At 40.9% G+C, this 144,179-nt stretch overlaps 1 protein-coding gene and 1 pseudogene across 1 annotated transcript; both read right to left on the bottom strand.

The window, feature by feature from the left end:
- Window positions 1-39,059: 39,059 nt before the first annotated feature.
- On the bottom strand, window positions 39,060-39,667 carry LOC121170879 (annotated as a pseudogene).
- Window positions 39,668-94,024: 54,357 nt separating this feature from the next.
- Window positions 94,025-130,252, bottom strand: EDA2R (ectodysplasin A2 receptor). The gene is made up of 7 exons (XM_041002283.1): window positions 130,195-130,252; window positions 112,308-112,404; window positions 103,717-103,895; window positions 102,698-102,783; window positions 100,697-100,861; window positions 95,921-96,304; window positions 94,025-94,066 (listed from the first exon to the last, which is right to left on the bottom strand). The coding sequence occupies exons 2-6, from the start codon at window positions 112,392-112,394 to the stop codon at window positions 95,931-95,933; spliced, it is 891 nt and encodes a 296-aa protein (XP_040858217.1). The 5' UTR covers window positions 112,395-112,404; window positions 130,195-130,252; the 3' UTR covers window positions 94,025-94,066; window positions 95,921-95,930.
- Between the last annotated feature and the right edge of the window lie 13,927 nt (window positions 130,253-144,179).

Raw genomic sequence — 144,179 nt, 5'->3', positions numbered from 1 at the left:
GGATGGCCTAAAGCCTTGGGACTCTGTACCCACATGGGATACCCAGAAGAAACTCCTGGCACTTCACTTTGGACCAGCTCAGTTCCCACTGTTTAGGCTACTTGAGCAGAGTGAACCAGGGTACAGAAGATCTTTTTATCCCCTTTATTTTGTAAATCTGCACTTCCATAAACGAATAAATAACTCTTTATAAAAATGTATTTGCACAGAAATACATTTTACAGTAGTACTTGTAAATGGGAAGAAGTGATATGGGAACAAACAGGACTTGGTACTGAAATTGAAATAGGGTTCTGTGCCCATAGATGACCTCAATGTGAGCAATGAGAAGAAAGAAGCAAAATGGATAGATTGAGAATGACATTACCTCTCATTATTACACATACTGCCTTGCCCTGACAAATACACAGCTAATTTTTCAAATTCTTATAAGATGCATAATTAGTTTCTAGTTCTGAGGCCAGCAGTGACACCGATTTTGTGTCAGCAAGACACAGACTGCAATTACAGCCTATTAAGGACGGCTTCCCTCTAGATTCTTTCATGCCATAGCACAACAGTTTGTGGGCGGCACAGACTAACTTAAACTCCCTATACTTGAGAGCTCTCTCCTTGGGGTAATACTTCTCTTGAGGCAATATTACTGAGTAAAACAGGTTTCATTACTTAATTTTATCCTAATGGAGCTGCTAATTCATTTAGCAAATGATCAAAGCTTGCAAGCGTCTAGGTTTCTATCTTGTTTCAGGATAATACTAGAAGTTTCTATGGCATGGGGGTACTGGCATTCTCACCACCTGATGTTGTCCTGGAGTGCTATTTGGTTTAGGAGCATGGTTAGTAGTCCCAGTCCCAGTTTGAGGAGAGAGCATAACAAGTTGTATGTTCCCTGGGCTGAAACCAGGGAAGTTTAATATATACATATTTTTTTTATCAACAGAACTATTCAACTGTAACATCACTGAATAGAAATCATTTGAATGTGCAGTGAATTCTGCACATATGCCAGATGTGTTTTTCTTTATTCTTTTAAATTGTATTTATTTGTTTGAGAGATCAAGAGTGACAGAGGCATCGGTTCAAGTCCATCTGCACAACTTCTAATCCACGCCCCTGGTAACACACCTGCAGAAGCAGCTGAGGCTGGTGCAAGCACCTTGATCGCTGCATTCTTGTGGGAGACCAGAATGAAGCTTTTGGCTTCAAGCTTCAAGCAGGCCCAGCCACTGTGACTGTTTAGGGAGTGAACCAGTGGATTGAGGACCTCTCTCTGCCCCTCCATCTCTCTCTCTATAACACTATCTTTCAAATAAATACAATAATTACTTTTAAAAAGAAATAAGATTATATAAACTAATAAGTATGTTGGTATATTAGAACATTTTAGCATAAACAGCATAAATGTTTAGCATAATATCACAAAATAGAAAAAATAATATAACATTACAGTGGTAACATTCCTATCTATCACAGGAATTGAGTGAGTATAAAGATTATGTATTTTGATAAGTATAGATGCAATAATGCTAAGTACTAAGGGAATAATTTTAAGATGTAGTAATAAAATTAAAGACATAAAAACTCATTATAAAACATGCATTTAACATAAAAGGAAACAGTAGATGAATACAAACAGAAAAACATGTGAGACAAGTAAAAGGTAAATGTAAAATAACAGATAGAAACCAATGACTAACAGGACAGATAAACAGGCAGATAAAGTCACTTGCTTTGATGCCGGCATTCAGTTTGGGAACTGGTGTGGGTCCTGGATGACCCACTTCCTTTCCAACTGCTTACTGATATATATATATATATACAGGAAGGAAGCAAAAGATGGCCCAAAAGCTTGAGCCCCTGAACTCACATGAGACACTTGGATAAGTCCCATGTTTATGACCTGGGATAGCAGTAGAGGATGGCCCAAGAGCTGGGGACCGTGTATCTGAGTGGGAGACCTGAAAGAAGCTCCTGTCTCCTAGTTTCTGATCTGCTCAAATCTTGTCATTACAACTATTTAGGGAGTGAACCAGTGGATGGAAGATCTCCATCACTGTAAATCTTATCTGCCTTTCCAATCAGAATAAATAAATCTTAGAGAGAGACTTGGATAAAGCTACTGACTCCTGGATTCAGCCTGGCTGGGCAGTTATTTGGAAAGTAAACCAGCCAATGGACGGGGTATCTCTCTCTCTCTCTCTCTCTCGCGCTCTCTCTTTTTGTCTCTGTATGCCTCTTCTTCTCTTTAATTCTGCCTTGAAAATAAATATAGATTTAAAAATTTTAAAACCAGTTACATCAATATTTTTAAGGGAAAATGAACTGCATCATTTTGTCAAACTGGAGAGATTTTCAGATTTGGTTCAGAAAACAATATCTAAGTGTATGATACCATAGGAGATCCATTTTAAATCAAGTGACTTGACTTTTTCTGCTATTCTTGGTAGTTCCTCTAGACCACAGCTGATAATTTATGTTAATGAGATGAATCTTGGTGAGTCCCTAGAATATTTATGTGGACAAGATTACTCAAGATCGGGGCTGGAATGCTGGAAAGACCGATCATGTGATTAGAATATTGGAGTTTTGAGCAACACTTTATGAGTCAAATCTTTGTGGAGAAGAAATGAGTCACATGAACAATCATTCAATGAACCATGTCTATGTAAATGGGGCATTAATTAAAAATCTAGGACATTGAAGCTCAGGTGAGCTTTCTGGTTGGCAAGACTGCACACTATCACTAATCAATATAATAAGAGTGTAATATGTCCTTTAAGATGACAGCAGCTTCGCCATTTGGGTACTCTATGACGTTCCCTTTTGTGTACCTTTTCATGGATGGCTTTAGCTTGTATAGTTCTACTATAATATAGTTAATAATACATAGAAAATATCCCCAAACTCTGTATAATAGTCCAGTGATTTATCAAACCAGAAGAAGGGGAACCACTGACGTTTTATTCTACTGTGCAGAAGGTGGGTGGAAGGTCTTAGAGAACAACAAAGCTCACATTGGAATCTGAAATGCTGCAGTCTCACAGGAACTATGCAGTTACCCTTGAGTTTGGCAAGCTCTAGGAAGAGTATCAGCTAGCTTCTTTTTTAGAAAATGGCATTTGGGGTGGGGAGCTGGCACAATGGCTCAGCTGGCTAAATCCTCGCCTTGCATGCGCTGGGATCCATTATGAGTGCCAGTTCGCGTCCTTGGCTGCCCCACTTTTCCTCTAGATCCCTGCTTGTGGCCTTGAAAAGCAGAGAAGGATGGCTCGGAGCCTAGGGACCCTACACCTGCACCTGCACCGCATGGGAGAGCCAGAAGTGATTCCTTATTCTTGGCTTTCAGATAGGAGTGTCTCTGGCCATTGTGGCCACGTGGGGAGTCAATCAGCAGATGGAAGAATTTTTCTGTCTCTCCTTCCCTTTATAAATCTGCCTTTTCAATAAAAATAAACAAATCTTAAAAAAAATAAACTGACATGTACGTGCTAGAGTTGTGGTATGGTGGGTTAAACTGCCACCCTTGACACTAGCATCCTAATATGTGCTGCCGTTTGAGTCCAAGAAGCTTTATTTCTGACGTAGTTTCCCATTAATGCCCTGGGAAAGCAGTGGAGAATGGCCCAAGTACTTGGGTCCCCAAAAACCATGTGGAGAACCTGGAAAAAACTGCTTTATTCTGAGTTCAACTTGGCTCAGCCATGGTCGTGGTAGTCATTTGGGGAATGAACCAGAGGATGGGAGATTTCTCTGTTTCTTCCTTTCTCACTGTAAACTTGACTTTCCAGATAAATACACCTTTAAGAGAAGAAGAAATTGACATGTAGCTTCTGAAGTCTTCATGAAATTGCAAGGCACCCAGAATAGCTAACAGAATTTTGGAAAAAGAACAATATTGGGCTTACACTCTCCAATCAGAAAAATACAAAAAGCAATCATCAAAACTAGTGTTTGGAAAACGATAGAAATACAGATTCGTGGAATAGAATTGAGAATCTAGACATAAACCTTCTTTATGTTGAATTTGTTGTCAAGGTGTCAAGGTGTAGAAACAATTCAGTGACATAAAGAATATTATTTTCCACAAAGAATGATTTTGCACAATTTACAAAATATAACTTAAAATTAATCCTAAATCTATGAGCATGAGCTAAAACTATACAACTGCTGGGAAAACAAAAACATGAGTATGTCCAGATAGCTCCAAATTTGGTCATGATTTTTAAAAAAGGTTTATTTATTTGTTTGTAAGTCAAAGTTACACACACAGAGACACACAAAGAGAGAGAGAAACAAACAGAGACAGGTCTTCCACCTGCTGGCAGACTCCCCAGATGACAAAACACCGAGATCTGAGCCAGGCGGAATCCAAGAGCTTTATATCAGTCTAGCATGTGGGTGGAAGTGGTCCAATAACATGGGCCATCTTTCACTGTTTTTCCCAGGCCATTAATAGGAAATTAAGTTGAAAGTGGAACAGTCGGGACAAGAACCAGAGCCCGAGGTGGTGGCTTTACCTATTATATCACAATGCTGGCCCTGGAACTAGATCGTTAAATATGATACCAAAAACATAAGCAGCAAAATGGATAAACATAAACTGGACACCTTGAGAAAAAAAAAAGAAAACTTTATGCTTCAAAGAATGTTATTAAGAAGGTGAAAAGATCAATTTCAGAATAGGAAAATATTTGCACATTTTACATCTGATGTATGACTTTGTAATTTGAATATATCAAGAACCCTCACAAATCAACAACAGGAAAAAACATTGTCTTTTAAAAATTTTATTAATATACAGAGAACAAATTTCACGCATTCCATACAATTCCAAAGAGACAACCACACTTCCCATACTCCGCAGATTTCTCCCTTGCAATCAACCCCCTTACCTCCCTCTCCTCTCTTCATCAGACATAATTATTTTAAACAATTTCTTTTTTTCTTCATATATATGTATATATATATATATGTATATATATATATATATGTATATATGTATATATATATATATACATACATATATATATATGTATACATATATATATATATACATATATATGTATATATATATATATATGTATATATATATATATATATATATGTATATATATATATATCTGAGGGAGGGAAGAATACAATAAGAGAGACCATGCCCAGACACCTCCATATTCACTGTCATCCCAGGGTCCCCGTTCTGAGGGTTCTGTTCAAGCTGCTTCAATAGTTCTAAGATGCTGTTGATATCACTGCTCCAAGGATAAGAAGATCCTTCCAAGGTCAGTTGGCTGACATAACCCACCTCAGAGTCTCCATTCACCCAGAAGTTTGCCATCAAGCCTCATTGGGGTAGTACATCAATTTGCTCATTCTCCTTCTTCTACAAAGCAATATTGCTGCAGCCCAGCCCAACCCTGCTCACCACACACTTGGCCCTCACACACACCAGAGGAAGCTGCAACGACAATTCAGTTTTCAAAAAAGTGAAGGAATTGCAATACATATTTTTTCAAATTAAGTATAGTGACAGCCAGCAAATGAAAATATCAACATACTTATTCATCACGAAAAAGCAAATTAAAGCATCAATGAGATACCCCTTCACATTCACAGGGAAGACCAGGATCAAAAAAAAAAAAAATAGATACTATCAGACACAGATGAACATGTGTATAAATATGGACCCATATATGCCCTTGATGTTGTTATAGACAATATAAAGAATCCTTATTGTGATGGGATTACAGTGGTGGTTATGCAACCATTCATATATAATAACTTAATATTTTAATAAAAACAAAATTGATTGTACTTAAAACTGGGAAGATCTGAATAACATGATTGATATCAAGGTGAATATTTTAATATTCACAATATATATTTTTATTTTTGTACTTTTGACAAATGCTGCGATGAAATAATGGCAAAAAATAAAAGTCATATGGAATAGTATTATTTCTTTTTAAAGGAAAATTTGCCTACTTATTTACTACAAAGTGTGTTACAGAGAAAGGGAAAGTCAGAGTGACAGATCTTTCCTCTGCTGCCTCACTCGCCAAATGGCTACAATGATCAAGGCTGGTCCAGTTCGAAGCCAGGGACCTGCAATTCCATCCACATCTCCCACATGGTGATAGGGGTCCAGGCACTTGAACAGTCTTCCATTACTTCCCCAGGTGCCTTATTAGAATACTGGACTGAAAGTGCAGTAGCTGGCACTTAAATCAATACTCATATAAGATGCTCACGTCTGTCAGACTGCTTATGCTCTACATCAAAGAACTGTAAAATCTAATATACTTTTTAATGCCCTATGTTACTCTGAATGGGTCGGGAGAGCAGAGAAATCTTCCACCTTAGAGTGTGTGAGGAAGACATTAAGTATAACCTATCAAGAACATAGCAGATAACGTATAGACAACAGACTCGAATCAGCATTAGACATTAGCAAAACTAGAAAGACATACAGGGAGAATCAAGAGCAAGCCTGATAACTTCTTAGGAGGTCATATGCACAGAGCTGGGGGGGGGGACCCCAGAGTGGAGCAGGTGGACAGGAGGAGGCTTGTATCCCAACCCTGGAGACTCCCAGATGCTCACCAAGGACTATCACTATGGGCACCAAGGATTAGATCCCAACTGCCAAGGAGACCACAGGGAATTGGAATGCCCTTGTAGGCCAAGAACTCTGAGGTCATCCACTCCCTATCGGATCTCCCACATGGGATGGAAGAAACCCAAATCCTTCCTCACAGGATCTAATGCATCGCAACAATAGCCAGGAGCCCTGAGCAGTCCTCAGAAACAGGAAAACAGTAAATTTTCTTCAGAACTCAGGAGAGGAGCTTTCTTTGGTCCTTACTTAGTTCCAACTTTGGATCCCCATCCTCTCTTGCAATAACCATCAGGGGAGCTCCGGAGCCAGCCCTCCCCCACCCCCCCAAATTAGATTAGATAGACAGAGAACAACAAGGAAAGCTTATAACCAGACAAGAAATGGTCAGCTTGGACTTCCATATACCTTACTAGGTAGGACACAAAAATTAATTACATCTCACTAAGGTATGGAAGATTTCTCTGCACACCCCTCCCAAAACTGTTCTGCACCTCAATTGTTGACATACGCCTTGTTAGAGGTACAAGCCAGTTTAGACTATCCTAAAATCTGCCAAGTTCAGCAAAATTATGCTTCAACACTATAAACTGCTAAATACCAAAATGAAAATAGACACAAGAAAGCTGAATAGTACCCTATAGCTATTTTAAGGTATATAGCAGCTGGTTGTGTATAAACTAAAATTGAAATGTCAATGAAGTAGTCACAGGATGTGGTTAAAATCTTGCATTTTCTAACATATTCGTCACTCAATACCATGTCAATTAACTCCATAATGTTGTAAATTGTTGTTGATGTTATGTAGTGGCTTTTCATTGGAGGGGATGATATTCTGCCAGCTCTACTTTCAGACCAGAGATGGTCTCCCCAAGAAACTGTTGAATGTGTCTGGACAATAAGATGCTGGACTCTGTGCTTGGTATACACTTGCAATTGAAGAATCTTGACTGAATTTATAATGTAATACAGCAACAAGGTGAAGGAATCCACTATGGGGGGGGGGAGGGTACGGAGAGAGATTGGGGGGATCCCAGAGCCTATGAAACTGTGTCACATAATGAAATGAAATTGAAAAAAAAAAAAAAAGATGCTCACATCACATATGGTGGCTTAACTTGCCCCATCAGTAAATTTTAAATTAAAAAAATGTCCAACCTCGACTAGGACTATACATGTCCATATTTCTCCCCGCCATGCAGTGCATGTGATGTGATCATAGCAGACCCTCTGCTTTAATGGATCTCTTCGTCCACTTCCTATACATCTACCTGTTCCGTGTACCTGAATCCCCATTCTTTGTAATCAGTCATTTGCCTCCTTCAAGTTTTACCTTTAGATTCAATGCAGGACAGTAATAGTTGAAATAATAAATATCACCTGGCAAATTGCCAATCAAGAGAATTGTTTCTCTACACTTATCAATATATATAATTGCCTGTCATACATTTAGCTGTATATCACTTATACTAAGGTATTATTCCTGTTTAGCCAACAAAGATTTTTCTCTATTTCTTAAATAGCTTTTCTCCTGCAATTTTCTGATTGCATGATGCTCAAGAACTTAGTGCTACCCTCCTTCTCCAAAGGTCTATTAGTTCTACTTTTCAAACCTTGTATTTATTTTGCTTTTGCCAAAGAGATGCTTTAAACACAAGCTTTTCATTTCTCTGGGCCTTGATTCCATTTTGTTTAAAACAGGGAGACTCTCCTTAGAGAGTTTGTACTTAAAAATTTTTTATGTGGGGCCCGGCGTGTTAGCCTAGTGGCTAAAGTCCTCACATTGCACACACCGGGATCCCATATGGGCACCGGCTCTAATCCCGGCATCTCTGCTTTCTCACCCAGCTCCCTGCTTGTGGCCTAGGAAAGCAGTTGAGGATGGCCCAAAGCCTTGGGACCCTGCATTCATGTGGGATACCCGGAGGGGCCTCCTGGCCCCTGACTTCAGATCAGCACAGCTGCAGCCATTGTGGCCACTTGAGGAGTGAATCACTGGACAGAAGATCTTCCTCTCTGTCTCTCCTCATGTCTGTACATCTGACTTTGCAACAAAAATAAAATAAATCTTTAAAAAAATTGGATGTGTAGTAATAAATCTTTTTTTTAAGATTTATTTATTTTTATTGGAAAGGCAGATATACAGAGAGGAGGAGAGAGGAAGATCTTCCTTCGAATGATTCACTCCAAAAGTGACTGCAATGGCTGGAGCTGAGTCAATCCTGAAGTTAGGAGCCATGAGCTCCTCTGGGGCTCCCACGTGGGCACAGGGTCCAAGGCTTTGGCCCATCCTTGACTGCTTTCTGAGGTCAGAGGCAGAGAGCTGGATGGGAAGCGGGGCTGCCGGGATTAGAACTGGCACCCATATAGGATCCCGGCGCATGCAAGGCAAGGACCTTAACCACTACACTATTGCGCCAGGCCTGTGTGGTGCTAAATCTTTTAGATATGAAGTACTACCTGCAAAAACCAGAAAATTACAGTTTACATTGAGTTGGCTACACTCTAAACTCCCTTTGCATTTAGAACTAGTGCCAAGTGGTTCACTAACATTTGTCCCAATCGTTCAGTGTATTTGTGTAGTGATAATGCCACAGCTGTTCCTTTTCACTCTGATATAATAATTAGGAGCTTAAAATAAAATAATCAGGGACTACAAACCCAGTTGAACCACTTCATGCATTCTTTGTCTGAATTATTTAACCTCCTATGACTCATCTAAAAAGTGACAGTATCTATTTCCCAAGATTATTGCGAAGAAAAAATAAGCTGTTTAATTTAGTGCTTTACACTTTATCACGGTTTAACAGTGGTTATTTATGATCACGGTCACTACTGTTACGACCTTTCTAAAGTCCATAACACAAAAGAAAAATCTTTGATACCAAAGATCATTCTCATAGCAAGCGCCAAACCTTGTTGTCGCTTTGTTTTACTCTTCATAATATCCTTGAAACAAGCATATACTTACATGATTTTTATAAATGAAGTTGGAAGACTCAAATAACTTTCCCTGGATTAAAAGCCATTGGGTGATGGAAACAGGTTTGCAGTTCAACCTTGCCTGGCATCTAAAATTGCTGTTCTTCCTTCCTTAAACTGTTCTTGCAGAAATCAATTGGCAGATACTTATTTTGTTCCTATGGTATGCCATGCAGTGTCATTCAGGTATATTCTGATGAGTTTTTTCCTCTAGTTCTGATAGGCACCACCATCAGCCAATGTGGGATGATGACAACCAGGCACTTAAAAGAAAGATGAAGTCAGATACATCTAGCCAAGTTATCAATTTGCCTTTTCTATATGAAGTCATTTAAGTAGCAGTAAAGCTGATTTTCCAAGGCTTTGACTCACCTGGTGAGCAGAGGGGAAGTGAGTGTCCCAAGTGTTCAAGGGAACAGCACACCACAGTGTAGGGGAGCAGCAGACAAGGAGAGCGGAAGGGGCTTCTTAATCTCTTTCCTCCAATTGCTTTGAAGGCATTTCTATTCTTCCATCTGAAAAAAAAACACATTTTTTTAAGATTTATTTATTTTTATTACAAAGTCGGATATACAGAGAGGAGGAGAGACAGTAAGGAAGCTCCTCTGTCCGATGATTCACTCCCCAAGTGACCACAATGGCCCGTGCTACGCCGATCAGAAGCTAGGAGCCAGGAACTTCCTCCAGGTCTCCCATGCAGATGCAGGGTCCCAAGGCGTTGGGCCATCCTCAACTGCTTTCCCAGGTCGGAAGCAGGGAGCTGGATGGGAAGTGGAGCAGCCGGGGTTAGAACCGGCGCCCAGAAGGGATCCAGGCACGTTCAAGGCGAGGACGCTGTGCTGGGCCCTGAAAAAAAAAATTTAAACCTGCACCCCCTCTTGTTCCACTCTCATCTCTATCGTGGTTTTCGCAGTTACATGACTTTCAGGATACTGTTTACAGTAGTAGTTCCATTGCTTGATGTGAATTCATCCTTTTATTTCTGTGTCCCTTAATATAACTTCTTCATCATCTGAGATTAACCAGAAGTACTCCATTAGGTCTATCACAAACCATATTAAAGACGTCCTTCTGATAACTGTGCAACATATGTGAAACATAATCTTCAATCCTGTCACTCACAGACAACAGGTGAGAGAAGCAAGCCTTCTTCTGAAGTTATTCATGCTCCTCCTGGAGCCAAGCATAATATCCATTTCCTTTAACCCAGTAACAGGTCAGCCTCCATTTTGTTAGCTGTTTCAAAAGACCAAAAAAAAAAAAAAAAAAGGAAAGAAAAAATAAGTATATAGCCACTTAGTTTCCTCTAGTTCGGTTCATAACCATTTATCACTTATTTGTGTCCCACCTCACCATGCCAAGAACTATGGCAGATAAGAGGATGTAAGAAGCTGTTGTCTTCTTATCCAAAATTTATGCACAAGATATTTACTAAACAATAAAAGCCAGCACCTGATGAAGAGCCAAGTTGCATGGCAGAGCTGCTAAGGGCCATTGAGTTTCAAAGGAGAGCAAGGAAAACTTCCTTGGACAAAACTCAAAGTCCAAGAGGCATCATGTGTACTGGATTGTAGAATTGGCTTAAAATTTGAAAATTGAATATATGTGACTTTATTTTTTTAAAATATATTTATTTTCATTGGAAAGGCATATTTTTACACAGAGAAGGAGAGACAGGAAGATCTTCCATTCATTGGTTCACTTCCCAAATGTCTGCAAAGGCTGGAGCTGAGCCGATCCAAAACCAGGATCCAGGAGCTTCTTCCAAGTCTCCCACACAGGTGCAGAGTTCCAACGACTTGAGCCATCCTGCACCACTTTTTCTCAGGCCACAAGCAAGGAGCTGGACTGCAAGTGGACCAACTGGCACATAAACTGGCACCATATGGGATCCCAACACTTGCAGGGGTATATTTAACCTTTGTCATCTGTCCCCAGATGTGACTTTAACCCTTAACTATGACATACTAGACCATTTTCCTTCTTGAAGTGACTACTTATTCACTCTTTTTTTAAAGATTTTTATTATTATTATTATTTTTATTGGAAAAGCGGATATACAGAGAGGAGAGACAGAGAGGAAGATCTTCCATCCGATGATTCACTCCCCAAGTGAGAGCAACGGTCGATGCTATGCCGATCCGAAGCCAGGATCCTGGAGCCTCTTCCGGGTCTCCCATGCGGGTGCAGGGTCCCAAAGCCTTTGGGCCATCCTCGACTGCTTTCCCGGGCCACAGGCAGGGAGCTGGATGGGAAGCGGGGCCGCTAGGACCTTAAGTACTGCGCCATTGCACCAGGCCCTATTTATTCACTTTTAAAATGCAACTGGTATTGGCCTGGCGGCATGTCCTAGCGGCTAAAGTCCTTGCCTTGAACGCGCCAGGATCCCATATGGGTGCCGGTTCTAACCCCGGCAGCTCCACTTCCCATCCAGCTCCCTGTTTGTGGCCTAGGAAAGCAGTCGAGGACCGCCCAAAGCTCTGGGACCCTGCACCCATGTGGGAGACCCGGAAGAAGCTCCAGGATCCTGGCTTCGGATCGGCATTGCACGGGCCATTGTGGTCACTTGGGGAGTAAATCAGCGGACGGAAAATCTTCCTCTCTGTCTATCCTCCTCTCTGTGTATCTGACTTTCCAATAAATAAATAAATCTTTAAAAATAATAATAATAAAAAATAAAATGCACCTGGTGGAAATGTTGTTGTGGAATGGAAAACTAACCCACCGAGTGCAGCACCAGTATCCCTGAGGTGTGCCACTTCAAACCCAGGCTGCTCCATTTCCAATCCAGCTCCTTGCTAATGTACCTGGGAAGCCAGCTGGAAATGATCCAAGCTTGATTTCCTCCACTCATGTGGGCAACCCAGAAAATCCACTTCCTGATTTCACCTTGATCCAAACTCACTTTAAGAATGAACCAAAGGGTGGAGGATCTTTATCTTTGCGTGTGTGTTTAACTGCCTTGCATGAAACCAAAATGTATCTTCAAATAACGCACCTAGTTTAGATGGACTGAATTAAAGGTAGCAGCAAGGCATTGGAAAACAAACCTGAATGTTGTAAGTCCATATTTGGTATCATAGGCTTGCAATCACTAGTTTAGACACGAAGATCATTTTTGAAAATCTGATTGGGAAAGCATGCATTACGGCATTTAATATTTTTTTATATCCTTATTAGTGTATTGTGAAGCCAATCGGCCTATTTCAACAAAGTCATGAAAATTGAAGTCCAGATCTGCAGGACATCAAAATCCTTGCCGTTTCCAAAATTGGTTCATTAGAAATGTGAATGAGTTGTTTGTGTTCACTACGGCAGCACATATTACTAAAAGATGGCTGAGTTGTATGAAGGGGGAAATGTGGATGAAGAAAAACGTACACAGTGGAAATGGGCCTGAAGAATTTCCAGGTGAAAGAATAGTGAAATGAGCCGTAAAGAAATAAACAAGAAGCAGGGGGAGGATATTCAAACAGGTAGAGAGGCCTCGAGGGAAAGTTTGAATATATCGCTTTTCGAGCTGACCCTTAGAGGCTATCTGGCCCAATGCCTTACGAGAGGATACTGCGCAGAGACAGCAAGATGGAGCCAGAGGAAGAGACTTGCTCCATGTTTGAGAAGAGGGCAATTTTCATTGACAAATGATATAGAAAGAGAAGAATAAAGACAGAAGAAATACTGTTTTTAGTTCCAGAAGGTAGGGAAAACAAGAACAAAGAGGAAAAATAGCGGAATCTAGAAATAGGGTTTTAAGGAGGTGGGAGTGCTAAACCGGAAATAGCTGTAGCTTGTATCAGATTTCATAGAAATCAAAAAAGCCATGCTGTTATGAATTGGTTAGTCTCTCTCTCTCGCTCTCTCTTGCTCTCTCTCTCTCTCTTTCATTTCATCTGCCAATGGGAAGAAATTAGTAAAAGAAAGGGACTGACTTCTTTGTTTTTCAAGATTTATCTTATTTTTTATTGGAAAGTCATATATACAGAGAGGAGAGACAGAGAGAAAGATCTTCTATGCCCCGATTTACTCCTCAAGTGGCGGCAATGACCAGAGCTGAGCCGACCTGAACCCAGGAGCCCAGAGCCTCCTATGGATCTCCTACGTAGGTGGAGTCCCAAAGCTTTGAGCCATCCTTGACTGCTTTCCCAGGCCACAAGCAGGGAGCTGGATAGGAAGCGAGGCTGCCAGCATTAGAACTGGCGTCCATATGGGACCCAGGCACGTGCAAGGTGAGGACTTTAGCTGCTAGGCTACTGCACCAGGCCTTGACTTCCTTCTAAATGAAGTATCTTCCTTGAAACTGGATCTGGTGTGGTTATTCTAGTGTATCATGTGGACTTTACAGTCAGGCATGCAGACAGCAGTTTGAACCCTGACCCCATACTTCCCAACTACATCATCTTTAGTAAATATTTTTTCTCCCATCCTCACTTTCATCACATCTATGTAACAAAGCTGACAAAGTTAGAATTCATGGAATTTATAGAGTGTTTGATGACTTAACTGGTATGACAGTGCTTAGATTGGAAGCTGAAATGTGGTCGGTAACACATCAAACAATGATGGTGCCTATCCCGCACTGTCCTTTCTGGTATAGCATTGGATCAGTTAGTCCACTTATCTTTATATCTTTATTTCAGTCAATGATCTCTTTATCTGTAAAGAAGCTAAAGAGGCCATAATCACCAATCTGTAGTGTTGTTTAGGACATGCAAATATGGATAATTCCCTTTTGAATAGGGTTACAAGAAAGGCAGCTGTATCAAATGCTGAGGATACTAACAGTTATGCTTTGATGCCAAGATTATGTAGCAATTAGAGTGATGCATCACAGCAATGATTAAAGGGTATTATTTTCCTGGCAGCTCCAGTTCTGACCTGGGTTCCTACTAATGCACCTTGGAAAGCAACAGAAGACAGCCCAAGTGCTTGGGTTCCCACCACATTGTAGGGGATCAGCACAGACTCTCTGCCCCTGGCTTCAACCTTGCTCAAATGTAGCTATTGTGGCCATTTGGGGAGTGAACCGGAGAATGCAAAAATCTTTCTTTTTCTATCTCGTTGTATCACTGCATTTTAAATAAATAAATAAATTTCTTAAAAATTGGTTCTGTCTAATCCAGGAGTGAGAGAGACCTGGAAGGGAAATAGTGGGCTCCTCCCTCTTGGGTTACCACTACCCCGGGAGGGCACAAAAACTAGGACAGGGGCTGGGGTGGCTAGACAGAGAGGCACTCCACAACATCCATGGGGGCTGGATAGTTGAGTTGGTTAGATGGAACGAGGCTTTAATACCCATCGACATGTACGAGAGCCAAATGGGATGTGGGACAGGCTGAACTAGTCTGCTACACATACTGGCAAACCAGGGTAGGAGGCGGGCCTGGTTGTGGGTCGCTCTGACTAGGCTGCAGCTCCCACTGGTTTATGTGAGGGTTGAGTATGTGCTGGGCAGAACCAGGTTGGACTGCAAAACCCACTTTTTCCAGTGGAACACAGGGATGGAAACAGAACTGACCCACAATCGCAACCACCATCAGGGCCATGGACTGAGCCGGGCCCTATACCTGCTAGTACATACAAGAATCTGGTCTGAGAACACCTCAGACAAAGTTTCTTTGGGGATCTCCCCAATTGAACTGCCAGACTCAGAACCCTAACCAAGAAAAGAGAGAAGACAGAACAGGTCAATCAACCACCTCAGCCATATGTTGGCAGCGAAAAACGGGGCAAACTGAGACTCTATGATGGACTATGTCAATCAGCAGATTCTTCAATGACCTCATCGTGCTTGGAGTGGCGAGTCTGGCAGCGATTCATAACTGTTGAACTATCAAAACCACTTGAACAAGTATCTCGGAGCATGCCAAACACTCGGGACCTGGTGTGGGTGGGAGACTATGTGGGGCTTCTCCCTCCATATCCCCATTTACCTCAGATACGTGAAGGAAACAATATGGAAATAATAGTCTCACCCACTTTCCTGTAGCCGTTGAACCTTTTTACCCTAATTTACTATATAAAGATTGTCAAAAATATAATAAAAAAAGAATATTATGAAAAAAAAAATCAGTGTTGTCACTGACTGAAAAAAGAAAGAAGTGAGCCAGCAGTAGGAAATAAAATAAGCAGTAGAAATCTGGTTTTCTAGAGCACTGGTCCCCAAAGAACTGTCTCTGTATTTCCATCTTTATGGTCAACTAGGAGCACCCCCCACCATGCACCTGACAAACAAACAAACAACAACAACAAAAGACACACCCTGATGATGTCCTAGGGAAAACAAATAAAATGGTTTGTGATATCAAGAATGTCTGGAACATTCTGAAATGGACAGGACGCGTTTCTTTAGAGTAAATGCTACCTCATTTTGTAGCCCTAAAACTTGAAGTAATCACATGGTGATCTACAAAACAGAAAGAGTAGCTGTGTCAAACTTGGCTTAGAGCATTAACTCTCTCAGAAGAGCTACTTTCTGAAGGCAAGCCCCAGATGACTTAGAAACTTTCTACCGTGTCTTCCTCTCCAAGGCTATAATTCAATCAAGCATGCATCCTTAATACAACAAATCATTAAAATGAGACTTCAGAGTTTAGCCATCTGTACAAGTATGGGGAACCAAATCATATTCATCCCATAACAGTACTCCATGAGCAAAAAACAAAACCAGAACAAACTAAAACAAAGCAAAACTGAATGGTAGGGTTACTTGCTCTAAAGTGTTAAATAAAAGAATTGTGATTAAAAAAAAAAAAAGATATGCCTGTTTTCCAGTTTATACTCTTTCTACCAGACCTCACTGTAAAGCTTCTACAAATTCTTTCTGGATAGCTGTCTTAGTTATTTAGAAATTAATGGAATTTTAAACGGTGCTGAACATTCAGTATCATTTACCATGGAGACAGATGAATTAATCAAGCTACTGAAAAAATTACCAGTAAGAGGTCATTCGTGGCTGAAACTTTAAAGTATTGATTTCCTAGTCCCGTGGTGAACATTAAAAACAAAATAAAGATTAGAGACATCTCTAACTTTGTAATGAAAAGGAGAGTAGTGAAGGAAATAAACATAATTTGGTACCTTTTCAGAAATGATTGGGAAAGAAACTTGGGCCACTGCATTGTACAAGTCTAGGAAGTTATAAACGGGACTTTTGGAGTTGTGCAATATGGGTATCACACACAGGAAGAATTCCGATGATTCCTTCTCTGTTGTCTCTACTCTTCTTAAATTCATTAATTTATTTTTACACTCTTTATTTTTCATGATACAGTTCCTTAGGCTTGGGGCTTTTCCCTTCCACGCTCTCCCGCCCTCTTTTCGCGTCCCTCTGCCCCCATGTTTTCCTCATATTGTAACAATAGTTTAGTTCCTCAACAACAGTCATAAGTCCATCATTCTGCTATTTAAGTGTATCCTGACATTGTAGTATAGAGCATGGCAAACAGTCCAGCATTCTAGTGCCAAGATTCATTTAACTGGGTGTGATAGCGTAGTGGTTAAAGTCCTCGCCTTGCACGCGCCAGGATCCCATATGGGCGGGCATCAGTTCTAATCCCAGCAGCCCCACTTCCCATCCAGCTCCCTGCCTGTAGCCTGGGAAAGCAGTCAAGGACGACTCAAGTCCTTGGGACCCTGTACCCACGTGGGAGACCTGGAAGAAGCTCCTGCCTCCTGGCTTCGGATCAGCGAGTACAAGAGCCATTGCTCTCACTTGGGGAGTGAATCATCGGATGGAAGATCTTCCTCTCTGTCTCCCCTCTCCGTATATCTGCCTTTCCAATAAAAATAAATAATAAATCTTTAAAAAAAGATATATTTAACAGTTTCATTGGGAGCCCATCTTTTATTCAGAAGTAGAGAGCCAATTGAGAAGGGACATTCCCTGGGAACTTTACTCTTCTCTCTTTCACAACCTTCTCCCTATCCTGGAATCCAAAAGCCTGAGGATATTGAATCCTGTCCAAAACTTCCTGAGGGAGCACTCAAGCTCAACTTCTGTACCTTGCAGGAGGCAACTACTGATTTCTTTCTTTCTTGGTTTTTTTTTTTTTATTGTTTTTCTTTTTATTGCAAAGGCAGATATACAAAGAGGAGGACAGACAGAGAGAAATAATATCTTCCATCTTCTGATTCACTCCCCAAATGACCACAATGGCCCGTGCTGCACTGGCCTGAGGCCAGGAGCCAGGAATTTCCTCCAGGTCTCCCAAGCAGGTCCCAAGGCTTTGGGCCATCCTTGACTGCCTTCCCAGATCACAAGCAGGGAACTGGATGGGAAGCAGAGCTGCCAGGATTAGAAGCAGCGACCATGTGGAATCTTGGTGCATTCGAGACAAGGACTTTAGCTGCTAGGCCACCACACCCAGTTCTGATTTCTAAACCCCAGCTCATTCTATCTTTGGCTAGATGTGAGGGAGTGCAGTTGAATACAAACAGCATCTTGTTTCAGTTCAGCCGAATCACAACTCTATCACATAGTCACTGTGTGGCCTAAAGTCAGTCAGTTTGACTCTATGAGCCAATTTTCTCCTCAAATAATTAATCTATTTTTCATCAAACATTGGTGTGCCTGATAGTAGTCAATAAATATCAGTTTTCTTTAAATATTGTATTTTGAAAATATGTCCCCTGTGGATTCCAGCCAGGGATTCTTGGTTCTTGGGAATCTCTTTCAGTCCCAACACTCCAAGCTCCTTCAGAACTCTTGTCTCCACATCTTTGCCTCTAGGCCCTCCTGTCACTGATGATCACTTAACATGGGAGATTATAAAAACACTGTATGCCTGCTTCTACACACTTACTTATCGCCTACTAGTATAAATGGCTCCGAATTCACCACAGAATGTTAGAAGGTTTAGTGAACATGATAACAAAATTGGAATCCAGAGACAAGAACGGATGTCCCCCTGATCACAAAGTGGTGATTCTAAATTGGTTCTTTCTGCTACCCCACATTCTTCCTATCACAAGATGTTTAAGAACACAAACTTGGGGACCTGCACGATGGCATAGCGGTTAAAGTCCTCACCTTGCACACGCTGGGATCCCATAAGGGTGCCGGTTCTAATCCTGGCAGCTCCACTTCCCATCCAGCTCCCTGCTTGTGACCTAGAAAAACAGTAGAGGACTGCCCAAAGCCTTGGGACCCTGCACCCACATGGGAAACTGTAAAGAAGCCCCTGGCTTCGGATTGGCTCAGCTCAAGTGGTTGCAGCCACTTGGGGTGTGAACCATCGAATGGAAGATCTTTCTTTCTGTCTCTTTTCCTCTCTGTATATCTGACTTTCCAAGGAAACTAAATAAATCTTAAAAAAAAAAAAAAACAAAAAAAAAGAACACAAACTTTGGGGTCAGACTTCCCAACTTAATTCTGGCTCTAATACTTACAAAACCTTAAGCAAGTTGCTTCACCTCTCTGTTGCTAAATTTTATAATAGTATGTTCATTGTAACATTGTTGTAAGGATTATATCAGTAAATACATAAAAATGTTTCATACTATTAGTTTCCAATTATTCCTCAAGTTAATATTGATCTCTCCCCTTTAAACTTGCTCTCAACTATAACTGTGTCTACAGATAATGCTACTGAGAAATCCTACAGCATTCTAGCTGACCAGTTACATGAAAACATACATTCTGGCTTTGCTGCAAGCTGAAACACTTTGCTTCAGAGCAGTTCATATCGGTTACGCCTAGACTGATTTCCTTTTACCCATTGTATTTTTCCCATCTGCCTCCATATCCCCAAGTCTATTTTGCTGTCTCACATGCTAAATATATATATATATTTCTATCACACATCTGATCTCTCTGATTATCTTTAATATTCTAAACTCTCCATTAGTTCCAAACATTTGAGCTCTGCCAGAAAGGGATATGTCCACGTATTGATTGTTCCTGTACTTCAAGGCAGTTATTAAGTTTTCTCCCCCTAACTGGCTAATTGAGGGTGCACTATGTGCTGCTTTATAAATAGAGGACTTATTAAAGGACTTGTTTCTATACACCTCTACTTATTTGCTTTTCCCGCTGAAGAGTCAAGACTCAATGCTGTCTGGATTGCTGATTTCAACCCTTATACATTTGATTTTTCTTCAAAGTAGCACACTTTCAACTTAAAATTTTCTTTTACCTGCAGTTCAGATTTCACAAAACTTTCACTCCAAAATCTATGCTTATAATGTGGTCACTTTCTCTGACTTCCTGGCACCAATCAGTAAAATATTACCTGAGTGGTATACTAATAGCTGTAGTTCTTGCTGACTCATTTTCTTGGAAATAAACATCAGGCTCATTATTCCACAAGGGAACAGAAAATGTATTTACAATCACTTATGTCCTTGTATGGTACTAAAGATACATTAAAAGAGATGCCATCCCTGCAGACAAATATTCGTTTCATGTTAAACCCAAATAATTTATCCTAGCTGTAGACAACCAGCTAGGTTGCACTGTACCAAGGCAAGTGTTACACTTCCGGGAGAAAAGCAGCTAATACTTGGTGGACATCAGACGGGGTCTGGGAACTCAAGGCAAGTGTGTGTGGGCCCAGGATGGGCAGAGGAGCCAGGGAAGAATGTCTGCAGCTTTGTAAGTGTTCCCAGGTTGTTCGCTGTATGTCCCTTAGGATAATTTACATTGCTGGAGAAGCTGGGACATAGGTCTGCAGTTTAACAGATGAACTTCAGGGTAATGACCATCTGTTCCTCTCAGGGTTTCGATTTAGACTGGATTGCCATATGGACTTGTCATTTCCTAATTTCTAGTGGGTCCTGTTATCATCAGGCTTAGTTAATAGACTCCTTAACAAACCCTAAAAAAAAAAAAAGAAGAAGAAAAGAAAGTTTAGTTCAAAGGCAAAAACTCCCCCACAGATTCCTGATGTACAAGTAAGGATCTAATGTAGAAAAGCACTTAGTCCAGAATCTGCCTTCCATTACAGCCTTGGTAACAACAATTATTGATCAGTACTAGAAAGCTTGTATCATTTCTTAACCCACTGCTTTTCCAGTACACTACCTCACTTCCCACTCCATCATTCGTTTCTCTCATTCTTTTTCCTTCACTGAGCCATCTCAGTAAAGTTCATATCTTTGCTTCCTTTCTCATACATTATGCCCCTACCCTTTTCTTTATCCTTCTCCCTTTCCCCATCTCTCTTTTCTCAATCCCTTTTAAAAAAGGTCCACTTTTCTGCCCATTCTAACAAGCAAGTAAGAACTGTGTTTGCAGCTTCACTAACGGTTCTTCACTCCGGATTTACTATCAGCTGTGTATTTTCTTTTCCCACTTCCCCAAAGGAAATCATGAATACATAGAAAACACATAGAAAACAGCCTCACCCACAGACTAGGAGCTCAGCTCATACAATGCCAACCTTGTGACAAACTGAGGCAGGTTGTGTGGTACAGTAGGCCAATCCACTACTTAGGATGCCCTATCTCTGGTATTCTGAATCAGGCACCAGCTACTCCACTCCCAATCCAGTCTTTTACTGATGCACCTAGGAAAAAATAGTTGATGGCTCAAGTACTTAGACCCCTGCAACTCTCATAAGAAACTAGTTCCTGGCTCTAGCTTTGGTTTGGCCCAGCCCACACTTTGGGAGTAAATTAGGGAAGGGAATAAGTCCTTTTCTGCTTCTTTGACTCTGCCTTTCACCTTATTACTCCGTCTTTCAGAAAAATAAAAATAAATACTTCTAAATGTATTGAGCTATATAGCCTTTCTTTGTAAAATTATTTATATATCTACCTATAGATATAGACATCGATAAAATGTCTACTTTAAAAGCAAGACCTTCTTTAGAAATTTAAATGAAGGGGCCAGTATTGTATGATAAATAGTAAAGGCACTGACTGCAGTGCTGACATAACATTTGTGCCTGGACTGTTCCACTTATGATCCAACAATTGTGATAATCTCCTGGGAAGAGCATCAGGCAATGGCCCAAATGTTTGGATCCATTCCAACCATGTGAGAGACCTGGCTCCTTGAACTGGACCAGTATTGGCTTTTGCAGCTGTTATGAAGCACACTGTATAAAAGGCCTCCGAAGCCAACTTAGAAAATGGGAAGTCTTCATTAGCCAGCTAGTGACTGCCCCGAGTCAGAACAGGTCTGAAGGAGACAGTCCCGAGCTTTCGGGGCAGTGAGCTTTAAAAAAAAAAAGCCCACGTCGAGGTGGCCTTTACACTGGCAATCAAGCAAGCAAGGGTACAGAAGCTACAACGAGCAGGTTAGAGCCCAGACGAACAATTCCATAGTTACAGTTACAGTTTAACTTCTTGGAAATTGGTTTCCACTTTTCACAAGGCTCAGTTACTCAGAGCAGGTTCCCCATTAGAAGCAAAGGGTCAATTAGCCCTGACTGATTACTGGGGGATGCACTTTGTAATTTTTCACTCTGTCACACAGCCATCTGGACGGTATACCAGAGGAAGGACGATCTCTGTTTCTCCCTCTTTCAATAACTCTGGCTCTCAAATATGTGAATAAATATATTCAGAATTAGAAAACAGAGGGAAAGGTGGAGGATCCAGATGAGGGATCGGCAAATGAACTGAATCGGGACTAAATTTGTAAATAAAATTTTATTAAAAGATTGTCACATTTGTTTGTTTGCATGCTGTTGAGGGGATGTTTATATTTCCATGACAACATTGGGTAGATTTGACAGAAACCATATGGCCCACATAGACTAAATTCGCTGAACCCTGGCCTTTTGTGGAAAACATTTTCCATCCTCTGCTTTAACTGATATTTATGGTGACTCTTCTCGTCTCTCCATCACGTCTCACCCCAGTCACTTCCAGACTGGCCTCTGCTACGAACCTTGCTCCTAACAACCTCTTTTCAAGACAACAACAAGGAGGTCGAAAGCTTGTGTGTATTGGCAGGATACAGTCCCAGTCTTCGTGTTCCACTGACAAAAGTGGAGAAAGCGGGCCATGTCCCAAACTCCTACTTTACAAGATTATGAACGAATCATGGGAAGCATGACAGCAACACAGAATACCTGGAGTTGGAGGAAAAACAAAAAAAAAAAACATTTCAAAAAGATGCTGGAAAATTTGGATCATCTCCTGGTTGAAAGTTGTGAATTCTGGATGTGAACTGAGGATTTGAGCTTGACTTCCGCATACAGAAAAATTGGGGGATAGGGAGAACAAGTGCTTTTGGTGAGCTTTTTGTGTGATTTGGGAAAGTAGAAATTTATTATGAACCAACTACAAAGTCAATATCCTCTGTAAAATGTTTACTGAGACTAAGGGCTACACAAGGGGAGTAATGGGACTAGACTGAGGCCTTCCAAGGTCGGAGCTAAAAATAAGTGCATACTAATAAAACCCACTCACATTAGAAGGATGGAAATTGTTCCTCTTCTAAGTTATTCGACATCCTTTTCTCAGAAATATATCCACATAAATATTGTCCATTGATTTTTTGGTAAATGTGCTAAGATAATTCAGGGAAAAAGGTTAGTCTGTATCCATTATGATAGGTCAGGATGAGCTGGAAATTGTTAAATATTTTTTAAAAAGAGATTTTGGTTACCACAACCATTTGCTGTGCTTCCCCAATGACAGGCCTTAGTACCCTCGGGGAGAATATGAAAGGATCAGAGAAATTCATTTAATATAAAAATGTCAGCAATTTGAAGTCAGGAACTCTGGTGAATGAAGGTGTATTTATCATAAGACCTTAGTTGAAGAGAGTTGGCCTTTCGGTAATTGGGTTAGTTGTTTATTATGGGAAATGTTCTCATGCATTGCACCTGAATCTTTTCCTGTCTTTCTAGTTTTTCCAAAGACTGGAGAACACTAGGACAAATGAGTTTATTTCCTTTTGGTTAGCGATGGATGAGGAATGTCGGGAAAAAGACATTTAAATGGGAGTGTATGTAATAACAGCACTGCAGAAGGTAGAGGTGAGGGCAGCTGCTGTTTCTTAACTTATTTATGAGGGTATTTCTTTTTAAGTTTGTGAAAAACAGAAGCAACGTATGTATTTAATTTAGTTTCAAGCATCATGGCAAATGCAAAGTGAATATTATTAAAGAACTATGCACAGACTTCAAAATTACTTGTACCAGAATAAACTCACGCTTTTAATCCTACTTTCCATGAACTATTTTAAGTATCCTCTTGCATCCTGTCATTCCTGCTTCCCACCACCATGATGTAAAAGGTTCAAGAAATTTGATCTGTATACGTTAGAGAAGCTTCCCAATTGAAAGAAACTCTAATCCATTCATTCCTCTCAGCTGTTGCCAGCTCATTCTCAAACTAACACATGATCAACTCCAGAGAAAACTATTTGTAAGCAGCTTCTTATGTGTTAATATCTGGTAAACAGATTAGTGCACCAGAGGCTCTGGAAGACACAGGAAGGACTGTATTTGCATAGTTAGCTGCAAAAACCTGGTAGTTGAAGGCAACAGAATGAACTTAAAACTGTTGAAATAACTTTTATGCAGAGGAACAAGGGAAAGAAATTCACTCAGACTGAAGAGTAAATGACTAAGAATCCTCTTTCCTGAAATGTGGTGTGAAAGGATAAGACCCAAGAAGTCAGTCTCCTATGATGGAAAGAAACCAGAGACAGGGAAGAATTGCTTGTTTGATAGCAATATCGAACCTCCCTGACTGCAGGTAAATGTTAATATTAACTCAGCAAATTTGGTTTCTCATTCTCCAAGATGAATCAGCTCTGGATAATACATATTATATTATATTATATTATATTATATTATATTATATTATATTATATTATATTTTACTATATTATACTATATTATATAGTAAGCAAACAAGGAGGAGGATGTAATAAGTGGGAGGATGAGGAACAAAGAGCAGCCTCGCGAAGAAAGTTTATGAGAGATTAAAGAAGAGAATGACAGAAGAGAGGATTTTTTATTTCTATGTAAGAATAATAGAATCTTACGCCCTCCAGATTTCCCCAAGGAGATTTGTTAGAATACACTGAGTGAGATCTAGCACTCCCCACTCTCCAGGAAAGTCTGACTCATAATAGAACTGATCTATGATGCAATTGGATGTTGGATGATGGGGAAATGACTATTATGTTTGAATTCTACTTTGCATCCTATGTGCTGCGGAAAGGAGTTGATGTAGCTCCTCAGGCACCTTCATCTGTCTGAGGAGAAAACTTCCAAGACAATGAGAGTAATACAGCCAGAAAGAAGCTCACATTTCTAAAAAGATTTATTTTAGTATTTTTTTAGAGATTTATTTATTTTTATTGTGAAGTCAGATACACAGACAGGAAAATGTTCTGTCCGATGATATACTCCCCAAGTGACCACAATGGCAGGAGCTGAGCTGATCTGAAGCCAGGGACCCAGAGCCTCTTCCGGGTCTCCCACGCGGGGACAGGTCCCAAGGCTTTCCTAGGTCACAAGCAGGGAGCTGGATGAGAAGTGGAGCAGCCAGGATTAGAACCAGATCCCATATATGATCCTGGTGCATGCAAGGCAAGTCAGTAGGCTACCACACCTGGCCTAAGATTTATTTTAGTATTTTTATTTAAAGAGCAGAGTTATGGATAGGTGGGATGGAGAGAGAGACATAGAGAGAGTGCTGGTACACTTTCCTAATGGCCACAATGGCCAGAGCAGAGTTGATCTGAAGCCAGATCTGAAGCCAGACCCTGTAGGTGAAGCATCTCAGGGACTTCGGCTATTCTCTGCTGCTTTCCCAGGCAGGAAGCAGGGGGCTGGGTGGGAAGTGGAGCAGCCGGGACATGAATCAGTGCCATATGGGATGCCAGTGGCACAGGCAGAAGCCTAGCTTCCTAGGTGATGCGCTGGCTGTAGCTGTCCATGTCTTCATCCTTATAGTTCTAAGTGTTTACCTTATATGGCAAAATGGATTGTGCAGACATGATCGGCTTAAAGATTTTAAGTTATTAATTATTTTTTATTTTCGATGATTTTTAGTTAGTTAATTAGAGTGATTAGGGTCAAGGGCTACAGGGAGGTGAGTGAGACCAAAATTTCCACATTCTCTTTTTTCCTTCCAGTATCTAGGAGAAGAGGGGAGACAAGGGGAGAAGCCACGCCTAGCCTCCCAACACCTCTGCACCCTGGGCCGGAGGACAGACAGCCACCTGACACCACCCCAGGGTCCCCGATGCTCTGATTGTCCTGTTCATAACGTTTTGATAGTTCAGCAGTTCCGAATTACTGCTGCTCTCGATGATCAGTTTAAGGATTTTGAGATGGGGAGATTATCATAGAGTATTGAAGTGAGTCCAGCGCAATCACAAATCCTTAAAGGTAGAAACAGTCAGAAGTGTCAGAGAAGTAATGTGATGTGGCAAGAACTACTAGACAAGTAATGCAGGAAGCCTCAGAAACCAGAAGCTATGAAGAGCAGATCCTGCCCTTAGACACCTTGGAAGGAAGTCCTGCTCCTGACACCTTAATTTTAGAGTCATTTTGAATTCCCAGTCTCCGTATCTATTGAACAAATTTGTGTTGTTTATGCCACTAAGTCTATGATATTTTGTTTCAATAGCCATAAGAAAATAATACATCTCCTAAGTCAAAATCATAATAACATAGTCTTGGCAGGCAGGGGACCTGCCTTCCACTCCAGATTTTGCTTTTAGCCCTTTTCTCTGAGTTTTATATGTATGTGTATATATATTATACACACACACACACAATTCTATAGGCTCAGGGATTTCCCCTTTCCCCCTCCCCCAGCCTCCCCCCCTACCCCACTGATTTCCTCTATATTGTTACAATCGCTTAGACTTTCTCTGTAGGCCAGATGGACCATATTCGCTGTCATATTTGAAGATAGAAGTGCTGGGTTGCTGGGTTGCTGGGTTGGCCTTCCGGGTAATTTGGGGTTTTAGGTAAATTCAAAATAAATCTGGGGATTTATACATACAGCAGCCCTGGAGGCAGAGAAGCTGAGGAGTCATATTGCTGCTCATATCCAACATACCTCGATCCCAGAGGTTAGGCCCTGCTTGATGGTGTGCAAAAGTTAGAAGTGGGGCCTCCCAGCCCCTGTGTACATTATCTTACTTGGGGAACTCAATATAACTCGGAATATGGAATGCAGCAATTGGAGCCATTAATCCCCAGGCCTCATTTGAGAGCTGCTTTGTCTACATGGTGCTGGTTGGGTTCATAGTGGGTAAAGACGATTCCAAGCTAGCCATTCCAAAGTATTTTATTATAATTATATTCCTATTCATCTCCCCTTTTGTTTCTACCCAAGTACTTAAGGACAACTTTTGTCCTCACCCTGGACTCACTCTCATTATGCTAAAATGTAGACCTAGGACTGGAAAGACCCGTCAAAAAATTATTCAGGTCTGTTTTCTTACAAACTGCTAATTCAAAAATGCAAAAATTGATATGGAAAAGGAAGTATCACATCCCAAACAGCTTAGTCCTGAGCGTTTTCAAGCAAAAATCTGGGAGACGCAGGTGGTGGTGTGAAAGGAGAGTCCCTGAGGCTAGAAAGTATTTATTTTTTTACTATGGCTTTTTACTGAGGGCATTGGACATCCCCAAAACCTGTGCTCCACTCTCAAGGTACTTAAGCCCTGATTGGGAGGCCATTTTAATTAACAACTTGTTAGTAAATTAATAAGCTTACACAGTGCAGTAATTGGAGGCAATAACCATCACAGGTGCTAGAATAAAAGCTGTTTTTCCTCAGCATTTTCTAATCTCTAGCCACAGTAGTTAATGCATTTCTCTAGTTTTCAAACTTTTATATATTTACCTGAGTGACAGAGAGAGAGAGATGCCATCTGTTGTTTTACTTCCTAAATGTTTACAAAGGCCCAGCCTGGGATAAGCCAGGCAGAAGTGATGAGCTGAACACTCAGTCGAAGGAACCCAAGCACTTATGCCATCACAACTGCCTCCCAGGTGCACAATGAACTGGAGTAAGGAAGGAGCCAGGGTCAGTAATCAGATCCAATGTGGGATGTTAGCATCGCAAGCAATGTCTTAATTGCTTTGCCAAAAACTGGACTCTGCAATATAGTATGTGACATTAATCAGTACTCACATTCAAACACATATTTGAACCAAAAGTTTCACGGACTAATCTAATCTGTTTATCATGTGCCTGATGTTGTTCTAAGCATCTTAAATATGTTAACACACTCAATTCTCATGATGATTAATATGTAATTGGTAATATACACAAATACACATAATAGTAATAGTAATTAAGAAGTACAAGCATGATTCCTTTTTATAACTCAGAACCCTGGGCAGAAAGGTCATATAATGAAGGACTAAGTGGTAAACCTGGGATCCACCTCAAAGCACTGCAGCTCTACCACCTATGAATTTAACTACTATGTTTGACTACTGCCCTACTTACTGTCATTAAAAGTGATGCACTAATATTTTCCATTCTATTCTGTTTTCATGCATGTTTAAAAAAATATATTTTTATTTGAAAGTCAGGTAAGTGAAACTAAGCGTATGTGTGTGTGTGTGTGTGAGAAAGAGAGAGAGAGTGAGAGAGACTTCCATCCTCTTGATTTACTCCTTAAGTGTGACAGAGGTTAGGAACTTCAAACCTAGCCAGGGTCTTCCACGTGGGTGGCAGGGACCCAAGCACTTAAGAAATTGCCTGCTTTTTCCCAGTCTCCCAGACTGCACTTAACAGGAAGCTATCATTGGAAGCAGCATCTCAAGAAGCACCTTAACTTCTGCACCAAATATCTGCTGCTCATATGTTTTTGTTTTTTTTTTAAATACTGGCTTTCACCCAATATATTCATTCAGTAAGGTACAAATAATTCTAATCTGTAAGTATGCTTTCCAAATAAGGGAAGAGTGTCTGAGAAAGAGAGGCTGGGATGGCCCTGCATCCCACTTCTCTCACATTACCAATTCCTGAAATGTTTGGACAGCAGCCATTTGATTTAAGCTAGAAGAATGAAAGCTGGTGCTGTGGTACAGCAAGCTAGTCCTCCACCCTGTGGCACCAGCATCCTATAGGAGTGCCAGCTTGTGTCCCAGCTGCTCTGACCCAGCTCTCCGCTAATGTGCTTAGGAAATCAGTGGAAGATGGCCTGTGCACCCACATGGGAAATCTGGAAGATGCTTCTGGCTCCCAGCTTCGGATCAGATAAATTCTGACCATTGGAGACATTTGAGGAATGAACCAATGGATGGAAACCTCCTCTGTTTATCTCTCTTCTCTCTGTAATATCTTCCAAATAAAAATAGGTAAATATTAACTACAAGAATGAAGCAATTCTGTAGTAGTTGCTCAACAAGCCACTGGCATTTTCAATATAAGTTCCTTCTCCCACTCCTCTTCCACAAAATATAAGAGTGTCTTTAGCCTACCAACAGGAGAGCAACAGTAGTTAACAAGTGCTTTACAGTGGATCTTGGGTTGCTGAATATGGAAAGGATGCTTGGGGACAGTGAGGGCAACAGAGGTGACATCAAGGGCCACTAACCCTAATCCATGAGTTTATTTGATGCAGAAAATTTTGAAGTCTATGCTTAATTTTTTCATAATACACAACTTCTATGCATTCTTAAAAATTTATAACAAATCTTTTTTCTTAGAGCCAAGATTAAATTCATACATCAAGTTCCTTTTTTTTTTTTTTTCGTCTCAAATTTTTCCTAAGTACCCTCATCAAATCCAGAGACGTGCTTTAGTCCTGGAACTGCCTGATCTGAGGCTGGTTGTGTAATTTAAAGTGTAGCCTGTCTGGAATTCAGTGTATTCGTTGATCAGTTGTGACATTTGGACTGCCAAAGCTGAAAAGATTTTGTTGTGCAATAATAGTTTAGAAAAGGCAGAAAAGTTTTGTGAATAGGAAGTATTAATATGTATCAAGCTTCAATTCGTGATTAAACCTGTTGCTTAAACATTCTGGTTCTCTCACTGGAGAAGTAGAGCTAATATAAAACATAAAAAATATATGCATAGACAAAAAGAGGAAAAGAGAGAAGCATATTAAGTGAGAAATACAATCATAATACAGTGTTTCCAGTGCTGAAGGCAGAATTAGATGCTAGGAGAATACAGTCAGTAAATTAGCATGGCTTGAGCCAAAAAATTAATTAGATAGAAGCTTAAGTCTTGGGGATTTCCTCCTGCCTCTAACCTGTTAAAGCAAAGCTTGCAATCTTTGCTCTTTCAAGACTGCCCTACATGTCCATGCCTTAAAAACTCCTCACAGCAATTTAATTAGATATTTAAAGACTCTAAACTGAGGCAAATTCATCAAATAGAATTCATACACCTTATTTGGAAATTTGCACAATTCCCTTATGCAGTCAATTGGACAAAGTTTGGATTTCAAATAACAAAGAAATCGTAAGTGCTTATATTAGATATCATAATGGTACTGTGCTGATCAAGAGGCAGGGTGGGGGAGTACAGAAATAAAGCTTTAAGAAATGGTGTTTGAGGGCTCAGCTTGACAGCCTAGAGGCTTAAGTCCTCACCTTGCAACTGCCCAAGATCCCATATAGGTGCTGCTTAGTATCCTAGCTGCTCCACTTCCCTTCCATCTCCCTGCTTGAGCCCTGGGTAAGCAGTCGAGGACGGCCCAAAGCCTTGGGACCCTGCACCCACGTGGGAGACCTGGAAGAAGCTCCTAGCTCCTGGCTTCAGTTTGGCACAGCACACTCGTTGCGGCCACTTGGGGAGTGAGCCATCGGACGGAAGATCTTCCTCTCTGTCTCTCTTCCTCTCTGTATATCTGATTTTCCAATAAAAATATTTTTTAAAAGAAATGGTGTTGGAAATTCACTTTAAGCCATTTTGATTAATTAGATACAGCAACTAAATACAAGATAGAAAAAATGTGATTGCAAAGTATTGATAGTTTCTGAAGCTGGGAGAGAAAGCATGTAGGAACTGGTTACACTACTCTGTTTTCCTATGTGCTGATGATTTCGTAGCTGAAATTTTTATTTTTCTCCAAATTATGTAGTAAAGCAGCTTCCCTGGCTTCCCAGCTTGCCTCCACCCAGAAGTGCGTCTTTACCAGTGGTGAACTCGGCTGTAAACTACATCTCTTTCCGGAGAAGTTGGAAGTAGAATGATTGTTCATGACTGTACGCTTCAGAACAGGCTTGATTCCTTTCCCCTAAACAGTAGCAGCGGTACATGGATGGAATCTACAAGTTGTTTGTTGGAGCTTTCAGAGAAGCTGTTGTTGTAGCAGTCAATGCATATTGATGAAATTTTGAAATGTTTGAAGCCAATTAAATTTACTTAAGCTCTGTTTTCAAAAGAGGGTGCTCTAGAAATGAATGAATCTCCATCAATCAATCAGTCAGTCAATCAAAGTTCTTTTCATGTGAAAGACCAAGAGCAATAATGTCTGGCCAGGAAAGAGGGGGCTCTATACAGCTCTGATCCTCATTTTCTGTCCAAACCTGAAAATGTAGAGAACTTGGGAGCAGAAAAGCAACACTCTGTAAGAACAACTTGAAGAGCTCGGGAAGGGTTAGGCTCTGGCGAAAGATCTGACTGGATCAGAAAATAGCTGAGGAATTTGATCTTGAAACACATCTGAATTTAAACTTCCTAAGTAAGAACACCACAGTTTCTCTATCTGAAGCCTAGAGACACAATAAAGACTGCTGAATTTTAACATATGGTAAATTAAAAAAAAAAGTATCAAATCCCCAAAAAGTGAAATAGGATGCCGTGTTATGAAGCCATGGCTATAGATGCTACAGGTTCTCAAGTGCAAGTCACCTACAGTCCTCTAGCCTTTCTCCCTAAATTTACAATTCCCTTGCCCTGCTTTTACCACAGTTTACTGAGTAAACTGATGGAGTGCTACAGTTGCCCCTAAAAGATCGCTGAATATAAAACTTGTGAGGGTATTTAACTCCTCTACAAATAACTTCTGAGTCTTACCTTACAGAATTTTTCTTTTTTTTTTCCAGAAACCTCCAGCTCTGATCAAGAAGTAATGACCACTTGACTGACTGAAGCATCCTTTGGCATTATTAAAATTACCAAAAGAACATGATATCACTAAGAGATTAAAAAAAAAAGATCCCCCAAATCACTGGCCAACTAAAGGACTTGGACATGAGTTGAACATGCAACACCCAATCCCAACTTCAATCTACAAAATCCTCTACCCCTACCTTAGGGAGGCTGTAGATTAAATAATAGCTACCCGATTTGTTGCTCTGTGCTTTGCAAAAAATGCCTGCTTTTTTCTACCACCCTAGTGTCAGTAATCAGCATATTAGATGATAGGCAAGAAAACAATCTTGGGTGTTCAATGGCAATTCCCCAACCAGTTTTAGAAAACAGTTTCTTTAAAAACAAACAAACAAACAAAACCAAAAAACTCACACACAGAAACATTGAGTTCCTTTATTTGAAAGTCAGAATTCCAGGGCCCGGCGCGGTGGCGCAAGTGGTTAAAGGTCCTCGCCTAGCACGCCCGGGATCCCATATGGGCGCCGGTTCTAATCCCGGCAGCCCCGCTTCCCTTCCAGCTCCCTGCCTGTGGCCTGGGAAAGCAGTCGAGGACGGCCCAGGGCTTTGGGGCCCTGCACCCGCGTGGGAGACCCGGAAGAGGCTCCTGGCTTCGGATCGGCATAGTATCGGCCCGTTGCGCTCACTTGGGGAGTGAATCATCGGATGGAAGATCTTCCTCTCTGTCTCTCCTCTCTGTATATCCGCCTTTCCAATGAAAAAAATAATAAAAAATAAATCTTTAAAAAAAAAAAAAAGAAAGTCAGAATTCCAAAGAGAAGGATGGAGAGAAAGGATCTCTCTACTGGCTCAGGCCCCAAATGGCCACAATGATTAGGGCTGGAATAGAAGGAAGTCAGGAGCCAGGAACATTTTCCTGGGCCTCCCACATGGATGCAGGGGCCCTAGTCCTTGGGCCAACTCCCACTGCTTTCCCAGGTGCATTATCAGGGAGCTTGACTGGAAGTGGAACAACCAAGAATCAAACAGATGACCATATGGGATGACAGAGCTACAAATGGAGGCTTAACGTGCTATGCCACAGTGCCAGCCCCTGGAAATATTCTGTTAGAAGTAGAAATAGTTAACAGGAATATGACAAAAGGTCAAGTGCATAAAGTCTAGATAACTGTTTTTCTTTGTAAATTAGCGTTCATCTCAATATAAGTAATATGCATGATTGTTTATCATCTGGAAATAGCACTGTCACTGAATTTGTGGTACAAACTCTGAAAGCATTTGAGTAACATTATGTAGCAACAGCCTTAAAATGCATATATCCTTTGACTCAGTAATTCTACTTTTAGAAATTAGCCTTTGGGCAGGGAGGTGGGGAGAACATAGCAGCTCCATCCACATACCCATCCACCCATGCGTTTGATGCAACTGATTGAAGGGTATTTAAGCGTGTGAGACTAAAGAGTTAATGTTTAAAAAAACACAGAATTTCCTATGTCGATTTTGATTTCTAGTTTCCTTTAAAATTTTAGGGAATCTGACTGCTCTGGATATATATATATTTCTTCACAATAACTAACTACAGCCAAGTGGCAGCCATGCCTCACATTCCTCATGATTCCCTAATACATGCACCAAGCTCTCGTTACTCAATTAATGAGATACTCATTTCACCTCTATTAGCTAGTTAATTCCTAGTTATCATTTAAATTCAGCTTCTGTCAGCACTTCCGGGAAGTTTTGTCTGATATCTAGGGTTTACACAGAACATTGGCCGTACAGGTGTCTGAATTTTGGTCCATAACATGATAAGCTTGCTCAAATATGATTAGAAGGTATTTCAATGTCCAAAAATGAAGGAATAATTAAATATGATTATAGTACAAGCATATATTTGAGTAATTTTCAGTCATTAAAGTAATACAGAACAATAACTGATGTAGTCAATGAAAAAACATAAAATAGTATTATAGAAACTTCATTTCCAGCTGTGTGCAACTGCCCAGGTAGTCTTGTACCTAGGCAAGTGCTACACTGCCAGGAGAAAAGCAAGCAGTAGCTGCTGAGCATTTTGGGTCTGGCTACTGCCAAATTTGTGTTGAATATATCGGCGTGGCGGCATAGTTACCTATTACATTTTTAAAAAATATGTGGAGAACACAGGGAACACTAGGCTAAGACACACCACTCCTGCCCGCAGAGAGAGGGGAATCTGGGGACACGTCAGAATGGGAGCAGTTCAGGCATGTTTCACGGGGGAGGAATGATTTCTGGGAACTTCCATAGGCTGAGTCACTGCTCTCAGAGACAGGCAAGGGAACTGAGATAGGGTGGTTTAGAGGAGAGAAACCAGAGGGCATGTCTGGGTCAGGCCAAGGCACCTGCCCCTTTGGGAGAACTGTGCTGGGTTAAGTAGAATTGCATACCATCCATCGATACACACAAAGCTGGGGCAAAGGGGTTGTCTGCTTAGGCTAGTTTGCAATACCTGCCTGCTAGTGTCAGGAAAGGGGATAGGCCTCATCAGGCTGGGCTATAGTATGTACCAAAATGTAAGAGAATTGGATCTGGGGCCAGATTCTGTAGGGAACCTATGGGTTCACCTCCGTGGGATTGCAGCATCTGTCAGTTTGCACAAGAGCTGGGGGTAATGATGGGATGAGCCAGGCTGGACTAAGAAACTCATCTGATATGGGAGTTGAGGCTGGGAGGAAGCTGGGATGGGTCAGCCTGCAAGACACATCAGCACACACGAGAGCCAGGGCAGGGTGTGGGCTGTGGCGATGTACCCAACAGCATGCACAGGATCTGGATCTGGAAAGGGGCCTGGTAGGGGAATTTTGAGGACTCCCTGCTAGGATGAAGCTCCCTGATGAATGTGAGAGCCTAGACTGTGGTCAGACTGGGCTGGGCAAGTGCCCATTGGTATTTGTATTGGGCTGGGTCTGGGGATGGGCCAGACCGGGCTAGGCTCCAGCATCCGCTGGTTCTCACAAGGGCCAGAATGGGTGTGGGACATCAAGGCTAGGTTGTGGTACCAATCATGTCACATGATTGGGGTTGGGACAGGCTGGGCCTGGGCTCTAATACCCACTGGTGAGAGCTGGAACTAGTGCAAGTATGTCAAGCTAGGCTACAGTACCCATTGGTGAGTGTTTGGACTAGGGGCCAACCATGTCTAGCTGGGCTGCAACACCCATTGGCAAACAGGTGGGCTGGACTGGGCCAGTATCTATACACGCTGGCAAGACTGAGAGCCAGGATAAGGTGCAGGCCAGGCTGGGCTGGACTGCAAAATCTGCCAGTGCACATGAGGGCTGGGGCTGGGAATGGGCCAGGCTGAGCTAGGTAGCTGTACCCACTGACAAGAGCTGGAACTGGGGGCAGGCTGGGCATCGTCAGCACCTGCTGACAAATGCTGAGACTGGCACAGGGTATTTCAGACTGGAACCTGCTGGCGTGTGCAATCTCTGGGACTGAGAGTAAACCTGGTAGGGAAATTACAGAAATTACCCCTCACCCCTGCTGCTGGGGTAGTACTTCCACTGGTGAGTGTGAAAACTAGGATTGGGTATGGGCTGGTCTAGACAGGGCTATAGCACCCATCAGCTTGTATTTTGTCTGAGTGCGGGGGACAGGCTATGATAGGCTGCCACACAATTTATTATGAGAGAGACAGAATGAGTGTGGGCTGACCAAGCTAGGCTGCAGTATCAACTAGTAAGTGCCAGGACTGGGTGCAAAATCATGTTGGGCTGGCCTGCAGAACCCTGTGGTAGGCACAAGATCTGGAACTGGGAGTGGACCTGGTAGGGGAACCATGGGCATTCCCTAGATGGCCTGCAGCTACTGCGGGTGAACATGTTTTTTTTTTTTAAAGATGTATTTATTTTTATTTTGGAAAGGCAGATTTAAAGAGAGAAGGAGAGACAGAGAGAAAAATCTTCCATCAGCTGGTTCGCTCCCCAAGTAGCTGCTATGGCAAGAGCTGAACCCATTCAAAGCCAGGAGCCAGGAGCTTCTTCCGGGTCTCCCACATGCAGGTGTAGGGTCACAAGGCTTGGGTCATCTTTGACTGCTTTCCCAGGCCACAAGCAGGAAGCTGGAATACAACAGAAGCAGCCAGGATATGAACCAGCATCCTTGTGGGATCCTGGCATGTGCAAGATGAAAACTTCAGCTGCTGGGCTATCATGCTGGGCCCTCCATTACTCTGTGGGTATGTACATCCTTGGACAAGTTTCACTCATCCTTGGACCTCAATTTTCTATTTGTAACAGATGTAATGGAACTATATGAATGATTCTTAAAATTCATAGCAGAATAAATAAATTGATCAATTAAACAACACACTGACAGAGTTTAACATACAGATTACTGAACATCACTAACAGAGATCCTGGAGACCTAGCAATGAGTTAGAGAATCTGCCATTTTTTTTATATACAGATACATAGTACATTTAATTTTCTTTTTGTTGAAATGTATTGATTTTATTATTTGATGATGCAGTTCCATAGACTCAGGGATTTCCCTTCTCTACTCTCCAAATCACCTTCCCACCACTACCACTGATTTCTGTTTATCATTAAAATAGTTTAGTCCTTCATTAACAATCATAAGTTCATCATTCGGCATTTAAGTGTGTCCTGACAGCTGGGAAGCCTTTTTCATGTCTATGAGCATTTTGAATTTGTTCTTTTGAAAAAAAAAAAAATGTCCGCTCATTCCCTTTGCCCATCCTTCACAAACTTGTTTGTTTTGTTATTGAGTTACTGAAGCTCTTTGTAAATCCTGGATATTAGTCCCTTACTGATTGTGTAGTGTGCAAAGATGTTCTCCCATTCCTTTGGTTATTTCTTCACTTTGTTGATTGTTTCCTTTGCTGTACAGAAGCTTACTTTGATGCAGTCCCATTTGTCTATTTTGGCTTTGACTGCCTGTGCTTTCATGACAATTTAAAGAAGTCTTTCCCAATGCTATTTCTTAGAGAGTGTTTCTTATGTTTTTCTCTAATGTTTTGATGGTTTCTGGGTGTAGATTTAGGTCCTGATCCATTTAGAATTGATTTATGTATAAGGTGACGGGGGGTGGGGGAGAGGTCTTGTGTCTTACCTCTACTAGCTGCTATCCAGTTGCCCCAACAGCATTTGTTGAAGAGAATAGGCTTTTGCCCCTGGATTACTTTCAGTTCTCTTGTTGAAGATGAGTTGGCTATGCACGTGTGGGCTCCCTTCTGGGGTTTCTATTCTGCCCCATTGATCTGTTCCTGTACCAGTACCAGACTGTTTTGATGACCACTGCTCTGTGCTATGTCTTGAGGTCTGGAATTGTGATTCCTCCAACTTGATTTTTATTTAGGTTTTTTTTTTTTTTTTTTTGGCTATTCATGGTATCTTGTGTTTTCAGATGAAATTTATATCACCTTTTCTGTTTCTGAGAAGAATGTTATTGGGATTTTGATTGGGATCACGTTGAATCTGTATATTATTTGCGGTAATATGGGCATTTTGATGATGTTGATCCTGCCGATCTAGGAACATGGTAAATTGCTCCATCATTTAATGTGTTCTATTTCTTTTTCCAATGTTTTGTAACTTTAATTATATAGACCTTCCACATACATTGTTAGGCTAATTCCAAGGTATTTGATTCCTCTCCACTATTTTAAAGGCAACTGCACTTACAATTTCTTTCTCAGCCATGAAGTTATTTGTGTATACTAGTGCCATTGATTTATGTTCATTAATTTTGATCCTGCAACCCTGCCACATTTTCTAATGAGTTCTAATAGTCTTTTGATTGAATCTTTGGGTTCTAAGTAGAGAATCATGCCATCTGCAAACAAGGATAATTATAATTCCTCAGTTCCAATTTCAGTCCTTCCCCACCTTTTTTTTTTTTTAAAGAGAAAGCAGGCTGTATTTATTCAAAAACTATAAAAGGTTACAATGTAAACCTACCAAACAAAATTAATTTGTTATTATTGATTATATTCAAGTAACCCAAAGGTGTTCACATTCAGCAAAAATCCAGTGGACAGATGTTATTATATAGCTCAAGCCAATAAACAGAAAAATCTTGTCATCACAGACTCCTGTATAAATACACACATTTAAAGTTTTAATGGAACATGAACAAATTCCAAGTACATGTGTTAGCTACCTTTCCTTAGCACTATATAGAGAAGTAAATATTTTTTTATTTAGCAAAAACATACAGAAGATATAAATCTTAAACCACATGTATTGTTGACTAACAAGTGCAGACAGAATAGAATGTGAGGTTTCTTATGTGGGGACAGGGACTTCAGAAAAAAATCCAACTTGAAGTAAATTGAGTTACACACACATTGCAGAAACCACTCATGAAACACTTAGCATTTGCAATTGTATATAGAGAAAAACCTTCCCAGGAAGTAATACTGGACTCTTGCTGAGGGATATTATAGTGACAAATTACTTATTTAGGGGCTTCAAGTAGCACAGGTTAATGTAAATTAAATAACATATGAGTGAAAAACTATACAGTGTACAATAGCAAGAGGTTAAAAAACTGAATATTGTGGAAAAAGTTATTAGTCTGCACAAGTTCACTTTTGATATTGGTTACTTGTTACAATAAATTATCAAGGTTTTCATTGCAACAGTATTTAGTTTCCCACACATCACTATAAAATATTGATACTAACATAACATGAACTAAAATAGAGGAGCCTGGACAAATGCTACCAACACTTAAGATTAAAAAAAAAAATAGTTCTAAAAGTGGTAACTGTGACAGGAGTTGCAATAAGCACACTATGCCTTTCTGAAACCCTGCTGTGGTTCTGCAAACAGGTGAACTCCAAATGCTGTGCCGAGGCCCTGCAGTCCAACAGACAGATTACAAGATTAAAACTCCAGGCAAGCAACTGAGCTCATCACTGAAGGAAATTAAAAAGTAACTTCTTCAACATATAAATACTCTTTCCGAAGCATCATCAAGACAAATAGAGACTCAGTCATAAGCGGCCTGTGCTACATTCTGTGGTGTAGCGTTGTTTAGTGCCATAAGAGAATCTCAACACCCTAGAAAAGCTGTCAAATCGTGCCCTGTCATTCCTGAAGGACACCTGTGCTTCACAAGGCTCCAGAGCTCTACATACCAAGGGATCCAGTCATTGAAAGGGGTACTAAAGCACAAAGAAGGAGACCAGAAGCAGACCTTGTTTCAACATACCCTAGATAGATGGATTAAAAAAAAAAAGACATGATAACTGTAAGTCATAAAATCAAATGCACTCATAAAGGTACACCTATTTTATGTTACGTAAAAAAACCTCCAGACTGAAAACTGTGCACGCTTACTGTAACATTCTACCTGGGAAAGCCAACAAGTGGGATTTCTTACAATTATTTACTGCCATGATACAAAACAATTACGTGCAAACTGCAAGGCCCCCACATAGTAGTTACAGAGTATACATACAGAAGGTGCCGCTATCTGATGGATGGGCAGAGATGGAGCTTCCTGAAGTTTATAGCACAGAGCAGTAGCCACTGCAGGTGCCTGCTCCCTGGCCTTGATCCCTGTGACACAGGTTGACTCCTTTGTTCTGGGCCTCACTCTCCCACAGCCCAGGTGTCAGAATGATCTTTTCCACAAGCTCCTCAAAGGCACACTGGACACCATCACAGGATTTTGCACTTCCCTCTAGAAATAACATGGAATGCTTTCGTGCAAACTTCAGACCTTCTTTTCTGTCAGTTTCACGATTTTCCTTACCGATTTCATTTCCACCTAGCATGTTTACTATGTCATTTCCCAAGCAAAATGTTTCTAATTCATTTAACCAAGTATCAAGTTTAACAAAGGCGTCCCTTCATGTAACATCATAAACTAAAATAACACCCTGTGCACCGCCATAAAAGCTAGGAACGAACATTCTAAAGCTCTCTTGATCAGCATTATCCCATAATGCAAGTTTAGCCTTATTTCCATCCACTGAAATCATTTTCACCCCGAAATCAACACCTATGGGTGCTGCAAGCTCTGGATCAAAAATATCTGTGAACCTCAAGAGCAGGCTGCACTTGCTGATGCCACTCCCTCGCCAGTGATGAGGATCTTGAGGGTAGTCAGCATGATCCATCCTGATCCCGCTCCAAGCCCGTCCCGCTGCCCTATCTGCCTCTCACTTCACCTGAGAGTGCCACTCGCACATGCGCACTGCCCCGTGGCTGCCACCTTTGTCCCACCCGGGTGTTTGGGTTGCTCAAGTGGGGGGATGCCCTAGTTCCGCTCCATTTCAGTTCCTTTAATTTCCTTTTCTTGCCTAGCAGCTATGTTGTCTACCTTCAGTTGTCTACTTTCAGTTCTTAGTGGGAAAGCTTCCAGTCTTTCCAGTTAGTATGATGATGGCATGGGAATTTTCATATATTGCTTTGATTGTGCTATAGAATATCCCTTCTATGGCTATCTTGCTTAAGATTTTCAGCATGAAGTGCTTCATTGCCTGTATTCAGCTCCTGATCTTCTGGACCTGGCAGAGCTCAGATCACCGATTGCTGACAGCTGATCACTACTGGGGTATCTGGTCACTGCAACACCCCTCCTTTGTCTCCACTGCTTCCCCATGCATGTGGGTCTCCAGTTGCCTCTCTGCCGTTGGCCTGTCCTCTCCTATTTCCTGGAATCTGTCCTCCTTGTTTCACCCTGGCTAATTATTCTCCATCAGTTTAAACCTGCCTTCACCCTACACTGCCTTCTTGCTCTCTTCCATTTAATTTTCTTAGGGGAAAACAACAACAACAACAAAAACAAAAAACTGCCACGGGAGAATACTTCAATAACCAGTCTAACTTGCTAAGACAGTGCTTAGATTCAAATATAGAGTACATATAATTGGCTGGACATTTTTAACCCATCCTTTCACTTGCCAATAATCTTGGAAGTTCAAATACAACACAGTGAGAATGACTGCAAAATAAATTCTAATTTCCACCTCTGAAATGGTATACAATTGCATTTAAGATAGCTATGCTTAATGAAATCTTTGAATATTGCTCTTGTATATATTACACTGATAGTTATTAAGATTTGCTGTTTTGAAACCAAGCTCTTTTTCATAACAAAAACTCAACTACTATGAAAATGTTTATTATTTGTCAGGCACCTTAATTATGTTTAATGCATATAATTGTTAAACACAATTAAGTATACTGAAATATATGTTATGTACAACATAACATATATATAACATATAACATATATAATAATTCATTTCTCAAATATTAATAACTTTAAGTGATGCTCTTAACTATACACTGGAAACACAGACACCAGTGGAATGGTGTCAGCCATCAGATTAAAATCCAATTTCATCTAGTACATAAATAGAAAAATCCCCCAGGATCTGGTATCAGTGATTACACAAAACCTAGTGTATTCTGGGAGAACAGACTAAGACAAGTAATCCAGCCTGAAGGTGTTAGGCAAGGATTCTTGGAGGAGAAGCTATGAATTATTTCTTAACCAATAAATCGAAAATAATTAGGTGCTCAATGTGGATAGATATAAAACAGAGGCCAGCATGAACAAACCCACAAACTCTAGACACAGCATGCTGCTGCCTGAAGTAAATCTCACCAATTCTGTGTTGCTTCATCATAAAGGTGTGCAAGAAAGATATGAGAGCTAAGGCTGACAACAGTGGGTGGGGATAGAATCACAGAATGTATTATGATGATTAGGGGATTCAGATTGGACAACTGAGTTTTTTCTGTTTCTTTCCTTTTTTTTCCCCGCAGCTTTATTTTTTTTAATTTTTTAATTATATTTTTGACAATCTTTACATAGTTAATTGGGATAAAAAGGTTCAAGGGCTATAGGAAATTGGGTAAGACTATTATTTCCATATTGTTTCCTTCATGTTTAATGGGGGGTATTAAGGGAGAAGGCCCACCCAATTTCCCACCCTCCCCAGGTCCCAGATGTAGGGTATGCTCCGAATTCTTGCACAAGTGGTTTTGATATTTCAACAGTTATGAATCGCTGTCAATCTTGCCACTCCAAGCACTATGAGATCATTGAAAAATCCACTGACTGACATAGCCCAACACAGAGTCTCCGTTTGCCCTGTATTTCACTGCCAACATACAGCTGAGATGGTTGACTGACCTGTTCTGTCTTCTCTCTTTTCTTGGTTAGGGTTCTGAGTCCAGCATTTTGATTGGGGAGATCACCAAAGAAACTTTGTCTGAGTTGTTCTCAGACCAGATTCTTGTATGTACTAGCAGGTACGGGCCCGGCTCAGTCCATGGCCCTGATCAGCTGGGTTGCGATCGCTGGGTTGATTCTGTTTTCACTCCCAACTTCCACTGGGACCAATGGGTGTTGCAGTCCAGCCTGGTTCTGCCCAGCACATACTCAGCCCTCACATAAACCAGTGGGAGCTTCAGCCTAGTTGGAGCAACCTACAACAACCCCCACCAGGCCTGCTCCCTACCCTGGTTTGCCAGTATGTGTAGCAGACTATTCCACTCTGTCGCATATCCCATTCCACCCCAGCCGCTGTCCTAGTTTTCATGCCCTCCAGTGGAAGTGGTAACCCAAGAGGGAGGAGCACACTATTTCCTTCCCAGCCCTCTCCCACTCCCAGATTTTGCACTCTCCAGGTAGTTCTGTGGTTTGATTTGACAGCATTAGCCACCTGTGCCAGCTTCTGCCAGCTGATGCTGCAGCTAAGCCCAAACAACCCTCATCCACTCTAATTTTGTTTGCACTGGTAGGAATAATCAGCCCAGCCTGGCTTTTCCCTGATCTAGTCCACATGAGGCACACAGGTGTTGTAGCCCTGCTTAGTCTGGTCTGCCCCCATCCCAGCTCACACTCTCCAGCGGAAGTAACTGTGCAGCAAAGGAACCCTCCCTTATTCCCCTGCTGGCTCTGCCCTGTCCCTTCTTGGGTCTCACGCATGCTGGTTGGGTGCTGCAGTCACTTCTGGCACAGGCAACTTCACCTTGGCATTCCGTATTGTGCACTAGTTTTTGATACCACCGAACCCGGCTCAACCCACATTGTTCTAGTGCCGGGATTTGCCAGTGGATGATGTGAACAGATTCAGCCTGGTCTTCCCCCGATCCATGCCAGATATACATCTGGGAAACTTTCCATGGACTGTTCTGGGCTGTTTCCTATCATGTTTCTTGTGCTTACCTGCAGGGTCTGTGTCCTGCCAGAGGAGTTGCCCAGCTCCTCCATCAGAACCTCTCCCAATGCCAGATTTTGTGCATACCGGAAGGTCCATGAGCCAGCCCTCTTCAGGTCACTCCCCATGTTAGCAGGAACGGTGGCTTTTCCTGACTGGCTTTCAACCCAAACTGGTCCTTGCTGTTGGATGTTTCAGCCCAGCCATGGCTCGTCCATACCCACATACGGCTCACACATGTCTCAGTAGGGGTTGAGACCTAGCCTAGTCCATCCCACATCTACCCTGGTCCTCCAGGATACCAGATGGTGTTGGAGTTTGGCCCAGCTCAGTACATCCAATCCGCATTTGTGCCAAAGGAGACTACAACTGTTTCCTGTTCAGAACGCAGCCCCCATTCCAGCCCACATGCCCCTTGGTGAGAACCTCAATCCAGCTAGGGTTGTACCCTTCGCTCCCCAACTGAGCCTGTTCCCAGCCATAGATCTTGTGCATGCCAGTGGTTGTTCTGACTCAGCTTGGCTCATCCCCTCACCTGTCCCTGCCTCTGCCTTAGACACTGTGGCTTAGCGTCCCTGACTCTCACAGACCAGTAGCTGCAAGAGCCTAGCTCGGCATGACCTGTGCTCCATCCTGGTCTCTAGTTTCGCTTGTGGGATAAGGTTTGCTCAGTCCTGCCCGGTACACCCCATTCCATTACCAATTGACGCATTAGCCAGCTGTTGGAGCTACTTTGCCCAGCTTGTCCGACCCCCAGGTCTGGACCACATGTTCAAGGGAGTTTCCCAAGTTCCTCCACTTAATCCACTCCCAGATCCAGTTCTCATACATGCCATTGGGTTTAGGCCAGGTTCCGGCGAAGTCTGGCCTTCCATTTGGCCTTGTATGAGCTGGTGAACGTTGCAGCCCGGCCCACCCCACACCCTGTTCAGGATGCACATTTGGGTGCTGCTGCCCTGACCAGTCCAGACTGTTGGGGTTTCCTTTTCCTGTGATTGATGGTAGGCTCCTTGGTCACAACTAGCTTAGTCCATCACCACCCCAACTCTTGAGCTAACCAGTGGGGCTAGAATTTCCACAGGGTTTGGCCCTCACATCCCTCACAGAATCTGTCCTCGGTTGTGGTTTTAGTGCTAGTTAATGTAATGGCCCTTCTTAATGTGACCCTTCTCCTGATCCATCATGATGTCAGGTAACAGCATATGATTCTGCTGCAAAGCCCTGAGCCTTAGCTTTTGTGTGGACTGGTATTTGGTGGTCATGATTGTTCAGTGATTACAAGTTTTTCAAAGGAAGAGTTACTGTCATTGGGGATCTTTACGATTGCTTCACATCCTAGAAGCACAGTGGGTTCAACCTGGATCTACCTAAGCAGTGATCAAGGAACCAAAACCCTAGAGCTCGTGGCCAGGCGGCCAGCAGGCAGAGCCTGGCACCAAATGGCGCACTGGCTGCTCGGGGACAGCTTACCACATGCACATGGTGGCTGTCGTCTGGGATCCAGGCATGAGACGCCCCATCCTGAGACCCCGGAAAACTGATTTTTAAGAAGGAAAGCACCATGGTCAGATTTGTGTTATGATCAAGTCACTGCTGCAGTGTGAAAGATGGTTTGGAGCCTGGAGAGTGAAAACCAGTTCGTTGTTCCTCAAATTTCAAGTATCTATGAATCACGTAGTGATACAGTCTCTGATTATGTAGGCTGGTTGTGGGGCCCGAGAATCTGCATTTCTAACAAATTTCCAAAGGATGCTGATGCCAATGTCCCTTGGGCTACACTTTGTGCAATGAGGAGGTAAGAGGCTATTATAATGATAGCCAGCTGAGAAATGATGAAAGTTTGAACTAGGGCAATTTCCAAGAGTGGATAAAAGAAAATGGATTCAAGAAATATCTAAGAGCTCAAATAGGCAGGACTTGATTATTGTATTTAACACTGGGTATATAATAAAAAGGGTAGGTATCTGTGATTATCCTAAATGCAGCCTGGGTTAAAAAAAAAAAAAGGTGATGCCAACACTTAAATACATAACAAAAGAGAAGGTGACATTAGAAAATAATGATGAATTCAACCAATAAAAGATTTTTATATACATGTAATTTTAGTTTCTATTTATTTACTACCTCATTCGAAAAAAAAAAACAGATTTCAGGTGACTGTCTAGTGCATGCTAATATCACTGGCCTACAGGAAGTCAGGAAATGACCAATAGGCAGTTAACTATATAAAGGAAGTATTGCAGTGATAAAAGGATATAGCCTGGAGATGGAATTCCAATATTCCCATCTCAGTGCTAGCTGTTTGACTTTTTTTTAAAGATTTATTTATTTTTATTACAAAGTCAGATATATAGAGAGGAGAAGAGACAGAGAGAAAGATCTTCTGTCCGATGATTCACTCCCCAAGTGAGAGCAACGGCCAGTGCTGTGCCAATCCGGAGCCAGGAGCCTCTTCCGGGTCTCCCACGTGGGTGCAGGGTCCCAAAGCTTTGGGCCGTCCTCAACTGCTTTCCCAGGCCACAGGCAGGGAGCTGGATGGGAAGCGGGGCTGCCGGGATTAGAACCGGCGCCCATATGGGATCCCTGGCACATGCAAGGCGAGGACTGTTTGGCCACGACCCCGGGCCCTAGCTGTTTGACTTTTTAAAGAGTGAAATTAAACAATCTGTGCATCACTTTCCCTAATAGTAGGAAAGAAAAAAATAAAACCTCACAGAGAAACGGTGGGAATAAAAAATATATCCAGTATACTTAAGACTACGAGTCTTGGGGAAGTGCTGGTTGATAATGTCTAGAGCTCAGGGAAGCTGAGATAGGAAACTAGATTTGTGAACCATGATCATTTCATATAACCATGAAACATGAAAATGCATACCATAAGAAATTAGGACTGGCGAAGATGTGAAGAAAGGAAATGTTAATATATTATTGGTGGTATATGTAAATTAGTGCAGCCACTTCAGGAAACAGTGTTGAGATTTCTTAAAAATAAACAAACAAACCTAGAAATAGACTTGTCTCATGATCCAGCAATCCCACTGCTGGGTATCCACCCAAAAGTCTTAACACAATAAGCAAAAGACATGACTGCACCACCATGTTTATAGCAGTATTGCACAGAGTAGTCAAATGTTGATCAGCCAAAGTGTCCACTATTAGATGAATGGATAAATAGATTTTGATAAAGGAAAGCATTAAGTGTTTTACTTCAATGTAAATCTAAAATATATTATCACAAATGTATAAAAAAGAGAGAATGGGAGGAGGAAGGATGCAAAGAGAATTGTCTGTACAAATCACAGTGAATCTGGGCCCGGTAGCATGGCCTAGCGGCTAAAGTCCTCGCCTTGAATGCGCCAGGATCCCGGCAGCTCCACTTCCCACTTCCCATCCAGCTCCCTGCTTGTGGCCTGGGAAAGCAGTGGAGGACGGCCCAAAGCTTTGGGACCCTGCACCCGCGTGGGAGACCTGGAGGAAGTTCCTGGCTCCTGGCTCCGGATTGGCACAGCACTGGCCGTTGCTCTCACTTGGGGAGTGAATCATCGGATGGAAGATCTCTGTCTCTCCTCCGCTCTGTGTATATCTGACTTTTCAATAAATAAATAAATCTTTAAAAAAATCACAGTGAATCTGCTGAATACTAATTACAAATTAAAATAAAAAATAAGTTATGGCTGAGGAGAGAACTGGCAGCATGACAAAATTTACAACGGGATGTAAAACAAGAGAAGATCAAATCACAGCAGTGGATGTTTGACACAATGGTCACGATCCTGCGTGGGGCATCTGCATCCCATATCAATGTGCCTGGATTCTAGTCTCAGTTCTGCTCCTGATTCCAGCTTGCTGCTAATGTACATCCTGGCAGGCAGCTTCTGTCAATCATCTGAGAAACAGAGATGGAGCTCCTGACTCCCAGCTGTTGGGTGTAGTCCAGCTCCAGCTGATGTGGGCATTTAGGGAATGAACCTGGAGGTCAATCGACCTCTCTCTCTCTCTCTCTTTATCTAACTCTCCCCTTATTTCCTTCTCTTTCTCTTTCTGTCTCTCTCTAGTAAGTAGATAAGTAAAATAAATATTTTTTTTTTAAATAAGAAGTTAGAAAGATGAGTCAGTAAATAATGAATGGAAGAAGATTTTTAAAAGGATGGAATGATTAATAGCATTTTGCATCAGCAGAAGCTCACAACCAAAAAAAGTAAAAAACATAGAATGAAATGAAATGAAAATTCTAAGATCCTGGGATTTGAACAGACTCTACTGAAATCTGAGAAGGGTCTTATGCCACCTAGGTAGGCTGGCTTCCTGGAAGGCCTTAGCCTCTCATGAGTGCCTCATTTCTGTCTTTTTACTTGTTTATTTCCCCTTTCCACGCCTTGTAAATATCCTGGTTTTTATTTTTCATTATAACTGGTGCAGGTATTATTTTGATCTACCAGTCTAGACTTTGTAAACATCATTCTTGATCCTTTATTCCAGCTTCCCTTGAGTCAGTCATTTTTTTTCTACCCTGGTTTAATTAGCTACGAATTAAGGAAGGTTGAAAATAAACAACAATGTGTTCAAACGGCCTAACTGTATTAGTACTAATTCTTCTAATATCAACAAGTTATAGGTAACGGCAATGCTGAACATTAAGAAAATAGTACAAACGCTAAATGGGATATTTAAAAAGCATTAGAATGACAGAGAGGCAACATGGCATGGAAATGAACAGCACAAATTTTAGAAGCTGGATGCATAGATTTTAATCCCAGCCCATACCTTTTATGAGTTCTATAACCTCACAAGCTACTGAACTCCTCTCTGGTTCGGATTCCCTTTCTGTAACCCTGCTTCACACAGTTGAAGTGTGAAGATCTCAGGTCAGTTGAGTTAGATGTAAACACGTAAAATAGTGCACAGCATACATGGAACATCATGTTAACACCTGTTAAGCAGATGCAATGAGACAGTAATATTGCACTGGTATTTACAAAATGGATAAAAAGGTAGCATGCAAAATTGGATGCAATAGCATAACTACCCTTATACTAGATCACAAATTCACCTACTATCACTGTTTTTTCTTTTAATAGCCAGTCTGTCAGTCATTTCACATGGATTTTAGAAAAAGATGCTATCACTGTTGTAGCAAAAAGACTTTACATGATTCAAATGTTGACGATACAGAATCAAGCAAAATATGGACTACTAAATTTCTCTAACATCACTATTTTTCTTCATTTTTTCCTTTTTATTTATCTGAAAGCTGGAACAGCGTGAGAGAGATGGGGTGGAGGGAGAGTGAAATGTGGAGAGTTACAGAGAAAGAGATGGAAATATCATCCACCTAATGGTTTGCTCCTAAAATGCCTGCAGCATCCAGAGTCAGGCCAGGTTGAAGGCAGGAACCACAAAATCCCTCTGGGACTTCCCCCATGGCTGCCAGGCACCCAAGTACTTCAGACGTCAGCCACCGCCTGCCAAAACACTTTGGTAGGAAGTTAGGTAAGAAACAAAGGAGTCCTAACACCAGGAGTGGAAGTAGCACTCTAATATGAAATATGGGTGTCAGAAGTGATGCTTTAATCAATGGCATCACAACATTGGCCCTGAACATATTTTTTCAAACCTTTAAATATGCAGAATACAGGCCCAGTGCAGTGGCACAGTGGTTAAGGTCCTCGCCTTGCACTCCTGGGATCCCATATGGGCGCCGGTTCTATCCCGGCAGCCCCACTTCCCTTCCAGCTCCCTGCCTGTGGCCCGGGAAAGCAGTCGAGTGTGGCCCAAAGTTTTGGGATCCTGCACCCGCGTGGGAGACCCGGAAGAGGCTCCTGGCTTCGGATTGGCATAGCATTGGCCGTTGCGCTCACTTGGGGAGTGAATCATCAAACGGAAGATCTTTCTCTCTGTCTCTCCTCTCTGTATATCCGCCTTTCAATAAAAAAATAAATCTTAAAAAATATGCAGAATACAAAAAAAATCATACTGCTTTTAAAACGTATAGAAATAACTTTATAATTAAATTTAATATATTAAAAGCCATATTTTAAATGTAGAATTTTTAAAAAAATAATGTGAAAACTTAGAGAGAAATTCATTGAACTGCTGTTATAAAAAAATAAGAGAAGGCAATTAACTCTTATCTGTCATCTTAAATATTCTTTGCAACATGATCATATTCTCCATAAAAGTGGTATACGAATATGTATGAAATGTAACATTAAGCAATAAGTAGAATAGAACATTGGATATAATGGGATTGGAAAATATTTGAAAACATGTGTAGGAAAAAAAAAATCTCCAAGCTGGTAAGTGTTTTTGTTCTTAAACATGAATTAAAATAGGTTTTTTCCACATTCTTATTTGCAAAAAATACTATAACGTGTGGTTACATCGTTTTTGGAATTTTTAAAGAGGGGGAAATTGAATAGCCCTCCTGGAATGTCCTGAAATGGTGCTTTCAATTATGTAAAACCGGTTCTGCCTGTGAATAAAGTGTTATTAGAAAGAGGCATGCCGAAGCACAGTGTTAGGGTGATTTGATAAAGGACATTATCTTCCTTCTTTCCAGACATTTAAAAAGTCACACGATTTTTTTTTTCCAATAAAAAAATGATTTGGATGATTCAGAAGGATTATAGGAAAAGAATAAAAGGGAAACCTGAAATAAACTAATTAACTAAATTCTCCAAATACATGGATACTCTAAAACATTTGCCAAAAAAAAAAAAAAGATAAGCGATGTCTGTTTCAGTGTAAAAATCACAAATTTATGTATATACATTTCTTCAGAAACTTCATGCGGAACGTACGTTATGTAAAACAATGTGGCAAGTTTCAAATATTTTGACCCCAAAATAAATGTATCTTTCAATTACACTTTTCTATAGATGGTTTAAAACATTTTGGTTTACATTTCTAACATACATTTATTATTTATACAATACAATTTTGTAGGTAGGGATTTTTCTCCTTCACCATCCCTTTCTCCTTCCCCATTTCCCCTCCCCCATTATTACTCCCTGAAGGATCAAAATAGTACAGCCCTTAATTACAAGGCTGTTTTTCTGTTACTTAAATCTGTCACGACATGGTAGGTATAGGTAGAGGTAGAAAATCTAGAATCATGCTGTATGGATGTATTGCCATGTTTCAAACTGGGAGTCCTACTTTTTATTGAGCAGTAGAGATTCATACTGTAATGTATACTGTAATGTGGCTTTGCTCCCAGTATACTAAACAATTCATTTGTGAGTATATGTACATATTTGATTACCTATGTCTATTTGCTTTATAACTTGTCTAAAAGCATTCTTTATCAGAGACAACATATGATATGTGTCCTACAGGGATTGGCTTATTTTACTAAGCATGATATTCTCCAATTGGGGCCATTGTGTGCAAATGGCAGGATTTCTTTCTTTTTTTTTTAAGATTTATTTATTTTTATTGGAAGGTGGATATACAGAGAGAAGGAGAGACAGGAAGATCTTCTGCCCAATGGTTCACTCCCCAAGTGACCGCAATGGCTGGAGCTGAGCCAATCCGAAGCCAGGAGACTCTTCCGGGTCTCCCACGCGGGTGCAGGGTCCCAAAGCTTTGGGCTGTCCTTGTCTGCTTTCCCAGGCCACAGGCAGGGAGCTGGAAGGGAAGCGGGGCTGCTGGGATTAGAACCGGTGCCCATATGGGATCCCAGGCTTGCAAGGCGAGGATTTTAACCACTATGCTATCGTGCCGGGCCTGATTTCATTCTTTTTTTGGCTGAGTAGATTTACCCTGATTTCTTTATCCATGCAATTGCTGATGGACATCTGGGTTGTTTCCCTGTCTTTGCTATTGTGGATTGTGCTGCTTATAAATATAGGGTGACTGGTCATTCTCTTGCATGATAATTTCGTTTTCCTTTGGATATATTCCCTGGAGTGGGATGGCTGGGTCGTATTGTAGATCAATTTTAGGTTGTCTGAGCACTCTCCATACTAGCTTCCATAGTGGCTGCAATAGTCAACATTGAAGCCAACAGCAGATTAGGGTGTATTTTTTCCCACTTGCTGACCCGCAGTTGTTTCTTGATGTCTCAATGTAAGCCATTCTCACTGCACTTAAGTATAAACACAATTGTGTTTTCTGTGCATTTCCTTAATAGCTAGGGAGCCTGAGAATTGTTATATATCTATTGACCATTTGCATTTCTTCTTTTGGAAAGTGCCTACTCATGTCCTTTGCCCATTGTTTTTGCCCTCATGCCCTTTGCTATTGTTGAATTTCTGCAGCTCTTTATAAGATCTTCAATATCAGCACCCTATCTGAAGTGTGCAAAGATTTTCTCCGATTTTGTTGGCTGCCTGTTTCACTTTGTTGACAGTTTTCCTCTGCTGCACAGAACTTTCTTAGTTTGATATAATCCCATGTGTTATTTTGGCTTTAACTGCCTGTGTTTTTCTAAATAGTCTTTGCCTAGAACTACGTCTTGTAGAGTGTCCCCTACATTAGTTGCCTGTACATGTTTACTACTGGCACAGGGCTGAGTTAAGGGATAGACAGAAATGAAGAGAACAGATTGAACAGTACTGGCGTGTATTGCAGTGATGGGAATTTTTGTATTAGATTCTTTTGATTTCTTTGTACTCTTCCAAACTTTCAGAAGTATGGTTATTTTACTCTCCATACCTTAATAAATGTATTACCTTAAATGAAAGGGTTAGACTAAATGAAATCTATCAGATGAAATGCTTGTTAAAACTGGGGTTCAAGGTCTCCAGAGTGTGTTCTTGTTAGAACTCTTAAAGATGAAATGGAATACCAGAAGTGGGTGACTCACTGATTATTAGCTCACTGCTGGTGCTTCATCTAACAAGCAGAAGAGAGCCAATCCCACTTGGGGTGGAACATTAAGCAAATGGTGTTAGGTCAGATTTTCACATTGCTCCGTGTGTAGAAGACTGTACCTAAAGTAAATGCTGGCAAGAAAATACACTGGTCCTTTTTCCCTTATGTATCAGCGTCCTGCCAGAAAATGCAGCAGGCCTCGAGTAGAGGAAGGTTGCAATGCCAGGTAGCAAGTTTTCAGACAATGAAGTCTCAAACCTTATACAGAGCTTAGAACCAATCACAATTCATGAAAATGTTTCACTAGGCCAGTCTCTGTGTGCACGATCATGTTTTTAAAGCTCTGTTTGATTACTCAGTATAGTATCATTTGTGTGATCTGGCAGCCTCTGTGTTGAATATTCTAGAGGCTCCTTTCTGTCTCAGGTTACATTTCTTGATTTTCCCTTTCTATTTCGATTTTCAGTCACCTTTGGATTTTTTTTTCTTCATAAAAGAGAGAAGACTTATCTAAGTATTTCTATATGATGCTGAAAGAGATTCCATGAAAATCTGCCCTAATCATAGTTTGTCATTGTCCCCCTCAAGAAGAGAGTAAGGTAGATGGCTAAACTGGTTAATAGGGGAGTCAGTTGTTGTCCTGGCTGCTCCACTTTTTTATTTATTTATGTTTATTTTATTTATTTATTTCCAGATCTTATTTATTTTCATTGGAAAGGCAGATTAACAGAGAGGATTGGCAGAAAGATCTTTCATCTGCTTGTTCATTCCTCAAGTATCTACGATGGCTGGAGCTGAGCTGATTCAAAACCAGGAGTCAGGAGTTTCTTCTGGTCTTTAACATGGGTGCAGGGTTCCACTGATTTCCCAGGCCACAAGCAGGAACTGGAGATGAAGTGGAGCAACCAGGACACCAAATGGTGCCCATATGGGATCCTGGCACATACAAGGTGAGGATTTAGCCACTAGACTACCACGCCAGGGTCCCCCAGCTGCTCCACTTCTAATTCAGTTCCCTACTCATGGCTTGTGAAAGCAGTGGAGTATGGCCCAAGTGCTTGGACTTCGCAATCATGTGTGAGACCTGGAAGAGTTTCCTAGGTGCTGGCTTCAGATCAGCTCAGCTCCAGCCATCAAGACCATTTGGGATGTAAACTAGCAGATGGAAGATCTTTCCCTCTGTCCCTCTCTCTGTAATTCTTTCACAGTAAAACAAACAAAAAAATTTTTAAAGAATTTGCCTCTTTCAAATCTGCACTACAAAGGATGCTTCAAGATGTTCTCTTGACAGAGAACAGGAATAGTGCCCACCAAAACCAAAGGCAAAAAATGTGAAGAACATCCCAGTAAAATAACAACAGAAGACTAAATCAATGAACAACTCATTGCTAAAATGACAGGACCAAATCAACACCCATTCATATAACCCTATACATAGAGCCCCAACTAAGGTGCAGTTCCTGCTGGTGTGCACAAGGACCAGCTCTGTGGCAGGCTGGGTTGGGCTGGGCCACAGCATCTTTTAATTTGCACAGGACATGGGGCTGAGGAGAGAACTGGACAGACAACTGTAATCACCAGTGTGTGTGCATAGTCTGATGCTGGTGATGGACTGAGCTGGACCCTGTACCGGCTGGCACATGCAAGAGTCACCTCTAGGGTTATCCAGGTGAGGTTTCTTGGGGGACTCCCCAACCGGACCACTGGACTCAAAATTCTGGCCACAAGGAAGATCATAGGATTTTTGGTTCGACCTTACACCACATGCATGTGCTGCAACTGGGCCTTCTTGATTGCTGATGCCTGTGCAGTGGACAGCATGCCCAGGATCATATGCGGGACAAAACAGCCAGCTCATTTAGGCCTGCAGAGGATGTTGAGTGCCATGTCAGAAGTTCGAGCACAGAATGGGTTGGACAACTCTCCAGGTACTATAGAATTTGACAGCTAGGAGCAGTCCCTTCCCCTTGCCCCCACCCCCCCGCCCACTTCCCCCAGGAGAAAAGGGAAGTAAAGGAAAAGTTGGAAGCATTTGTCCCATCCACCTTTGTATTTAACATTGTAATCAGTGATCTTCAAGGGCATGCATCTTTGTCAGCTATATAAACAACATCAAAATAAAATTAAAAAGAGAAAATGTTCTTGTTTTTTCTCCTACCTTTTCTCCTCTGCTTTTATCTATCTTCTCTACTTATTTTCCCACTCCCTTAATTGATGGCAGTTATTTATTTTTAAAGATTTATTTTACATGAAAGGAGGAATGACAGAGAGAGAGAGAGTTGATCTTTCGGGCCAGGCCAAAGTCAGGAGACTAGAATTCTATCCAGATACTTGGGCCATCATCTACTGCTTTCCCAGGCACATTAGCAGGGAAACTGGGACTCAAATCGGCACCTCTGAGTGACGCTGGTGTCAAAGATGGTGGCTTAACCTACTGCACCGCTATGCTGGTCTCTGCAGTTATTTTTAAATTTAGGTAAAATAAACATAAAATTTACCATTTCACTGTGTTATCTATTTTAAGTACACAATTCAGTTGTGTTAAATACATATACACTACTGTGCAAACCATTCCATAAACGTTCAGAATTTAACTATATGCATATTCAAAAATAAAGTCCTTAAAGTGAGCATTTATTAAAGTGAGCTGATGTTTGAGACACCAGGATCCCATTCAGAGTGCCTGGGTTCGAATCCAGCTTCCTCCTACTGTGGATCCTACTGCACAGTAGGTGACAGCTCAAATAGTTACATCTCTGCCACTCACGTGAGAGAATAAAATTGAGTTCCCAACATCTGGCTTTGGCCTTGCCTAGCAGTTACAGACATTTGGGAAGTGGACCAATGGAATGGAATGGATGGGAAATTTCTGTTTTTCTCTCTGCCTTACAAATGCATAAAACAAAAACTAAAAAAAAATTTTTTCTAATTCCTTTTCCATGCATTCTCTGGTAAACATTGTGCTGCTTTTTTGGTCCTCTTTATTTAACTCCTTTTCATCTAAGTGGACTCATTCAGTAGTCATTTTTTTGCCTGGCTTATTTCAGCACAATATCTTTCCACCTTTGTCCATGACATAGTATACATCAGAATTTCAACAAACTATATCCCATCATATGTATAGAACACATTTTTTATCAGTTCAATCATCCATGGGCATTTGGGTTGCTTTACCTTTTGCATATTGTAAATAATATCACTGTGGACATATACTTATTTAACTCGCTGATTTCAACAATTTGGGAAATATATATGTGTGTGTGTGTATATATAAATATATATATATACATATATAGTCAGTTATAGTCAGAAATGGAGCCAATGGGTCATTGGTAATTTTATTTGTATATTTTGAAAGAAGTTCTGTACTGTTTTCCATAGAGGCTGTGGCATTTCACATTGCTACTTAGCTACACACAGGGTTCCAATCTTCCTCAGGCTCAGCGACACTAGTGACTTTCTCTTTTGATGCTACCAGCCCTCTAAGTGGCATCTCATTGTGACTTAATTATTATGTCCCCACATATTTGTGATTTTGAATATCTCTTTTTGTGCTTATTGGCCATTTGCATATCCCTTCGGGAAACATGTCTGCTTAGGTGTTATGTGCCTTTTAAAAACTGTGCTTATTGTTGTTCTTGTGGTTGATTTTTAACTATACTTATATTGAGTTTTAGTTCCATATAAGATAAATTATTGAAAATATTTCCCCCGTTCTACATTTCGACTTCTTTGTTAACAATGTCCTTTGATGCAAAAAAAAGTTTAATTTTGGTCCAATCCACCTACTTTTTTCTCGTTTTTTTGTGTGTGTGTGTGTGTTTTTGAAATCATATCTAAGAAATCCTTGTTAAATCCAGTGTCATGTAGCTTTTCTTCTGTTTTTTTTTTTCTAAAATGCTCATAGTTTGAATCTTATATTTAGCTTTTTGATACATTTTACTTTTCCATAAAGTGTTGGGGTCTGTATATTGGCACACTACTAATGTTCTGATCTTCTTCATGTATCTTTCCCCTAATTTTACTTAGATGTTCATCCAAATTTGCCTTTTAAATAGTTGAACATTGTTTTAAAAATGTTATTGTCTATTTTAGAGGCAGAACTGAGAGAATATCTTCCTTGCTCTGAGTCACTCCCTGAATGCCCACAAGCTCAGGGTCAGGACAGGCGGAGAGTGGCACTCCGTGGGTGAAGTCGCCCATAGCAGGGGGACCAAGGACCTAAGCTATCTTCTGCTGCCTTTCCAGATGCATTAGCAGATAATTTAATCAGAAATGAAGCAGACAGGACTTGAATTGGCACTTGCAAAGGATGCCAATGTCACAGGCAGTGGCTTAGCCAACTATACCAAAATACCAACCCCTAGTTAAGCATTTTTAAGACTGATGCTTAAATTTTTCTCTAGTTCGATTTCTTTCCTCGGGGCTGGTTTTAAGACACTTTGCATTTTATCTTTGTGTTTTCCTGTTTATTCATGTGCCATTTACTTCTGGTTTAAAGCTGGGCATTGTAAACAATAATCATCTGTGAAGATCTTTTAAGACACTCTGTGCTGTTAATGCTCTTTATTAAGAAAACATATTCTGGGCCTGGCACGGTAGCCTGGAGGCCAAAGTCCTTGCCTTGCATCCACGGGGATCACATACAGGCGCTGGTTCGTATCCCGGCTGCTCCACTTCCCATCCAGCTCCCTGCTTTATGGCTTGGGAAAACAGTTGAGGACAGCCCAAAGCCTTGGGACCCTGCACCTGCATGGGAGACAGGGAACAGATTCTAGGCTCCTGGCTTCGGTTTGGCACAGCTCCGGCTGTTGCGGCCACTTGGGGAGTGAATCAATAGATGGAAGATCTTCCTCACTGTCTCTTCTCTCTGTATATCTGACTTTCCAATAAAAATAAATAAATATTTTTTTTTTTTAATAAAAAACATATTCTGAGCCTGCTGAGGGACCTGAAAGCATGGAACTGGAGTTTCTGTCTGCCTTTTTCAGTTTCTCTTTTGAGAAATTTCACAAAGCTGATTTCACACATTTTAATAAATCAGAATCTTACTCTGGTATCTCCTCAAGGCCATAGGGAGTATGTTGCGTATCACCACGATAACCTGCAGGCTTCAGACTCCGCTTGTTTTTAAGAAACAGGGATTGATGCTTTCTGCTGTCTTCTATATCCGGATTCAGTGAACAGACAAGTTAGAGCATGGCAAATATGCTCATCTGCTCTCATCACTTCAGTTCAAGGGGAAAAAATTAAGAAACGATCTGCGGGCCTGGCGGCGTGGCCTAGCAGCTAAAGTCCTCAACTTAAATGTGCCAGAATCCCATGTGGGCACCGGTCCTGGTCCCAGCAGCCCCACTTCCCATCCAGCTCCCTGCCTGTGGCCTGGGAAAGCAGTCGAGGACGGCCCAAGGCCTTGGGATCCTGCACCCATGTGGGAGACCTGGAAGGGGCTCCTGGCTCCTGGCTTTGGATCGGCGCAGGACTGGCCGTTGTGCTCACTTGGGGAGTGAATCATTGGATGGAGGATCTTCCTCTCTGTCTCTCCTCCTCTCTGTATATCTGACTTTATAATAAATAAATGAATAAATAAATCTTAAAAAAAAAAAAAGAAATGATCTGCCACTTCTTTCAAACAAAAAGTCACACTGGTTAAAAGAGGTAAAACAGGGGCGAGCAAAGTACCATAAAATTTGCTGCCATTTTCAATGTTCTCCTTCATTAGGCCTTTGCTTAGTTACTGGACAAGTTTTCTATTTTCCACAGCTTCCATAAGGCTTCCTGATCTCGTTTTCTGGCTCTTCTCTCTCCCTGTCTTTGTGGAGGAAAAAGTATTTAGAACTTACTCATTCACTAATTTTTGACATAACTCTGCAGTTTTTGACCCAGGAAACTTCATCGGTGTCTCATTTCAGAGATGGAGGGAGCAATTAAGCCTTTTCAAAAGTCGTTTCAAGCTAATCCCTTAGGCATTGTCATCCTCAAAGATTAAATTCATGTTATCTATGAAAAAGTTTTGTCTCTTTTTCTTTCAAAATTTAATTTTTATTTCAAAAGCAGTTTTTAAAAATTTTTTACAGAGAGAGAAGGAGGGACAGAGAGAGATAGATCTTCCTTCCACTGATTCACTCCCCAAGTGGTCACAGTGGCTAGAGCTGGGCCACTCTGAAACCAGGAGCCTGGAGCATCTTCCAGATCTCCCATGTTAGTACAAGGACCCAAGAACTTGGGACATCTTTTACTGCTTTCCCAGGCACATTAGCTGAGATCTGGATCAGAAGTGAAGCAGCCAGGCATCGAACCGGTGCCCATGCAGGATGCCAGTGTCACAGGCAGAGGTTTAATCAGCTAAGTCGTGGAGCTGACTCGAAAAGTTTGGTCTCTTATATCTAGGGATGACACAGGTGATTTTCAGAGGACAAAGAAGCAACATTCATGTAGTTTCTGTGTTGAACCGCATTTAAGCCTCCACTCTGCTACAAAGAAACTAGTGACAAATGCACTCAAGATACATTTGAATGTAAAAGTATCAAGTGTAGGGCCCAGTGAAATAGCTCAGCAGCTAAAGTCCTCACCTTGTATGCACCAGAATCCCATATGGGAGCCGGTTCTAGTCCTGGCTGCCGTGCTTCCCATCAAGCTCCCTGCTTGTGGCCTAGGAAAGCAGTTGAGGATGGCCCAAAGCCTTGGGACCCTGCACCCAATGTGGGAGACCTGGAAGAGGCTCCTGGCTTCGGATTGGCACAGCAGTCGCTCGGGGAGTGAATCATCAGACGGAAGACCTTCCTCTCTATCTCTCCTCCTCTCTATATATCTGACTTTCAAATAAAAATAAATAAATCTTTAAAAAAATGTATCTAATATATTGAGTGTAAAGTTTGCCTATGAATTAAAGCCATTCTTGTGGTACAAATTAAGTTGGCTTCATGACGGCCAGCTCATCTAGGCCAACCGGGGACATCGACTACCATCTACATCCCTGGTGGATGGGAAATAGAACAGGTTGGACAGTACTCCTGGACAAGCTGTGCTGCATGTTCCTGGGTCTGTGGGTGCACTAAGGTGGACTTTTTCAACCAATAGACGTTGGAAAGATTTTCTCAACCCCGGAGCAAAAACAAAAACAAAACAAAACAAAACAAACAACTTCTCAAAACCACACAAATGTCACTCAGAATACTCTTCCCCACATCGGGGTCTCTAAGGTGTCATCATATGACTGTCCCTATCCCCAGATGCTGTTGCAGTTTGACAGCAGGGAGTGACCTCCTCTCCCTCTTCTCCTGTGGACACAAGAGGAGAGAAAAAACCTGAAGCATTTGTCCCACCCATCTTCCTCCAAACCTGACCCTCCCACCCTAATCAGAGGTCCACATGGGTGTGCATCCCTCTCAATTATGTAAGCAATATGAAAAAAGAAAAATTAAAATTAAAAAAAAAAACCCACAACAGCAAACACAGATTAAGTTGACGTGGAATTTTCTTAGTGTACCATACAACCATGCGACATAAGTATTTTTAGGAGGATTGGAAAGACACTTTGGGTAACTTTGGTGTTCTTGTCCTAGTTCTGCCAATGACTCACCCAATCACATATAGTTTTTACCCTAGTGTCCTTAGCTACAATGTAGAGATGACCATTGTTGGCTAACTTACTTTACAGATCTTAGGAATGCTTGGTCCTAAAGAATCAAAGCACTTAATTAAAATAACATCCGGTATGCATATTAAGAATTTGTTATTACAGTGAGGAGAAAAGAAGCCCAGACCTTCTGACAGACAAAGCTTTCTTGGGTCCACAGGCAGCAACAATTGATTCTATAGCAGACAGACTGAACCTGTGTTTCATAATTGAACCTTGAAAGAATTGTCCATGAACACCTTCAAACCAATACAAAGTTTGGTTTTCATATACACTGGTAGGGATACTGTATTTGTCAATTCAGATACTCAAAGGGTTCGAACCCAATTGACCTACTGTCATAGATAATGAGGCTTTTCCGTGTTCTGATTTACGCACATAACTTTGTGTCTCTGTCAACCTATCTTTTAAAAATGTTTTTTTTTTTTTTTGGTAAGAATTTTCAGAGCAGATTTTTGAAACCAGAATACTTGAGCATGCATTCCTACTCTAGCATTTGCTAACTGCGTGAGTGGCACATTTCTCAACCGCTTTACTCCTCTATGGGCTGATGTGTAATGTGGGTATAATGGGTGTATCAATCACATAGAACTGTTATGAGGTGTAAGATAGAAAACACAAAACACTCATTATAGTGCCAGGTACACTGTATAACCTATGGCTGTGTTTGTCATTGTTATTAAGAAAATAGAACTCGGAGAGAAAATAGCTTTCATGCTTCAGCTTTTAACAGAAAAGCAGTGCAGGAGGGAGATTTCAGGACCAACACTAATCACTCAGTACTCTATTCCATGCTTTCTCTGGCACTCATTCCTAACTTGTCTTTGCCTCTATCATCGGGAAGGGTGATAACAAGACCTGCAAAACGGTCATCTAAAGATCCCGAGATGACCAGTCAGAATTCTGATGATGTCTCACTTACCCAAAGCCTCAGAAGACATAGAGTGTACCACGAATTTATATGTACACTGAAAACAGGACACGCAGATCTACTCTTACATTCAAAGGAAAAGAGGAAACCATCAGTTCAGAAAGCTCTCACTGTCGACCTAGTGGATTTGATTTTCATGCGGGCTTCTGAGTTGCTTTTAATTGTTAATACAGAAAGGACATATTCTCTTCACAAAATGTATCTTTGAGAGATACATTGACAGGGAGAAGGCTCTTCCACCTGCTGACTTACTCCCCAAATGCACATAACAATGGAGGCAAGGTCAGGCTAAAACCAGGAGCAGGAACTCCATCTTGGTCTCTCACATGGTAGGCATGGGCGCAAGGACTTGCGCTACCATCTGCTGCCTCCCAGGCACATTAGCAGGAAGTTGAATTTAGTAGCATGGAAGAGCAGGGACTTCCACCAGCACTCCAGTAGAGGATGCCAGCATCGTAAGCAGCAGCTTAATGTGCTGTACCACAATAATTACTCAGACAAGACTGATTGTAAACACACTCATTGTTTCACCCAATGTAACATCGAGGAGCTTCATTTAAATTCATACAGTTTTTACAAAAGCATGTAGGAGCTCCACTTCTCAGAAAAAAAAAAAATTAAAGACCCCCTAATATGTCCATAGATTAATCTTTTATTCTAAAGGTATCACAATTAAGAGAGAGTACAGTTAAATGTCTCCACACTTCCCTTATCCCACATCCTCTACTCCGTGCTTACAAAAAGATGATGGGAAATGATTGTTGGATTAAAGGGAAAAACTGTAAACTTTCAAACACTTCTCAGAAATGAAGAACTGAATGTCGTGGAAAGGTGAACTGAGTTCCCTCTCAATAGCACTCCTAGGCCCTTATCCCTTTGTCTGTGAGTGAGCTTTGTTTTCCTAGTTGTTCTGGGTTACATTCTCCCTCAGCCTCAGCAACTGATAGAGATGGAAGGTGCTTTTCCATTCCCCCCTTTCCTGGTAGTGAATCTTCAGAGTGGTGATGGCTATTATAATAGGGAGTGACCATTTTGCCTCTGTATTAAGGTGCCCACGTCTTATACTTCAGTACTTAGGTTCAACTTTTGGTTCTGGCTCCTGATGGCGGTTCCAAAATAATGTGTACCTTGAGAGGCAAAAATGATTAGTGAATTAGTCGCATTTCTGCTACCAACATGAGAAAACAGGATTGTCTTCTCAGCTCAAGATTAGATCACTGGCAATGGCCAGTTATTACAGGCATTGGGAGAGTAATTAGTGGATGAGAGCTGTCTCTCTGTGTTTCTATCTTTGTGTCTTTTCTGACTCTCAAATAAACGAATATTTAAAATGATAACTATTATTTTTTTTTCCCATTCTGTTTTTTACCTCTTTATTCAGTCTAGTGTTACAGACCCTTTGCATAATTTCCCATCTTTGGCTATTCTGAATTGTGCTACTGTGAATAATGTTGAAATGCATAGTGTGCATTTCTGCTGCATATGTACCTGAGTAGAATCAGTAGCTTCTAATAGCTTTTTCAAAGTCCTCTGCTGAGATGAGCACAGTTTATTTGATTTTTTTTTTTACTAAAATTTGTTTTGTCTTATTTTATTTTTTTTTATTGTTGATAACTATTATTAAAAGCAAAAAATGAGTATTGGCAAGTATATGGAGAAATGAGCTCCCGTGATGAGCTGGTGGGAGTAGAAATAAAATGGCCTGTCAGTACTGAGTCACCACAGGATATGGCAATTTCACTTCTGGATATACATCCCAAAGAATTAAAATCATGCAATCAAAAAAATTTTTGTAATCTGTATTCACAATATACAAAAGGTAGAGACAGTCTAAATATCCTTTATGGGAGAATGGATAAATAAAAATGTGGTATGTACATATAAGGGTTGTTGAAATTCTGACCTATTCCAATAGGTGTGCATCTTGAAAAATCTATGCTGAGTGCAGCTGATGAGATACAAAAGAGTAAATATTAAATTATTCATTTCATATTATGCACAAAGAATCAAAAAATTCTTATAGACAGAAAACAGAATAGAAAGTACAATGAGTGATAATGTTTGTATAACAGCGCTAAAACTATTTATCTTCAATGTCACTAGACTAGACTGTTAAAATTTGTTAAAAATGCTAACTTTATGCTGTATATGTTTACTGAAAAAAATGGATAGAAGACAGGATGAAGAGATCAGAGTAGTGAGATGTGAGTTGGACTCCATCTACTGTCATTGAGTTTGATGATGGAAGAGGGGACCACAAACAGGCAGCCTCCAGAAACTGGAAATGTCAAGGAAATCCATTCTTCCCTGCAGACTCCAGAAGATACTATGATATACCAGTAACTGAATTTTACCCTAATGAGACTTTTGCCAAACCTTTGATTGATAGAATTGAATGATGACAAACTTCTGTTGTATTAAGCCTTAAAATTTGTAGGAATTTATTACAATACCCAAAAGAAACTAGTACTATGACAATAATAATAATTACAATTGTTATTGAACATTTAATATGTTATGCATTAGGTCAAGAATGCCACATATTCCATTCTATTCTCTTACCATAGCCCAACAAAATCAGTATTATTAGCAGTAGTATCATCATGATATAGATAAGAAAATAAACCTGAAAATCAATAATTTGTCCAAGACCAAAAAATTAGTCAGAGGCAAAATGGAATGAGAACCCAGTCTGGCTCTAGAACTTGTGTTTTTTTGTTTGTTTTTATTAATATAAAGATAACATATCCTATAAATACCTAAGAATCAAATTCCCCTTCTCCTTCCCCCTAAACTCCTTCTTCTTTTTTTCTATGTTTTTTCCTTTGATTTTTGTAATAGCTTTTTTTTTGTATTTTACATATACAGCTACTTTCTTTTTGGTTTTATTTTTTATTTATATATTGCCATGTTTCTTGTATTTCATATATATAGATTTAATATCATAACGATACCTCCCACTCTACCTTCCTTCCTGCAAAATACTCCCACCTCCCTCTTCTTTCCTTTTAAATTTTTGAAACAATATTTATGCTTATATACTTCCGATTTATTTTATAATCACCAACTTAATACTCTACTGAATGAGAAAATCAACAAGTAGAAAGTAGAAAACAACTGCTCCTCTGTAGTCTAGACATGTGCTACACACAACAATCAAATCTCAGAATGCCAAGTTTGCTCACATACGTTACATTATTTATATGCTAGTTACCATAAATCAAGGGAAACATTTGATACTTGCTTTTTGGGGGGATCGGGCTACTTCACTAAGCATAAATATTTCAAGTTGTATCCATGTTGTTGCAAAAACAGGTTTTCACTGCTTTTTATGACTCAGAAATATTCCATAGTGCATATACAGTTTTAATAACCTGATGCTGCTTATCACTGTACCTTCCCTTACTGCAACATTTCTTCTCCTTCTTTTCTTATTTTTTTCTAATTTTTATAATGACAGTATTTTCAGATTTATTTATTTATTTTTATTGGAAAGTCAGACATACAGAGAGGAGGAGAGACAGAGAGGAAGATTTTCCATCCGATGGCCAATCTGAATCCAGGAGCCAGAAGCTCTTCTGGGTCTCCCACACAGGTGCAGATCCAAAGCTTTGGGCCATCCTCGACTGCATTCCCAGGCAACAGGCAGGGAGCAGGATGGAAAGTGGGGCTGCTGGGATTAGAACCGGTGCCCATGTGTGATCCTGGCATGCTCAAGGCGAGGATTTTAACCGCTATGCTATCGTGCCAGGCCCATTTTTTAAAAAGATTTATTTATTTATTTATTTATTTATTTATTTATATTGGAAAGTAGATATACAGAGAGGATAATGAGCGTATTTTCAATTGCATTATAATCACAAGCTTAAACCTCCACTAAATAAAATTTCACCAAGCTGTAATTAGAGAAACCACTGATGACTAGATGAATTGTGGTGTATGAACACAATGGGATACTATTCAGTTGTTTAAAAAAAAAGAATGGAACCTTATACATATACCACCTTATTCACAGATATTATCACCCTCATTTTACTGATGAGTAATGAGCCGTCTAGACTCAGGTTTACATCTATGCAGCAGAGCTGGGCATCAAATCCAGGTTATTTGCCTGTCATAGCATATTCTTTGCAACTCAGTACTTCCTAGTTGGTAAAGAGTTACTTTTTGCTAGATAATAAAGATAAGCATTATGAAGGTATAGTAGTATTTTACACAAAGAATATTGTAACGGTGGATTGTTAACATGTGGTGGTGACTCTGCTTCTTCCACTGGTGTGCTGTGTCTCCCAAAGCCTGTTGTCTTAATATTCCACTTCAGAGTTAGTTCTACAATGGAGGTAATTCTTTCTACCTCCCTTGGACAGGATTTAGAGAAGGGATGAGGTAAGTAATTAAGGAAAATCAGTGAGATTATTTTGAAAAGGAAGGCACTAGGTAAATAATTTAAGAAAAGGTTAAGCTTGTAGTGTTATGTTGGGTTTTGTTTGTTTGTTTGTTTTGTTTTTCGTTTATTTGCATCTACAATGTGCCATGCCAAATCTGTTTGCATTAACATATGCTGAGCTGGCATTGTGGCTGCCAGCCATGTCACTTGCAACAGCACTAGCCCATTATGAACACTAAATTAAGACCCTGTTGCTCCACTTCCAATCCATATATTTGCTAATGTGTCCAGAAAAGCATCAGAAGATGGCCCACATGCTTGGGCCCCTGCCGCCCCTGACACAGACCCAGATAGAGTTCCAACCTCCTGGCATTGGCCTCACTGTTACAGCCACTTGGGGAGTGAACTAGCAGATGGAAACTCTCTCCTTCTCTCTTTCTCTACCTCTACTCTCTCTGTAATTCTACTTTTCAAATAAATAAGTATAACTTCTTATAAAAGGAAAAAAATCCCATTGAAGTGGTTCCATATCACAGACACTTTTCATGTCTCGAGAAATGTGAAATAGTCCTTTTTCTCACTTGTAAAGAAGCTAATAGATAATTGCAGTCATATCTGTAGTCTTTTCATGCCCAGCATCAAAACTGATTGTAGGCTAATCATGATGTATTCTGTAAAACCACAGTTTTGTCACTACTTAAGGACAAAAACTGATACAAAAAAGTCTGAATATCTTGTCAAGCTCATTTTGACTTTAAAAATTAGCCCCTATCTCTAAGCAAATATGTCCCTCCAAAACAGCAAAACACTTGGCGGTGACAAGCTTGCGTTGGAGTTGTTTCTATAGCAAATGCTAATTTATATTAGGGGATACAGCAGTTCTATGCTTAGCCTATTAAAAATACACTGGGTGCCCTGAAACAAATTGTGTTTCATCCCCCACACACACCACTTTTGAATCTATCCCATTTAGTAGATTTAATGAAAACTTTCCAGAGTTTGCTCTGAACTGCTATGAGGATATTGTGGTCACGATCAGCAGTGATGGTGCTGATTCAGGTACTCAACAAAGGCACTCCACAAACATTTACCGAGGGAATGACTTTGCTCCAGGCATTCTTCTCGGTTCTGGGGCTATAGAAATAAAAAATAATAACACAAAACCTCTGATTTCGTGAGGCTTAGAATTTACTGGTGGGGGTTAAAGGAAAAGGAAGACAGAAATATATATGCTATAACTTCATGTCAGGCAGCAGTAAATACTACAGAACAAAAGAAGATAGAGACAAAAGAGAGAGAATTGAATGTTATTTTGGGGTTAAACAGTCAGGGAAGACCTCTCTGAGGAGGTGACATTTGAGCAAAAACCCAAAATGAGGACTTGTGCCACTGGTATGCAATGGGGGAGAATCAGGCTATGCAGAGGGAATGGTAATTGCAAAGGTCCTGAAATGCTACCTTGCCTGAGATATTTGTTAACTGGCCAAAAGAGGTCAGAGTGGTTAATGCAGAGGGAGTAAAGAAGGTGAGGCAATAAGATGCAAGGAACCAAATCCTGTGAGACTTGGAGGTTATGGTAAAAGGGTCAGCTTCATTATGTTGGAATTGGGAGTGACTTGAGATTTCATGAGTGATCTTTTTGTATGTCTTTTAAAGGTGTGCAGGTGGAGAATAAATTTAGAAGAGCAAGGATGGAAAACAAGGAGACCAGATACAAGGTTTTGGTATAGTTCAAGTAGTTCCAATATAGGCTGATAGCAGTCAAATTGGACCAAGATATATTTTAACTAAATGATTTCACAGAATCTGCCAAAATTTGACAGATTTTGGTGTGATTTTCTGATAAAATGGGTGCAGTGAATAAAAGACATTAGGAATTTGAGTTTAAAGCTATATGAGTAACGCTGCTACATGTAGAAACATCAAATCTGACTAAAAGTGATATATAAATTAAAATAGGAGAGCATTTTGGATTTTCAGATAAGCCAAGGTGAAGTTGACCAATATGGGTTAGGAGACAGGTGTTCTGTTTACTGAAGTCTGTTCTTGAGGCTGTTACCATGGTGTCATTATTACATCACCTGTCTTCTGGCATATACATTGCTAGCACAGGCTAAAGAGGCATCAATGCTGGTGTATAATTCAGGCTTTGAGCTGAGCTACTGTGGGATCTTGAGTTCGTATCTTTCTCTGAGCTTTAATCTTTCCATATAAGTAAGTAAAAGGCTTGGGGTGAGTTTTTTTTTTTAATAGTTTTGACATTCTGTATGGATTTTCAGGCAAAATGTATTGAGTTTGCTAAGAAAAACACCAGGCAGCAAGGAATTGGTTCTTCCAAGGTATGACACTGACAATTAATATTAAAAAGTGTTTGAGTAGGGAGGAAAAATGGTTCCATGCGATTGAAACATTTTAATGAACAGAATTAGAATAAGAAATAGAGAAATGTCTCCAGGCATTTTACAAAGTCTTGAAAGCAGAAATGAGATGCCTAATGAACAGAAAGAACAAAAGGATACTTTATTCTCTTGGGAAACATTAAGGTCTTATTGGAAAGCATGATGGATTTGTAATTGGTGAAATTTGTAATTCAGTCTGACTCTACCATGCCAATTTATTTTTCTGAATTTAAGTTTCTTCATCTGTAAAATGACAGTGATATGAATCTCAACATTGCAAGTCTCTAATGAGTATAAAGTACAGAACACCCTGACAGACCCTAGAAAAATCCTCACTACATGGTTGTTCTTTTCTTACCCTGTATTATTTCCATATAATACAATTTACCCTCCTACTAGACCCAACACAGTGCCTGGTGATGGTTTACAGTTGAAGGAGTGAGTGGTAATAATTCAGACATGCACACATATATGTGTATGTGTATACATGATTAATATGTCACTGAGTTGCAAAGTAAACATTTCTGGAGATTTTTTGTAAATGTAAACTCATTCTCTCACTTTACATACTGGTACAAACTACAAAACCTGGAAAAGCGTCCCAAGCAATATTAAGGCCAAAAGCTATTGAACTAAAGTCAGTATTGGCCTAGGAGCCCCATATCTCCAGATTTATACACTTTGGCTTTAGCTCCTTAAAGGGAAGACTTTTTAATTCAGGAAACCACTAATATAAGTTAATATCATGTGGGTAACCCCAGGAAACATTCCAATCTTTACGTCCCTCATTTCCAGGTTGCCTGACTGGGGAACAAAGAAGGAGGAGTTAAAGATCTTGGGGGGAACATTCATGAGTCAAAATTGGATTTTGATGAGTTCTTTTTATCACCACATTCTCAACTCAGAATGGGGCTAAGTATATTCTTAAAGAGTTTAGAAGGGATAGTAAAGGTTCAAAAATCTCAACTTCCCCTCTCCCATCCTCAATGAAACAATCTAGGAAGTTGAGAGAGACTTGTTTAGTCATTCCCTGGGAATGGAGGGAAAAAAGAATCAAACTCACTTAGATTCCCAGTCCTGGACGGTGTCCATTTCGCTTTGTCTAAGGTTATATAAATTACCTTGCTACTTTCGGTCAGAAGTAACTGGAAATTTCTACACAGTAGTATTGTCAATTATGTCCATTGTTACTGTGCTGCTTGATCATAAATTACTAGTAGTTTTCTTGATTAACAACTCTGCAGATATCCAGGTGATAGTGACCAAAGACTAATAGTACCCCTTAAACTGTTCAGAAAATAACATGAAGCTAATACTCAGTGCTTCTCTTCCTGTGGAGGAAGAGAAAATCAGGATCCAGAGACTTTCTAGGTTAAGGTCACATGACTAATGTTTGATGAAGTTTAAAATCAAACTGAAGGCATCTGATCCCAAATTCAGTGTTCTTTTCCATCTTTTTTTTTTTCACTTTTGGAATGAAATTTAACATTATAGGACAATTTAAATTATTTTTATTATTTTCCATGATACATACGTCTAGGTATAGGTATTCTCTCCCACTCTCCCCTGTCTCTCGCCCCACTTCCCCTTTCATTTTTTTCTCGACACTATTGCATTAGTATAGTCCTTGAAGTAACAGCTACAAGTTCAACATTATGCTGTTTAAATACATTATGCAATTCTGGATATAGACAAAGATAGAAAATATACCAATGTCAAGGTATATTTAACTGTTTCACTGGGACTCCTCCTTTTTATTATGGACTGGAAATGCCTACTACAAAACATCTTCACTTCCTAGTACATCTTCATTATACAGTTCATCTATGAGAACATATATATATATGTGTGGTGTGTGTGTTTTTTAATTTTTTGAATCTTTCTTTATATCAGAGGAAACATATTTGTCCTTTTCAGATTGACTTATTTCAAGGAGCATAATGGTCTCTAGTGGAGACCATTTTGTTGTAAATGGTAGGATATCATTCTTTTTAATGGTTGTGTAGTATTCCATGGAGCATATATACCTCAGCTTCTTCATCCATTCCTCTTTCGATGGTATCTGGGTTCTTTCTATGTCTTTGTTATTGTGGATTATATTGCTATAACTATATGGTTGCATGTTGCTTTCTCATGTGCAGATTTCAATTGATTTGGATATATTCCCTGGAGTGGGATAGCTGGGTCATATAGTAGACCAATTTTGAGTTCTCCGAGCACTTTCCAAACCTGATACATGTGGCAGATTTCCAATGAACACCCATTATAAGTGAAAAGTTTTTAGAAGAAATATGTTTGTATCTGTGGTGGGGAAAGATGCACAAATATCTGTGTACTTCTCTCTGTATGGGTGAAAACTCCTACATACCTGGGAATTGGAGAAATACAGAGAGAGTATCTCATTCTAAAATCCAAATAAAATGATTGACAGACTGGCTCTAAATCAGTTCTACTTATTTGAATACCTATTCTGTGTTAGGTAGAGTGCTAGTAAATTTACATATGGAAACATCTCGTTTAGGGCTGATAGGATGATTTGATTGGCTAATCCTTCAACTGAAAGTGCCAACATCCAATATGGGTACTGGTTTATGTCCTGGTTACTCCACTTCCAATCCAGCTCCCTAATAATGACCTGGGAAAAGCAACAGAAGATGACTCAGGTGCTTCTGCCCCTGTACCCACGTGGGATATCTGGAGGGAGCTCCTGGCTCTTGCCTCCTGGCTCCTGGTTTCAGATCAGCTCAGCTCCGGCCATTGCAGCCATTTGGGAAGTGAACCAATGGATGAAAGATGTTTCTGTCTGTCTCTCCTTCTGCCTGTAAATCTGCCTTTCCAACAAAAATAAATAAATTTTAAAAACATACATTTGACATTTGTAACAATTTCAGATGGAAGGAAGGTTAATCCATTTTTGCACTTAAGGAAACAAAGGCCCTTAGGCAACAAAAGACTTCACAAAAATTACAAAGGCAGTTTGTATTCTACTTGTCTGTATAAGCCCCAAGAAAGTACACTGCAGGTGTCATAGCAGAAAACATACAAAATAAATTCCCATAGGCATCCTTGGGCCAAGTCTCCTGGGAGAGAGGCGAGGATGAGTTTAAGTACACGACTGAACTAGCAAATTGCAGAGGTAGCTTTGCATTCATATATGTAAAAACCAGAAGAAATCAATGATCAGCCAATATGTCAAACAACAACAACAACAACAACAACAACAACAAAACAGCTCTGAGATCTTGGTGTGGATTCAGAGCAGCCATTGGCTCTGCTTTCAGAGAAAAAGAAGAAATGCTACACTGAGGAAGTGGCAGGAGGCAAAACTCTTGAGCCTTACAATAGGCTAGGAATTGGACTCCCTGGTATTCTAGAAAGAGAAAACTCTGTATGAATGAAAGATGGAATGGGCAGTCACAGGCTACCCAAGAGCTCCTGGCAGGGCCAAGAATGGACACAGGCAGGAAACCGAGTACTGTTTAGGAAGAAGTCATAAATTAGTGTCCTGAGATCCAAAATAGCCTCTGGGGTCTGAGAGAGATAAAGAAAAGACAGCACACTCATAAAGTAACCAAATACGCAAAGATGAAAAATTCACTGTCCCTAGAGGGTAAGAAATTAGGAGCAATGAAAAACATGGGACAGCAATCCAAATTTGGTACTTTTCATGTGGACAGTAGGGAAACTCTCACGTGGTTGCTACAAGATGCAAGGAGAGCAAGTGGAGGAGAGTTGTTAGTAACAGGTTACATGCCACCTAACTGTGAAGGATAATTTTTAATTTGTAATCCATATAAACATAGGCTATATCCTTCCATTTTAATAAATTCAAAAGGGTGCTGCTTTCAAAGGTTTCTCCTTTAATGTGTTTGAAGGGACTCAAATTACGACGATACACAACAGATTTAGAGTGCATCTTTTGTCTAATTAAGGGTCTCTGTTACAGAAGTGTCTTTTGTGCACGGCCGGGTCTCCCAAGGGTTAACTCCACAGCACAGTTTGTTTCTCAAAGGTGTAACAGGAAGGGCAATCATGGCCTGATACATTTAGCCTGTGGCTTGACTGCAATTTCCCTCCTTCCTGCTTCCCCTTTTTGCATGTCCTTGGGGGAGCTTAGGTGTTGCTTAACCATTGGGAAGATCCTGGGAGGGGCCAAGCAGACTATATAAGAGAGTTCGACTTTGAATAAAGGCCTTCACTTCACAGGAATAAGTCTCAGTGTGTTGTGTGTTGTCTGTCTTGTCTGTCTCATAACCCTAGTCCCTCCGCTCGACTCGGGGCTCGGGGTACTTGGCGACGCGGGCGTTGCCAACATCTTTTGGAAGACAAGGACCGGGCTGAGAAAGTGAGCACATTGGGAAGCTGGAAGGCCATGAGGTTAAACAGAACATCTTAACTCTGACTTGAACCTAAGCTTGGGCTTACAGAATGTAAGATAGGTAAGAAAGTGAAATTGTGATGACGCTTGGCCAGGTTCTTGCACACGCATGACTACAATGTCAACTCATGTAGTTACGAAGTGAATTGCTTAGAAAATGGGGCTGAGAGTTGGTGTTACTTCTTCAAGGTAATACAAATGGGAAGTGGACATCCAGGGACTAGACCTAGGTATCTCTACACTAAGCCTCATGCTCCTGCCACTACCCGTTCCACCCTCTCTTCGTTAAGTAGAGAGGGAGAAATCCAGGAGAGTTCCATTCACCTGAGGCAGTATGTATATTCCCAGGGAAGCCACGTAACCCTAGAAGCACAGTTCCTCCAGGGAAGATCCAGCAGAAAGTCAAAAACCAGTAGAAATAAGATTTTTCACACTTCTTTGAAGTAGTAACATCAACTTTCAAACCAGTAAACTGTGATGTTATATGTGTATAGTTTAACATCTAGAAAAAAACACAAAAAGTTACACAAAATGAGAAACAAAAGTAAAACAAAATAAAACGGAATACTTGGATGGAAATTTACCACAGCATGTACGTTGCCATACGGGATGCACCATCCCATATTTTAGTGCCCTGATTCAAGTCCCAAATACTCCACTTCTAATCCAGCTTCTTGTTAATATTCACCCTTCTAAAGGAAGTCTAAAAGGAAGTTCATGCCAAAAAATGAAAATATAATCTAATAGATCATAAGAAAATAATAGCAAAATGCACATTTGAAAAAAAAGGGACTTGTACTCAAAATAAGTAAATAAAACAAACAACAACAACAACAAAACCTCTTACAACTCAAGCATGGCCATGAGTGTTTAGCCAAGTGGTTCAATGCCCCTGTTCCATATCAGAATACTTGTTTTGATTCTCAGCCCTGAATCCTAGTTTGAGTGTTCTGCCAAAGCACACCTTAGAAGGTTGTGGTAACAACTCAAGCAACTGAGTTTCTCACAAGCACAGAAGGAGACATAGATTGCATTCCCGGATCCTGGCTTGAATATTAGTCATTACAGGCATTTGAAAAGTGTAACAGTGGAAAGGAGAACGCTCTCTCTCCTTTTCTCTATCTCTCTACTTTTCAAACATATATTCAAAACAAGTAAGTGAGTAAATAATAATGATTTTAAAAAAGCAAATAAGTAAGGGGCCAGTGTTGCATCACAGCAGACAAAGCTGCCCCATGCAACGCAGGCATGCCACTTCAGAGTGCCTATTTGAATACCAGCACCTTAGCTTCCAATATAGCTCCTACTAATACACAAGGGAAGGCAGTGGAAGATTGTAAAGTGCTTGTACACCTGCTATTCACATGGGAGATTTGGATGTAGTTCCTGGATCCTTGAGTTGGTCCATTCCTGCCATTGCAGCCATTTGGAGAGTGAAGCAAGAGATGGAATATTCTTTCTCTTAACAGCAATTCAAATAAATAAACAAGTAAATATCTTGCAAAGAACAAATATCTATCTGAAGAGATAGGAGAGATACCATATCAAACAGGATACAGAGATGTCAAATAAGCATGTGGAAAAACGTGAAAAATCAATGGTATTTGGAACCTCAAATCAAATTATGTTAGCACTATGTATCTATTTTAATGACTAAAATCTAAAACACTGGCAATAACACATGCTGGTGAAGATGTGAAATATCAGAAACTATGATTATCACTACTGGGAATGCAAAATGGTCTCAGCAATTTTTAGGTAAATTTAAACTATCTTTAACATATGTTTGCACAAATGAAAGTAGGCTAATGTCAGCATATGCAGAATTGTCAGATAAGTAGGTATATATGTGTACATAATGCATATATACATATACAAAAGGGAAATTTGAGCCTCTAAATGATTATGTTAAGAACAAATAACAAAGGGTAAATGTTATGGTGTAGTGGATAAAGTGACCGTTTGCAACACATGCATCTCATATGGGTTCTAGTTCGTGTCTAGTTCATGATCCAGCTCTCTGATAATGGAATGGAAATCACGAGAAGATGGCTTAAAGCTTTAGGCCGCATCCCCAATGAGGAAGATCCATATGAAACTCCTGGCTCCTGGCTTTGGCTTGCCCCGGCAGTGGCCATTGCTGACATTTAGGGAGTAACACAGTGGATAAAAGGTCTCTCTCTCTCTCTCACTTGTTCTCTCTCTCTCTCTTGCTCTCTCTCTCTCTGCCTCTCCCCATACCAACTCTAACTTTGAGTTTCAAGTAAATAAATGAATTTTACCATCACTCACCCAGCCCTGTGATAAATGCTTAAGTATTTACTACTCAAAGAAATGGATAATAACAACCACCCAAACAAAAGAATGTGAAGATAGAAAATCTGTTAGCGACAATATGAAGAAAATTCAAAGCAAATAATGAAAATATGTATGGAAAACTGGCAGGACCAATTTGTACCTTTCAATAATATAATCACCCCAAACCCAAATGACCTAAACTCTTCAATCAAGAGATACAGATTGGTTAAATGGAATAAAAAAATAAAAAGACCAACCTATTTGCTACTTTTAAGAAACACACCTTGGGCCCGGAGCGGTGGCGCAAGTGGTTAAAGGTCCTTGCCTAGCACGCCCGGGATCCCATATGGGCGCCGGTTCTAATCCCGGCAGCCCCACTTCCCTTCCAGCTCCCTGCCTGTGGCCTGGGAAAGCAGTCGAGGACGGCCCAAAAGCTTTGGGAACCTGCACCCGCGTGGGAGACCCGGAAGAGGCTCCTGGCTTCGGATCGGCATAGTATCGGCCCGTTGCGCTCACTTGGGGAGTGAATCATCGGACGGAAGATCTTTCTCTCTGTCTCTCCTCTCTCTGTATATCCGCCTTTCCAATGAAAAAATAATAAAAATAAATCTTTAAAAAAAAAAAAAGAAACACACCTTACTAACAAACATATACATGGGCTCAAAGTGAAAGGAAAGCTATCCCATGCCAACAAAAAGGAACAACAATACGTGTAGTCATTCTAATATCAGGCAAAATTGACTTTAGCACAAAATCCATAAGAAGTGATGAAGAACACTAACTACATAGTGATTAAGGGATAAATTCAACACGAAATCACTATAATAAATATATATGCTAGCTCCCCCAATGCCAGAACACCTGGCGATTAAAAAAATTGTTGATGGATCTAAAGGGGACATAGACTCCAATACAGTAATAACAGGGAACTTCAACACTCCACTTTCACCATGGGACAGATTGGCTAGACATAATATCAGCAAAGAAACAATTGAGCTAGTCTATACTATTGATTTATGGATAGCTACAGAAAATTTCATCCCACAATTCAAAAAAATACATTATTTTTATTGGTGCATAGAACCTACTCTAGGAACAGTGGATCATAGAATCAATTAAACAAAAATAAAAATTCCTGGAAACAAATTAAAATGACAACATAACATGTTAAACCATATGGGATACAATAAAAGCAAGTGTTAAAAGGGAATTTCATAGCAATGAGTGCCTATATCCAGAAATCAAAATGGCACCAAACAAATGATTTGCCAGTGCAGCCGAGGGACACAGAAAAAAATAAAAATAAACCAAATCCAAAGTTATGAAGAATAAATCATTAAAATAAATAATTAAAATCAGAGAATAAATAAAATTGAAGCAACAATATAAGTGAATTGACAAGATCAGTTAATTGAAGGGCTGTTTTTTTTCTTTTTGAAAGAATTAGCAAACTAATACACCATTGGCACAACCAAAAATAAAAAAATAAATAGAGAGACAGAAAAAAACCCAGATCAATAAAATCAGGGATTAAAAGGAAAATATAACAATGGACACCACAGATATTTAAAGAATCATTCTGAGTTACTACAAACAACAAAATGCTAACAAATTGAGAAATTTAGGAGAAATATATAGTATGCTAGACACATATGATCTATCTGCATTGAGACATGATGACATAGAAAACCTAAATAGACCAATGACCAAGATAGAGATTGAATTAGTAATACAAATCCTCACAACAAAGAAAATATTCAAAAAAGCTGAAAGAGAATCCTCCCAAACTCTTATGCAGTCAGCAGCACCTGAATTCCAAAACCAGAAAACAGGTACAACAAAGAAAGAGAATTACAGAATAATATCCTGATGAACATGTGTACAAAAGTTGTCAACAAGATACTAGCTAATCTAATTAAAGAGTATATCAGAAAGATCATTCACACCAATGAAGCAGTATTTATCCTTGGTATATAGGAATGATTTTATATGCAAATTAATAAACATGATATATCACATTAAAAAGCTGAAGAATAAGAAACATATGAATATCTCAGTATGTGCAGAGAAAACATTTAATAAAATACAATATCCTTTCATGATAAAAAACAAATCGAGTATAGAAGAAATGTCCCTCAAATCAATCAAGGTAATATATGAAAAATCCATAGCCAACATCCAAGTGAATGCAGAAAAGTGGGAGGCATTTCCAGTAAAATACAGAACCAGATAAGACTGCTAGTGAATAGCATTCATCACTGCTATTCAATATAATCCTAAAAGTTTTATACAAAGCCATTAGGCAAGGAAAAAGAAATAAAAGGGAGACAAACTGGAAAGGAGGAAGTCGCAGCATTCCTATTTGCAGATGACATGATCTGCATGACACAGGGAAACCAAAAGACTCTAGTAAGAGACTGTTGGGATCCATAGAAGAATTTGATAACGTTTCAGGATACAAAATTAACACAAAAATCAGTAACCTTTGTATGCACCAAAAATCCCACAACTGAGATTAAAAAAAAAAAAAAACTTGTTAGATCAGTCACAAACACAGTGTCTGCAAGAAGTTTAAATATGGGTGTGAGAGATATGTATGATGAAAATTACAAACATTAAAGAAAGAAGTACATGAAAATACCACAAATGGAAAAATCTGACATGTTCATAGATTGGTAGAATAAATATAAAAAAAATTCATATTAACAAAAGCAAATTGCCAATTCAGTGCAATCCTATACAAGTTATCTAAGGCCCTCTTTTCAGATACAGAAAACATGATACCAAAATTCATATAGAAACACAAGAGACCCTGGATAGCTAAAGCAATCTTGACCCACAAAAGCAAAGCTGGAGACATCACAGTGCCAGATTGTAAGACATACTACAGGGCAGTTTTAATCAAAACATCCTGATCCTGGCACAAAAGCATACATGAAGATCAATGAAACATAACATAAATCTCAGAAATGGACCCACACATCTAAAACAATCTTATTGTTGACAGGTAAATGAAAATAAACCTAGAGAGAAAGAACAGTCTCTTCAACAAATGGTGCTGGGAAAAATTGGATCTATATGAGCAAAAGCTTAAAACACCTCATAGAAAGATCAATTATAAATTGATCAAGGTCCTGAATCTATGAGCAGATATCATCAAATTATGAGACAAAAACATCAAGGGAACCCTGCAAGACATAAACATAAATATGGACTTCTTCAAAGAAAGAATAAAAGGCAATTAAACAAAAAAATAAACAAATGGGATTATAATCAAGCCAAGAAGCTTCTACACTGTGAAGGAAATCACCAGAAAAATGAAAGAGACAATCAACAGAATGGAGACAAAATATATGCCAACTGTACAACTGCTAGAGGATTAACAGCCAGGATCTCTAAAGAGCTGTAGAAACTCAACAGCAACAAAATGAGCAATCCTTTTAAGAAAGTAACTAGGTACATGAACACCTATTCTCCAACAGCATGAAATTCATACTGCCAACAGACACATGAACAAATGCTCAGGTTCTCTAGCCATCAGCCATCAGGAAATGGAAAATAAAAACTATAGTGAGGTTTTACTTCCCCCAAATTATAATGGTTATCATACAGAAATCAGAAAACGAATGCTTGTGAGGACGTGGGGGGGAAATGTACCCTAATTCTTTGTTTTAGAAATTTAAATCAGTGCAATTATTATGGAAGATTCTGTAGAGATTCCTCAGAAAGCTGAAAACAGATTTACCATATGACCCACCCATTACACTCCAGGGAATTTGTTCAAAGAAAATTAAATCAGCATGGAAGAGAGGTATCTGTACTCTCATGTTATAGCAGCTCAATTCACAATAGCTACTATATGGAACCAACCCAGATCCTTCACAGCTAATGACTGGATAAATAATAGTATGCATATACAGCATGTACATACTGTAAAATACTACTCAGTTATAAAAAAAAGAATGAAACCTAATCATTTGCAACAAAATGAATCCAGCTGGAAACCATTATTCTTAGTGAAATAAGTCAGCTCCTATAATGTAAATATCATACTTTTCCACTGATCTGTGACAACTAATGAAGGGAGTAGAAAAAAAAATCTAAATCTATACGAGCAAGATTGCTATTATGTCATCTTACTATTGTTTTCAGCCTTTGTCTATTTTCCTGAGGAATATTGGTTGTGCTTATTTCTTTTTAATTTTTTACTTGTTAGAGAATCAAGATGGTGGAATAGGGTAAAGACACGTTTAAATGCATGGAAAAACATTTAGTCAGGAGGACACATTCCAGGAAACAGGAGAGGACAGAACAACAACAGAGGGGTACCGGGACACTGTCAGACACAGGAAAGCAGTGGGCACAACAGTGTGGTGTTGCAGTGACTGATACTCCAGCGAATTCAGCTAACAGCGATCTGAACTCCACCAGCAGCCGGAACTCCACTAGAAACCAGATAGAAAGGGACTTTCACTGGGAGCTTGGGAGGTGAACCCAGACAAAGAACTGTCCGTCCTGCTGATCCGTTTGATTTGACCAGGAGCAGAGAAAGAGCAACAGAACACAGATGGGCAGTGTGAGAACAGTGTGGATTTCATAGCCCAGTCAGCCCCCTAGAACTGAATTGGGCACCGTTTTGCGTAAGGAAGCAAGCACAAGGGAAAAGACTGAGCATGCACTGAGCTGGAAGTGAACTCATTTCTGACTCAGTAAACTGCAGCAAAGTGGCATTCTACAGGTTCCACCCAAGACAGGTCTGGGTAGCCCTCAGATCTGACGGCCAGCAGATTGAGAACTCTAGTAGTGGTACATCAGGTGCCATTTTGCGTAAGTTGGCAATAGCTTTGGACTGCAGGGGACAACAGTGAACTGCACATGTGCTGAGCTCGCAAAAACTCAATGAGTTCCATAGATTGCACTGGTCTCATAGGAAAATAATACTGACTGTGGCATCATACTGGTCAAAATAGGTCCATGTGGCACCCAGACCTAATGTCCAACAGGTTCCAACAAGATCAGAGCCACCAACAACCTAACTAGATAGGACACTTGGTGTCTCTCTAATCCTGGGACCTGCCCCAACTGGAAGTGGGAGAAAGGTTGCAGAGACATCACTGCAGCCTCAGCACGGTATCACAGGAGGTGGAGAGTGGTGAGCCAAGAGCTGGGGCTGTGAAGACCACGGTGGAAATCTAGCATAAGAACGCAGACTTGGAACTCGCTGGAGGGAGTGGCACAAGTGGCTGCAAGCAAAGAGTTGTGTACTAACTGCAATAAGTAAAATTGAACTGTAGACCTGTGGGTGACACAGCTTAGAAACCTGCCCCAAGGAGAAGAATCTGCTAACCAAAAGTACAATGACCAAGAGCAAAAGAAGAGACAAAGGCACAATGAATATTACTGAAAACTCCCCTGCAAAGGAGCAAAACCCTCTGCCAACCTCAGAGTTAACTGAGGAAGACATCGAGAAAAAGGGGGACACAGAATCCATAAAACTCATTTTAAAGCTTCTGATCAAAAACGAGAAGCATATGCAAGAAGAGTTCAAAGAATTTAAGGAAGCAATAAAGCATATCAAGGCTTATATATCAGAAATTAAGAACACAGTAGAGCAAATTAAAAGCACAATGGAAAGTCTCCAAAATACAATGAATAAACAGAAGAAAGAATCTCAGGATTGGAAGATATCTCCTGTCACGAGGGGGAAGCAAACAAAAAACTGGAAGCAGAGCTGCATCACGCCAAAGAAAATATTCAAGAATTGAAAGGCACTATTAAAAGGCTAAATATAAGAGTTATTGGAGTTCCAGAAGGTGCAGAAAGAGAAGCTGAGTTTGCAAATGTATTTATTCAAATAATAAGAGAAAATTTCCCTGATCTAGAGAAAGAATTGGGGAACAAGATCCAGGAAGGACAAAGAACTCCCAACAAGCTTGATCAAATGTAATCTTCACCAAGACACATGATCAGCAAGCTCTCTTCAATTGAACATAAGGAAAAGATCTTTAAATGTGCACGTGAAAAAAATCAATTGACATATAAAGGAATGCCAATTAAACTCACAGGAGATCTCTCACAGGAAACTCTACAGGCAAGCAGATAATGGAGTGACATATTCCAGATTCTAAAAGAAAAAAATTGTCGGCCCAGGATAAAATATCCAGTAAAGTTTTCTTTTGTTTTTTAAAATGAAATAAAATTCTTCCACAGCAAAGCAAAGTTACAACTATTTGCCTCTTCCAAACCTGCCCTACAAATGATACTTCAAGATGTTCTCTTGACAGAGAAGAGGAATATGACCCACCAAAGCCAAAGGCAAATGGGAAGAACATCCCAATAAAATGAAAACAGAAGACTAAATCAATGAACAAACTATTGCTAAAATGACAGGACCAAATTAACACCCATACATATTAAACTCTGAATGTAAACAGATTAAGCTCAATCAAACATCATAGATTACTAGACTGTATTAAACAACAAAACCCATCTATTTATTGTCTAGAAGAGACAGAGTTCACCAACAAAAATCGGCAGAATCTATATCATATGGGTTTTGTTGTTTTCTGTTAGTTTCATTTCTTCAAAACACTTTCTTCTGATTAAATCATTCAATGACTGTACATCATACAGTAGCATCATTTTCTTCAAGAAGGTTCTTGATTTTCATTTCTTCAGCTACACGTTAGTCATTTAGTAGCATGTTATTTAGCTTCTCGGTGTTGTTAATTTCTTTTTTCTTCCTGATGTTGATTTTGTTTTGTTGCTTTTCATTTGAGGGAATATATAATAGCTATGTAATGGAAACTGTCATATTTAGTAACATGTCATTTAACTTCATGGAATTGTAAATTTCTATTTTTCTTTCTATTGTTGATTTTGCATCATGACTTTTCATTTAAGGGGATGTACAGTAGCTGTGAAATGGAGACTAACATCCAGATGTGAGGATGCAGTGTAGTATGCATTTCTACTTTCAGACAAAGATGGACTTACATTGAAACTGTTTACTTCAACGCTATAAAATGCTAAATACTAGAATGAAAATAGACAAGAGACAGCTGAATCTATAACCTTTTTAGGGTGTACAGAACCCGGTGGTATATAAACTAAAATTGAAATGTCAATGAAGAAGTCACAGGATGTATTTAAGAACTAACATTTTTTTCTTTTTTTTTTCTTTTAACATTTTGGTTACTCAATACTATGTCAATTAATTCCATAACGTTATAGATTGTGGCTGATGTTATGTTGCTGCTTGTAATTGATTGAGATGCTACTCTGCTGGCTCTACCTCACACTAGAAATGGTCTCTCCAAGCAGCAGTTGAACTTATCTGGACGATAAGATGCTGGACTCTATGCTTGGTATATGCTTACAATGAAAGAACCCCAACTGAACTTGAACTGTGGAAATACAACCAGGTGGAGGAATCCACCATGGGGGGAAGGTTTGGGGAGGGGTTGGAGGAATCCCAGTACCTATAAAACCGTGTCACTAGTGCAATGTAATTAATAATAATAATAAAAAAAGAAACTTTGCTATATCTTGACAATAGGATGCTGGACTCTCTGCCATTGTCCATGCCAGCAATGATGGACATATGACTGTATATGAAGAACTATATGTTAGTAATGATATAGGGGGACTAGGTGGGGGGAGGGATTTGGGGAGGGGATAAGGGAAATGCCACGAGCCTATGGAACTGTATCATAAAATGATAATAATAATAATAATAAAATGTAAAAAAAATCTTTTTTCTACTTGTTAAGTGCTGATATAACACCTAATGAAGTGTTAAGCCTACAACTGCAAAGTGAAATGAAAGTGTGCCATTGCAAAAATTAAGGCGGGGGGGGGGAAGCAATAAGGAAGGACGAGGGTGTGTAGGAAACATGGGTGGTGGGAGGGTAGGGTGGAAAGTATTACTATGCTTCTAAATCTCTGTGGTGAAATATATAAAATTGTTCACTGTAATAAATAAATAATCTTTTAAAAAATAGTGTATCTGATCCTTCCATCCATTATCTCAGATGGCTTCACTTTTGGACAGACTTTTTTGAATGTTTTTCTGCTCTTTCTGTAAGCTTTTAGCAATGTTTCATCTGTTGGTATCTATTATGGATGCAGCAGGACCTTACTCTCCAAAAATTCATTCTGACGTATTAATGTTAATGATTGATTGACGCTGTCTTCTTCATCCAATGATGGAATCTGAAAGGTTCAGCTGTTGGAGGGTCTTTGAGCCTTTGGACACACTCCTTTAGAGGGTAGTTTTCACAGGTGGTTTAACTATTTGAGTTCTAATTTGGACTAGGTATATTTTCCTCTTCCTGGCTCGCCATGTGATCATGATTTTGCATCCACTACGACCAGGCTCTTGCAGATGCTGGTCTATAGGACCACCTGATTCTGTAACTTCAAATGTATCTTTTTATTTCCCAAGAAGCTTCTCTTGTGTGTTATTAAAGTAATGGAAAGTGGATTAGTATAGTGCTACACTGGGTCCTTTCAAATAGAGTTTTTGAGTTTAACACCAGTAATGTTTATCTTTGGTGGTTCACTCCCATATACTGGAAACAACCGGAGCTGAGCAGGCTGAAGCCAGGAGCCAGTAACTTACTCCAGGTTTCCCATGTGGGTGGCAGCAAGCCAAGCCCTTAAGCCATCACCTGCCTCCTGTCAGGAATTGTACACAGAGCCAGAACTTTAATCCAAGCACTCCTAGGTGGAATACAAGTACCTCAAGCAGCTTCTTGACCACTATATGAAAAGCCTGTCTTTGGGAGTGGTCTCCTTAGCTCCCTAAACTTTTAATTGGTCCATTATTTTGCTTATAACTACTGTGGAGCTACTAACGTCTTCATCGGTCAACACTAAAATCTTGATTATTTAGACACTGCCTTTAGGTTTAAACTTCCCAAAGAAAGTCGGCTCAGCTGAGGGAAATATATGGAACTCTTGTAGTGTAGACTTCATCCGGGTAGATGTTTTGCACTACTACATTTTTACTGTGTGGAAAAAACGGAACATCACCTCTTGTGCTGTATGACAAAGGTGGCTGATGAGGCTGGTAGCCCCTGTTCTTCTTGACTTGTCTCTACCACTGTACATCACTCACATTAAGAATAACATGGGATGAGGGAAATTAAAACACAGCCTTCTTCACCTGCTGCCCTCGAAGCAGGCATTCTATTCTGAGCGGGATAACTTGGTCAAGGAAGAGAACCACAGATATCTTGGTTACCATTGTGTTCAATCATTTCTGCAAGCCAGAGCCAGGAGCTGGCAAATGCCAGTGATCTACCCCTCCCAGAAATAAATAATAGCTCTAGTCTGAAAGTTAACAGGAAAGGGAGTCAGCTTCTCTTGGGTACACCTACCTGTAAACAAATCGTACCCACATTGAGCTCGAGTGGGAGAGAAAAGAGTATAGCTTAAATGCAATGGACTGTTTTCACAGAAATTTAGTAGATTAAGAAAAACATGTTTCTCTATTTTCTATAAGCCCCCAGGACATTTTCGAAACACTGTTTAGTATGATTGCTTTTAGGATTTTTTTTTAACACCCCGTTGTATAGGTTACTTCATTCTGTTTTTAAGTACATATTTGTATGTTTAAATAATCAGACACAAAGAGCTTTCATTCACTGTTTCAATTCCAAAAGATCGGTGACAGCTAGGTTGAGCCAAAGCTGAAGCTGGGACCAGGAACTCCATCTAAGTATCCCACATGAATGACAGGAATCCATTGCTTCAGCTGATTGCTGCCTCCCAGTGTCTACATCATCAGGGTGCTGGAATCAGAAGGCGAAACAGGACTGAATCCAGGCACTTCAGTATGAGCCATGGTTGTTTTAACTGGCACCTTAACCATTAGAAAAAATGTCTCTGCCCATCCTCCCATTTTCAATAACTGTCCTAAATATTTCCTATTAATATGATTAATATGATTAATATTTCCTATTAATATTAATTTCCTATTAATTTCCTATTGTCTTAAGTATAAAAAAATAACTAAGAGCAGGTACACGGCTAAGCAGCTAAGACACTGATTAGGATGCTGGCATTCCACATCACAGTTCCTTTCTTTGAGTCCCTGCTCCAGCTTCTGATTTCAGCTTCCTGAAAATCCAGAAGCTGGGATGACTCAAGTTATTGCATTCTTTTTTTTTTTAAAAGATTTATTTTTATTATTTTTTTATTGGAAAGGCGGATATACAGAGAGGAGAGACAGAGAGGAAGATCTTCCATCCGATGATTCACTCCCCAAGTGAGCGCAACAGCCGATGCTATGCCAGTCCGAAGCCAGGAGCCTCTTCTGGGTCTCCCACGCGGGTGCAGGGTCCCAAAGCTTTGGGCCGTCCTCGACTGCTTTCCCAGGCCACAGGCAGGGAGCTGGAAGGGAAGCGGGGCTGCTGGGATAGGACCGGCGCCCATATGGTATCCTGGGCGTGCAAGGCTAGGACCTTAACCACTTGCGCCACCGCGCTGGGCCCAAGTTATTGCATTCTTATCACCATTTGTGAGACTTGAACTGAGTTCCCAGAGCCTGGCTTTAACCACCCCATCTGTTCCTTAGCCATTACAGACAACTGAGGCAGTGCACCAGAAAACAGGAGTTTGCACACTGTCTGCCTCTTGCTGTCTGTCTATTCCTCTATCGCTGAAATAATGTTTTAATTGAGAAAAAAAAAAGCTAATGAAAAAAAGTCTATTTTATCGACCCATTTTTTTTGGGTATAGGGTAGAGGTGGAAGTCTTGGCTTCCCACATTATCTTTAATAAGAAACATGGAGAAAAGTTCACTGTTATTATTTTGCTTTTGATGTTTGGCTGGATCAGATCAGTTATTGTTCAAAAGGTTTTCATCTTACCAGGCTGCCCCTTCTCTTATGGTTTGCAGTCTTTCCTTGAAGATTTACTTCTTCTGTGTTCCTTGACATTTCTTTCTTGGCTGAATTTTTTTTTTTCACCTAACCAGAGATCTATGGAGCTAAAACAAATCCCAGGGAACCTATACATTGTTTATCAAATTGCATGGCCCCTAGATGGTCTACCTCTGTTTCAGGTCATTCTCAGTATGATTTGTTTTGAATATAATACCAAGGAATTTTAGTTGTACGTAACAAAAAATAATACAGGTGCTTCTGTCATATTTGGTCTGGAACCTGAATACTTCGAAGGCTTCGCTATGAGGTTAAATTTGGATGTTGCCTGATTTGACAGCCTGCTGACCCAGCCCAGGAAGTTGGCATAGAATAAGCCATACGTATTTGACTTAAATTTATGCCAGATCTAATAACTTGGGTTATTTATAAGGGAGTTATTTGATACAGACCCATCCTAAAAAGGCAGACAGGTAAATTTAAGAGAAGGAAAATCAATAGTCCTATAGAGGCTCATCCATAAGCTTCTTGCAAATGGGGTGGCAGGAAAAAGGCAGTTGGAAACAATTTAAAGGACGCTTGATAGAGTAGATAGATTACCTGTAGCACGGTAAGGAAATCCGTTAAGGGAAATGTTATCTATGGAGAAGTGACTCTTAATGGTGACTATTAATGAGGATCATCAGGCGAGATTTTTTTTTGATCTTCTATACTCAACTTATAACCTTAAAAATTAAATCAGGACCTCTAGAACTGAGGTGGAAGCCTCACAATTTTTACAACTCCCAAAGGTTGTTCCAGTATAAATGCAGGGTTAAGAATCACTTCTGGGCCAGGGTCTTGGTCCAGTTTTTCAGATGCCAGATGGGATGCCCACACCCCATACCGGAGCACCTGGTTTATACCCTGGCTCTAATTCCCATTCCTACATGCTGATAATTCACACGCTGAGAGGCAGCAGTGATGGATGAAGTAGTTTGTCCCCTGGCACCCACATGGGAAATTTGTATTGAGTTCCTGGCTCTTGACTTCCGTGTGGACTGGCTGTGAGGTTAACCAGACCAGAGGATGGAAAATCTCAGTCTCCCTCTCTTTCCTCCTCCTTCCCTCCTCCAAATAAATAAATGTTATAAAACAATTTTAACTGGGATTTTTTTTTAAAAAAAAGAGCTAGAAGGGTCAATAAATGTGAATTAGAAACAGATCCTATAAAAGATGATGAGAAAATACAATCAAGGAAAATAAAAGTGACTGGCAAGTAAGACTTTATGGAAAAAATTTCTAACTAAAGACAGATCTAATGTTTACACACACTGTTCAACAGCATGTTGTTATTGTTTGTATTCAATGCACAAAAGTCTCACTCTGCAGTTTCACTTTCCTGGAGTCAACCGCAGTCTGAAAACATTAAATAGAATATTTTAGAGATTAAACCATCTGTAAACTTTAAATTACATGATAAAATTCCATGTCATTCCATCTTGGAATGAATCATCTTTTATACTGCATATTAATTATGCATATGCTACTCAGTTGTTAGTCATTTAGTAGACCTCTAGATTTTTAGATTGACTGCTGAAATGTGACAGCGCTGACTTTGAAGTAAGCGAAATGCCAGACTAGTGATGCCACCAATGTGGATATGCCAAAACGAAGCTGGAAAGGTCTCCTATTAAGTGAAAAAGTGGGAGTTCTTGAATTAAGAGAAAAAAGTTTTATGCTATTTCTATGAGTAATAGTTAAAACTTTTATCCACAAAATTGTGAGGAAAGAAAAAGAACAATCTGTTAGTTTGGCTATTGTACCTCATACTGGCTAATTTCTGGCCAAGGTAGGTGATAAGCGCAGAAAAACACATGGTATATAAGGAAATGGTGTCCAGCAGTATCCATAGTTTCAAGGTGTCCACTGGGGATTTCAGAATCAATCCCCTTTGGATACAGGAGAGACTAGAACAAGCTTTACGCTGCTCAATATAAAATTAAACCCTATGGTATATAATATTATCATTGGTTTACTGCTTTAAGCACAAGATCTGGTTTTATAGACTAGTTACAATAGAGTAGGAAAAAATACCACTTTTCAAGTGTATTTTAAAGGTCTGAAAGTAATTCCCAAGGGAAAACTTAACCACATTTGAATGTCAGAACTCAAAAGAACTTAGTCCAAAAGAGGATGGAAAATATTGGCAGAGTGCATAGATAAAAACAAACAAAATGAATCAAACTCTTGTTATTTTCTCAGCTGTCTTCTAGCCACATTTTGTGGGCATCTTCTCTGCTGCTTTTTCCTTCAGGACCTCTGAACCAAGAGCAAACTAAAGCAAAGCTAGCTCTCATTCATTGTACATCAGTGTTGGAAAAACTCCTAGTTTCATGAGTCTGTTAGCCTTTGTACCCCGACTGAGAAACTGAGTTCCAGGAAAAGGGAAAAGACCCTCACTCCAGCTAGGAAATGGTAGAAGTGGAACAAGATTTCAGACTTTCAGAATGCTCTTTTAACAATACTGTTGGAGCAAGGACAAAGCATAATAAATAATCACACTATAAGAGAATTACTGCTATAGTATAAGCTGATGTCAGTAACACTAGCATGTAGAGCTTAGAAATTCCTTAGACGCTCTGGTGCAGCTTTACACACTGGCCACTAGAATAACTGGGAGGTAACATCCTCTTTATTAATGTAGCATCTTTGGTTTAACAAAGCACCCTGGCATTAGAATCTCACAGATTTGGGCTGAAATTCTGTTGGTACATCACTTACTTACCCTCGTAAAACTATAGAAAAACCGTTAAGACTGTCTGAACCTCAGTTTCTTCTATTTTAAAAGAAACCAAAGAAAAATGTTTTCTGGATGATACCCAAATGACTTTACAGCTGTTCTCAAAGATCTGTTTTGTCCAAGTAGGCAGCAAGTGAACTCCCAATATCTGAACAGCTTCTGAGATCTTAAAAGAATTCTTGACATCTATACAAAAACTTGCCACTTACACTAGAAGCAAAGTACATTTGATCTTAGCCAAAAGGCTGCGAAGCGATTCACTAAAAGCAAACTGCCACTGCATCCCAGAAATATGCAGATGTCCCTAGCTCATAATGAAAAGGAATATTAACAGCCACACCAGAATGCCCTGTTTGACAGTCCGATGACCTCTCTGCTGTTTTGCTCCATCTGTTTAAAAAGATCTGGTTTCTCCATGTCCTTCTGAGGTACAGAATGGGAGTTCACTGATCTGAGACCGGCACAGGTACACACTGACTCCAAAGTAGACAGGAGATCCTCGCGTGTTAGCTCTTCCTTTGGCATTGTTAACCACCTAGATATCAGAGGACTCTTGTACTGTACTAATAACTAATTATGATAATGCAAAGGCATGCTTGGACCTTACAAATGACCCTCTTTTCACAAAATGGCCATGTTCATGTACCACAGACCATGGCTTCTTACCTGCAGGTAATTCCCAATCACCTTTTCTACATTCTGTGTGGCTCCCTCAAAATGCCCTTTTGTAGGCACGATGACACTTCCTCTTCTGAGTCTCAATGTTCATGTACTGACCACGGAGGCTACAGGGGTTCTTCTCCCTATTTCTTCCATGCTATGTCAAGAGCTCAAAGGGAAGATAACTGACTGAGTCTCAGATTCTTTTTCTTTCACTTAATTGAGTGTTTGTGTGCATGTGCGTATGACAGTAAGAGAGAGAGCTTATGGAATCAGCCCTGACAACACAAGTGTTGGAAAAATAAATTGGCAAAACCAGAATGTTCTACTCAGATATCAGCGACCGCAGACTTTTTAAAAATACTTTATTCAGTTATATTTTACATATTGTAAGAGTCAATCGTTTCAAATGTGCAAGTCAAAACATTTTACCTAGCATCACTGCGTGATGCAGCCACCATAACTGACTTTTAAAACATTTTTATTCTGTAAATAAGATCCATCATTCCTGTTAACATTTCATCTTTTTTTTTTTCTTTATTCCTAGTTCCAGGACACCACTAAACTACCTCTGCCTCTATTAGTCTTTTACAAGCATTTTAAATAAATGGAATCATACAACATGTAGTTTCATATTTTGCTTCTTTTACCTAACATATACTGAAGTTCATCTATGATGCACCATGTGTCACAAGGCCAATTCTTCACTTTGCTTAACAGTATTTACAAGTTCAATTCTATGTTTTGCTTAACAGTATTCCATTATGTGTATTTCATACCCCCTTTTTTTAACCATTCATCAGTTCATGGATGTTTGGGTTGTTTCCAAATATTTAAAATATTTCTATGAATATTTCTGTATGAGTATTGTGTTCATAAATTACAAAAAAATATTTTGGGCATACAAGTAGCAGTAGAATTACTGGATTATATGATAAATTCAAATTGTAGAGGAAGCACCAGATTATTTTCAAAAGTGGCTATGCCACTTTACAATCTTGCCATCAATGTGTGATGGTTGTCATTTCTACAACTTTTGCCAACATAGGTTGCTGTCAGGATCACAGAATATTAAAAATGGGAAAAACTTGATTTCCCTATAGCCCTTAGATAAAACTGCAGGGAATCACATCATTCAAAAGTTAAATGATGTCTCTTCAGGTGGTCCCTAGTATTCATTGAGATTGTAAACATAATTATAAACCCTGAAATAGCAAAAAGGTACTCTTGAGATTTAATTATCCAGATGGTGTAGCAGGAAAATGTATTTTTAAAAAAAATATTCAAATTAAGATGAAAATATACAGAGAGAGAGAGATTTTTGCAGAGCTCAAAAGAAATGTGAGAAATGTGTATGCTCCTCTTAGGGCTATGGGAGCCTTGACAAATATTTGTAGCCCAGATGAGAATTTTAAAAACAAATAAACAAACAAACAAAAATCCTAGGAGGACAAGAGCTATAACCAAGGTCTCGGGAGGGCCAAGTCAGTGAGCACATCTACGATTACTGATCAAAGACACATTAGCCAAATGAGGAACCCTGGTTCTCTGAAAACAGAGGAGTAAACGAGATATTTGAGTGCAATTCTGTTTATTAGCCAATATGAGATATTTGCAAAGTCTTATAAACTAAACACAACCCTGCCATTATCCACACATGCATATGGCTCAAGATTTAACAAAATCTCCATAAATAAACTCACTACGCAGAAAAAGTAATAAAAATGTACCTATATTCAATGTAAAACACCAATGACCTTGATAATGAGTGGAAGAGAGGATAGGTGGGAGACAAGAATGATGACGACCTCAGTGTGGCAGGGCTGTGTGTTGTGGGGGATGAGGGGGGCGGGAAGGGCTGCTTTAGTATCAACACCATTACCTAGCCTGGATCTGAAAACCTTGAAGTGGAAAGTTGCTCTCCCAGACTCCTGTCAAAAACCAAGTCAAGGTGTGTAGACAGAAAAAAATACATACTGGAAAACTCAGTTCATCCCCAACAAATACACCCCCTCTCCTTGACAAACAACTTCTCTGTTGCTAATTCAAATACAGAAAATTCCACTCTTTTCTAGGCTTGAGGGTATATAAAAAACATCTCTAGCAAATGTGTTTTTGTTCTTCAAGTGACCAATAACCTCAAAAAAAAAAAAGAAAGAAAGAAAGAAAAAAAGAAAGAAAATACAGTGTCCAAACAAAGATTTCCTGCTTTAAAAGCAATTAAAAAAAAGATCTTTAAAAGGACTGCCCTGGAGAAAACAGTCAAATAAGACAATGGCCATGGCCAAACAACAATTATTAAAAGGAAAAGCATCCTTCACTTCACCTTTACCCCAGATACCTTAAAAATCAATACAAAGCAAAACAAAACTTATTTGCCCTATTCCAATTGCCAACTCCAACTGCCGAACATTAGAAAATTGGAATCAAGATATTTTGGGTATGACTTGAGATGGTAACACAACATTCACACTGTGATCTAAGTACAGTGAAGGGGGCTGAGTGCAGTTTTATCATGTTGTTATTACTGTGTTAAAATCACTACCTTTCCCACAGAGCAGCAGCATGAGACTAGATGTGGGTTTCAACCGCAGCTAGGCACATGATGACTTTTAAATACCTGGGGCTTGCTCAAACTGAATCATCCTCTGTTTGGATACTAATTCCCCCCCTGCCCGAAGGTGTAGACATGATTAATTAAAGTTTAAGAATAAACTGTCCCAGAGGGAAAAGAACAGAGAACCTCAAGGCCGAGGCCTAAATCCTGGCTCACACTTATTTGCTAATACCTGTGTGAGACCAGGCTGTTTGATGCAGGCTTTTAATTCAAATGTTTCTAATCCCAAGTCCAGCACAATGGTACCTTTCTGCTTTTTGCCAGGTGCTTTAAGCACCGTGATTAATGGGTTGCCCCAAGGGCCCTTTATCAATGTTTGCATATAGATTATTTTCTAAGATGCAATTAATAAAATTCTATAAGCAGAAGTCTTTGTGTAGAGAATGTTCCTTTTCTCAGAGTAGGACCTGGCGATGAAGGACATGTTCCGCCTAAGCTACTAAATGAAACACCAGTTAGACTAGTTCTGTGTGAGAGAATTCACCAGTTAGACTAGTTCTGTGTGAGAGAATTCACTATACAAACTTCATAAAGAACCTCAAATAATAAAGAGGAATGCAGTCTCAAAGGAGCTTCATTTTATCTGGTCTTACAGGTAGATAGGTAAGCACAAAAAAGGCAGAAAGACACTTCATAAAGAATCAAAGGGGAGGAGATGGTGGGAGAGCTGGGATGAAACTGACATGTCAATAAAAGAAGCAATGGGCCCTTCCTTCACTTCCCTTAGCTATTCTTAAATGACTGTTTTTGGAGGACTCTGTGTGGTGTCCTGGGGAACCCGGACTCCAGAGAGAAGTTGGCTCCTCTATGTTGGCTCAGAAATGCTCTGTAAATTTCCAAGAAGACAAACTCCAGCCCCGCTCTCTGCTAGAGGGGTAGAGTTACAGCACATCAAATATAAGTTGGGCCTAGGAGATTCAGAGGAAAATTGCTTGCCCTGTGATATGCTGACACTCAACACCATTATTCTTCAAATACACACAAGACCCTCCAGCCGAGTAAGGAAGAGCGGTGAGTCCAGAGACACCTGGAAACTGTGTAAGTCACAGAAGGTGGAATTACAGAGAGAGAAAAGCAAAACACCCCTGCATCCCACTCCAGTTAGATTAACGTACAAAGGAAATCATGGCCACATTTCAAATGAACACCACATTCCTGCCTTCGAAGGACTTAGACTAAGGAACTTGTTGCTTTTAAGCTGGTAGTGGGGAAGGGCTGATTTCATCTCCTAAATCTCTCCCTCTTCTCCATAATCTTTTCATGATCATTTTTGGCAGTGTGTACTAAAAATAAACAACAGAAAAGGGCCATCAACACTCTTGTCTCTCTACCACACACAAGAGCAGCTTCTGCCCTATGTACCATCTTCCTTAGTCTCCAAGTAATGAAATCCACACATGCATATCAGGTGTTTGTGTGAGACAAGGATATTTTTTTCTTATGTATTAATTACTCTGGGCAAGACACTACTATTTGGCCTGCATCTCCTCATCTTTCACATAGGAAGAGTGTGTGAACGAACCTTTTAAGCTCTAAAGCACTGAAGTGAAACTGACATTTTTGCTCAAACATCTACAATCTACCTGCAGATTTTAAAGATGAGACACTAATTCTCTCTCATCTTTGAATTAAAGTTAGAGCCTCAGCCACCCCTACCAAAATCAGAAACTCTTAAATTGCACAAAGAATGGGGGCTGGGGAGGGGGGGATAAGTAGAATGGTTGCTGTTACTAACACAAGTCTTTACTGTCCATTTTACAAGCTAGGGCCAAAAGAAGATACACAGGAAGAAAAAGAAAGTCTGCCTGGCCTTGTAAGCCCTCTCATTTTCTGACCTCTAGTGGGACAAGGCTGAATTTAAAGTCTTAACTTCCTAATACTGTCAAACCTGATTACCCCAGGCTTGGAGTGGGGTGCAAGGTGAGAGGATAGATGTCATATGATGGGTAAGAACATTACCTCGTTGGCCTGTAGGAATAAAGGCCTTATTTTTCTATCCACCCCTTTTCCTTCAAAACAGATTTTCTCTTTGGAACAGATATGTTAAGAAAAATCAATATCCTTCCACCCCAAAATGCTCTCTTCCAGAAAATTTCATTATGTTCAAGTTTTTGAAAACATTCTGGCCTTGCTGTTTATTCCTGTATCAATAATTTAAGGTCAGCCACTGTTTCCCATCACTGGAACTCAGTTTCCTCATCTGTAAGCTGGGGAGAACCATCTCCATTGGCCACCTGAGGTTCTATGTAAAGATCCAAGGCTGTGAAAACATATCACAAAATGAGAAAAGTGGTACACAGGTGTTTGCACATGTGCAATCTACATAATAGACCCCAGCGTTCTCAACCCAGGAAGGCTTAACCCTATTAACATATCTTGGATTTTACAAACTCAACCATAGCCTTAATTAAACTGCTCCCAAACAAAGGAGCTAGCTAATTTGCTCGTCTGAACCTTGGTTTATTTCTAATCAGATGCTATGAAAGAAACACCATCTCAGTGGCCCATATGGACCTAGGGGAAGATTTAAAAACAATCCATGAATCATATCTGAGCCTTTAGTGTCTCAACTGTCCTGTTCTACCAGAGAACCATTTCTTACTTAAAAAAAAAAAAAAGTGAAATTAGTGGCAAGAGCTCAGGATAAAATGATTGGTTTTCATTTCTACCCAAAAAGCACCAAATGGTCCCTGAGCTGCTGCAGGGCTAGGCCCCAGTGAGAACTTGAGCTCCCGAAGCCGCAGGACCCTCACTGCCACCCCAGAGACAAATGCTCTGAGCTCCGTTTTGGCCCTTGGGATTTACAGACTTCCTTTGGAGCTTTGGAAGATTTGGTAATAAGAAGACATAAAAGAGACAAGAATAGAAGAGTAATACAGATTAAAAGAACTTTAGGCAGAACTATATTAAAGATAAAAACACACTGATTTGACTCCCCACTAAAGAAAAATATTTGCAGGGAGTAAGACCTTGGCAAATGCACTGACTCCAGAGTTGTCACAGCCACAAGAGTATGAGTCAGATGATTATGCCAGCTGGCCTACCACAAGGGTGTGTGTGTGTGTGTGTGTGCGTGTGTGTGTGTGTGTGTGTGTGTGTGTGTGTTGAGGAAGAAAGTGATACAGAGGAGCTAAACCTGGAAGGGTACAATTTTTTTTTCCCTGAAGTGTTAGATGCATCAGCAGATTTCTGAGAGTCCTTTCCTCCAGGTCCACCTGACAAAGGCAGGCAGGAACATCTTACCCCATTCACTGTCATTCCCTCCTCTTTTCTTTATAATGAAGTCGAGGTAGGAATATGGTAGTCCCATGGTTGATAAATCTGGCTCTCCAGGTTAGTCCAGGGAATCAAGAAATGAAGTAGGTCAACTCTGGGGAAATAAATGGTGGAGTATGAGTCCATTGGTAGAATGGGCTAAGAGGTGACCCATTCATAGCGCGCTGCACGTTACAGTCACCCTGATGCTGTTGTGCTATAGGAACATGGCAGGAGAGTCCAAAGAGAATGAAGGGACAAGGCTTCCAGGAGCCCAAGAGACCTAGAGAGGGAGTAGAACAAGTTATAAATATGTAAACAATCTCATCAGCCCCTACTCTCCTTACTCCCACCACCAACAAACACATGGGTTAGACCAATGATTTACGATGTAAAACCAAAATTCCACCACCTTGCTAGGGAAATGACAATTTTACTCTATTGTAAATTGATGAGAACATTATGAAGTTGGGTTTGGCTACATGCCCCACATATTTAGAGGAATCTAAATACGTTACAGAGAGGAGATGCTCTTCTCAAGTCTCCAAAGGCATACCACAAGGCAGAGGATGAGAATGAGGTCGGTATGGTCCAAGGAATAAAGCCAGGACTCACACATGAGCGCTATTGGAAGACAAAGTTTTTTTCTTTATGCTAAACTCAAATCCACAAATCATACTATACCTTGGGCAATAGGGAGCTCTCTATCATTTCAAGTATGACTAAACTATACAAACACCAGTGAGAATACAGGTTGAACATCTCAAATGTAAACATCCAAAATGCTCTAAAAGCTGAAAATTTTTTTAGCACTGATGTGATGCCACACATGGAAAACTCCACAGTTGACCTCATATGGAGGGGTTGCAATCCACATAAAGCTGTACTAAAATATTGCATGAAATGACCTTTAGGTATAAGTGTAAGGAGTATTAATTTTGTGTTTAAGTTTGGGTTTTACCCCAAGACACTTCATTATGTTTATTCAAATCTTCCAAAATCTGAAATTTGAAATACTTTGAGTCCCAAGCATTTCAGATAAAAGGGACCATAGATTAATTAAAGGCCTTGGAAGGGGGATTATGTCAGATGACCTTGAAGTTATGTACACTGACTGATTTGGCATTGGTCACCTTTTCTTACAGGAGGTGTAGAAATTGGGAAACTAAGGCAGTCATGGCATTAGCAAAATATCTATGTATCTATCTACCCATCTACCTATCGAAATGGGAGGTGAAAAGCAGCTGGTTAGTTGAAAATTACAATTCTATCCACTTTGTGTCATAGTGTTGCACACTACCTAAGGCTAGAGAAGGGAGTGTTGGCTATGGAATAATTGCAATAGTGAGACTGAATGAGTTCTAAAATGAAAACTCCAAATCTGGGCTCTAGCCCAGTTTCACCACTGATTTTATTTACAATTTTGAGCAAATCTCTTTTCCTCTCTGTTCCTCGGTTCTTGCCTGTGTAAAATGAGGCTAATGTGCTCTGACCTGCTCACCATAAAGAGGTGTTATGAAAGTCATATGAATGCAGATGTGGAAAGGATGTATAAATTTTGACTGCAGACAAGGAGAAGACAGAAAATCTAGCACAGTTTAAACACCTCGAATGCATGAGATATTATAAAAGTCACTTGCACGTATGTTTTCCATTCAGTCATCCCAAGACCTTACGAGATGTGTAATACTTTTTCCTTTTTATATGTGAAGGATCTGAGGCTCAGGGAAATAAAAAGATTTACACAAGGTTCAATAGCTATCAGGTAATGGAGGTTTGTTTGAAATACAGGATATCTAGCTGACAATGCTTGCTATTATCCCTACTATGCCATTCTACTTGTATACGTGAGAGAACATCAACTGAGTATCCTGAAGCCCTGAATGAGTTTTCTATAGGCCAGGATGGAGAGATTCATGTCATGGCACCTTGGTCAGTTCCCTGACAATTTTAGGCCCAGAAGTGTGATGCCTGAGTGGATCAGAACATCAGCATTGTTACTGTGTTGCCCCTCCACCCACCACCAGTGTTCCTAGCTTGCTGTTGTTTCACCATCCCCAGCAAACTTAACAATAGGGATTCTGAGGGAAATTTCGTGAGGGTTATCCATAATTTCTACCCCACCTCTCCAGCTCACCTCAGTAGAGTTAAGGGCTGGCAACTTCAAAGGGCACATTGAGCTGCAGCCTGTCTCCAGAGCTTTCGTTTGCGTTCCCCCCCAACGTCTCAGCTCCAGTATAGGAAGCAGAGCTGGAAAGCTTTTGCAGGTCCAATTCTGTGCATTCAATGGGGGTGTGGACCCATTGGGAGTGGCTCTCTGAAGCGCAAGAGGCCATGGTAACGGACTCCTGTGTGGGGAAGCCACGAGTCGAGCTGCAGTCGTCATCCAGGATGGGGTTAAGTGGCTGGCTCTCAGAGATGTTTTCACTCACTGGGGACTCTGGGCTGGTCTCCTGGCCAGGTGGCTTGGGGAAGAATGACTCTTCTGCTGCCTCGTCAGCCTCAAACTGCACCGAAACTCCTGCAACTCAAAGCAGAAAGCCACTAGGTCACCCAAAGGCAGGGACTTTACTCAGTAGGGCACCTGGTCCTGAGCACAAGATGGGGAGGCATCTTCCAACAGCCACTCCCCTTCCACTCTTACAGGAACCAAAGTACCTAGCTCTAGGCTGACATAACATGTTTGAGAAAATACTCACTTTCCAACATCAGATTGAGGCTAATTTGGTTCTGGGTCAGGAAATAATTTATCAAGACAAAGGAAAAAGACATTCATTCTTTGTTGGAAACAGGATTATGACCCTCCTTCTAGTACCATGATCTTCATTCCCTGGTGTCACGTCACAGTATATTATGTTCAATGGTGAAAAGGATTCCATAGATGGAATTAATGGGACTGATCCTAAAATAGGGCAGTTATTTATATTGATATTGATTTATCCAGATAAGTCCAGTGTAACCACATCCTCATAAAAGCAGAAAAGGGAGATATGGACATTGTGACACAGCAAGGTAAGCTGCTAGATTCCATGTTAGTGTGATGATCTGGGTGCTGGCAGTTCTTCTTCCATTCTGTCTCCCTGCTAATGTACCTAGAAAGGCCATGGAAGATGGCTCAAGTTCTTGGGCCCCTGGCATCCAATCAGAGACCCAGATGGAGTTACCAGCTCATGGCTTCTGCCTAGGCCCGTTATGGCTATGGTGGCCGTTTGACATTCGGGGAGTGAGCCAGTAGATCGAACATCTTTCTCTCTCTTTCTCTCTCGGAAGATCCATTTATGTGTGTGTGTGTGTGTGTCTGTCACTACCTTTCAAGTAAGTTAAAATAAACATTTGGGGATGGCAGAGTGATGTAACAGGCTCATCCTAAATGTGTGGCACTGGTATCTCACTTGGGTGCAGGTTAGAGTCCAAGTTGCTCTACCTCCAAGCCTGCTCCCTGCTAATGGCCTGGAAAATAAATAGAGAATGACCCAAGACCTTGAACTTCTGCACTCATGTGGGAGACCTAGAAGAAGCTTCCGGCTCCCTACTTTGAACCAGATCAACTCTGGTCATTGCAGCCATGTGGGGAGTGAACCAGCAGCTGGAAGATCTCTGTTTTTCCCTGCCTCTCTCTCTCTCTCTCTCGCTCTCTAACTGGCTTTCAAGTAAAAAAAAAAAATAAATCTTTACAAAAAATAAAAATAAACATTTAAAAATGGAAATGGAGGGCAAATGAGACCTAGAAAGTGGCAGTGGGATGTGGCATGGGAAGAATTCAACCCACCACTGATACTTTTGAAAACAGAGCCCGCGTGCCAAAAATTAGGGGTGCTTCCAGAAGATGGGAACAATTTTAAGCTCCTAGCCAGTAAGAAACTGGGATCCCAGTTCTACAACAGAATGAAACTAAATTTTGCCATTTGCCCAGGTGATCAATTAAGGAGATTATCTCCAAAGACCTCCTGCAAGGAATGCAGTTCTGCCAACATCCCAACTTCAGCCTTGTGAAACTAAACAGACACCCTGCTGAGCATACTGAACTTTTGAACTATGGAACTTATAAAGATAAGCTATTACATGTGTAACAATTTATTACAGCAATGACAGAAAAATAATACACCCTTAATGCATGAGTCTGATCCACTGGCAAGTTACAAACCGGCAACCTATTGGACGTGTGTGTATTTGATCTTCCCCATCGTTATTGCAGGTTTGGCCTTTTAATCACTCTGCCAGTGTTTCACATTATTTCATACAACAGTTTGTATTCCTGGTTCTCTTGAGAATTTTAAAGATCTTTTAGCCCCGACTACTCCCTCATGGTAACAAAAGGTTCTCCTTCAGACAAGATACATACCCTCTAGCTAGCCATAGGGTCCAATTCTCTCTCTTGTACTTTTCACTGGATCAAATTTGCATGTTACTCTCAGCTACACAGCACCTTCTTCAAGTCTCTATAGAGACCATGAGGAAGCTGGCTGCCCTCATACCCCTGGGGCAGTCAATTTTCTCATTATTTGATGAAAGAAGTGGGGAAGAGATAATGTTACCCATTTCTATTTTTTTTTTTTTCCTGAGAGGAAGAAGATATGTTCTGAGACACTCCTTCACATCTGTCTTACTGAGCTCTAGGTCCCAACTGCTTCACTGTCTGTGCTATACACCCATGCCCTTATCTGAAACACTGGATTTCCAAGTCAGAAACAGGATGGTTCACCCAGAGCCACAACATTCTAGGAGCTGTCTAAGAGGAAAGGAAAGGAAGTTTGAGAAGGGTCATAAAGGGACAATAGTATTTCATCTCTACCTAAGCCACAAGCATAGTCAAATATATCGAATAACTTTTTTTTTTTTCAAAGTCATCTGGGAGGCTCCAGAGCCCAAACTGATCAAGACAATGGTTATGACGGACCTCTTCTCATACAAATAAAATGAAGTTTTACAAAGTAGTGTGATAGAGCTAGTGTTTAGACGCAGCGGGTTAAGCCTCAGCCTATAACACCGGCATCCCACATCAGAGTGCCTGTGAGTCTTGGTTACTTTGCTTCTTACTAATGTGTCAGGGAAGGTAAAAGATGATGGCCCAACTACTTGGGTCCATGCCACTCATGTGGAAGACCAAGATCTAGTTCTTGGCTCTGGCCTTGGGTTGGCCAAAACCTGACTATTACGGCCATTTAAAGAGTGTATCAGCAGATGACAGATACCTCTGTTTCTCCCTCTCTATTACTCTGCCTTCCAAACGAATATATAAACAAAATCTTTAAAATCAGTGTTACAGGGCCAGTAAGGTAGTATATCATGCTAATCCTCTGTGTATGGTTCTGGCATCCCATTTTCTCCACTTTTGATCCAGCTCCCTGCTAATGTCCTGGAAAGTAGCAGGGGTACCAAGGTGCGTGGCCCCCTGCATCCACATGGTAGACCAGGAAGAAGTTGCTGGCTCCTGGCTTCAGACTCCCCAGTTCTGGCTGTTGTGGCCATTTGGGGAATGAACCACCAGATGAAGGATTTCTCTCTCTAGTCTGTTTCTTTTTTTTGTATGTGTGTAACTCTTTCAAATAAAAATACACTTTCATTATTTTTCTTTATTTGAAAAGCAGAGTTACAGAGAGAGAGAGAAGGAGAGACACACAAAGAGAAAGAGGGATTGTCCATCTGCTGGTTCACTCCCCAAATGTAGCAACGGCCAAAACTAAGTCAATCCAAAGCCAGGACTTTTTTTGGGTCTCCCACATGGGTGCAGGGGCCTAAGGAGTTGCGTCATCTTCCACTGTTTATCCAGGCAGAGACCTGACTCGAAAGTGGAACAGCCAAGACATGAACCAGTGCCCCTATGGGATGCTACCACCACAGGCAGCAGCTTGGCCTACTATGCCATGGTCCTGGCCCCCAAAATAAATAAACCTCTAGAAACAAAAGAAAGCAAAACAAAAATATGGTAATGCTTTGGCCTTACTAGGCTCAATCAGAATCCTGATTAACCTTTTAATTAATCTAGTAAACTTTATATTCTTATTAAATAAACTTCATTGACTAATTCAAGTGTCTGTTTTGGTATCTCTGCCTAAGCTTCATTGATGTTACACTGAATCTCAATACTGTAGGCTGGAGTTCTAATTCTGTCTGGTCCTGATCAACCATTACCCCACATCCTTCATCTTCTTTGTCAGTGATCTAAACTTTCTTTCCCAGATTCGGTTAATTGATGAACTTTTACTGAAAACAGATCACAATGTTACTGTAACTGCAAATAAAACCATCCATTTGGAATTTCACTTGGCTACTTCCTATGGGCTTCTTGGAGCATCAAAACTGACAATGCAAAGAACCCTAAGTTTTTTTGTTTTGTTTGTTTGTTTTTAATTCCTCTGGACCCTGGGTTTTCAATGATCTCCATTTGAAACATGACTATACTGAAAATAGTTTGGTAGAACTCACACATTTTTATCATAATTAGATCTCAGATAGTCAAGCATTTTTTCATTCCTGACGTGTTCCAGAACCTGTATCCATTAATATAGATAGAAGACTAGGAAACCAACTTATTAAAAAACTAATATTTTATCTCTCATTGGAAAGAATAGAGAGAAAGGAACTCATCAAACTAAAATAAACATCTACCTTTGTGCAGCAGTTAAATTCTCATTGTAGGTAGATTTCAATCTCATGTCTTCAGGTTCCTCTCCCAAGGAGTGAATTTTGAAACACTGAAACGTCAAAGGACTAAGTACCCTAACTCTCGAAGTTTGTCTCAGTCATCTTTGAAGTCCCATATTTTCCACTGCTGCCCGGATATCTCTGAGCCCAAATCATCACCCTGGATGCCAGGAAATGCCCGTTAACTTTCAATCCCTGAAAATGCCCATTTTCTGTCAATAAGAGCTTTGCTTCCCATTCATATGAAACGTGAAGCAGCCACCCTTACCACGCTGGCAATGTCTGTTGAAGAACTGCTTGCAGTAGAGGAAGAAGAGCCCCAGGAAGGCCAGGGTAAACAGCACTAGCAGACTGCTCACCAGTGCAACAAGTGGAGCCTCCTGAGGGGGCACTGTGGGTGCATCTGCCTTCACTAAGCTCAGTTGGAAGGCACCTGTGAGACAAAAAAAAAAAAAAAAAAGTGGAGGAGATAGTAGTCATAATCAATAGCTATCGTGACGCTGGACCTGCATTTTCTCAGGCCATCAGCCTCTCTGTGGGGCCTTCCTTAATTAAGGCTGTATGCTAGTTCAGAGTTTTCGTAGAATAGTCAAAAGTATAAAGAATAAAGCAGAGGTACTTGCCTATGCTGCTAATATGGTATAAATTAGTATAATTAATCAGATAGGTACATAAGCTATGTTTTCTCCATCTAGTTATATACCGTAGAAAGTGGAAACAAGCTAAAATGCTCATCAGTAGAAGATAAATAAATCATGATATAGCACCAAGATTTGATATTATTATACAAGGTAATAAATCTTTACATATCAATGTAAATAATCCAAATGGGGAAAAAACGGTGGGAAACAGTACATAGAGTGATATATCTATAGAAACATATAAATTACAATATTAGCACTTTTTGCTCATGAATATATATAAATGTCACACAAGCATGTAAATACTAAAACATTAGTGGAAAGTACAGCAGAGACCTATCGTGCTTGGCCATTAGCCACATGCTCCCTTTTGTTCCTCTTACACCCTTGCAGCAAAGCCATCAGACTTCTTCTGGCCAATGCGTTTTGAGTGCAAATAACATATGTCATTTCCACATTGAGAGAATTAAGAACTACTCTATCTCTTCTGCTTACTTCCCTTAACCGGCAACTGCAAGCTACATGGTCCAGAAGGCACAGTCATTTAATAGAGAAAGGTCTTCTACTGTCATTAAGTCACAAAGACCTGGATTTGTTACTGTAACATAGCCTATCAACAATAGTGGTATCTGAGGACAGGTAGGAAATACAGAACGGAATTCAGAAAGGATTTAAAAAAGAATTCCAGTAAGCTTATGGAGCCTTCATGACTTAAATCTAAAGCAAATATGCAAAAAACTAAGACTTACGAACTTTATGTTCAGTAACTGAGTATTTTTATTTTTTCTATTTTCTGCAATTTAAAATATTCTATAGCTTTTTATTACCTCATGATCTTAAGTACAAAACTAATTTTTAAAAAGATATGAGACAAAGATGACAAATACAGAATAATAAAGCTATTTACTAAGCCCTAGTTTTTAAATCAGTCTTTCATAATTCCTAAAACTTAGGGCTCCTCATAAATCTCGTATGCTAATAATTCAGGAGTCAATGTCATAGTGTGGCACGCTAAGCCTTCACCATTTTGGCACCAAAATCCCATATGGGTGCTAGGTTGAGGACCAGTGGCTCCACTTCTGATCCAGCTCCCTGCTGATAAACCTGGGAAGGCAGGGGAGGAGGGAAAACCTACATGAGAAACACAGAGGAAGCGCCTGCCTCCTGAGCCCAGGCATCAGCATGGCCCAGCTCTGGCTAATGCAGCCATTTGAAGAGTGAACCAGAGAACGGAAGATCTCTTTGTCTCCCTGTAATTCTTCCTTTCAAATAAAAATAAATCAATCTATAACAACTAATTCATAAGTGTTCAAAAGTTGAAATGCATAAGTGCTTTTAAACATTATTTGTTTCATTAGGCCTAGACAACTATTGCATAAAGTATGAAAAAAAAAAAGTCATCGTAAATCACCTTCTTTTCACATGGTGAAAATGAGGTTCAGTGGGTTTGAATTATTTGTAGGACGTTACATACATATTATGACTTGAAATTAGGATTCAAATCTGATTCCCTTGCTACTGTACAATAAACACTATGAGACATACTGCATTCCTTAGGAAAGGGGAAGTCTTTACTAGCCTATTTACTGGATGAGGGAGGAAACGAGAGAAGGGAACTGGATACACACACTGAACCTCAGAGGTGGGGGTCTGCTTCGTGCACGGGATGCACTCTTGGTCCTGTAGGCCTCCAATGCGTGTCTTTCGGTAGAACCTGTAGTCAAAGCAATAAGGAATGGAAGGGTGACCAAATGAGCAGTGCACTTGGACCAGTCCTTCCTGAGATCACTCATAAACTTCTATGAATCTTGCCCTCCAGGCAACCAGCAGCTCTCTGGTCCCATTTCTGGTACCATGCCAGAGGCCTGGACATTCAACCTCTTTTCCCATTTACCACACCCTAAAACTAAATGGAAAGCTGGTTCCAAAAGAGAAACATTGCTTTATATCTACCATGTCATCGTGTTTGTTTGTTTTTTTTTTTTAACTCAACAGTAAAATTTAGCTTGAATTTCAGAGCTGAAGTTTATAGCGTGACTGCCATGAAAAAGCTGTTTACTATGCATCTATGACTGATCATTTGCCAGAAACATTACAGGGGGTCTTGGGAAGATACTGTTTCTCCTTTGTAGCAGTTCAGATGAATATGATGTAGACAGTGAGGATACATCAACTATGGTCTGGGAGGTAATGATGAGAGACATTTGAGTGACAAAAAAAATTCCTGGGATGACCAACTGGTGCAAGGATTAAGAAACCGCTCGAGATGCCTACATCCCATATCAGACCGTGGTTTGAGTCCCAGCCATACTTCCAATTCTAGCTTCCTGCCAATGTACATCCTGAGAGGCAGGCGATATTTCAAATAGTTGGTTCCTGCCATCCACACAAGAGCCCTGGATTAAGTTCTGGGCTCCCAGCCTCAGCTTAGCTTATGTTTGTCTGTGGAAGAAATTTTGGGAGGAAACCATTTGATGAACTATCTCTGTCTATACATTGGTCTGGGTCTCCATTTCCATCTTTGTCTGACTCTGTCAGCCTGTCTCGATCTCCCTCTGCATTTCAAAGCAAAAACAAATAATAAATCAACAGTAAATAAATTTAAAAAAAAATCCCAGAATAGCATGGCTCAATACAGCAGGCTCACCTGGGCAGACAGTCCCCACAGACAGCATTAGAGGTAGGTGTGCAGTTGGCCTTTTGCACACGATTGATAACCGCACAGTTGATACAACTCTGACATCCGTGGTGGCCCCAGCTACTTTTGTACCTGCGAGGAGGGCAGGCTGTGCAGTAGGCATCTCCCCCCTCTCCATAGCCACAGTCCTGCAGAGAGATGGGGGTCATGAGCATTGCTCTACAGGAGCTTGGGAAGAGCAGCAGCTACGGGACAAGTGAACATTATATAAAGTTGTAACCCTATTCTTGGCCCATAAACTCAATTTACTAGGTTAAAGTCAGTATTGAAAATGGAATAGAACAAAATGGGATAATGTTATCAAATCAGTATATAGCATGCAGTATAACCAAATGTCTGTAACAGTCAGCATAGCTTAGGTAGGTGATACTATGGGAAAAAAAAATTAATAAATCCAAACCTTGGAATCTTTGTTTTCCTGCAGAAATGGTTCTTTTCATTTTACTCATATGTTCTTGGTTATACATACTGCCTTGTCATTAGTAATTTCAAATGTTCCACAATAGCGCAATTCTGCCATGTACCAAAACCCCAGGAATTGGAAATATTTGTCAAACAGCTATAATTACTACCCACAGCAGTCTTGTTTTTATACATTTTACTGATGAAATAAAGGTGATCATGTTAGGTTGCACTTCAAAATGTATTTCTTATTCTAGATCATGTTCAAATATGTTGAATTTCATCTGATCCTTTATCTCAGGTCTGATATGAACTCAGTATAACTTTGAACCAGATACTCCACATCATTTTTACATCATCAGGGACTTCAAACCCTGAATGGATTGGAACTGATGGTCATCCAGCTTTGCTAGCCTAACCTCCCTAGAGTAAGCACCTGCCTGATATTAACCCAAGGTTTTTCTCAAGTTTTGGATGCATACAGAGTTTCTATTTGGGGTGATTAAAAAAGAAGTCCAGTGAGATTTGTGCTGGGGTGTAGTACGCCAAGTCTTCGCCTGAGGTGCCAGAATCCCACATGGGCTGTGGTTCAAATCTCAGCTGCTGCACTTCAATCTAGCTCCTTGCTTATGGTCTGGGAAAGCAGCAGAAAATGTAGCAAGTGCCTGAGCCTCTGCACCCACGTACGAGACCTGGAAGAAGCTCCTGCTGGTTTCTGGCCTCAGAATGGCTCAGCTCCAGCCACTGAGGCTATCTGGGGAGTGAACCATCAAATAGATCTCTCTCTTTCTCTCTCTCTATCTCAGTGTCTCCTTCTTCATATGAATGCATCTGTCAGATACAAATAAAAAGATTTTATTCAAAGTTGGGCAAAGAGAACATGGCAATGGTTTTACAGCATTGTGAGTATGATTAATGTAATTGAATTATATACTTAGAATTTTTAAAATAACAAATTTCAGGTTACATTTTATGCCAAACTTGGAGGCTGGAGACATCCCAATATCTTACTCCAAAGCATCCTACAAAGCTACAGAAATTAAAACAGTGCAATACTGACAAAAAAGCAACACATAGATAAAGGAAACAAAATATAGAACCAAGAAATTAACATGAATACATAAAGCCAACTGAGTTTTAACAAAGATGCTGTGAACATACACTGGAGAAGGGACAGCTTTTTTCTTTTAAGTAAGCAATGCTGGCAAAATTATGTGTGTGCATGTGTATTTCTGCGCGCACATGTGTTTCATATATAGATATATACCTATCTATCTGCCTATCTATTTATGTATATATACAGACACAGATATGAAATTAGATCACTACCTCTCAGTATATGCAAAAAATCAACTTAAGATGGATAAAAGACCTACAATATGACCAGAAACCATGACATTGCTAAAAGAGACATTTGAAGACATTGGAGTAGGCAATGGCTTTTTGGTTAAGATCTCAGAAGCGTAGGGAACAATGCAACCCTAGACAAACGGGATTACATCAAACTCGGAAGTTTCTGCTAAGCTAAGGAAACAGTCAAGAGATATTAAACAGAATGAGAGAAAAGGTTGTAAGCCACTTGTTGGATGATGGATTGATATCCAGAATATATAACGAATTCAAAACACCCAATAACAATAAAACAACTAATCCAGTTTAGAAATAGACAAAGGAATTAAATGTGCACTTCACAGAGAACAGAACATGGAGAGGGCATTGTGGCGTAGTGGGTTAAGCAACCACTTAGTATGCCTTAAAGTGCCTGAAATTAAGTCTCACTTGTTTGCCAATATACTTCCCGCTAACGACCACCGTAAGTGGCATACTTGGGTCTGGGTCGCCTACATTTAAGACCAGATGGAGTTCCTGGGTCCTGGCTTTGACCTGGCTGCTGCAGGTATCTGGGAAGTAAACAAGCAGATGAATGATTTCTCTCTCCATCTCTCTCTCTTTCAAATAAAAAAAAAATGGCCAACAAATCTATGAAGAAATTCTCACCATCATTTCCCAACAGGAAAATGCAAATCTAAACCATAACAAAATATTACCTCATCCCAGATAAAATATCTATTATCAAAACACAGTAAGAATTATCAATAATGATGTAGAGAAAGTGGGGAGTGGTGGTCTTGGAAACTGTAGAGGCAAATGGAAATAAGTAGAGCCATTATGGAAAATAGTAGGGGGTCTGGTGCGATAGCGTAGTAAAGTCCTCACGTTGCACGCCTGGGATCCCATATGGGTGCCGGTTCTAATCCCGGCTGCCCTGCTTCCCATCCAACTCCCTGCTTGTGGCCTGGGAAAGTAGTCAAGGACAACCCAAAGCCTTGGGATCCTGCACCCAAGGTGGGAGACCTGGAAGAGGTTCCTGGCTCCTGGCTTCGGATCAGCTCAGCTTCAGCCATTGCAGCTGCTTGGGGAGTGAATCATCTGATGGAAGATCTTCCTCTCTGTCTTCCCTCCTCTCTGTATATATCCACCTTTCCAATAAAAATAAATAAATCTTAAAAAAAAGAAGAAGAAGAAAAGAACATTTTTGGAAGAGTCCCTTTAAAAACTATAAACAGGAGCCAGCATTGTTGGCAAATGGATTAAATCACTGTTTGAAAACTGGCATATCATATCAGAGTACAAGTTCAAAATCTGGCTTCTCTGCTTCCAATCCTGCTTCCTGTTATTGTACCTGGGGGGAAGCAGCAGGTGGACCAAGCACTTGAGAACTGGCCCATTACCACCAGTCTGGGAGACCAGGATGAAATTTCTTGGCTTGGGTCTGGCTCAAGCCAGACTGCTATAGCCATTTGGGGGGATACACTGGTGCATGAAAGTTTTCTCTCTCTCTCTCTGTCATTCTACTTTCAAATAACTAAAACAACCCCCGCCAAAAAAAATTTTTTTCAAAAAATTAAAAACCTCAATCTGAACATGGGAGTTATTACTACAGACTGGGAGGATTTGGTGGGAGTGAGGTTCAATAACAGGAACGAAAACAGGACTCAGTGGAGGTACAAAGATTGTACTGGTATACAGCACAGAGGTGGTTACTGCTTACAGTAACATATACTGTAACAACAAACGGAAGAAAGGAGTTTCAAGTCTCCAATCATAATATGAGGTCAAAGACAGAAATGCTGATCATCTTTATTTCATCAGTACAGATATTATATGTATTTATATATTGATATGAAACACTGTGCCCCATTAATACGTATACTTATTGTTAACAATTTTCAAAATAATGCTATATACCAAGTGACACTGAATTTTCGGCTTTGAGTCAATGATATGGTATGTAAACTGCATGTCAATAAAATCATGAAGCAGTGACAGAGCATCTAAAAGACTGAGTCCCTAAATGAATGAAAATAATCCTCCCACTTGTCAACTCCTATTGGAGTTAGAAATAAATCCTTGATCCGTTACATCACAACATTTAATATTTATTTGTGACAGCAGGTAGAATAACCTGAATTCATACACTTCACAGGGATGAGATTAAACATCAGCCAGTCTCTAACTGTTCCAACTACCATGCCCCGTTGCTTTGGCTGCTCTGGCCTTACCCAATACCTCAGAGCTGTCCTCACAAACAGCTCTTCCGCCACATCCTGCGCCAATACATGTGAAGGGTCTAATATGGGTGCCTTCTGTCTTACTTTCTACTCTGGTTTTCCTGGGAAAGCAAAAGGCTTCTCGGAGTCTCTGCTGTCTACAACATCAGAAAAGTAACACGTGCCATCTCTGCTTGACGGGATTGTCTAAGGACGAAGGAATAGGAAATACAGTGTAGTAACGAACCTCACTGATACACCCAGTGCCAGGGAAACCTAACTTTAACTCCTGTCTCTACCACTAGCAAGCCATGGAACACAATCTAAATGACACAGAGAAGAATAGTATGGCCCCTGCATAACTGTTAGATACAACTAGACTGCCATGTGAAGAAAATAAAATCATAAAATTTGATTGATTCCTCACACACTACACACCAGAACAAATTCCAAATGCATCAGATATTTAAATACAAAAATGAAAATTTGCAACTACTGAGATGAAGTATAAATGTTTTTTTTTCATTCATGTGGAAGTAGAGAAATCTTTCCTAATTATATTTCAGAATTGGGAGGCAAAAAAAAAAATACAAAGATTTTAATTAGATAAAAATCCAAAGAAATCTTTGCCAGGTAACATATTCATATACAAACCAGAAGATAAATGACACACTGAGAAAAACATACATTTCTGATATCAAAGACTAAGAAACTTTTAAAAATAAAGTCAACATCTCTGACCTCAAACTATATACATATGTACAAACATGTAAATGATTTTTAAATATTCTAGATTTTGTAATTTTTGTCTATCCAGGTGCCTTACACAAACAGAATAAACAATAAGCAATAACTAGAGTAGAAGAAAAAGTCTGAAATATACAACAAAATTAGGAAGTGCAAATAGATAAATAAGCAGAAAACAGTGGTATAGTCCTTATCAAATTTAAAAAAGTTAAAACAAAATCCCTCATAAAGCCATTTAAATTGGTTAGTTAATATCACAAAGGAAGGCATAAAATGAATAAACAATAAAACATGTATTATTCATTTACAGCTAAGTTTCTGGGACATGGGAATTCTGTGGCATCTTGAAAACACATGTAATTGCAATGGAAAACAGAATTTTCCGAAGTGTTATCTAATTAATGTATCTCAAGAATCTTAACGTCATATGTATTATTTACCAGGGTAATTAGACTGTATACTGCCTAATTATAGCATTAATTTCTGCAGTGATTTGTTTGCAGCTATAATTTATAATTCATGAGTAAACTTTTAAAATAAACAAAGGTAACTAAAAAAAAAAAAACCCTCATGTCCCAGATGCTGTTAGCTGCTTATGCAAATGACTTTTTCCTTACTGACAGAATAGTGATTTCATCCAAGGCGGCATGATGACCACCCTCAAGAATGGATTCTTGATTGGTCCTTGTTTAATCGTGACAATCCCGTTCTGACCTGTCAGATGTTCATTTCCCAGCCTCCTTTCTAGATACCATTGCTACATCACCCACTTGTGTGCCATAAAGCATACAGGGAAAGCTGCTGAGAAGCTTTTGAGCAAAAAGCAAACAATCCTTCCCTAGTGAAACTGAAGCTATTTTGAGCCTGCTTCTTTGATCACAGTAGGAATACATGTCTTGAACCGTGGCAGTTTTGAGGAAAAAAGCAACAAGGTGGTCGAGATGCATGAAAGAGCCCTGGGTCCTTGATGACACTGTTGACTTGCCCAACAAATAACAGGGCCATCCATCTCTAGACTTCATTTATGGTGGCAGTCATTATTAAATTTTATGTCACTTTCAACTTAGTACATCTTAGTTGATTCAAAGACAAAGCAATGTGCATTGAAACCATCTAGATGTATCTGGCTCCGAAGTTCTTGTATCTGTTTTTGCTGTACCGTTTTAACTTTGAGCAAGTCACATATGATCTTTGAGCTTCAGTTGCCTCAAACATAAAAGGGGCCTCTGAATACCTTTATGATGTGACTGTTACTAAGAGCTCCTTACAAAGCACAGACTATTTGACAAATACAACACACACATACATAATATATATGTTATATATGATGTTATATATATATATTATACAATATGTTATATATCATACATGTTATATATTACATAATTATATATTATATAATGTGTGTGTATGGCTGTTTCCGAATTATAAAGATTCCAATTCATTTATTCTCTCAAAGATTTATGGTGGTGCTGAAGTAAATAGTCTAAGAAGCACTGAACAAACGTGTACACCATCACAGCTTTCTTTTTAAGAATTGAGTAGCAACAGTTTGGCAGATATTTTTCCCCCCTTGAAGAAAGAAGTTCAGCTTTGTAAATATGAATGATTTAAAATAATAGGCATCGCATATGATGGGAAATATTGTGATACTTTTTGACATGATATCTAAAACAGATTGTGCGGCATAGATGTTGTGATGTAGCAAGTTAAACCACTACTTGTGAGGTGGCCTCCCTTACTGAAGGGAGGGTCCAAGCCCCAGCTACTCTACTTCTCACTCAGCTTCCTGTTAATGCACCTGGGAAGGAAAATAAGGTGATCCAAGTACTGGGGTCTTTGCTGCTCAAGGAGAAGTTCAGGATGAAGTTCCTGGCACCTGACTTTGGCCTGGCCCAGACATGGCTGTTGAGGTTATTTGCATAGTGAACCAGCAGATGGGACAGCGATGTATGTGTGTGTGTGTGTGTGTGTGTGTGTGTGTGTGTGTGTGTGCGCGCGCACATGTACGCATGCTTTTAGACCGAAAATTGCTCTATTTTCTTCCAGGCACATAGTCATGTCACTCTCTTACCCAAACCCCTCAAAAGTGTTTCTACTATACTTAGAGAAAAAAAAAAAAAAGGAAAGTTTGTTCTCACAGACTTTCATGCCTCCACATATTCCAGTGCATATTTCCCTTAAGTACCATTCCTTCTCAATTCTAAAACCACACTTTCACTAACTTTCTTTCTCTGCCTTGAACATTCCTAGCTCATTTTTGTGTAGGAATTTTGCAATTAATGTATGCTTTCCCCGGAAGGAGTCTTGCTCAAGAGACCCTCTCCTTCTTCCTTATCTAGCCTCTATGTCCCCTGTATATTAGACCTTCGTTAAATTCGTGTGGTAGCTTCATATTTGGATTCCTCACTCATCTATATATCTTATTTATTATTTATTTCAATATTCAAGAGGTAAGGTCAATAAGGACAATGTTTTTGGTCTGTTTTGCCATATCCATGATGTCTACAGCCATGTGTGACACTTTGCAGGTACTGAGGAAGTAATGAATGAGAGCATGAATGAGAGCATAAAATAAGATGTGATGGGCTGGTACTGTGGTATCGCAGATAAAGCAGCCTCCTATAGCACCAGCATCCCATACAGGTGCTGGCTCACATCCTGGGCACTCCACCTCAGATCTATCTCCCTGCTAATGTGCCTGAGAAAGCAATGCAGGGTGGATCAAGTGCCTGGGTCACTGCACCCTCACAGGAGACCAAGAAATAGTTCCTGGCTTCAGACTGGCCTAACTCTGGCTGTTACAACCATATGGGGAGTGAGCTGGTAGATGGAAGATCTCTCTGTGTCTTCGCTCTGTGCCTTCTCTTTGTGCCTTTCTTTTTTTTTTTAAGATTTATTTTATTTTTATTGAAAAGGCGAATATAGGGACAGGAGAGACAGAGAGGAAGATCTTCCATTCGATGATTCACTCCCCAAGTGAGCGCAACGGCCGATGCTATGCCAGTCCGAAGCCAGGAGCCTCTTCCGGGTCTCCCACGCGGGTGCAGGGTCCCAAAGCTTTGGGCCATCCTCGACTGCTTTCCAGGGCCACAGGCAGGGAGCTGGATGGGAAGTGGGGCAGCCGGGATTAGAACTGGTGCCCATATGGGATCCCGGGTGTGCAAGGTGAGGACCTTAACTACTACGTCATCACGCCGGGCCCTCTTTGTGCCTTTCAAATAAAAAATAACCTTAAAAAAAGTGTGACTATATAGAGACCATCTTCTGGCTCATTTCTTTCAGTCACAGTTGCATCTCAAATGTAAAACCACCTTCGTATTAAGCCACCAATGAAGTATCTGAGTCAGGAGCAATTAAGCAGTTGCAACCTCACTCCTGCTTAACTTGCTGGTTATTTGCAGTTGATTCTTTCCTCTAATTCTTTGCTTTACACAGACAGCTCTGTGATCCACATTTTCCTGGATAAAGGACAAATTTTAGCCTTCTCATTTGTTCTCTTGTTCTCATTCCCCAAACCTGGTATTCAACAGTAGGCCTTGTTTCAGTTGACAGATTTCCCTCATACAAAACAGTCCTCTAGGATATATGCATCCCACATCTCCTTTTGCATTACCTTGTCATTTCATGAAATCTTCCTTTGACCTTGCTCCTGACTCTGATCCTTCTGGACTGGCATGTAGCAGGAACTGTGACTGTTGGTGCCTACTGTTCAAATTTCATGTTTTGCAAGGCTCAATCCTAGCTGACGCTGACTAATCTAAACTTGTCTGATCTCATTTTCTAGGCTGGTTCCTAAGCTGTGGGAATAAAATCACTACACTGACTAGTGTGCCTTACCTTGGAGAGCTCCTGTCCAGGACCACACTGTAGGCAGGTGACACACCGTCCCCACTGGTCCCAGTACTCATTTTCTTGGCAATCCATGGTGGAAAAGCTGTGGGTAAAGAAAACAAAAACTAGGTAGCCGATTGTAGTAGATAAACAATAAATCATGGCTTCCATGACACTTAGCTTATGGGTCTTCTTAATCCAGTCTCTGGCTCTGAGTTCCAGAGAACAGGGAAACCAATATAAAATGTTTATTTCCTACGCCCTGAAGATATGCCAAGAACTCTTTTAAATGCTTTTACACTCCATAACTCATCCAATTCTTAATACATTCATATCTGGGATTATTATTAGCTCCAATTATTGCGACAGACACCAGCTGTGTGAATCTGGGCAAATTTCTTGGCCCCTGCAACTCAATTTCTTCATCTGAAAAATGGAGCTAATACTAACTGGTAAGGAGAATGATAAATAGTTGTCTTCTGCCCACAGGGTACAGAAAAGCACCAATCCCTTCATACATGATCACCTCTCAATGGTTTAGAAAGCATTTTTGTTTGTTTGTTTGTTTGTTTTTCTTTTATTTATTTATTTATTTTTCACATTTTATTATTATTGCTATCATTTTATGATACAGTTCCATATTCCCTTATCCCCCTCCCAATTCCCTCCCCCCCCCAGTTCCTTTATATCATTACTAACATATAGTTCTTCATACTCAGTCATACGTTCATCATTGCGGGCATGGACAATGGCAGAGAGTCCAGAATCCTATTGTCAAAATATAATATAAACAGTTTCACTGTAAGTCCATCTTTGTCTGGAAACAGAGATGCCGACCACACTGCATCCTCACATCTGGTTGTTAGTCTCCATTACATAACTACTGTACGTTCTCTTAAATGAAAAGTCATGATACAAAATCAACAACAGAAAGAAAAATAAAAATTTACAATGCAATGAAGTTAAATGACATGTTACTAGACATGACAGTCTCCATTACATAACTACTATACCTTCCCTTAAATGAAGAGCCACAAAACGAAATCAACTTCTGGGAGAAAAAAGAAATTAACAACACCAAGAAGTTAAACAACATGCTATTAAATGTATAACGTGTAGCTGAAGAAGTGAAAATCAAGAACCTTCTTGAAGAAAATGATACCAACAGAAAACAACAAAACCCATGTGATATAGTTTCCGCTGATCTTTGTTGGAGTGTGTCTCCTCTCGACAATAAACAGATGGGTTTTGTTTTTTAATCCAGTCTACTAATCTATGATGTTTGATTGAGCTTAAGCATTTTCACATCCTATGTTATTTGATTTATATAATATCCTTAAAAAGTAAGTGGCATAAGTATTATTATCATGCTTCCCATTTCCCAAGAGCAGTCTTTGATATGTCTGAGAACTGCTAGCTGCCATTGCTTCAGCCCTAGGCAGAATGAGAAGGAAGGATAATCCAGAGTGCAGAAATGTCCTGGTGTACTAAGGTACAGAAAAGGGGAAACATACTTGGGACAAAAAAATCTCATTAACATTGAACTAGGAATTGGCCACTATGTGTCCTGACTCTGGGAAACAATCTTCCTGGTTTGCTCAGGACAAAGATATTTCCCACAGCATGGAATTTTCAGTGTAGAAGCTGGGATAATCTTGGACAAATTTAGGATTATTTGTCCTCCTACCTGGCTCTTCCTCTTTCAGTTTATGGATGAATCACTTAGTGTCTTCGGGCCTTAATTACTTGATCTAAGAAAAAGGAGTAACTGTTCTTCATCTGCATTCTATGGTTCTGGGAGGGATTAAATGAGGTGAAGTCGAACAATCTGTTCTGACGGCCGTGGAGAGCTATAACATGTCCAGATGAGAACTTCAGTGAAAGAGGTTCAAGCAAGCACTGCATGGGGATCATGCTGCTCAAGAGGAAAGGAGGGATAAGGTACTTTTGCTCACTCTTAAACTCATGTCAGGGAAACTCTTAGGTGTCTCCTCACAGTATTCAAAGTTCCAAATGTGACTTGCAGTCAAGAGAGATGTATATGTGTACCTTTGAAGGCTACCATTCCTTCCCTCAGAAGTTCCCAACACAGATGTGATAAATCAACCTGACTGGCATTCGTGCCTAAAGTACCATCAACTAGACCTTTCTTCCCAGTTCACTCCTTCAGAGGAACCTGAACCATTATATCCACCTTTCTCAGAAGATAAACATTATCTTTTGTTCTGTTACTAGTTATTACTCTTCCTGATGTCAGTAAGCAAATTCCCTTCTCCTTGCTAGCTCTTTCTCATGAGGACAGACACCATTAGTGGTCTCACAGTTTCCATGACAATGGTCATCAGCTTCGTAGGGACAGGACTAGCATACTGGCCTGGACAAATCTTGTGTAACAGGAAAACATGGGTACAAGTCAATGATAGCCCCATCCCTTGGGATAATTTCATGACACAGCCATCTGAAAGCTCCATGGCAATTACTGCTGGCCTCCCAGTGTCTGAGACAGCCTATTTTGCTTCATTCTCAGAGTCACACCCACCTAATAAATATCATATGGTATTTCTTCCTAACTTGATCCTCAGTCTTGCTAACACAGGGTTACTGCCAACTTTCCATACCAGGATCTAGAGAATAAACAAAATGACTCTTATTCTCTCTCTCTCTCTTTTTTTTTTTTTTCAAACTTATCCAAAACACATCAAGTATCTTAATGACTCGCCTTTGTCAGAGAAAACACAATCTCATAGACTTTGGACTATTCTGAAAAGATCAAGGTAAGGCACGTGGATAAAACTTCTTCCTTAGGGTAAAATGTCATTATTTAGAAACAAGGTAGGCCATCCACCTGGGCTGGAGTGTGAAGGATACATCTAAGCAATGGATGCCACCTCAACAACTCCTTACTTAGGAACTGTTGCTACCAATTACCTAAGGTTTATGGACACAGGATTCCCCAAAATACTCTCAGTACCTAAGTCACCTTGTTTCCAGTACACTGGGTGTTTTCCTCAAGATATTACTGTGTAGAATGAACACATCTCATAAAGGCTTGGAAACTTTCCTGAGACAAGCGCCTTTAAATAAAAAGTTCAGGGCCTGGTGTTGTGGTACCGTGGGTTTAACTGTTGTTTATCTTGCTGATATGCCATATCCAAATACAGGGTCAAGTACTAGCTACTCAAGTTCTGATCCAGTTCCCTGCTAATTCACCTGGAAAGGTAACAAAAGATGGTCTCTGTACTTGGGACCCTACCCATGTGGGAGCTCAGGATAGTTTCTGGCTACTGTTATTGACTGTGGTCCAGTCCTGGCTCTTGAGTACATTTGGGGAGTGACCCTATGGATAGAAGAAGATTCTATGTGTATGTGTGTGTGTGTGTATGTGTGTCTCGTCTCCCTCTCTCTCTTATACGGGTATATCTCTACCTTTCAAATTAATATATATATTTTTTAAAAAGTAAAAAATTTGAAGGCAATAAAATCAGATTCACAAATAAGTGAGGATGCTATTAGGAATGTTCATTTTGCACAGAACAAGCCCTCTGAACTCCACATGCAGAGAAATCTTCCATCTCCCTAAAAAATGAGAGGAAGATGTAAAATATAGCCTATCAGGATCAAATCTGGTAACTCATAGACAACAGACTCGAGTTTCGGCACTAGACAATAGTGAAGCTACACAGGCATAAGGGAGGAATCGGGAGCGACCCTAAAAGCCTCTTAACAGGAGGTCAAGCGTATGGAGCAGGTGGGAGACCCCAAGTGGAGCGGGAGGTCAGGAGGAGGTTCGTATCCCAACCCTGAAGACTCCCAGATCCTCACCAAGGACTATCAGAACGGGCACCAAGGAGTACATCCCAACTGCCAAGGATAGCACGGGGAATAGGAGTGCCTTTGGAGGCCGAGAACTCTGAGGTCACCCACCCCTATCTGGAGCCTCCACAGGGAATGGAAGAAGTCCAAGCTCTGCCGTGCAGAAACCAGCATCATCGGAACAACAATCAGGAGCCCTGAGTGGTCTGCAGAAACAGATGAATAATAAACTTCCTTTGGGACTAGGGAGGCAAGCTTTCTCTGGTCCTTGCCTGGCTCTGGCTCTGGGTCCCCACCCTCCCTCGCAGTGACCATTAGGATTGCTCCAGAAACCCCTCAAAACAAACAAACAAATATACAAACAAACAAAAATCTAGAATGGACAGACAACAACATGGAAAGCTTAGAATCCGACAGGAAACGGCCAGCGTGGATCCAAACATGCCTCACTAGGTGGGACACAAAGAATAGTTACACCTCACTGGGGTATGGGGGATTTCTCTGCACACTCATCCTAAAAAAAAAAAAAAAAAAAAAAAAAAAAGTACTGTACCTGAACTGATAACGGTAGGGAATCCAGTTGAATATAAACCAAAAATTGAAATGTCTATGAAGAAGTAACAGGATGTAAAGAAACCGCATCTTCCTATTTACATACTATTAATCAATACCATGTCAATTAATGCCATAAGGTTGTAAATGGCTGTCGATATTATGTTCGGTCTTTTAATTGATTGGGATGATAATTTTCTGGCTTTACCTTCAGACCAGAGATGGTCTCATCAAGAAATTGTTGAACCCACTAGGATAATAAGACGCTGGACTTCATGCTTGGAAAATACTTCCAATGAAAGAACCTCAACTAAATTTGAACTGTGGTAATGCAGCAAGGTGGAGAAATCCACCATGGGGAGAGGGTTTGGGGAGGGGTGGGGGGAATCCCAGTGCCCATAACACTGTGTCACATAATGCAATGTAATTAATAAAAAACAATGCTCCCACATCAAGTCTGACATAGAATTGTATTCTGTTATAGCTTTACAGTAGTGGATGACAGGCAAGGGAGGGGAAAATGCCAGGTGCTCCATACATCACGAATGTTGGGGCTCTGCTTGTGCCAAAATCATACTCCCACTAAGCTGTACTTTATGCTGGCTAAATGCTGCAATACTGTCTCCAACTTGTCCAACAAAAGAAAAGCAGAAGGAAAATGGACGAACAATGAACAAAGCATGAAAGAGTACAGTTGAGAGAAATCTGTGATTGGTGACGGGGATTCCACATTGATCCCTAAATACAAATTACAGACTCCCCCCATTGGAATTAAGGCAGCCCGCTTAGTTTATTCATTTATAAAATGAGGATGCTTCTTTGGATGTTTTTGACTCTTAGGAGTAAGTGTCACGGGTATCAGATGCTCTAGAAGCCTCACATAAGAATCATGCTGGGATTCATCGTTTTTTGACTGCAGTATAACATATCACTAGTTCATTATTACCCCAGTTTATCACTGTGATTAGTTCTGCCTTCTTAAGCTTCAGATAAAATAGAAGCATAGCAAGCCTCTTGTTTCTGACTTCTTTTGCTGCGCATAATATTGGTGAGATTTATCTATAATGTTGCACATAATATTTGTTAATTGCCAATAATGTGTAGTATATATCCGTATGGTTATGCTACAAGAACTTTATACTTCATTTAAGGATTTATTTAATTAATAGCAAAGTGGCAGAGGGAGAAACGGAGATGTAGATAGATCTTTCCTCTTCTGGTTCATTTCTCAAAAGTTCAGGATAGCAAGAGCAAAGTCATACTGAAGCCAAGAACCACAAATTTCTCCCAGGTATCCCACACGGGGCACAGAAACCCAAGTCCTTGAGTCACACTCCATCGCCTCCCAAGTGCATTAACAGGAAGCTGAACTGGAGACCCCGGGGAGTTGGGATTTGAACAAGACATTATGACATGAGATGTGCACATCCCAAGCCTTGTCTTAACCCATTGTGCCATAGTATTCACTTGTTCATACTTTTCTTTTTTATTTGATGGATAGTGCGCCATTTCCAATTTGGGGAATGACAGTTCAAGTCCTGTTGCTTCACTTCTCATCCAGCTTCCTGCCAATCTCCTTGGGAAGACAGTAGAGGGTGGTCCAAGTGCTTGTGCCCCTTTCATCCATGTGAGAGACCAGGATGGAGCTCCTGTCTCCTGTTTTTCACTTTTGCCTGACTCTGGCAACTGTGACCATTTGAAAGTAAGCTAGCATATAGAAGGACTCTCCTTTTCTCCCTTACTCTTTCAAACAAACGAATAAATGTTTTAGAACATGCTGTTGGACCAAATGGCTATCCACATAAAAAGGAATCAAATTGACTCCCTACTTCATATCATAAACAAAACTCTATGAATCACAACTTTAAAACTAGAAAATCCTTGGGCCCAGTGCAATACCATAGTGGCTAAATCCTTGCCTTGCATCCGCCAGGATCACATATGGGCACCTTTTCATATCCCGGCTGCTCTACTTTCCATTCAGCTCCCTACTTGTGGCCTGGGAAAACAGTACAGGACGGCCCAAAGCCTTCGGACTTTGCACCTGCTTGGGAGCCTGGAAGAAGCTTCAGATCGGCTCAGCTCCAGCCATTGTGGTCACTTGGGGAGTGTGCCAGCGGATAGAAAATCTTTCTCTCTGTCTCTCCTTCTCTCTGTGTCTCTGCCTTTCAATTTAAAAATAAATAAATAAATCTTTAAAAAAAAACTAGAAAATCCTTATCAAAGCTTTTTTAATGACAAAGGATAAAAATTCCATAGTTTCATTTCTCACCAGAAAACTTGAGGTATAAACCCTCATGGTCTTGGATACAGGTATAATTTCTCAGGTACAAAAGCACAAATAACTAAAAGTGGATGAATTACACTTAAATACAGAGCTTATATGAATACAGAAATTTTTTATAATGTGTACCTTCAGGTCCACTACTAAAAAAGGAAAGGACTAACAACATAATTGGAAGACTACATACTTGAGAAAAGACTTGTACCTAGAGTATATAGAGAACACTATTGTAATGCAAAGACAGTAACCCAATTTAAAAATGGGTCAAGCATTTGAAAATACTAGGACTATTATTTCATTCATTCAAATCTGCATTTAAATTTATGAACAGATTTCTCATTACAAATAGGGAAAGTAATTATTGCCTGTGAACAAGAAATACAAGTGGCCAATAAGCACATAAAAACATGTTTGCTATCATCGGCAATAGGGAAATGCAAATCAAAACCACGATGAAATACCACTTTAGACTCAGTAGTGTGATTAAAATAGAAAACATAGTCAAGTACTGCTGAGGATGTAAAATAACTAGGTTACTCATATACTGTTATGGGGATCTAAAATGGTGTAGACCCTTTGGAAAAATTGTCTGTGACTTCTCAAGATATTAAACATAGATACTGTTTGATATATACTCAAGGGAAACAGAAAGATGTCTACACAACAACTTGTACATAAATGTGCTTAGCAGCATCACTTATCATAGCCAAAAATATGGGAAAAAGTGACCATCAACTGGTGTGTGAATAAAAAGGAATGAGCTATTTTGCTTATGGCGTGATGCCTCAATTGACTAATCTTCCACCTGCCAGTGACAGCATCCCATATGGGCGTTGGTGCGTGTCCAAGTTGCTCCACTTCCAATCCAGCTCCTGGGTTATGGTCTGGGCAAGCAGTGGAGGATGGTCCAAAGTCTTCAGTACCTGCACCCACGAGGGAGAACCGGAAGAAGCTCCTGGCTTCAGATCTCTCAGCTCTGGTCATTGTTGGCATTTGAGGAATGAATCAGTGGATGTTTCCATCCATCTCTCTGTCTCTTCTCCTCTCTGTAAATCTGCCTTTCCAATAAAAAATAAATAAATCTAAAAAGGAAAGAAACTTGAAAACATTCTGATACAGCAAATATCACATGATTGTAAAATAAGAATAATTCTAGGGCCCGGCGCGGTGGCGCAAGTGGTTAAGTCCTCGCCTTGCACGCCCGGGATCCCATATGGGCGCCGGTTCTAATCCCGGCAGCCCCGCTTCCCTTCCAGCTCCCTGCCTGTGGCCTGGGAAAGCAGTTGAGGACGGCCCAAAGCTTTGGGAACCTGCACCCCTGTGGGAGACCCGGAAGAGGCTCCTGGCTTCGGATCGGCATAGTATCGGCCCGTTGCGGCTCACTTGGGGAGTGAATCATCGGATGGAAGATCTTCTCTCTGTCTCTCCTCTCTGTATATCCGCCTTTCCAATAAAAAATAATAAAAATAAATCTTTAAAAAAAAAAAAAAAAAAAAAAAAAAAGAATAATTCTAGAACGGGCAATCTATAGAAATAGAAATTGAATTCAGAAGTTACCTGGGGCTGTGGGGAGGTGAGACAGATGAACACGAGTGTTGGGGGAAGGTAATGTGAATAGCTTAGAATGTGAATATACTAAAACCCAGTGAATTATACATTAGCAAAGAGGAAATTATGTGTCATGTGAATTATATTTCATTTTCAAGGGATGATTCTTTAGCTTTCTTGTTAATACAGTAACTGACCTAAAGCCCCAATACAGACTGCCTACATTAATCTCAAAATAATGTTTTTCTAAGGCTCCTAAGGTATTTCATATATGTGCCTCCATCTATGGTCTGTTTCACTCAACTTTTCTCTCAAATGTACCAGCCAGAAAATTCTGTGAGTATGTTGACTGTGTTAATGAGAGGGACTGACAAGTGGCAAAAAAAAAAAAGTAGTGTCCTCAGTCAGCCTTTCCGTCGGATGGCTACTCTCCCCACCCCAATTTCAAAACAAACCTAGAAAAGTGAGAATGCTCATCCCAAACAGGGAAGAAGAGAAGCAGTGAGGCATGCGGCTGACATTAATAATAATCCCCACATTACCTCATTGTGCCCTGAATAATGGATGTTGGCCAAGTTTCTGCTAGATGCAAGGTACCCAGGCTGCTGGTGGCGCAGCTGCCTCTGGCCACAGCTTGCGGCTGCTGTTCTTCTCAACTTGCACACATGCTTGTGGAGTGAAACATGCTCTCTCTATCTAGGACGGGCCGGGCAAGACAGACGACAGTTCTAAATTAAGAACTAAGGCCTTCAGGATATTTGCTTTGCCTGGATAGTGCAGGAGGTCTGGGATTAAAATTGGTTAGGAAGGCAACAACTGGTCGATGCCCTGCCCGCTAAACTATGAGCCCACCCACAGGATTGTCAAAAATTAATGCAGTTGTTTATTATGGCCTTGAGAAAAATCTTTTCTTTGAAAACCATGCATGTAGTATATCTAGTGCTTTCACCATTCCCAGTCGTTTAGCCGATAATCCCCAGTATCTCTCCAACATTTGGTGCTAGCCTGTACTTTTCTGGTCTGGCCCAAGACGACTCCTAGACTGAGCTTTCTCTTGTCCATATCCTGCTTCCAAATTATGAAGCATGTTATTTCATGAGAACTGTGCATTTTATATATATATTCTATATGCTGGGACCATTCACCATATTGAGCTGAAACATATATATACCAGCAATATATACCAGCAATATATATGATATATATATATATATATATCATGTTTCAGCTCAATATGGTGAATGGTCCCAGGTCCAGCTCTACCATCAGTGCTCTACTCAAAACCCATTTATGTCATGAGGCCAACCTCTTAAGACTGGTAGTTCTCAGTCTTGGCTGCACAGTGTTTGCTCGAAGCAGTATTGATACAGGCACCCCTCTCCCCCGCTGAGACTCTGATGCATTTAGTCAGCTGTGTAGCCTGAGCATCTGGAATTCACCATGTGACTCTCATGTAGAGTCAACGATAGATAAAAATATCACTGTTCCAAGGGTTCTTTTGGTTCTGACCTTGTCTGTCTTGCTTGAATATGTGGCGTGGTCAGAAACAGGGTTTGGGCCCCCACACTCACAGGGATTCTGCTGAAGGAATAACCTAGAATTTATCCTTTTTTTTTTTTTAAGGAAGAATACAAAGTAAAGGGACTAAAGTATATAGTGATTCTTACTTCAATAACTATTGATGAATCCCTCTATCACTCATAATAAAAGTCAAACCTTCTGTTGATTGAAGAAGGCTAAGGAATCTGCCTATCTCAAGTTTCCTCATTATTTCTTTGATCTCAAGTTTGACTGTTTTTTTTCCTATTCTGTTCATTCTACTCACTCCAGTCACTTTACTGTTCTTCAAACTAACCAGGAATGCTGCCACATTAAGACCTTCATACCTGGGCCCAGCAGCGTGGCCTAGTGGTTAAGGTCCTCGCCTTGAACACGCCGGGATCCCATATGGGCACTGGTTCTAATCCCGGCAGCTCCACTTCCCATCCAGCTCCCTGCTTGTGGCCTGGGAAAGCAGTCGAGGACGGCCCAAAGCCTTGGGACCCTGCACCTGTGTGGGATACCCGGAAGAAGTTCCTGGATCCTGGCTTTGGATTGGCGCAGCACCAGTCATGCGGCCACTTGGGAAGTGAGTCATTGAATGGAGATATGGACCTTAGACCATGAGCAGCAAGAGAAAGAAACAAGTCACAGAAAATGCTGAGAATTATGGCCTGGGAAACCAGGAGACTCCCAGAAACATGAACTGTGTGAAACGGGAGCTGTTGAGTAGAAAAATATGACATGCTATTATTCAACTCTGTTCAGTGTGTAGAGTTGGAAAGGACAGATCATTCAGTAGGCGGAGTAAATACAGGTGGAGTTAAAGGTGAACCGAATGCAGTTAAGTGCATGAAGTTACCACCTGAGTTGCCAGCATGCCCTACAGGAGTCCTGGATCTAGTTTCAGCTGCTCTTTCACTACTAATTCAGCTTCTTACTAATGGTCCCGGCAAAGCTGTGGAAGATGGCCCCAATGTTTGGGTCCCTGCCACGCACATGGGAAACCAGAATGGAGGTTACGGTTTTGGCATGCGCCAGACCTGCGTGTTGTGCCTGTATCAGAAATAAACTAGTAGGGCACAAGATTTCTCTCTCACTCCCATTCTCTTTCTTTTCCGCTCCCAAACTTTTGCTTTTCAAATAAAGAAGATTTATTTTATTTTTATTGGAAAGTCAGATATACAGAGAGGAGAGACAGAGAGGAAGATCTTCCGTCTGATGATTCACTCGCCAAGAAGCCACAACAGCCACAGGTGAGCGGATCCGAAGCCAGGATACAGAAGCTTTTTTGGGTCTCCCACACAGGTGCAGGGTCCCAATGCCATGGGCCATCCTTGGCTGCTTTTCCAGGTCACAAGCAGGGAGCTGGGTGGGAAGCAGGGCAGCCGGGATTAGAACCAGCAGCCATTTGGCATCCCGGCACATGCAAGGCGAGGACTTTAGCCACCAGGCTACTGCAGCAGGCCCATAGGTAAATATTTTTTGAGGTTAAAAACAACAGCAGTTCTTGCTCATGATTGCACATTACAATCATTTGTGAGAGTTCTCATGAAACATCTAGGACCTTGATTAATTAAAGCAAAACATTCTGTGAGCTAAGAACCACTAGCCGAGGTAAATAATGTCACAGGTTTGAATAAGTAAAAAAAAAAGGTGCAAACAACAAAACATTGAAAGAGATGTAAATCTTAAGCTAGTCAGCAAAAACCTGGAAAGAATGCCCAAGAAAGAAGAGAAATGGGGCCCAGCATGATGACTCAATTGACAAATCCTCCCCTTGCAAGCACTGGGATCTGATATTCCTCTCCCAGCTGCTCCACTTCCCATCCAGCTCCCTGCCTGTGGCCTGGGAAAGCCATCGAGGACAATCCAAAGCCTTGGGACCCTGCACCCACGTGGGAGACCTGGAAGAGGCCCCTGGCTTTGGATTGGCTCAGTTCCAGCCGTTGTGGCTGCTTGGGGAGTGAATCATTGGACGGAAGATCTTCCTCTCTGTTTCTCTTCTCTGTATATCCGCCTTTCCAATAAAAATAAATCTTTTAAAAAAAATTCTTTTTTGTTCAAACGTGTTCGAATATGTCTGAAACATAAGTAATTCTCCAGAGATCGCACGTGGTCACCACAGTTTTAACCTGTTTCTCCATTTACAAAGTGGCTGAAGAATTGAACTGTTACAGCAGCACCTAGTCCACCAATGTCAGCATGAGCACCTCAACTAAAGAGAGGGGAAGGGAATTGTAAAAACGTAGTGAAACCTCACCTATTGTTCTTCAATTGAGTGCACAAAGCATGAGAAAATGCCTAAGATGGAGTTAAAAGAAAAAAAAGAGGCAAAAAAAAAAAAAATCACACTAAGCCAGTTGTATTGGGTTATTTCCACTGGGCCAAAAGCAAAATCTAACCATATGAGTGAAATTCTTTCTCTTCAAAACACGTATGCATGGACACACATAAGAATTAAAGCACCAGCTTGAAAATATCAGCACAAGTTAAGCAAGCTGTGAACTGAGTAGAAGAAAAAACTAAAAATTATAAATATTTTGTTAGTGTCTGGCAACTAGTAAAAAAAAAAAATGTTAAAGGGAGGGAAGAGGAACCGTGTAGCCAAGAACACAGGGATAATTAATAAAATAAATGGGATGAAATTAAGACCAGCAAACTTCGGGCTGATTACGGGGGAAAATATCCTTTTAATGACTGCTGAAACAATCTTCCCAAGTGAGAGCAAAGGCACAGAAACAACCTTGGATGACGTTCAAGGGAAAAATGAGACAATGTATGTGAGAGTGTTCTGGCAACTCCACAACGCGCTACACATTTGAGGGATTGTCCGAATTGTTGTTATCCCACCCACAGCTTAAGGGCAAAGGGCACTGGAGTCAAGCCACAGGCCAGCTACCCAAACCCTCTGAGTTGCTCTATCAAGGCCCTAGCCAAAGTGAATCACTTATTTAGGGACCACCACAGTCTATCATGAAATGAAGGCATCATCAAAACTTAGCTATCCCACTTGCAGTCCTGGGAGTGGAGCGTCGCTAATTTCTCAAGGAGGCTTTTGGCTGAGTTGTCCCAGCTGGGGAAATAGAATTCATAGTGTGTGATTTCTTTGCAGGGCTGGCAACTGGATAAAACTCAATCAAGTGATTTTGATTTCTTTTCCTTTCCTTTTTTTTTTGGTCTTGTTCATTCTCTTCCACCCTGTCCTGTTTATCAATTAATGTGGAATAGCTATATCTCAATAAAAATGTCAATTAAAATATTTTTTTTTACCTAGTAATGCAAATTCTACTGAGTATTCTATTGCTTCCTCCTATGCCAGGTAAAGAACTCTTCTAAAAAAGTAAGCATACAAACTAATGGGCATATGCGAGCAAAATGTAGCGTGCCACCCTTACAACAGAAGTGTGAGAAGCAGCCTGGAGAATGAGGCCTGCTTGTCCAGAATGAGATATTACTGCCAAAACATTCCTTGCCCAGATAGAATGCCCCTCAAAAAAAGGAAGAAAGATATAGGACCTGGTCGGGATTGTAGGAAGAAGGCACTCCTGTTTAACCAGCTGCCTTTGGTCTTATATGTAAATACATCTTCAACTGATCTTAGGCCCAGATGCCTGTTTCACAGTGAAGATATACTGTCCAAATCTAATGGAACTGCTGTAGTAAACAGGCACCTTTGTGCTTACAAGACAGCATATTGCTTATTTTCTTCTCCTCTTTGGCAACTGGATAAACTTCAAACACCAAGAGAATTGGAAATCTATGGCCAAGACATCACAAAAGTATTCTTTATCATCACTTGACCCCACTACCTGATGATCCAAATCAGAAAAGGAAAACAAAGGCTAAAGAAGGGATAGAAATTTTCCAGTATGAAATCCAAGTTCCCTATTCAGGACCCACTGGCTTTTCTATTTCCATATATAAAGAGAGAACTGGGCCCAGCTACAAGACTGATGACTCAGTGACTATGCTACAAAGGTCCCAGCTTCTTTTTCCCTCATACACTCAGTCCAACATTGACTCATTTTACCATGAAAAGGAACTATTCCAGAGGTTGGGCTGGGTCAGGGAGAGGTGCCTCTTGGAAGGGAAGAAGTACTGCCCACTCTTTTTGGCCTATCCACAGTGATGATTCACAGCCTCCTGCAAGTAACGACATCTTACTGTTTGACTACACCACATATTACATGACAAATCCTTTATTTTTGAGAATTGTGTGATATCTTTTGGGGTGTTGGGGAATACCGCATTTGTAGTCAGCTCAGGGTGGGAAGGATGAATATCGGTCCTTCAAACCCCGCTTTATTAGTACTTTATGCTAAGCATTCTCTCATGACTAAGTAACAATGAAATCAAAGTAAAAATATTCTCCACCTTTCAGAAACCAGTCAGGTGTGAAATACACAAAATAGATGGAATGAATTATATTCCAATTTTGACTTAAATTATCGTGATATTTCCCGTGAAGACTGAAGATGGATGGGCCTATTTTGCAGACTGATGATGAAACTATTCTGATTTTTTGTTCCTGCTAAGCTGTCAAGGAGAAAGTACACAAATGCTACCAGTCTCCAATAAGAAAACAGAAACAAAGAACGGCTTCTGCTCTGAAAATCAAGCTTCATTGCTGAGGCTCAAAAACATGGCTCATGCGCTATAGGAGAAGTTCAGGGGGAGCAGGTCAAGAATACATCAAGAGGAGAGCTTTGTGGCCCACTAGGTATTCCTAGGAACAGGCATTATTTATTTCCTCCCTTAAATTAAGAGCTTTTGTCCCACTCAACAGTTTCCTTTTGGAAATCTTCCAAAGATCCAGTAAAAGAAGATGGATCTCCTTCTTGCCTCCTTCTCTAGTTCCACAGTGAGTCAAATTGCTCGGCCATCACCTTAAAACCAAACAGCTGTAGAAAAAATGAAACCCACACTAAACTTGCAATGAGAAAAATCGGGCTTTGATTTTTAGCTCCGAAACACCGAATTAAATGATCTCTGGCACCTCTCATTTCCTCTAGCTGTTTGGCCACCTGTACACTTGAGACAAAAAGATCTGTGCCTTTCCTAGTTTGCATGAAGAGTCAGTAGGATGATAGATTTGAAAACACATGGCACCTGGTGGACAAAACAATAATAGTAAAAAATAACAGAAGATCAATTACAAGTGAAGTGCTCACATTTACTTAGTCTAGGCCTTTGGCAGGGTTCTCTGGTGCTGTGAAGTTGCCAGCATCACCCTCCATTATATAATTTCAAAACCTTAGAGTCAGATTTGATTTAACAGTGTGTCATATGGGAAATGGAAATAACTGAGTCACTCGACCTAGGAACAGAATGTGTAACGGGGTCTGGTCTCTGGTCTTAAGAACCCTGAAGAAATACTATGGAAGACAGAGCAGATTGCTTTGGGTGACCCCAGGAAAATTGAATAGGACAAACTCCACGGGAATGAAATTTAGTTTAAACAGAAGGAAAAAAAAAAAAACTTTAAACAGTAAAGGTTTTGCCTGAAGGGGATGGGTTTTCTAATACTAAGGACATTCTCTCTACAAGTGTTGATACAGAGGCCAGCAAGGACGCCTTAAGGTAGAATCAACTAGGGGGAAAAAGCAAACACGATTTATAAATGTTTACTATGTGTCAGGGACACTGCTAGATCCTCTACAGGGATTCTCTCTGACTCTCTTTTTCTCAAAGTAGCTGATATCTATTTGCTTTTCACACTCTTTTTAAATTAAAATTTTTAATATAGGGAATATATTTTGTGCATTGCATACGTACCATTGACGACAATCTACCATACAATCTATCATGCAATCTATCATATCTATCTTCCCTCATTCCCCTCCAATACCCTTTCCTCCCTTCCCTTTTAATCCTCCCAAGAACACTACTACTATCCACTACTGTTCCTTTTTATCAGAGTCAAAAACTGTGGCCCAAACAAATTAAATATTTCTCATTGGATTTACTACTGATGCTACAGGTAGGTGGCTAGGAAGAAGAGTTCTATGTTATTAAGCTTGTTGGCACCAACCACAGCATCGCCTCAACCTTTGCTTCTAAATGCTCTATGGAAATACCGATCTTGGTTGGGAATACCAGATGCATACCGTGTCTAGAATGACAGGAAGCAGGCAAGTAACAGACCTAGGACCCAAAGACAGTTAAGTTGAATTCAGAAGGTCAGCATCACTTCTGTTGCATCATTTCCAGAAGTTGGAGCCAATCCCCAGATTCCAATTCTCATTCTCTTTTCCAATAAAATACTTTCAACGTCTACAGATTCAACTTGTGTGATGTTTTAATTAAACCAGTGACCTCTTCCAATTGCCCTGACCACGCCTCAGTTTCAGGGCCTTGTCCCGTTGCTGCATCTAGTTTATCCACTTCTGGTGTTTTCTTGTTCCGTTCTGCCTGACTCACACTTACCAGATTCTTTTTCCTAAAGCACAGATCTGACCTTTCCTTCAGTTCAGAAATTCTCAACAGCTTTCACCGCAAAATCAAATCAAAACTGGGGAATCCGAAGCCCTCTGTGGTTACCACCAATCCACAAGGGCAAGTCTAACTTCCTCCTTCCCCCTAATAGTACTCTAAAATCCAGTTCAGCTGGTATTCTTTTCACATGTTTGGAGCTTCCCTGCCTTCCAGCAGTTGTTCCTGTTGTTTTCTACGCTTAAATTGCCTCCTCTCCCATCTCCACCTGTTGAAATCTTATCTGTGCCCATAGTCCATCTCAAATAATAATAGTTAACATTTATTGAGTGCTTATTTTGGGTCAACCCCTGTGCTAAGCATGTGCAAATATTTCTCGTGGATTATCTCATTTAATCCTCACAACAACCCGATGAGGTAAGAGCTATTATTATCTCCACTTTGGCCGAGAGAGTTAACTGAAGCTCAGCAAGAAGGAAGTAATTCCAATTTGTCCAAGGTCACGCAAATTAATAATAGGATCTGAACTCAAGAAGTTGGGCTCTGGAACTCTGGTAAAGGTGATCATTTCAACAGACAAAATTAAAAAAAAAAAAAAGAAAAAAAGAAAAAAAAAGCTTTTCTGATTTTCTTTTGCTCAATTTGATAGATTCTACTGGACAACCTCAGCGCATTTTGACTGCACCTGTAAAGCCTCTTTCATATGAGATTTATCTGCATTCTTACATACCCATGATGACTTTGCCTCCCTTAAATGAGCACAGCCTATTTTAGGTATCTCATTATTTCACACATGATGGCCCCGGCAGGTGCTCACTGAGTCTCCCGTATTTCATTGAGGGATTTCGGAGGGGAAGGAGAGAGTTATTATCTATGGGAGATGCTCCATACTTTCCCATTTCAGCCACTCTGCACGACATTGGCCCGCGCCATCAGCACCTGTCCAAACCAGAGGCTGCAGCCTGTTTTCCCAGTCAGGATTCTGGCGGGTCTCTTCTTGTCCCTCAGTTCTCACAGCTGCCTGGGTCTTGGCCAGTGTTTGGGTGAGGCAGGATCAAAATATCACTGCCCTGTGCTCAGCTTCCAGGAGTGAGGGATCAAGTGAAACCCAGCCTGGCTTGTGAGGGGGTGGATTGAAAGCCCCCATACAGAGGCAGCCAGAGGGCTCTTCATACAAGCCCTGACTTGCCCAAGAGCCACGTGGGTGGGCCTGCATGCAGTTCAGCTTCCCTTGCCTGCTCCGCATGTCTGACCCACACCCAACTTCCCTCCCCTGAATCTCAGGCTCTTTCTCTTTCTTTATCTCCCAACAGCAGATGCTCAAAGTAGTGGGACACGTCCGGGCATGTTCCCAGACGCCACCAGGCAGGAATAGCCTTTACAGGCAGGAACTAACATTCCGAGGCACTAAGGGCATCTCGCTCTGTTCCTGACATCTCAGACAGACAGCGCTCTCTGGACACACAGACAGACTGATAGATGCCCGTGGGGGTACCTTCCCAGCCTCTCTCTAACACCCTAGCAGGGACAGCCTGCTGAAATTCTGTACATCCTCTCTATGGTCTCAGCTTCCCAAGAAGTATTCCCAGACTTGCCGGTATTGGATGCTCAGGTGGATTTTGCCACAACGAAATTCTGAAACCAAAGCACCCTCAGTACAGATAAGATACGCCACCCGAGTCTCATCTCTCAGCCCCCTCCCACTCAGCACATCATACTCACAGTCGATGAAATCCGTTGCAGTTAGAAGTGTGTTTGACTCATTTCATTTCCATCCACGTGTAGTGACAACAGCCCCCAAACCAGCCCCTCTAATTGCTATCAAGCTACGCCTACTTTCCCCGCCCCCGTGAGAATCCTAGAACCATTATTGGTCTACTTAGTTTATCTAGGCGTGGCTATGCAAAGAAACCCCGCCCCTGAAAGGGACACTGTGAGTCTGGGGGGTTAACGGCGATCTTGCCGCTGGTAAGGCAGCAGCCCAGAGGCTCTGGGGACTGAAGCGGAGGCGAGAGGGCAGAAGGCCAGGGAATTGAGTCCAGCCCAGTCTGTGGGAACAGAGGGAGTGTCAAGTGGTTGGAAGCACTGTGTACATTTCGTTTCTTGAGTCTTTCACAGTTGAATGCAGCTCAGCTCATCAAAATTTTGTGCATGAGTTAGCAGACTTGTACTTTGACAAAAAAAAAAAAAAGTTCATGTTGGGAAACAGGAATTTCAGACACACTGGAAAACCACTTCCCAGCTCTGGCCCTGTTGTTGTTGTTGTTTTTCCATTGTTTTCTTTTGTTCTGTTTTATAATCCTCCAATCGGAAGGGAGGTGGGATTTTAATGAAGGAGGAGAGGAGAAATTAACCAGGGGGGAACCACTTATGAAGGAAAGCTAGGTACTGGCCTCAAGTCTCTGGGGCTCCGGATCTTTGCCCATATAAGGAGGGGTTTATTACATAGTCTCTAAGGACCTTCCAAGCAATGACACTCAGGGAATTTATGAAGCTATGATCTCAGAGGCAGCAGTGGGGAAGTCCTGAAATGTTACCGGTGTCTGACCTTGAAGAATTTACGGAGAAGTTAACAGATAAAAGCACCCAATATAGGATGAAGGACCAAGGAGAAGGCAGGAAGAAAGAGTAATGGAATATATGGTCATGGAAGGCAGATGGTTTTCAATGGATTGGGAATACTCAAAAGCGGTGGAGAAGTAAATAGTGTTACAGAAAAACGAAAAGGAAAGCTCAAAAATCAAGGCATAAGAAAAGGGGGCAAACAATACGCCATTAGATTTTGAGAGAGCCACAGCTGTCCTAAGCAGAGACTATATTTTCGAAGTTGAGGGGGAAATTCTTACTAGAGAGTCTGCAACGCCTTTAGTGGGAAAGGACTGAATAAATTCTGAGGTGACATTGAAAACATCCTAAACGAACCCTCTATCTGTCCCCCCTTGTTGTGGCTGAAGCTAGAATATGACCAAATAGACTTACTGTGGATTCAAGCACCGAAGGAAGGGAAACCACTTGAGTTGGAATCCCACCCCTGCCCCAGACTCACTGTGTGACCTTGGACAAATGCCTTAAGGATTCTGTAGCTCAGTGTTCTCATCTAAAAAATGGGGGCAAAAATAGGGGCCATACGATCTCTTTGTCAGAGAATGTTTGGGAGGATTGCACGACATTAACATAAGAACTAGTGTTAAAATATATAAGGGTAAAAAAACCAAACTTAAAAAAAAATGTATAAGGGCCTTAGAAGATCTGAAACATAATAATTCACAATTATTTATTAAATAATACAAATAATGAAATGCAAGCATGCATCCAATTCATCCCAAATGGACACCTGTTCTAATCCCTGTTAGCCATGATATTAATATGAAAATAGCTACCCAATGTGATTCTTCTCTAAGAAGGCAAAGGAAGAGCCTCTTGCTTTTTCTCCATCCTGTATTATACCAAGAGAGGCTGAGCTGCAGATCCTTATGTAGCGGGAAAAAGCCTAGAGATAGATTTACGAGTCCTGGGAAAACTAAAACATAAAATAAGGTGAGTTTCTTCCTCTCTCTAATAGTAGTGTTAAGAGTTTCGGGAAGTAGGGCCTGGCATGGTAGCCTAGCAGTTATAGTCCTCGCCTTGCACGCCCGGGATCCCGTATCAGTGCCAGTTCTAATCCCAGCAGCCCTGCTTCCCTTCCAGCTCCCTGCCTGTGGCCTGAGAAAGCAGTCGAGGACGGCCCAAAGCTTTGGGGACCCTGCACCCGTGTGGGAGACCTGGAAGAAGCTACTGGGTTCAGACTGGCTCAGCTCTGGCAGTTGCAGTCACTTGGGGAGTGAACCATCAGACAGAAGATATTCCTCACTGCGTATGTGCCTTGCAATAAAAATAAATAAATAAATCTTTTAAAAAAATGTTTTACATGAGCTAATTCATTTCATTCTCTCAACAACCTATGAGACCGGGCCTGACGGCGCTGGGATCCCATATGGGTGCCGGTTCTAATCCCGGCAGCCCCACTTCCCATCCAGCTCCCTGCTTGTGGCCTGGAAAAGCAGTCGAGGATGGCCCAAAGCCTTTTGGACCCTGCACCCATCTGGGAGACCTGGAAAAGAAGTTCCTGGTTCCTGGCTTTGGATGGGCTCAGCACAGGCCGTTGCGCTCACTTGGGGAGTGTATCATCGTAGGGAAGATCTTCCTCTCTGTCTCTCCTCCTCTCTGTATATCTGCCTTTCTAATAAAAATAAATCTGAAAAAAAAAAAACAACTTATGAGACCAAAACCACTGAAATATCATTTCTTTTCCTTTACCTTTTTTTCTCTCATATACAATAAATTATAAAGTAATCACAGATCATTAAACCTGTAGCAGTAGTAGTATATGATTCTTAGAAAAAAATGGACAAAGATCTAAATCAAAGTATGACAAACCTATATTTGCAGCAATACTGTTACACATTGGCATTTGTTTTTCATTTTTTGGTTTTGATTTTAAAAAGCTAGCCTCCACAAATAAAGGAGGACATTATGATTCTATGTCTGATGTATTTCACTCAAACTGATGCCCTGGAGTTGTAACCATTTGGATGCAAATTGCAGAATGCAGTTCTTTCTCATAGTTGTATAATATTCCATGGAGCCACTGTGCTACACGGAAGATTTCTTTCAAAGTTAGAAATAGAATTGCGGTGATTTGTCAGTCTCACTACTGGGGTATATACCTGAGAATGTGTTCATACACATTGTAACAAAGAGATAGCTTTGTTACCAGGCCTGAGATCAGGAGCTATGCGGCTGAAGCTAAGGCCCATGAAACCTCGCCTATCAATTCCAGCATCTGTAGGGATATCCTTGAACACCAGATCAGCTTCTGGAGCCCATGAGCTATGTGGGACCTAACCTTAGCCATAAATAACTGATGGACTGACACATACAGACTTGTTTTATTTATTTAATGTTAGTCATTTTATTTAGAAAGCTAAAGGATGGGCCCGGCATGGTAGCCTAGTGGCTAAAATTCTCACCTTGAACGTGCCAGGATCCCATATGGGCACCTGTTCTAATCCCGGCAGCCCCGTTTCCCATCCAGCTCCCTGCCTGTGGCCTGGGAAAGCAGTCGAGGACGGCCCAAAGCCTTGGGACCCTGCATCCATGTGGGAAACCTGGAAGAGCTCCTGGCTCCTGGCTTCGGATGGGCTCAGCACAGGCTGTTGTGGTCACTTGGGGCGTGAATCAGTGGACGGAAGATCATCCTCTCTGTTTTTCCTGCTCTCTGTATATCTGACTTTGCAATAAAAAATAAATACATCTTTAAAAATAGGAAAAAAAAAAAAAAGAACATCCAGCATTGTTTGGCTCCATTCATTCTTGACTCCTAGGCTACAATGGGCCACCCTGCCAAGATGATGACATGAAAGCAAAAATTGGAGCCTACCTACAGTGTATTTATAGCTAATACCTGACCTGTGCTTGACCAGTTCTATATTTTGTCCCTATGTTCTAAATGCTATATACCATTTAATCACCACGATAACCATATGAGGTTAAGGATGTCACTCCTATTTTATAGAAGAGAACATTTAGGCACAGAAACAGGTGGTAACTTGTTCGTGGTGACTTGCAATGACCCTAAGTGGCAACAGACCCAGAATTTTCATAAGAGCTTCTGTCTCAATTAGTCACTGTTACACTCAACAATGCCATACTTTCTTTCCTTCCTAATCAGAAGCTGTTCCTAGAGAGCCGTTCTAACCTCCATCTTTAACTTGAAACTCTGGCACTCCTGCCAAAACAAAACAAAACAAACAAACAAACAAAACCAGACTTCTTTTTTCCTCAGAAAAGGAATAGAAGCTGTTAGGCATTTAGTCCCCCCCCCCATGTCCTTTCTTTGCCCATATTTCTCTCTCTCTACCCACACTAGCCCTTCCTCTCACAGGAAGAGAACAAATCTCTTTTCCCTCCTAGGTCCCCTGTGGACTACACTCCCTCAACCATCTTGGCTGGGTGGCATTCAATTCTGCCCCTTTAGTGCTCAGCCCCTCCACCTCCAAACATATTCAAATCCCTCCAATGGCAGAATAAAAAAGCAAACCGATTTCTGGGTTGCCTCCTCCCAAACCAGCAGTCTCGTTTCTTTTCTCAGCCAAATTTCTAGCCGGAGTAGCCTCCACTCATGATTTCCATTTCTTAACTTTCCATTAGCTCCCTTAATCTATTGCAATCTGGCTTTTAGCCCCCCACGGGCTCTCCCTGAGGGCACAGGAGATCTCTTTAGTGCCAATTTTTAGGGAACATTTGCACTTGCTGTCTTATTTTTCTGTAGTTTTTTCCCATGTCCATGACTCTTTAGGAACACTGTTGTGGTAGGGGAAAAAAAAAAAAAAGCAGTCTCTTAGTTCCCACCTATTTCTTTAACTCCTTCTTCTCAGATTGTGTCACTGGAGAGTCTTGTCTCTTTCTCAATATTTGGTTGAGGCCCTCATGAAAATTTTATACACATGGACTCATTCATAAAATACTCATTGAAAGTACACATTCATTAGCATCCACACGAGAGCAACTCAGAGGATTTGCCGGAACTCCTCAAGGACATCGAAAAAGTATAAGTTCAATCCGTAAGGCAAGTCAGTGTGTATCTAGGCATGCCACGTCACATCGTTTTTTTTTTTTTCTTTGTTGAGTAAAATGGTTTTGGATTCTGAATTGGGACCTTGGATTTGTCATGCACTAGCTTAGGTGCTGTGTGACCTTGGACAAGTAACTTAACCTCTTTGCATCTCAGGCACCCTTAGCTATATGCAGAAAAAAGAACAAGGTTTCTAGGGAGATTCAAGATGAATGTTTGAAGACACATTCTCAAAACCTGAGAAACTCAGTACCTGAGATCTGCTAGGACTGTGATAGTAATACTGAGGGGGGGGGGTCTTTTTTTTTGGCTATTGTTTTTGTTTGCTTGTTCTTTCTTTTCTTTTCTTTTCTTATTTATTTTTTGCTGCTCTGTATTTTATTACCTCCATACCATTCCTCACTTGCTTTCTTATGAGTAAATATGAGTTTTTTTTCCCCAGTTTGTATCTTCGGTAGTTATGAATGTGTGATGAGCATCATTATGTACAGCTTAGTATGTATGTAATCACACAAGAAAATGCTATAAGACTTTTCTAAGTAAACATTCTGCTAAGCAAAATAAGTAAAAGTTCTAAGGAGGCGTATTTATAAATTAAATTTTAGCTGAATCTTCATCATTGGCGTGAAAATAGCCATCAAAAAAAGTTTCTATCAGGATGCTATCATTGTGGTCTAATTGGTGAAGTTAGCTTGTTCTTGTAAGGAGTTACTCGAATATCCCACTCTGGACCTGGCGCCATTTCCTCTTGCTCACAGTTCACAAAATTCCCACCAGTCCAGTTGTGCATCAATCAGGCATTTCACCTGAGAATCCCACCCCCAATCTTCCAGCCCCATATCCAACTCCACCCATTTACCAATCATTCTTAGGCAATCACCTGTGACAGGTGCCAATCCCCAGGGGCCTGTCCTCAATCCCTCCCAATCCTCACCCCCTACACCTTGTGGGCTCACCTGAGTGACAAAAAAGGCCCCCAGGTGCAGCTTGCTCTCTCTTCTCCTTCCAGCTTGCCACCCCTTCTTCCCCCTTCCTCCTCACCTCCCCACCACCCCGTCCCCTTCCTGCCCCGCTGGAATAAACCTCCTGAGATACCTCATTGTGTCTGGTGTTTTCAGCTCACGGTAAAGAACCAGGTGGCGGGAATTAGTTGCATGTACTAATATCATAATAATATCGTAATAATATTGTAAGAACTAGAACTTTAACAGTTTTAAATAAGTTTTCCTTTGCCACCTACTATGGTCTAAATATATGCTTTCCCCCAAATTTATATATTAAAATCGAATGCCAAATGGGAGGGTATTTGAAGATCATCCCTGGTGAGGTGATTAGGTCATAAGAGCAAAGGTCTTGTAAGAGTAGGGCTCTTTGGGCCCGGCGCGGTGGCACAGTGGTTAAGACCTCGCCTTGCACGCCCGGGATCCCATATGGGTGCCGGTTCTATCCCTGCAGCCCCACTTCCCTTCCAGCTCCCTGCCTGTGGCCCAGGAAAGCAGTCGGGGACAGCCCAAAGCTTTGGGACCCTGCACCCATGTGGGAGACCCAGAAGAGGCTCCTGGCTTCGGATTGGCATAGCATCAGCCGTTGCGCTCACTTGGGGAGTGAATCATTGGACGGAAGATCTTCCTCTCTGTCTCTCCTCTCTGTATATCCGCCTTTCCAATAAAAACATAATAAAAATAAATCTGTTTAAAAAAAAAAAAGAGTAGGGCTCTTTTTAAAACTTTCACGTAAGTAGTGGTCCCTCCCCCATTGCACCATATAAGGACACAAGAAGCCAGCCGTCTGTCAACAGGAAGCAGGCCCTCAATAGACATCAACTTTGCAGGCACCTTAATTTGAACTTCACCTCCAGAACTGTAGGAATTAAATTTCTGATGCTTATACACCACCTAGTTTATAGTATTTTATCACAGCAGTCCAAATGGAGAGTAGCTTTCCCAACTGATTTCCCATCCCTCAGTGTAACTTTAAGTCTACTTCCTTGTTAGTATTTCTTGGCTTTGCCTGACTCAGACCTCCTCCGAGAAAATGTACTTTCCGTTGAGGGAAGCAGCCAATCCCACTGTGTTATTTCTCCACACTACCTCATCAGACCCGATTCAGAAATGCAGCACACAGCACTGACTATAAAGCTCTACAATCCTTCTCACTCTTTTACACTGTCACCTTCAAATAGCACGGGGCGCAGGCCTTTCGAGTTCTGTATACATAAACCTCTTTCAACGTTTACGGTAACAAGGTGGTGTTACTATTATGCCAGTCCTTTAATTGAAACACACAGAATGGCCATTTGTTGGATTCATATTACACCTAGGTACGGAACTAATTGTCTTGCCCATCTTCCTGTAGTGCTTGAACATTTTTACCCTAATTATGTCGATTGTAAAAAAATACATTAAAAAAATATACATATTTATTTGAAAGATTTATTTTTATTATTTTTTCATTGGAAAGGCGGATATACAGAGAGGAGAGACAGAGAGGAAGATCTTCCGTCCGATGATTCACTCCCCAAGTGAGCGCAACGGGCCGATACTATGCCGATCCGAAGCCAGGAGCCTCTTCCAGGTCTCCCACGCGGGTGCAGGTTCACAAAGCTTTGGGCTGTCCTCGACTGCTTTCCCAGGCCACAAGCAGGGAGCTGGAAGGGAAGCGGGGCTGCCGGGATTAGAACCGGCGCCCATATGGGATCCCGGGCGTGCAAGGCGAGGACCTTTAACCACTTGCGCCACCGCGCCGGGCCCAAAAATATACATATTTAAAAGGAAAAAAAAAACATATTATACCTTGGGCCTATGCTAAGCAATTTAAATGCTATTTCACTAACACTTCTGGAACCCTTACATGATTAGCTTCATTTTAAGAATGAAAACAATCAATATATAGAAAACATTCAGTGGGAGTAAGTTCAGAAAGATGGTAAAATAGGGCTTGCCAGCATTCCAAGCATAAAAATACCTTTACAAGAGCCAAGGAATACAATGAGAGATTACAGTACCAATCTATAGCAAAGACCTAAGGAAGGGTACACTAAAGAGGGCTAGGAAAGAAAGTTCCACATTAATCACAACACTGCTCTTCTAAGCTCTGGTGGCAGTGTTCAAGGATATCCTCTGTGTGCAAGACAGAAAAGGAAGTACCCACTCAACCTTGTGAAGGTTACAGAACCAGAATCACCCCCATGGCACCAGGTTAGCACTCTCCAGGATGAGATTCTACGTCCATGACAATGCCAGGACTACTTCTGTAGCCCCAGGCCCCAGGTTAGCTCCCATCACTCCAGGCTTCAGGAACATTCCAGAGTCAGGCCAACTGACACAGCCTGAGACTCCAAGTTATTATCTGCTGCCCCAGCATGAGGCTAGCACTAAAAGACCCAGACTCCAAGCTCATCCCTGTGGTCCCTTAGTCCTGGTATCAAGTGACAAACCCTTCTTCAGCAGACCCCAGGGCTAAGACAGCCCAATGACCACAGGGTCTGGGACTGGCCACCTCACGGTTCAAGGTTCCAAGATGAAACTTACAGCCCCAGGAGTCAGGCCTGCCTCAAGACCCCAGCTTTCAGCCCTACATGGCTACCAGGTTACTCCCCAATGATGCAGGCTCCAAGTTCACCATGGACTTGGCATCCAAGAAAGTATTTTCAGACTCAGGCTCCACATCTTTCAAACTGATGCAGGTTCCAATCTTGTGTTTGGGCATCTAATTGACAGGACCAACAGTGTGGGCCCTGGTACGGAAAGACAAGTGTTTCACAATCTTACATATATATTGTACCAAGAAAAACAGAACTAATAGAAGCAGGGACTAGAGGAGTGGTTGGCAGCAGCTAAGTGAGAGTACGGAGATGAATGAGGATACTTAGGTCAAACGGCACAAAGTTTCACTTACATGAGTAAGATCTGAAGATCTAGTGAACACCAGGGTGACTACAATTAACACTTGAACAATGCTAAAGAAATAGACCTTAAATGCTTATCATAAAATTATTATAAATATTAGTTACTGATATGCTAATACCATGTCATAACATCTACTGACAGACCTGAGAAACAGGACAGGGTGCAAGAGGAGCCAGGTCGGGTCGCAACACCAGCCAGTTCACACTGGAGCCAGGATTGGGGCTGGCTGGGCCAGGCTAGGCTGCAGTGCCCAGCAGCATGAGCTGCAACTGGGGGAATGCTGGACTGAGCCAGGCTGAAGCACCCACTAGTGAATGCTGAGTAAGATGAGTCATACCAGTCTGGGGGCAGTGGGTGCAGGGTCCGTGAGACCCGGGCGTGGCGGTCCGGTGGGGCCTGGGTCATTTGGCCCGGGCCCTCTGACCTGCCTGTGAGATGAGTGCTGGATCCATGAACCTCAGGGGTGGGGGGGAGGGGGTCCAGTGAGTTACAGGTTACCTGGCCTGGGTCCTCAGTCAGGTCCATGAGCTCTGGGTGTGGAAGGTCCAGCAGGGCCTGGGTCACCTAGCCTGGGTCCTTCGGCCCACCTCCAAGTTAGGTGCTGAGTTCATGAGCTCCAGGGTTGGGGGTCTGGTGGGGCTCGGGTACCCTAGCCTGGTCACTGGGTCTGCCTGCATGGTGGGTATTGGACACTTGAGCCCCAGAGGTGATGGGTCTGTTGGCTTCTCCCCTTATCTACCAACTCTCCCCAGAAATGGGAAGAAGAAATAGAAAGTTTGGAAACAATGATCACACCCACTTTTCTCTAACCCTGGATCTTCCCAGCATGATCAACTATGTAAACATCATCTAAAATTGTTTAAATAATAGATTATTATTAATATACTAATTATTGATGTGCTAATTAGCTTAGTTTGATTATTTTATAAAGCATATATATATATATTAAAGCATCAGGATCACACTGTAAAAAGCAAATAATTTGTCAATCAATAAAGCATATAAAATTAAGTAAAACCAGAACCATTAACTGACATTCTAATAAAAAGAGCTGAGGTGTTGACAATTCAAATTTTCTAAGGCAATCCTCAAAGCTCTGTTTATTGCACCATACTGCTTCTCCCCTACAGACAGCCTACAGAAGTCTGCAATTAACTAGGGTTGCAGAGTTTTAGATACTTCACTCTAAAATGCAACATTTAAGCCAGATGTCATAGGACTCTGCATTTGTGCATAATGTTAGGATTTTTTTTTTTTGATAGCAGATATCATCAACAACAACAATAATAACAAAAATTAAGGGGCCTGGGGCTAACTCTCTAGCTCCAAGCTCAGCATGCCATATGGGTGCCAGTTCACATCCCAACTGCTGTACTTCTGATCCAGTACTCTGGGGTCTGGGAAAGCAGTGGAGGATGGCCCAAAGACTCTGCACCAAAGTAGGAGACCCAGAAGAGGCGCCTGGTTTCAGATCGGCTCAGTTCTGGCCATTGTGGCCATTTATTGTGTTCAGTAAAAATAGATAAAAAAGATTCAAAATGTATTTATTAATATTGGAAAGGCAGAGTTACAGAGATAGAAGTCTTCCGCCCATGGGCCAATTTCCCAAATATTTAAAGTAATATTTGGTCTGGGCTGGTCCAAGCAGACCAAATCTGGAAGCTTCGTGCTCCACTGGAGTCTCTCACTTGAGTGGCAGGGTCCCAACCACTTGGGCCATATTCTACTGCTTTCCTGGGTGTATTAGCAGGGAGCTGTATCACAAGTGTACTAACAACAGCTTGCTTGAACCTGAGCTCATTAAATGTCAGCATTACAGGTGGCAGGTTAACTCACTATACTCCAACACTATCCCCTCTCACTTCAGTTGTTAAAAAAAAAGCTCCAACATGATATGGCTGGCGTGCGCACACACACACACACACACCAATAAATAAATGAAATAGAAGAGAAAGGATAAAGATCTAGAAAGTGATAACAGTAAGAGACGTAATTACATACAAGATACATACTCATGTAATAGATTTATCTAGTGTGCAGAAGGCAGCTACTAAAACCTAATTCTGTTTAGTGTTGATGTAATACACCTGCTCCACTGTGTTTAGTCTGAAAAAACTCAGGAGGACTTGGTTATTTTCTGCCATTATCTGAGGAGCTTATCACATGGTGGATGAAATAAATGAGTTCTTGTGATTTAAGAGGGTAACGTGTTGACCTGTTGGTAGAAGCTACGAGCACATAAATTAGTGCTCAATATTAGGAATAGTTTTCTAACAAATGGAATTAAGGAACGAATCATTCCCCAGGGCTCCAGATTAAGTCTTTTCCATTTATCTTCACAAATGTGACATTTACCAGTGTAGAGAGTCAGGCAACCAATGTCTTTCTCCTCAGTGTCTGTTTCCAGCTGGTCTAAATTTAGGATGATTACTCCAGGGAAGAGTTTAGTCTCCAGATTCCACTGTAGCCTGTGTTGAAAACTTAAGACCTCTCCTCTGGAGGTCTTGCAAAGTTTGGCTATGTTTCAGTGAACTGCAAATTTACCCTTTACAGGAAAGCCAGAAGTTAACTAGCAGGTTAGGGCCCTCGCAGCCTGCTAAGCAATTCTTAAGAAGGACGTAAGGATCAAGTGGATGTAGGTGAAGGAATAAGAGTTCCAGGTGAAATTACTAATGAACCTTGGAGAGTAGATGTCACAGAGATATTCTTAGATATCAGCACAACGGCATAAGGTAAAGGCAAGTAACTCGCCAATACACTTGTTTTGCAATAGTGCAGCATTTAAGTGCATATTACACACAGTTACATTGCAGACTTCAACAAGATGCTGACAATTCCTAAAAGTAAACTATTTAAAAGACATACATCAAAGCCTATGATATTTCTTCTATACTAATATATAATGTGTATAATATCCAGGTTTTCCTCTTTATTTTTGTTTTGTTGATAATCTTTACGTAGTTCATTAAGGCACAAACCATCAAGGGCTAGAGAAAAGTGGGTAAAACCATTGTTATCACATTCTCTTTTTTCCTTCCTGTATCTGGGGGAAGTGGAGAGACAAGGGGAGAAGCCACACCCACCCTCACAACCATCCCAGGGTCCCCGATGTGGGGCATGCTCCGAGGGTACTGCTCAAGAGGTTTTGATCGTTCAACAGCTCTGAATTGCTGCCAATCTCGCCATTCCCAAGCATGATGAAATCTCTCCAGAATCCACTGGCTAACATGGTTCACCTTAGAGTCTCCATTTGACTAGATTTTCACTACCAATCCTTGGCTGGGGTAGTTGATAGATTTGTTCTGGCATCTGGCCTCTGTTATGGTACCAGGTTTCCTCTGCAGGTTCTAATGTACCATCATATCCTCCGTGTGCAACCGGCCATGCTGTCCACTGTTTCGTCTAAGCCACTGAGGAGATCCAGCTCTGACACAAGCATTCCATGGTCAGACCATGGACCCTGCAATTTTCTCCATGGTTAAAGTTCTGAGGCCTGCGATTCAGTTGGGGGATCCCTAAAGCAACTTCATCTGAGGTGAACCCAGACCTGATTCTTCTGTGTGCTTGCCAATACATGGTCTGGCACAGTCTGTCACCCAAATCAGCCCACACACATACACTGGTGGTTGCAATTGCTGAGTCAGTTCTGTCTCCAACCTTGTCTGCTACATAAACTAATGGGTGTTGTAGCCCAGCCTGGTCCCACCCACCACACATTTGGACATGTAAACCAGTAGGAGCTACAGCCTAGTTGGGGTGACTCCAAATAACTCCCACTAGACCCACCCCTGCCCTGGTTCCCATGCTTGCCAATATGTACAGCAGACTGGTCAAGTCTGTCCCACATCCTATTCAGCTCTTGTACATGTCAATAGGCATTGAAGCTTAGTCCAACAAAACTAGCCCCAATATCCAGCCCACACACATGCCAGCAGGTGCCACTCTAGCTGTGCCTGTCCCTGTTCTGGTTCTCATGCTCACCAGTCGCAGTACAACCTTAAAGGGAGGTGCCCACTATTTCCCTACTGGGCCCACTCTTACTCCTGGATCTTGCACTCTCCAGGTGGTTCTGTAGTTTAACTTGACAGAATTTACCCCCATGCTAGCCTCTGCCAGCTGATGCTGCAGCAAAGCTCAACCAATCCATACCCACTCTGCTTATGCATGCACTGGTACAGTCAACCAATTCTGGCTTTCCCCTGATCTAGCTCACATAAGGCTAACAGGTGTTGCATCCCTTCCCAGCTTGGTCTGCCACCAATCCCAGCTCTCACACTTACCAGTGGCAGTAGTGGTCCAGCAGGGGAGTCCCATGCATTCCTCCTACTGTGTTCATTCCTTACCACCCAGTCTTGCATGTGCTAATTGAGTGCTGTGGCCCATTCTGGCATGGCCTGCCTCACCTTGGCATTAGTTAGTGGATGCTATAGCTTGGCCGGGTCAGGTGCCACCCCCAATTCCAGCTCACACTGCTGGGGACTACAGCCTAGCTCAGCCCAGCCCGCAGCCCACAGTCCCAGCCCTAATCTAAGCTGGCTCGTATTGCGCCCTGACCGGCATGACCCACACACCATTATGGCTCTCAGATCTGAGTCAAATGTATGCTGGTGGGTACCATTCTCTGGCCTGCTCTGGGCTGCTCCCTGTCTTGGTTCTTGTGCTTACCTTCAGGGACTGTGTCCCAACAGAGGAGTTGCCAAGCTCCTCCATCAGAACCTCTCTCAATGCCAGATCTCGCACACACTGTCGAGTCCATGGGACAGCCCTACTTAGTCCACCTTCTGTCCTATTAGGAACAGTGACCTTTCCTGACTGGCCTCTACCATTTCCATATTTTACTGTTGGGTGTTAAAGCCCAGCCAAGTCTGGTACACACCCAGACACAGCTTCCATATTGGCTCAGTATGGACAGAGACCTAACCCTGCCCATCCTACACCCATCCTGGTTCTCATGAGCTCCAGTGGGTGCTGGAGTCCAGCCCAGTCTGGCACAACCCAGACTCAGTCCACAGCCATACCAAGGGAGACTGTAGCCATGCCCAGTCCAGACTACAACCCCAACTCTGGCCCTTGCACTCATCAGTCGGAACCACAACCCAGCCAATACATCCTCCTTAGCTCCCCAACCAGGCCTGTTCCCAGCCACAGATCACACGCATGCCAGTGGTTGCTCTGATCCAGTTTGG

Source organism: Ochotona curzoniae, unplaced genomic scaffold (genome assembly GCF_017591425.1).
Source record: "Ochotona curzoniae isolate NIBS_2020 unplaced genomic scaffold, NIBS_Ocur_1.0 contig_1274, whole genome shotgun sequence".
Taxonomy (NCBI): domain Eukaryota; kingdom Metazoa; phylum Chordata; class Mammalia; order Lagomorpha; family Ochotonidae; genus Ochotona; species Ochotona curzoniae.
The sequence above is the reverse complement of the archived record's forward strand: the minus strand, read 5'-3'. Positions and strand labels throughout refer to the sequence as shown.

What these genes read in the sequence shown, in the direction of transcription:
- EDA2R (XM_041002283.1), bottom strand. Translation starts at nt 112,394, where the DNA reads ATGGATTGCCAAGAAAATGAGTACTGGGACCAGTGGGGACGGTGTGTC. An exon ending in CTGGACAGGAGCTCTCCAAG is followed by an intron (nt 103,896 to 112,307) that starts GTAAGGCACACT and finishes ATCTCTCTGCAG; the next exon opens with GACTGTGGCTATGGAGAGGG. An exon ending in TGTGGGGACTGTCTGCCCAG is followed by an intron (nt 102,784 to 103,716) that starts GTGAGCCTGCTG and finishes CTTTGACTACAG; the next exon opens with GTTCTACCGAAAGACACGCA.